The following is a 119,042-nucleotide window of genomic DNA, read 5'->3' on the forward strand; positions in this document are numbered from 1 at the left end:
TATTCTCTCTGCTGAACTTCCCTTTTCCTCTGAATCTCTCCCACTCACTCCTCTTCTGAAACTGTGGAAACTTGCCTCTTTAAAGTTAAATCTTCAGAAGATCTAAATACACCTCAAATTTCTTATGTTCCCTGGACTAAGGCTAAAATGCAAGTCATAGTTAAGGAGTTGCTTAAAGTGACTGAGGACCCACATAAGTTTGCAGCAGAATGTAGCGTAGCTATTGAAATCTACCAATCTAGTTTCTCAGGTTTATATCAATTAGTCCACATACCTGTTGGTGAGGATCAGGCCAAGCCTTGGATGAAACTAGTCAGAAGGGAACATCCTGAAGGGGATTTAGAGAAACAGACTCCTGACTTTGGGGCAACACGATAGAAAATTCATTGGAAATCTCCACTGGGCTATTATAATAGCTTTTCCTAAGCCTGTTGATAGGAACAAAATTCAAGCTTCACACAGAAGTCTTGTGAACCTATTTATGATTATTACAATCAACTCCAAATTATCTTTTAAGAATATTCTTGTCTTCTTTTGGATATTGAATCTACCTGGTAGCATATAATTCTGCTTATTGATGAGCTAAACTGGAATCTTTCTCTCTTAGTCAAAAGGACCAGGATGTAATAGAAAACTGCCCACTCCAGATTTACTTAACATGGCAAACCAATTTACTTGCATCCTAGATGAGCTACCTAAAAGAAAGACCACTAAAATTCTTTTTTCAACTTTGGCAAATGGACGCCCCTAAATAAATCTCAAAACCTTCTAGTTTCTGTTATTATTCCAAACAGCCAGGGCATTAGAAAAAGAATTGTTACAAATTTCAGCACTCCAGGCACCTTCTAACCAGCCTTTCTAGTGTCCTCCTAATTCCCAGTGATGGAACTCTGAGGAACTGGTCTCAGGAACCCCTCTGGGAACTGAGGAACTCTTCCCAATTCTCCCTATTAATCAGCTTGGAGAAACAACTCTCCAGATTGGGAATGAAATCTTTGCCCGTATTGACCCCAGAACTACACTCTCAGTGCTTAACCCCACTGCTATAAAGCAGCCCCTGCCTTGGAGTATGAAAAAACAGTTCAAAAGTAGAGTCTAATAAATGTCAACAGGTCTCTGGACCTATTCCCTTTGTCTAGGCCTTTTGAGACATACCCTTTTCCTCCTTAGTTCCTCAGTTTATTGGGCTGAGATTTCTTAGAAAACTATCTTGCCAGAATTTCTCCCAAAAGGGGAAAATAATTCTATAATTTGACAGTAGTAATCAAAATAGCCAACGAGGGGAATTAAATGACCATTAAATATCTTTCTATGCTGTGTCTCTGATGGCATTATAGTTGAGACCAGGGACAATGATCATTTGTTCCTATTGGATCAGCTACTAGCCTCTTTGAGGGCAAAATCTTCAGTTGATGTCAGCAGAATCCACAGTGCACCTCCCATCAATATTCAAATAGATCCCTCCAAATCTCATTCCACAATTAATACCCTATAAATAAAGAAGCCCTTCAGGGCATCAAATCCATAATAAAAGATTATGAAGTCCAGGGCCTCAACATCCCCTGCACTAAGCCCTTTAACCCCTATTTTACCTATGAGAAAACTGAACGACTGAGGGTGAAGGTTTGTCCAGGATCTTTGAACAATAAATAACACTGTTATCCCTAGGCACCCTATTGTTCCTAACCCCCATGTGCTACTAACATCCATTTCCACTGAAAGCAAATTTATCACTATAATTGATCAATGCAGTGCAGTTTTAGTATTTCAGCTAAGAAGGATAGCCAATATCTTTTTGCTTTCACTTGGGAAGAACAAAAATACACCTGAACTGTAAATAATGCCCCAGGGTTACAGAGAGAGTCCCTCTTACTTTTCACAAACCATAAAAGCTGATTTGGATGATATAAAGCTTTCTATAGTCTCTACCTTGCTCTAATACATAGATGATTTGCTTCCCTACTCCTATTTTCAAACTTCTTCATAGGAAGACCGCATCTACCTTTTGGCCTTAAAGGGACATAAAGTGTCCAAAGAAAAATTACAGTTTGCTCAAACTCAGTTTAGATACTTAAGCATCTGATCTCAAAACAAGGACTACATTCTATCTAGACAAAACCCTTCATGACTGCTTAATGCTGACAGATTATCTTTTGACTTCCTGTGACAATTTACAGGAAACTCCTCTAGCCAATGCATATCTTTCATGCTTTACTGATGGTTCTTATTTAAAGGATAAAATATTTCTGTGGTAAATATTATACTGGGTATGCTACTGCAACTCTTTGAAGTCATTGAAACAGCTCCTTTACCTTTGGCTACTTCAGCCCAAATGGCTGAATTATACACCCAAGGGTAAAATAGATAACATTTATACTGATAGTTGGTATGCCTTACGGGTAGCTCCTGACTTCGGAGTATTATGGAAATAGTGAGATGTCCTTACCTCCAAAGAAAGATAAAATTCAAAATGACTCCTATATCCAAAATACATTAGATGCCATCTTCTTGTTGGCTTCCCTGATTATTAAGGTTCCCAGGCATTCCCTGGAAGATGAAGTAATCCACCTCAGTAATATTTCCATCAAAAATGCTGCTGTTAAGGAAACCAATAGTCAACTTCTGTCATGGCCCAAAGGAATCTTCTCCCAAATGAGAATTTGGAAAAATTGACAAGAGACATTGAGCAATTGGCCCCAGAGAGGGAGAAACAATATTGGAAATCTACTAACTGTTGTCTCAATAATAAAGGAGAGAACTTAGGTTTGGACAAAATAACAATCCAGCCCTATCAGAAATTCTAAAACTCCCACTACTTACCACTGTGCATACATTAAGCCATTGTTCTACTGACAAAATGATAGTGTTTATAAACCATTATTGGTGAGGAAATACCAAGAAGGCACAAAAAGTTCCTATCTTGCTTGTCCCACTTGATCAGAATATAATCCTGGGAAACCTGTCTGTACCACTTGTGCACATTTTAAATTAAAAAATGGATCATTTGAGGTTTGGTAAATGGATTTCATATACCTCTCCCCATATGATAGATATAAATATGTTTTAGTCATGGTTTGTGTTTTCACTGGACTAAAGCTTTCCCTTGTAGACAGATCAACACTTCTGTGGCAAATTGTGGCATTCATGATCTAGAATCTGAGCCCTTATATATCACGTGCCCTGCTTTTTATGCATGTTCGTAAAGAGCTGGTAAGTTTGGTAAGAGATCTGGAAGTCGACACACCAGGAAGTGAACCCAGGTTACCTTTGCTTGGCAGGGTGTGAAAGGGAAGGAGAAGGAGAGGGGAGAAAGGGGGCGAGGAACTTTGTGTAGTATCATGGCAAAATGTACTTGGTATAATTTTATATCTAATCATATAATAATATACATATGGTTAAATATTAGGGACAAAAATAAGCAGTAGGAGGCAAAATATGCCTCTTTGGCATATTGATTATCTTAAGCTGGTTATTTTTAAGAAATATCAGACACATGAAGCTCTGAAAACTGGGTAGATGTTTGAAGAGACATTTACATTTGTAAAGGGAATTCCCATTTGTAAGGGTGTCACCTTCACTGCACCAGGAAGAAAGGGAATGACTATATCTCTAGAAACTGTTATCAGTGGAGAAGGCAGAGACTTAAATCTGCACAACAACCTTACTCTTGTTTACTGTGCTTCTCCTGGTAACCTCCTATGTGTGATAATGATGTGATGTGGGGTCCTGGAGCAAAAGGTGAAGAAAGGATTTTTGAGAAGCATTTGGTGCAGAAATGTGGTTTTATTAAAGCACAGGGACAGGACCTGTGGGCACAAAGAACTACCCTGGGATTGTGAGGAGGGACTGATGATACACTTTTTAATTAGTGGAGGTTAGGGATAGCAGAAGTGACTAAGGAATTTGGAAGTGAGGCTTCCAGCACCTTGAGGGGCTAGCTGCTGTTAGGATAAGGTCATTTATTACTGTCTAGGAAAACATCAGTCTGAGACCCTTCAGATGTGTATCAGGGAACCATAGGTTTGAAGGATGATTGCTAACATATATCTTGGGAAGGGGGTTTGAGATATGGAGATACATGGAGAAGATATAATGATGTATGGAATCTTCCCTTTTTTGGTAACTGTGCCTAATTGTAAATAGTGCATGGGTCTGTTAAGGCCTATGTCACCTGATGGGTCTGTTTGTATTCAGCCAGGTGGTCACTGCGGCCCTTTCTACATTCCATTGCTCAAACCTGTTTCCCTAAAGTGGCCTCTACACAATCAAGCTAAGGTTGCTTTTTGCCTCTAGCAAAGTCTTGATGTTAAAGCAGTTAAGTTCCTGGAGGAAGGCCACTCTGCCAGTCCCAAGTACTTGTCAATGGGCTGCAAGTTGTAAGGAAATTCAATTTTTTTTGACATTTCTTTTGCGTTTCTTTTTGACATCACTATCACTGACTCCCCACTGTGAATATCTTCTTTTGTCTTTAGCTAAAGATGATATTTAAGGTGATGGCTTTGGCCATTTTGGAGAGTTACTCAATTTTCCTGATATTATGAAACTCAAAATTGTCTGGGCACCCAGGGCACTGTAAGCCCATGTCTGAGACAACAGTTTTGAAACAAAGAAAGCTTTATTATCAAAACGACAGTCCAACAAGAAGCAGGGGGATCATTCCCAAAGCTGCTTTGTCCCTTGAGCCTAGGGACAGCTTATATATGTTTGCAAAGGAGGTGAATACATGAGGAAGGGTGAAGGGCTTCTTGAAACCTTGGGGCGGGGAGTTGAAATAATCTGGAGGTATGCATTCTTCTGTTAGGGAAAAATCCCTTATATGACTGCTGACAGGACTGATAAGGGAATTTCAGTCCCTGCCTGAAAACTTCCCTTCCAGGTTCTTGTTCCCACCCTGCTGCCTCAGGCACCAAATTACTACTAATTAGGAATGCGGAAGTAATAGAATATAAATTGTCCCCTCTGTTGATTCTCTGAGCTCAGATCTCTGGAGAATGATCTCCTCTGGGCCCACTGGTGTAAAATAAACCTCCTGCCTTCCAACATCTCCAAGTGCCATGTGGTTTTTCTGCTGGGTGATCCAGACTAGTTTCCGTAACACTTCCAGTGAGGTGCCTTTTGAGATCTGGTATATCAGGTGTGTCAGATAATTTCAAAACAAATGCTAGCATCGGGTCTCCATTAGGTTTCTCTAATCAGTGGGTACATGTGGAGTAGGAGTGGAAAAGGCAAAATGAACAATTGATAAGAGGTGCATAAAACATAATTAAGTAGAGAACAAAACAAAATGTGGATCTAAGTTAATAATGCAACTAATACAACTATAATTCACAGAAAAGCCACCCAAACTGAGGTGGGATGTGTCTCCCCCCTCGCAGGAGGACCTGGATCCTGTGAGTGGAGGTGAATCCCAGATGGGCCGCCAAATTATTAGAAATAAGCCACTGACCCAATCAAAGGAGTCAGAAGATCAAGCTGATTTATGCATTCCTCTTTTCAAACACTTAGTACCCTTAGAACCCTTAGAATTCAAAAATAAATCTATTAATAATAGATATATAATTAAATATATAAATAACTTTAATGTGGATACAATGAAGGTAACAGAACTCTGAGGAAAGAGGACCTCAAATTTATCATTTTTATTTGTTCTGTAGGAGCTGAAACCTCCCTTTCTCCCTTCTAAGTTCTTTGGCTAGTTTAATAATTAAATTGATTTAAGACAGAATAACATGAGAAATGAAATATTTTAAATGTTCCCATATCATTACTTGGGTGTGATGCGGTTTTGGAGTGGTGGGGGTCCAGAGCCTATGGCAAAGGAAGAATTCTTGAGACATCTTTGATGGCAAAAAGATGAATTTCTTAAAGCACAGGAAGAGGACCCATGGGCAGAAAAAGCTGCATTATAAGCCTAAGGAGCTAGTAATTATATACCTGGGAGTTGGGGGAAGTAAAAGCAAGGTTTCCAAAAAGGACTTTGATATGCTAAAGAAGATTCTCAAGATACTAGATACCTAGCTTTGTGGAGCTAAGGTGGTTTTTCCTCTAGTAAGGCATTAACTTTGAGACAGTAGGGAGTTCTTGAAGAAAGGTTATACTCTGCTTATCTTAAATATTTGTCAATGGGCTGCAGGTTACAAAGAAATTCCATTTTATTTACCATTTGCTTCTTGCCTTTGTTCCCCCCATCACTATGGAGGGGAGGGTGATGTTGGGGCTCCAGGAAACTGAGTCTATAGTTTTCTGAAGTTTAGGCTATTGATAAGATTGCCTTTTTCTTGTAAATTACTAAGACATTTGTATACTGATGGAGACTCATGTTTTGCATAACTATGATATCTATCAGTTAACCATTTGTTTTCTCCTTTACTTAGTTTTAGGGCAGCCAGGAATGCCTAGGAATGTCCCACCTTGGGGGGCGGGGGCAGTATGTGGGTTGCAGGGTGTTAGCTTGTGCTGTGCCCTCAGCTTGCCTTGGGCTCCCTCATTGGGTGAGTTATATGATTCTTGGAAAACTATGCTCTTTCTCTACTTGGAGAAACTGATAGTCTTGACCTTTAAACCTGTCATCCCAGTCTGATTTTGCTCTTTTCATGCCAAAACTCTACAGTTTTGCTATTTTAGAACTCACCTTGGTTCACTTCATGTGACCTTCGCAGTGATAATGTATATAAAGGGAAGTCAAATAAAAACACATAACTTTGAAAATAAAATGCTGAGACATGCTTTGGCCTTCCTATTGTCCAATATGCATTTATAACTTCAGGATAGCAAGTCAAACATTTATGAAGCAGTCCATGGTCAACTTCCAAATGAATCCACACAGGTACACTAACTTAAAGTTCCAGATGTTGCTGGGGCTCTCAGGTTGGTCCCGTATACTACTTGAGTATCTCTGAAAGTGAACAGTATGAAGTGAGACATATAAAATGCATCATCTTATGACACAAACATTTGCCACACAAACAGAAATGAAAATTTGCTTCCAATTGTCCTGATTCTTAAAGTTGGAGAGTAAAGAGCTTCAATCAACATTTAATAAGTATTTATTGAACATTGTGAAAATTAATTAAGGGAAACCTTGCTGAAATGGAGTCTGGAGGTTTGGCACTGGAAGCTCTCATGCCCTACCACAAGAAAAGACAGACCTTGCACATGGATACTGCTTGAGCTACTACTTTCCTATCCCAGCAGAAGGAAGAAAGACTCCCCCTGCCCTGCAGTAGTTCAGCCAATAAGAGACATTCACAGCTCAGCCAATGAGAAGCCACTGTACTTCCAACTCCCAGTTTACTCCAATGGACTTTTTGTTTATGACAGCTCCTCCAATGTCCCCCTTTCCACTATAAAAGAATATTTCTTTCCTTTGCTATGCTGACTTGCTTATGGTTCTGTCATAGCTTGCTTGTCCTTGATTGCAGTTCTCTGCTATTCCCAAATAAGCCCATCTTTTGCTGGTAAAATAAATGGCAGGTTTTTTTTTTTTTTTTAACTTTTTATGTTTATTTTTGAGAGAGAGAGAGAGAGAGAGCAAGTGGGGAAGGGGCAGAGAGAGAGGGAGACAGAGAATTCCAAGCAGGCTCTGCGCTGACAGCAGAAAGCCCTATGTGGGGCTCGAAGGGCTCGAACTCAAGAACGGCGAGATCATGACTGGAGTCAAAGCCAGACACTTAACCAATTGAGCCACGCAGGCACCACATTTTTTTTAAGTTCAAAGCACCCACTATGTGTTGGAAATACCATGGTGATCAAGACAGAGAAGTCCTCTGGAGCTTACATTCCAGTGGGGCAGAAACATAATAAACAAGAAAATTCAATAATTACAGGCAGTTTTAGGTGTCATGCAGAAAGAAACAGAAATAAAATTGAATAGCTGGAGAAGGCAACTTCAGACAGTGTGGTTAGAGGAGGCCTTTCTAAGAAGGTAAAATATTTATCAATGATAGTTTCATAAACAGTGAGTATGAGCAGCCATGTGAAAAAGTAGGTAAATTATTTCAGGCGGAGAGGATAGCAAAGTGCAAATGTAATAAGGAGAGAGGAAATCTCGACGGTTTGAGGATCAAACAGAAAGCAAGAGTTCATTCCTGGTACAGTGAGCGATTAGAGGAACAAAGAGATACGTAGTTCATGCAGGTCTTTCATGTAGGATTTCATTCAAAGATGATAACAAGGTAACCTCTTGGGAAGTATTCAGCTTCCCAATATTGAGAGTAACTTGATATGATTTACATTTAAATTTAAAAAAATCACAGTGTTGAGGGTAGTCTCAGTGTGATACGTTGGCAGATCAGATGGGGGGAGGGTGGGAAAAGGAAGAGTCAAGGATGATACTTAGGTTCCTGGCTTGTACCTTAAATTCAAGAAAAAGTGGATGAAATTGGAAGTTAACCACAGTTGTTCAGCCAGAAATAATGGCATGTTGGACCAGAGTGATGCTGGTGGAAAGGGAGCAAAGTGGACAAACTGATTACATCTGACGGCTCTGTAGGGTTGCTCTTACTCTCTGTGACCCAGAGGGTAAGCCTGGTCTATCTGTAAAAATAATGCTTCTTCAAAATCTCATTTCAAAAACTTGCTTAACAGAAGGAAACAGTGCAGTGAGAATGGGATCAAATAGTAGAGACTATGTCAGTAACTGAAAGTTCCACACCTGCCTCAATGTGCGTCTTCTGTCCAGGTCTCTTGCAGAACCTTTCTTTGTCTTAATTTTATATCTGACTGCACCAATAAGTAGGCCAACCTTCATTTTTTTTTAATTCCATTCCAACAGTCTCACTAAAAACCAGAAAGTCTTCAGTTGGTTATCAGACTTATACTCACTAGCAGGATGACCACAGAAAAGTGACTTATCTTTTCAGAGCCCCATTTTCCTTATCTGTAAAGTGTGAGCAAAGATATCTATAAGATCACTAGCAGATTTATATAACATGTTAATGTATTGTGCAAGTTATAATAAACCTTTCAAATAGAAAGCAGAATATTTTTTTTAATTTTTAATTTTTTTTTATTTTTTAAGTGTATTTATTTTGAGAGAGAGAGAGAGAGAGAGAGAGAGAGAGAGAGAGAGTGCATGGGTGTGGGAGGGGCAGAGAGAAGGGGAGAGAGAGAATCCCAAGCAGGCTCCACACTGTCAGTGCAGAGCCTGATATGGGGCTCAAACACAAATTGTGAGATTATGACCTGGGCCAAAATCAAGAGTTACAGGCTTAACTCACTGAGCCACCCATGCACCCTTATAATTCTTTTTTAAAAATATATTTATTTTGACAGAGAGAGAGAGAGAGAGAGAGGGAAAATGCAAGTGGGGGAGGAGCAGAGAGAGAGGGAGAGAGAGAATACCAAGCAGGCTCCTTGCCATCAGCACAGTCTGATGTGGGGGCTCCATCTCACAGCCAGTAAGAACATGACCAAAGCTGAAATCAAGAGTTGGATGCTCAGCCAACTGAGGCACCCAGGCTCCCCAAAAGGGAGAAGTTTTATAAGAGAAATACATACAATAATAAATGCATAATAAATGTAGTCAGATCTCCACAGAGATCTGTATTTACTTATTTAGTCTTCTCAAAACCCAGATGAGGCAGATAGGGAATACAATTATGCACATTTTATAGATGAGAAAACAAAGGCACAAGATGAAGTAAAATAACTTCTTCAAGATTAAACAGCTGATGAGAGGCAGAGCCCAGTCTTCCCTCTCAAGCAGTGTGACTGGAGTCCTTGCTGATGCTTAAACCAGTGATTCTCCAACTGTAGCTATAGTAGGAATCCTGAAACGGGATTGTTAAAACACAGATTGCTGGGACCTACCCAGACATTTTCTGATTCAGTAGGTTATGAGGGAGGGGTCAGGAATGTGCTTTTCTTACAAATCCCAGGAAGATTTGGCTGCTACTGGTCCCATTGGTCCTGGGACCATGCTTTGAGAACTACTGCTAAAAAGGCTGCCTACTTATAATGATCTGAGCACCAAATTCTGGTTTGCATGTAAAATCAATTTCATTTCATATCATTTCAATATATGCCAAATTTTCAGGAATGAAACTTCTGGATAAATCAACAGAGGATAGTATTTTTTTTTTTTTTTTTTTTCTGCTGGGACTTGACCAAGAGTTATCTAGCATCAACATCAAGGTATGGGTTGAATGACCATCTGATGAGATATTTGTATTCTAACTCGCTGAAATTATCTCTGTTTTCAGAGAAAAGGCACCCATCACTTTTCCCGATTCTATAATTTTATGTAGAGACATAATGAGTATCTGAACATCATATTCTGTTTTCCAGCATATTGATCCATGAGCATTTTAGATGATGAAATATATCTTTGCATTAGAAATTTACTTAAAACATCTTTCCATTTATTCCTTATATTAAATTTGGTATTTTAGTTTTCTTTTTTATTAAATGTATAAGTACCTTATATTATATACACATTTCACTTCAGAATGGTAAAGGTCTCTATAAAATATGTTATAAAAATAAAACATAGGGCCTGATCAGTTTGAGAACCACGTAATTTTCCTCCCTGCTAACGGAAAGAGGACCAGCACTTTACTTTGAGGGGGAATAGTTTGTAAATAGTAGATAATTGGAAACAAACTAAATTTAAAATCAAGTTATCTGAGGTTTATTTTTGAATCTCAGTAACTCGCATTGTGACATCTAGTGAGTGATTATGATCTCTGGATCTCTACTTTCCAATACTAAAATTAATCCATTAGACTAAAAGTTCTCCAAGATCCCCTTTTAGTTATCATTCAGTGAATAAAGACTATTTAAACTATCTTCACAATTAAGTATGCTACTTGATTACATCTATCAAAGAAATTTCCAACTGGATTGTTCAACTCTTCAATATTGACAACCTAGTAAAAGACTTCATGTTTTAACAAATAACACACTTTGGGGAAACTTCAGAAGGCAATGCTACTCTGTTGGTGTATCGTTAAGTGTGTTACTGTAATTACATGATGTCAACTTTTAATCTCAAGCATAGGGCTATGAAATCTAAAAGGCCACACCCTTGCCTTTGCAGTTTTTGCCTACATTAGAAAGCATACTCACTTCTGAGCTTTCAAGAGCAGTTCCTCTTGCCAAATTGAAATTGGCTTCCAGGCTTCGAAACCAAGATAAGGTTATACAGGGGAGGAAAAAAATTTCCTCTACCCTTCAAAGGTTCTCCTAGCTGGGATAAGAATTAAATTGACATGAAACAGATTAACAGGAGGAAATAAAATGTGATTTTGTATGTATGGGAACCCCACATACAATGATAAGTTCAAAGCCAGAAAGGCAAAATGAGGTATGGACTCCATCCTGAGCTGAGGAATGGGCTAGGGGCCTGGCACATCAAAGGAGAAGGGGACAATTCACAGGGCAATAAGAAGAAGAGCGGATATTTGGTAATTAGATCTTTGCCCTACTATGCAGATAGGTCAGTCAGATAAAATGTATCTCTGGTACTAAGTCTAACTCTGGAAAAGATCCTCAATTAGATTTTTCTAGGTAGTTGAGGGATAAAAAGTTTCTCTCTTTTCTTAAAAAAATTTTTTTAATGTTTATTTTATTTTATTTTTTGGGAGGCAGAGCGTGAGCTGGGGAGGGGCAGACAGAAAGGGAGACACAGAATCCGAAGCCAGCTCCAGGCTCTGAGCTGTCAGACCCAGCCCGATGCAGTGCTTGAAACCAGGAATGTGAGATCATGACCTGAGCCAAAGTCAGACACTCAACCGACTGTGCCACCCAGGCACCCCAAAAAGTTTCTCATGGCTAGGTAGGGCCTTGATTGCCTTCAGCTCAAAATAGTCAACATGCCTCAGTGGCATGTTTTGGGGAGACTTGTTCTGAACCCCCTCAGTTATTATGCATTTATTTTATCACCCCAGGACAATTTCTGAGTGTGTGTGTGTGTGTGTGTTTTGTTTTTTGTTTTTTTGTTTTTTTGAGAGAGAAACAGCCAGAGAGAGAGCGGGAACATACACTAGTGGGGGGGTGGGGGGAGGGAGAGAGAGAATCCCAAGCATGCTCTGCATGCTGTCAGCATGGACCCTGATTTAGGGCCTGATCCAGGAACCTGATGGAAATCCATGACCTGAGCTGAAATCAAGAGTGGGATGCTTAAATGACTGAGCCACCCAGGTGCCCCATTTCTGGGTGTTTTTAAGTCATAATCTAGGGAGACAAAGGTGAATAATGAGCATATTTATTTGTAACCATTGTGATGAGGGCAAAATACGTGTGCCCTAGAGGACAGGGACACATAAAAGTCTATCTTGTTCATCACTTGCCCTTGATGCTGACACACAGCCTGACACCTAATAGGCTCTGTGTATAAAAGAAGCCCCAACTTCCACCAAGTCAGGAAAAGTCACAGGAGCTCTCCCAGAAAAGGGTGATATTTAAACTAAGCCAGGAGGCACTTGGAAACAGTGTTACGTAATAATTATTGGCAGTCAGACTGGCACACTGGACCTGCTCATAAAACCAGCTTTCTCCTACCAGCTTCCTTCCTCACCCTGGGCAAGTTAATTCCTCTCTCTGGGCCTTCTGCTTTTCATCTGTAAAAGAAGGGGTGGAGGTCCACAATCTCTGACAGCTTTTGTGCATGTGTGTGAGTACTTGCCTTAACTAAATCCTATAAAGTTTGCAGGGGAAAAAAAAAACAACAACTGATACACAAAAACCTGCAAGTTTGCACTCCAACTGAATTCTCTTGTGGATAATAAGTAAACAACGTTAACAGGAAACCAAACCAAACCAAGCAAAAAACTGCTGTGAAACTTTTGGCAAACGGAAGGAAGAGCAGTTCTCAAACAGCTGGGGTGCCTGGGGGTAGCAGGCAACGTTTTCCCCAGTGGGTACAAAATAACTGAGTTGGTGAGGACTAACTGCGGAAGGGGAGGGGGTAAAAGAAAACTCCACTTGTTAGATCGCTTCCTCTCTGGGTCTTTTTCACACTTTCTGTCTATTCCCACCCCCACCCCCTCACCTCCGTTGTATGTCTGTCTCTTTCTGATCTTTAGTTGCTGCCTACCGCCGCACATTGTTCCCCCTCTCCCCCCGGGGTTACTTCTCATGGAACAAAGTCACTGTGGCTCTTAAATTCTATTTGGAGACGTCCCATGGTAATAGACCCTGTCCGCAGGTTCAAGCCAGGTTCAGGTGGAGCTGCGGCCAGGTGTGGAGCTGCGCGCACCCGGGAGCGCGGTACTGCGCCCGAGCGCCCCTCCCCCCGCCCCTGGGGCCCCAGACCCCGCCCCCGCCCCTTGCAGGCCGTGGGTTTCCGGCAGCTCAGGCTATTTTAAGGGGCGCGCTGGGCTGATCTCCTCGCTGTGAGCCCTCTGCTCTTCGGTGACGACTTCGTCCTTCTCCTCCCCTCTGGGGCCCCGCCAGCATGGGTCCCAGGCCCCAGTCGCTGCTCGCCGCCCTCCTGCTGCTCCTCGCCGTCGCTGGCCCCGCGTACTGCGACACGCCTGCCAACTGCACCTACCCTGACCTGCTGGGCACCTGGGTCTTCCAGGTGGGCCCCGTTGGTTCTCGGAGCGAAGTCAACTGCTCGGTTATGGGTAAGCCGCGGCGCCCCGGCCTCTCCCCCTTCCCGCTTTGGCCCGGGACTCCTTCCTTGCCTTCCCGAGCTCTCTGCCCCCAGCGTCCACGCGGAGCGCCGAGACCCGAGGCCGGTGCTAGTGGGAAGCCAGGATGGACTTGAGGCCCTTTGGGGTGCCTTTTCCCGCTCCAGGGCCGAGAAGTCCAAGCTGAGCGGCTGAGAACTTCTAATTGCAGGTTTCCTTAGCTATTCCCGGGGCCTAAACACTTTTTCGAGAACTTTTTTTTCCCTTTTTAGTTTTTGGGTTTTGGTTTATTTGATTTGGAAGAGAGTTGAGACCGTGCAATCTTAGGATCTCCCTGCCCAATCTGCATATTTCTTTAAGCTGTGCCCATGAAAAATAAGCTCGAATACCGGAGAAAATAGCAAAAAAAAGTTTTTTTCCTTTTGTTAGCTTGTGGGAAAGAGCCTTTTTTTTTGCCCAGAGTTTTTGACTTACACGTGTGTTGAAGCTACTAGTCCGAGCAAACTTTCGGTATTGGCTCTGCCCTTTTTCGTGTATTGCAGGAAGATAGATAAAAGTACTCCCTCCCCCCCCCATTCATTCTTTTTTACTTTCTACTTCTTCGTTCTCATCTTTTTTTTTTCTTTTTTTTTTGGGGGGGGGGGGAAATAACTCTTTAGTCAGTGATTATATTTGGGAATGTCCAGAGCCAAGCACAAAGTCTGGCTTATGGAAACCTCTGAAAGAAATGTCTCGTGTTAGAACACACTGGGATATTTCATTTGTCCTCAGAGACCATAGCTACCCTGAGGACAAAGAATTTAGAGAAGGGAGAAGAAAAAACACACAATCTCTGTCAAAAGAGGCACTCTTGTTCTGCCCAAACCCTTACCACCCTGTGGCATGTGCAGAGTGAGGGAAGCTCTCTGCCTCAATTTCCTTGTCAAGCAGGAAAAAATTGCCAGGTCATTTGTTACTAAAACAGACCTATTCAACTATTCCAACTCCAGATGACTGTGGCATTTTGTAATCCTGGGCATTATAACCACCTTCAGTTTTAAAAGTTGAATTTGAAGGTCCGAAGCAGAAGGAGAACTGTTCTGTCACATGCAGTCTCCTCTTTCAGAGTATTCATCTGAAACCTGGAAAAACTAAAGTGTGAAACCCCCAGATGGACACAGCAGAACCCTTTCAGACAACCTCTGCTTCTAAATCGTGACTTTGACTTTAATCTAGTAAAGACACATGTAGATCCGAGCTCTTATCTTCTGAAGGTTGAAAGCTTAGTTCCTATTGGCACAAACTAGCTTTATAGGATAGAAACCTTGAGTTTGCCTAATAGCGTGGAAGGATTCAGATTATGAGGTTCTGAACTGCTAGAGCCATTGAGAAAGACACCCCATTTCTTCCCTAAAGAGATCATTTCCTTTGTCTTTGTGATATGATAGCAGATCTTTTATATTTTCCATTTTCCATTTTTTGACTACCATTTCGTATTCTACCCATTTTTGGCTGTCATTTGAAACATCCCTATTCCTCCTTTTCTTCAGTGTTTGGATGCTCTGGGAAGGTAGGGCTGTACTTTTGGGGGACTCTCTGCCTGGTGGGCCACTGGACATATTTCTGTCTTTTGAGCCTTCACTTCACTGGTTTTCCTGAGACACCTGTGGGAGTGTACAGGATGGAGACTCTGATATCTTCACAAGCCAGACTGGTCCAAATCCGGTGGCATGAAAGGAAAGCAGCTTAAAAATAATGGAAATTCTAGAGATTTCCCTGCCATTTGCAGTCCAAATAATTTTCCTCTGTTGTGCATTATTATTTATTTATTTATTTTTAGGACCACCAGAAAAAAAGGTAGTGGTGCACCTTAAGAAGTTGGATACAGCATATGATGATTTTGGCAATGCCGGGCATTTTACCATCATTTACAATCAAGGCTTTGAGATTGTGTTGAATGACTACAAGTGGTTTGCCTTTTTTAAGGTTAGTTTTGTTGGGAATGCATTTGTATTTTCAGTGATTTGATATCTGAAGCTTCTTGTAATCAGACTCTCAGAATTTTAATTTTAGATTAAGAAGATAACCAGAATTGACACCATTTTTCCCAAGAGATATCAGATGGTGTAATTTTGCCACTTTATTTAAAATTGTGAATTCAGTAAATTAAAAAGAGCTGTATTTGAATATGTACAACCCATCTGTATTGAAATTTACATTTCGGTAAGTATGACTAAATTTATTTATTACTACACCTTTACTTTTAAATGTTGCCTTAGTCACTTGGCTCTGTACTGAATGTGTAGGAAAGATATGGGCATTATAAATTTCTTTTTCTTGGAATTATTATCCTATCCTACCATTGCTTGTTGACTCTGAAAAATTGATGACACATTCCTCAACTTAATAATGATGGATGGGTTATGTCCCAATACACCCATTGTAAATGGAAAATGTGTTTGATTCCTATCAGACATCATGGCTTAGCCTGCCCTACCTTGAACATGCTCAGAACACCTAAATTGGCCTCTAGCAAAATCATCTAACACAGTCTATTTTATAGTGTGTTGACTATTTCATTGAATTAATTGAATACTGTAATAAAAGGGAGAAACAGAATGGTTGTAAGTGTATCACTGGTCCACCCTTGTGATCGTGGGGCTGATTGCTACTGTTCAGCATCACAGGAATGTTTCCTACTGCATAGTGCTAGCCTAGGAAAAAATCAAAATTCAAAGTCCGGTTTCTACTGAACGTGTATAGCTTTTACACCATATGTATGTGTGTAGCTTACCAAAGATGGTAAGTTGGACCACCGTAAAGTCCAGGACCATCTGTGTTATAATGTACTAGATGTATTAATGTGAATAACTGCCTTTAGTGAGCTGAGACAAAGAGAGAGCATGAGTTATGCCTTGGGCTGAAGTAAAATGTAGCTCCGCCAGTCCAACCTGTGTTCTTCTTTCACTGGGGAAGAAGCATTGTCGTCTGTTCTTGTATTTTAACACCTTGCTTCCCGTTGCATACATATGCTGAGGTATAATAGCTTATTTAGCACAGATTTCAGTCCATCCCAGATAACTTTCTGAAGTTGGAACTTTTCCTGTTGGCAGAGTATTAACTGCTGTAAGTGAATTGAGGACACAAGCCTGAGACTCGCTGTTTCTTTTTATAAATAGAGTATAAACAAAAACAGACTTGCATGGAGTAGGGTTTACAACTTTTGGAACATCTGGTAAGAGTTGGCCAATTACGGGGATCTGTGGGAAAGTGGGGAATGAATCTGTTTAGGATGATGAAAGACAGGGGACTAACAAAAGAGTCACCTCTGAATTTATTGTGATTTTTCTTTTTTTTTTTTTTAATTTTTTTTTCAACGTTTATTTATTTATTTTTGGGACAGAGACAGAGCATGAACAGGGGAGGGGCAGAGAGAGAGGGAGACACAGAATCGGAAACAGGCTCCAGGCTCTGAGCCATCAGCCCAGAGCCTGACGCGGGGCTCGAACTCATGGACTGCGAGATCGTGACCTGGCTGAAGTCGGACGCTTAACCGACTGCGCCACCCAGGCGCCCCTATTGTGATTTTTCTAACCTGGCTTGTGATTTAATCACTGGGCTATGGTGCTACATCTGAGCCAAGTATATTTCTTAGAATAACAACTTTCCTTTTTTTTTTTTTTTTTCCTTAACCTTGAGAATCCCTCTTTAACATGAAAAAAGGGAAGAGAGACCAAAAGGAAAAAATTATCCCCCTCCCCTGTATTAGCTGGTTTGATACTCAGTGAGAACTGATCTATCCTTTCTGATCTATCCAGTTGAGAGCCAGCTGGTCATGTTTTTTAGTTGGAACCCATGCTTGACCATTTATGAAACGTTTTAATATCACCCCTGGATACTATGTATTTAAAAAAATAGTATCTATATGAATTTTTAAAATTGTGATACATAGGTGGTAAACATAATTCACTCTGAATATAATTCTTGGTGTGCTTATTGATGAGCCTAGGGCTTTGCAGACTCCTTGTCAGTACTCTGCTATAGCCCTTCAAAAGTTCTTTGCCTTTGCGGTGAGAACCATTTGCCTATGGAATCGATGTACAAGGAAAGACCTATTCAAGCTAGTTGTTGACTATGTACTCTACCCGCCTCCCCCTTGTCCTTTTTTGCCTGACACTTGGTAGACACTTAGTTGGTAATTTGTTTAAATACTGAAAATGAATCCATGAAGTGGAATTCACTTGAGAAATAGGAGGTTGAAGTGTAAGATGGGAAGTTGCATACAAATAGATGAGTAAGTAAAATAGTTTTACCCATTTGGCTTAGAAAAGTTTTCTTTCTTCCCTTCTGTAGAATGGGAGAAACTGTTGGGCAAACTTCTAAAGTCAGCATTTAATTGCCTGAGCCATAACCAGAAATAGATCTGAGCAGTTTCCTTTTATTAATATTTTTCCATCAATTTGTCTGCTCTCAGCTTAAATGAGTCCAAAGCTGGTAGGTACAGAGGGGAGAGCTGGTGGCTGGAGGAGGAATCAGAATGCCTTTTTGTATTTCCCTTGAAATTACAGTGTAAGCACATTTGGTATTTTTCCATAACCTCAGAATGTTAAGTCATGGGTCAGTAGAGAGCCACTTCATAAAGTCAAATAAGGTTTTAAGTGTACTCAACCACAAGTGGGAAGAATCAATACATACACTGTTGTTGGGTAGACCCCTACTTAATCACAGGCTTCTGGATGGCATTCTCTGATTAGGAGCAAGAATAAGAAGAGTGTTCTTGCATTAACTGATTTCAGTATATTTTTTGAAGTGCTTTTTTAAACAGAACCATTATCAGGGCTGTGTTTTCCTGCTGAGAAATCAGTCACTCTGACTGGTCAATAGTTAAGTTTTGTGGTAGGATCATAATTTTAATAAACAGAGTAGAATATACATAAGATACTTGGTTTTAAAATTTCTCTTAAGCTAATCAAGCAGTTCTAGATAAACATGTTTTGCAGAGTGAAAGAATCTATGCTCTTTTGGCAAATCCAAGTTGACAGAGTAATGGGGAGCTGAGTTTTAAATTTAAGAAAAATTAGAGTGGAATTAACTGTAGATAATAGGAAAGGCAAATATTTTTGGTGACACTGGCTAACACAAAAAGCTTGCTGGATTTTTACCATAAGTATCAGGGCATTTCCTGCAGAAGTACCAAATTAGGTGTCTTAACTAAAGAAAAACTCATAAGATTTCTTTTCTTTTTTTTTTTTTTAATTTTTTTTTTTTTTTTTTTACTGTTTATTTTTTTATTTTTGAGACAGAGACATAGCATGAACAAGGGAGGGGCAGAGAGAGAGAGGGAGACACAGAATCTGAAACAGGCTCCAGGCTCTGAGCTGTCAGTACAGAGCCCAACACAGGGCTCGAACCCACGAACTGTGAGATCATGACCTGAGCCGAAGTCGGACACTTAACCGACTGAGCCACCCAGGCACCCAATAAGATTTCTTTTATTTTTTTTTTTTTAAGTTTATTTTAAGAGAGAGGAGGAGAGAGCAAGTGTGTATGAGCAGGGAAAGGGCAGAGAGTGCGCGAGAGAGAATCTCAACCAGGCTCTGTGTAAGTGCAGAGCCCCATATGGGGCTTGATCACATGAACCATGAGATAATGACCTGAGCTGAAATCAGGAGTCAGCTGCTTAACCATCTGAGCCACCCAAGCACCCCAACCAAAAATGTCACAGAGCTTTGGTCATTTATTCTACAGACTTACAAAATATCTTTTAAATGAAAATTTATTTTTGAAAAGGTAGAATTATCAAGATGTAAGGAGTGTTTGTTATTTAGAGTGTCTCATGTAAACTACAACGTAGTGTTCAACCTACCACTGTTAAAGAAATACCTGACATTTTTGCCATGAATATCTACTATCTATATGTTCTTAGTCTGCAAATCAATTGGATTTCCAGATCTCTATGTTGACTCATACCAGGCCCTACCACTTGTTTCCTTTTGTCCTTTTCAGATATGCCTTTATTAGATTACATATTTGCATTAGATTGTTTCTTGTTGCTGTTAGCGTTTGTTGAACAGGTGATACATGTAGGATATTGTTAGCTCTGTTCCACGCAGCCCAGTAGAGCCGACAGCTTCCACATCATTCTCCCTGCATTCCAACTTTGAAGCAATTATGATACCACTACTGTTGGTAGGAATTTGCTTTATTTAGTTCTCAAGCCTCACCTGGAAGGTGGGCATTTTTCATAATCTAAGTTTTTGTAAGCTCTTTCTTTTTCCCCCTTGGTTTTAACTGCTTGAGAAATTGGGAGTGAAGTGGGGATAATCTGTTGTTGAATAGGACTTCAAGCTAGATAAAAAGCTTGGAAGGAAATAAATCTGGACACTGAATTTTCATTCCTGGATAGTTTGAATTTGATAGGAAGCACTAGATATATATTCTTAAAAGGTATGTTTTTCTACTCCCCTTCCTGCATACATTCAATTATCTGAAACATTATGGGGAGTTACAATCTCAGATGTATTTAGGGCTCACCTGGGCAGATACCTAAGCATTTGAAATGACTGTAATGTAAAACAATAAGGAGTAATAAGATCAATGGCAAAATGGAAACTGTCTTAGAGGCATTCATACTCAGTTTTTTTAAAAAAGTGTACTGGCCAAAGTAAATGACAGGACTATCTGCAGGCTAGTTTCTAAGAGTTACCAAATTTAATAGCATTACCATTGGCTTATAATTGGTATGCCCAACAAATTTGTATCCCTTCAAAGTACCTGCAGATCAAAAGCAGCCAACCCCCTTTTTTTTTTTTTTTTTAAATTTGTGTGTGTGAGAGAGCAAGAGAGAGAGAATATCTTAAGCAGGCTCTGCTCCATGCTTAGTGCAGAGTGTGATGTGGGGCTCAATCCCATGACCCTGGGTTCATGACCTGGGCCAAAATCAAAAGTCTGATGCTCAACCAACTGAGCCACTCTGGTGCCCCAAAAGCAGCCAACCTCTTATATGAAAACAGAATATAACAAAACAGGATGTTAAATAATGGCTGACTATGTGTTGGGTGGATAAGTGATTTTTTTTATGCTTTTATGTACTTTATTTTTTATCATCACGTGTAAAGCTCCTCTGTACCGCATCTTCTCTAATGGCACAGAGGAAGGAAGTCCTATGAGCGAAACTGAGTTCCAAAGAAAATCCTGAAGTTAAATAACCTTTTCCTGCTTCCCATTTCACTTTCTCTGAGGCTGCAAAAAAGGAACAGTAGAGCAGGAACTCAGACTTCATTTTGAAGATTAAGCCACTCACGGGTGGAGAAGATGTGTTGAAGAGAAACTAGTCTTCTGACTGAAAATTTTATTTTAGGACTGGCAAGCAAACCTTATTGATCTCTAATTGCGTTTTTGTTTGCAACCCACTAATCTTGGTAGAACTTGAAGCTAAAAAAGACTTCCATGGTTCTTTCTTTCTTTCTTCTTTTTTTTTTTTTTTAAGTTTATTTATTTTGAGAGACCACTGGGGAGGGGCAGAGAGAGAGAGAGAGAGAGAGAGAGAGAAAGAAAAGAAAGAAAGAAAGAAAAAGAAAGAAAGAAAGAAAGAAGAAAGAAAGAAGAAAGAAAGAAAGAAGAAAGAAAGAAAGAAAGAAAGAAAGAAAGAATGAATCTCAAGCAGGCTCTGCACTGTCCACATAGGGCTTGATGTGAAGCTCAAACTCACAGAACTGAGATCATGACCTGAGCCAAAACCAAGAGTCAGATGCTTAACCAACTAAGCCACCCAAGCGCCCCTTCCATGGGTATTTCTATATCAGGTTGGCTCTTGAAACAAGAGTGGTATGTTGGGAAATCCATACCAGGGAATTTATTTGCACATGTTGTGTGCTAGTGACTTGTAAATTTCAAGCTTGTCACATCAGCCAGAAATGTCAATCATGTTTCTACAGTTAAGAATTTGGGAATCTTGTAATGTTTTTTTTTTTTTGGTTTTTTTTGTTTTTTTTTTTTTACTGTGCTTTCTGGGTTCATTTTTAAGATCTAACAGTTTAGCTTTTAGAATACTTGTTTTTAGCCTAATTTACTTGTTTCAGTATAGATTTAGCATACTGAGATCCAGATGTTGTCTTTTTTTTTTTTTTTAATTTTAACAACTGGAGATTTACTCTTGAGTATTTCATTTTATGGAAAGAATCAGAAGTTTAACAATCCAAGCCTAGTTTTGTTTTGTTTTTTTTCATGGTGATGCTTAATTGTAACATAATGACTTAGTTTACCATTGTGAACTCTTCATAGGATGTCACTGATTTTATCAGTCAGTTGTTCATGCAGCTGGGAACTGTGAGGGTACATGATTTGAGACATCTGAGGAACAAACTGGGTGAGCTCCACTGAAAATTTTAACTTACTAAAGAGCCAGCTTCCCTCCTCCCTGGTGGCTTATGCAAATTACTATTTGTTTATTCATCTGGGAAAGGGAGATGAAGACTGGAGAGATTAGGGTTTTCTTATACATTTCTTGCTTGAGCCTGCTTCTTGCTTTGCTACTTCTTACCTGCCTGCACTATTTTATGTGAGTGATCTTTCACTTTAGTTTATTCTGTTTGCAACGCATCGAATTGGTTGTCGCAAGTATGATGCTCATAACATAAGCAGACATGAACCCAAAAAGGTAGAGACCCAGTTAAGAAAAAGTTAGCTCACAGTCACTTCACTTATTTGAAGTAGTTACACTGCCTCAGGTTGCTCATTTTTTTCCTAAAAAGACTCCAGAGGGAACCAGGTGAAGCTATGGCATATTAGGTCTGTTTTCTAGTAGAGAGGGTAGCTCTTCCAGAGAAATTCATCTGCCTGGCACTCATCACTGTGAGACATCACCCATCTTTTGAAATTGACTCCTTCTCAGAACAGAGACTACTGACTAGGAATAAGAGGGTCTTTTTCACTTTGGCATTCTTCTCACGCTTAGAAAAGGTGTTTTTTAAAATTTTAATCTTATTTTAGAGTGCACGCGTGTGCGGAGTGAGCACAAGCAGGGGAGGGGCAAAGGGAAAGTGAGAGAATCTCAAACAGGCTCCTTGCTCATCACAGAGCCTGACATGGAGCTCAATCCTACAACCCTGGGATCATGACCTGAGCCAAACTCAAAAGTTGGATGCTCAAGAGACTAAATCACCCAGGCTCCCCAAAAAGATGTTTAAATCATTACTCTCTCTGGATCCATAAATTTAGAGGTCTTAAAACTTTTTATGGAAGGGGCGCCTGGGTGGCTCAGTTGGTTGAGCATCCAACTTCTGCTCAGGTCGTTATCCCATGGCTTGTGAGTTTGAGCCCCACATCGGGCTCTGTGCTGATGGCTCAGAGCCTGGAGCCTCTTCAGATTCTGTGTCTTTCTCTCTCTCTCTCTGCCCCTCCCGCACTCACACTCTGTCTCTCTCTGTCTCTCAAAAATAAATAAACATTAAAAAAAATTAAAAAACTTTTTATGGAAAAAGGGTGGTTAGAGAGTAAAGTTGATAGGGACTTAACTGTTCCTTGCTTTTTTTTTTTTTTTTAAGATTTTATTTTTAACTAATCTCTACACCCAACATGGGACTCGAACCTTCAACCCTGAGATCAAGAGTCTCACGCTGTACTGACTGAGCCAGCCAGACGCCCTACCATTCCTTGCATTTTAACACAATATTATTTCCCCTTTTCTCTTTCCCTACTTCCTTTACTTAGCTCCTAAGTAAAAAAGAGCTATGAAAAAGGGAACTGGGATAAGTGTTGAAATTTCCATAGCTTTATCCTGTATCCGTGTTTTCCAAACTGTTAACAGACCCCTAGTGGCCCACACATGTGCTGGGTAGGCTTACTCATCACTTGTCACTGTATCTTGTTAAACTTCAGAGGTTGTTCTAGGCAGCCACTATTAACAGATCAAAGTGAAAATTAGAGCTGAAGTTAATAAGCTCTTTTTTCCCTGAATTCCTGGTAGTTGAATAAGTATAGATTGTGTAGTTTCCCTTCTTTCAGAATCTCAGGATCTTTTGGGGCGCCTGGGTGGCGCAGTCGGTTAGGCGTCCGACTTCAGCCAGGTCACGATCTCGCGGTCCGTGAGTTCGAGCCCCGCGTCAGGCTCTGGGCTGATGGCTCAGAGCCTGGAGCCTGTTTCCGATTCTGTGTCTCCCTCTCTCTCTGCCCCTCCCCCGTTCATGCTCTGTCTCTCTCTGTCCCAAAAATGAATAAACGTTGAAAAAAATTAAAAATCAGAATCTCAGGATCTTTTATAGAGTGGATGGTGGTAGCTTTGGAGAAGACAAAATAGGAAACTTGCCCAAAATAAGCTACCCGTTTTTTCCTCACAAAAAATAAAGTATCTTCAGAATGCAGTTGACAAAATTCTGTCTTAAAACTCTCTCTCTTCCTAATAATTAAGGAATGCCTCTATTAAAAGATAAACCCCCTTAGTGTTTGCTCTTAGTAAGTGGGATAAATAGAGGGATAAATACCTGGAAATACAGATCAAAGCAGCATTAAGCCTCCATTTAGGTTTCGTAAGGAATGCATGGTAACCTATCTATCTAGGTTGCTGGATTGGCCTGTTTCTTTTAAGTATATTTCAAAATTATATTAGATTCATACAGTGGTAGTTGATTTCAAATGCCTCTGCATGTGCTTCTTGAGCATGTTGGCTGCATGCATGATACCTGGTGCTTAAGCTTTCAGCTTTGGAGAATGGCAGCTTTTGTGAATGTCTTAAATAGCATTAAGATTTACCAGCATTTCAAATACTAGCACTGTTTTTTTTTTGTTTTTTGTTTTTTTTGTTTTTTGGGGGGGGTTTTCTTTTTTTTTTCTGAAAAGAAATTAATATGATTAAACATTCTTAAGAGACCATCTGATTCTGGTTGGCTTGTAACTCTAGTTTTTATTGTCTTTTAGTTATTAAATAGAGCATCTGTTGAGGGGCTCTTTTAAAACAACAACCAAAAACAGACTTTGGGGCTAAGAGGCAGAGCAGCATGCAGCCGTGGACCTTCTTACCTCTAACAGCTAGCCGAGGCCTCTAGCAACTACATTCCCCTTCTGGAGTCTTTCTGTGCATGTAAAATGCCGAGGAGTCCTGGTGACCTACCTCCAAGGCAGCTGCCCTCCTGAACCATTTCCCTGGAAAGCAGCAACCGCCATTTTGAAATGTGAACAACCAGAGACTACACAGGAAAAAGAAAGACATCTGGAAGTCTTAGGTGGCTTCACCATTCAACCTTTGAATGAAAGGAACTATGTGAAACCCGAGTTTTTCCCTTTTGAATATTCTTCTATTGAAATGATTTTTCCAAACTCATTAGGATTTGAATTTTGTGTTGTATTTTGTTCATAGTGCAAATTTTATTCCCAGTTAAATTATCTTCTTGTGTGCCTTTCTTTAATTATCTTGATGAACCACAGGACCCATTGTACGGAGAAATTAATGCTTCAGGATATCTTGAGATGCACAGATGTAAAGGGTAGAAAGATCATTCTACAGAAGACATGTTTGGGGGATAGGTTTCTGAGATAAGTCAAACCACAGAAGGGTATCCTTGTAGATCATAGGCCTGTAGTACACTAGCCAGAAAGATGGGGTGATTAATACATTTTTTTTTGTCTGTTTTTTTGATTAGGTCCCAGTTTTGTACTAAGAACTTGACATACATTACCTTACAAGATCTTACGAAGTAGATATTACTAGCTTCATTTTATAGATAGGGAAAATTTAGTCTCTTACTGTGCATCTACTTGTAAAATGACAAGGGCTAGCCTTTCAAGCCTAAGGACCTCCCTGGGGCTAAAGGATAAAAGAAATAATGGTACTTGAGTGACAGGCATTTCAGTGGATTTTTTTCTGGAGACTCCCAGTTCATAAGCATCATGAATGTTTAATGGAATGAAATACGCATTGCATTGGCTTCTTTTGAAATGGTTTACAGCTTATGTTTCCTTACAAAATTAGGTTATTCTCTTTCTTTCCTAAACCAGGGTCCTTTCATTCAAGATGCAAACTTACCTTCTCTCCTTTCGTGTTCTTAGAAAGGAAGGTTCTGAAAAACGTCACATTAAGTAACATTGCCTAGTTGACTTCTCTTAATTACACTGTTGTTCTTATTGATTGCTATCTTTTAGCTCTTTCCTGCTAAACAGTGGACTAGTTTCCTGCTCAGTTGTTCAGAATTGATGAATATCAGCCTCAGTAAGCTGAAAATTTGGAACCATACTTAGTCCCTATTTTCTGGAGGGCTTTTCTCTTGTATCTGTGCTTGAATGGAAGAATCTCTAGATAACAGATTTTTATCATTTTATTGGTTCAGAGAACTTTTTATGACCTCTGAGTGGCCACTGGTCTGCTATTCTGGAAAGGTTATGTCTTAAAAAGGTGAAGTAACTGTATACCCAACTACTTCTACCTGGATACTTTTTTCCATCCTACCTCTGGACCTGATAATTCATTACTCGGGGCCTTGATGCCACCTCTGTGAGACCTTCCCTAGCTCTCTCCATTGGTGAGAAAACTGCCATTGTTTTGGTTCACATCGTGCTTGCAGTTACCTCTGCTCAGGTAATTCTGCATTAACTGCTGTAATGGAGTGATTTGATAGTGTGTCTTCTTCCATACTGAAAAGCTGTATGTCAACCTGTGTATCTTCAGAACCTGATTACATAGAACTTTATAAGTGTTTGGAAAACTGACCACACATCTCTTGTCTTTTCAAAGACTTTTCACAAGTAATATCAGCTTACATAGATGTAATTCTTTTGTATTCCAGGAGCACAATCAGAAATGATGCTATGTTTATATTTCTGGTTCTGTGCCCTAAAAATACATATCAGGTTACCTGTCTCCAGGGTTCTAAAAGAGTTGCATTTTTCAAACTAATTTTCAGGATGTAAAGTGACAAAGCAGCTAATGTGTGTAAGAATGTATTTAATATGGAATTTGAAACCACCTCTACGAAAGTTTTTTTTTTTTTCCTATTTCTCTGAGAAACTTTGCATCTAAATGTTTTGCTAATGGAAAAGAAGACTTGGTAGGTACAAAACTACAGATACTTGTGTTAGCAGGTGTCCTAAAATAATACCGCTTTGCATTTTCTGTCACAATTGTTTGTCTTAACTGATCTTTAAACTCTGAGGGCAGGGATCAACTCTGTACTACTAACCATTTTATTCCCTTTGTATAATGTGATGCATGGTAAATAATAGGCCTTCAATAAATGTAGAAGAAAGAAAATTGAATAATATATCATTGTATTGTCTTGTTTTATTGACATGTTTCTGGGTATATTGTTACCTTTATGTACTTAAGAGTCTGTAGTGGACCCTCAGGCCATATTTGTTGAATTGGCGTGGTAGAAAACAGTGGAGGATTTTAGATTTTATTCTGTTCATTTATTTACATTTTGATTTTTGTATGAGACTAGAAAAACCAAGATAGGGCTCAAAGTTAAAAACAGTAAAGTTATAACTTTGAGAATTACTAAAAACTAAGTTCGCTGTCGGGGTAGATAGCTTTATGATGGCAGATTCCGCACAGCCTGGAGTGCTGTGGGCTGTCCTGTTCCTTCCCCCATTTCGGTACATTGAGAGGCACCAGCCAAAGGTTAGATTAGGTGAACTCTCAGATTTGTTCAAATCTCCCAGTTTAAAAATTTATGAACGAGGAAGTGAGGAATGAGCCAAGAGATTTTGACAACTGTATTGAATGATAAATTGCTATTTTAACTAATTCTGGAACCTATATTTTGGTTTAACCTGAATGTGTTTTAAGCACTGGAAATAAATGAATTCACTTCCACATGCAAATCTGTCTTTACCTCAGTAAAATCCTGGAAGGTATTTGGTTACAACCACTGTAATGATTTCTTGGCAGTTGCAAAATTCATTGAAATTCAACTTTTCAAACAAATGGTTAAATCTAGTTAGGTAGAAAGCTAGAGCTAATACTTGAAGCCGGCAGTGGGGAGTTTGTTTCTTTCTGAGGAAATACGTGGTACTCTTGGGTAGGTCTGGGAAAATAACAACTTAGTAAAACTGTGCCTTGTTCTCTTTCGTTGATGCTTTTTACACTCCAGACCTGACAACAAATGAAAGCAGTTAATCTATATACAGGAAACAGGGCAGAACTCAAGTAAACATGTTTTGTTATTCAGTATTGCTGGAAATGTACTATCTCTGCATATATGCTTTACCATTAAATCATTGAGCTTCACGCCAGGTGTCTTTTCCTGAAATGTTGAATGATCTTGATGGATAAGACCTGGTTCTCCAAATTTTTTGTCATGTATTCCACAGTGTGTAAAGGTACATTTAAAACATTATATACGTGTACTGCCGTACTGATGTTTGCTATCAAACACATGAGGTAATATTAAATGATTAAATATTTGTCACAAAAATGGGTTTTGCCAAAATATATTCCACGATGATATTCTTTGAAAATAATACAAAAAGCATGCTTCATTATCATAAGAATCCGTTACCTATAATTTTCATTACTGAAAGTTTTCCACATTTGGAAGCACAATTTTCTAATTAAAATCTTTAAAAGATGTTAGTAGTTTTGATCCATTTTATTAAAAGTATGAAAGTATCACAGGTTTAGTAAAGTCTGGAAGTGCTGTTGGGTATTAGGGGTGGTGACAGTTTAATGGACTATTTTTTTTAAATTGGGGTAGAGCTAACACTGTTCTGATAGTGTCAGATTCGACAGCTCTCTGTTATGCCATGCTCACCACAAGTATAGCTAGACAGATTTTAAGTGAAACGTGTTTTATTGGTAACTAAGATTAAAAACTGAACACTGCTGTGATGGAAACATTAGAAAACATCAGATTTCAGAAACTTGTATTTGCCCAACAACTTCTACCAGGAACAGGGCAAAGGTAAGCTTTGTCAGTTTTATGTCTGCTTAGTATTTGCAAATTCGGGTTTCTCTGCAAGTATTTTAAGCCACTTTGTGAAAATTAGCTTCATTAAATCAGATAGGTACAGAAATCAGTGTAAGCAGGCCCATGTAAAAAGGATATCCTGTGTCCTATCCATCACATGTGTAGCACACTGTGCCTGGCAGGTGAACTTCTGACGTTGACACTGAGCTGTGGCATTGGTTGCTTTGTAAATTAAAGAACAGTGGAAGTTGTTTCTCAATTTTATTTGTATATAATTACAAATGTAAAAAAAAAAATGTTTTTCCCAATATTCTAATGGATCATCTTTCATCTCATTTTGGAAACCACTGGTTGACAACCAGTATCAACTGTTCAGCTGACAGATTGGGCTTAGTGTTTAAGTTCTTTGATGGCATAGTTACAGTCTTAAAACAACTTCTGTATCCCCCCGTGGTAACAGATAATCATACTTCTACTGTTGCTTGTTTCATGTTCCTAACTTTTTAAACTCATCAAAGTTACAATGTCATCTTTATCCTTCAAAGGTATCCAGTGTTGTAGGTATCATTCCCACTATCAGGTGAAGAAATTGGGGCTCCTTAGTTGTGGTTTGCTAAAGGTTACATGAATTATAAGTGGCAGAACAGGATTTAAAGGGCAAAGCCCTTTTACGAGACTGCCTATTTCTGATAGCCAGTGCATTACATAAAAGTTAAGTATTCAAATATTTGCCAAGTATATTAATCAGGGAAACCATGGAACAAGGTGATTTTAAACTTCTAAAATATCCCAACCTGTTCTTTTTCAATCAGTTAAATAGGTAACAGTAATGATAGTTGATGAAATGAGTGGGAACTTGAAGAGGGGTTTGAGAATGTTTGGCCACCTTGGGTAATTTTGAAGAAGCAAATGGATAGCTAGTAAATCCTAGTAGTTTTCTAAACCTAAATGCTAGCGTGTGGAATTTACATTTTATGAAATTATCTGTTGAAATTGGCATGAATGAATGGAAACTTAAATTACACCATCTGTGCAGGACGGTATTCGGACACTGATGTTTATATAAATGAAACAAATGAAAACCCTTAAAAATACTTTGGCTATATTTCAAGCTGGATAGTGTGGCCAAAACTTCAGCTTCTTAATTGGTAATAATGTCAGAATCACATAAGAACTATTTCACAATAGCAAAAATGACAGATACCGTGAGAACGTTCAAATCAAGAAAATAACACGAACAGCATGTGGTCCTTTCAAGGTGTAAGGTACTGACTAGTCAGCTTCTAGAGTGCTCAATGCTTCTTCTACTGAATCCTGCACAGATTACAGGGTATTACAACCCCGTCCTACCTTTTATAAGGTAATTTCAGGGTCTCTGTGATATCTTAGAAGCACTGCTCTTTGATTAATTACAAACTTCGTATCTTTTCTGAGTTTCTTGTGTTATTGCTAAAGAGGACTTGGCATTTGTTGTTCTTTCTCTTATTCATTTATTCACTCATTCCATAACTAATTGCTTCCTAATGCCAGTTTCCTACTTCCTGAATAAACAATCCTATTCTCACAGTGCCTTTTTTTTTTTTTTTTTTTTTTGAGGCGAGAACAACCTCATAAGCTGCTGTGAAAGTGAATGAGTCAATATATGTAAAACAGTATATGAGGTGGAGTCTACTATCATCCTGATCTTATAGATGAGGGTGCAGAAAGGATAAGTAACCTGCTTAGGATCACACAGACAGTAAGTGTCAGAGCTGGATATAGTCTAGGAAGTCCAGCCTGAAGACCATGTCTTTGACCTTTGCTCCCCATCAAAAAACCTTGGCAAAAAAAAGGTAAAAAGATTGAATTAGAAAATGACCATTAGGGTTGCTAGAGAATGTAAGTGGCCCTTACAGGGCTGTGGACAGCAATTTGGACTTTACTCTTGAGAGTCTGTTAATCAACTTTTTTTTTAAAGGAAACTGAATAAAGTAATGATCCTATAACTTGTGAACCCATGTTTGAATTCTCTCTTCTCCATTTACTTTACAAAGCATGTAATTTTTTTTTTTTCTTTATGAAAAGAGTGATGCCTATTATCCCAAGGAATCATTGTGAGGCTCGAATGATACAGATGGAAACTCTTTGCTGCATGGTTTCTCGGTATCTCCTCTCTGTTTTTGGAGTTGCTAGTATGTTTACTTCTCTAGCTCTTTGTGAAAAGACAGAGTATTTGAAGTGGTGTGTGGTATTGGGAAGAGCCCTTGGTTTTATAAATTCTAGTTTGACTACTTTTCTTATTTTGTCCCCCGAGACTATATTATCTCGGTTTCCTTGAACTTAGAAGATTTATGAGTGATGGGTAAGATATTTATCAAAATGTGAACTGATAAGGTGCTATAGTTCCATAATGTTGATAAAAAATACAGAGTCCTTAAAAAGATGAGGTAAGAAACTTCAGCAAAATCAGTCATGCTTTGGTGAATTTTTTCCCCCTCTATCAAAATAACAAGTCAGCCTTCCCATCACAGGGAAAGTTCATTTGGTGTTAGACATGATGCTTGTAACTATGACTCATTTGTGCCAACTAGGTGAGCAAAACCACACTGATGAAAAACATGGGGCCCAGTTCTTCTCACTTGAATGCCCCTAACTCTTTTGGTATTAGGGGAAAGTTATTTTATCTGTGATCTAAATTCTGCCTAGATGGGGAAGTTTCCCGGGCTTCTCCAGCATGGTTAGCTTCTTGAACCACATGATGTTGTAATGAATTATTTGTTTCTTTCATTGAATTGTGAACCTCTTAAGGGCTAGGGCCACATCAATACATTTATGTGTGCGTGCCTAGTACCTTGCACTGATGCCTGAGAAATAGGTGGCCAATAAATATTTGATAAATAAATGAAAGACCTTAGCAAAATAATAAGTTCTATAAATAATTTTTTTCAAGTGTAATAGTAATTCCAAAACAGATGAGTGTTAACAGCCTCTAACAACACCTTGACCATCTCTCATAGGCGTCCTCTTCCAGGACTTTGTAGGCTATGAGTTTCATTCTTAGGAAATTTTTTAATTTTTTTTTTTTAATGTTGATTCATTTTCGAGAAATATGGCACATGCGTGTGCACAAGTGGGATAGGGGCAGAGAGAGAGGGGGATGATCTGAAATAGGCTCTGTGCTGACAGCAGACAGCTCCCTGTGGGGCTCAAACTCACCATGAGATCATGACCTGAGCCAAACTTGGACACTTAGCTGATGGAGCCACCCAGGCACCCCAAGAATATTTTTTAAAGTGAATAATTGTATATAGCAGTCCTCATTTTATAAACAAGGAGATTCTACCCAGAGACTGATTTTGCCTTTTATTTCCATTTTTGAAACTTCTTTGCATTTGTATTCAACTTAAGTACTATCTTGTAATTTTTTTTCTTAACATAGGTTTTCTACAGAGGTCGATAAACTTTTTCTTATAAGGTCAGGTAGTAAACATTTCTGGCTTTGTGGGCCTTAGGTATTCTAAGGTGGCTACTAGTTCTGCTGTAGTATGGAGGCAGCCATAGACCATATGTGCACAAGTGGTTCTGGCCGTGTTCAATGAAACTACATTCATAGAAGCAGGCAGCCGTCTGTCCTGTAGAACTCACATTTATCATTTAAAATGCTGTATAATACTCCTTTATTTTTATACATGAACATTTAGGACACAGTTCTTGGTTTTAACTTTTCTGTTGCAGTGAGTGTCTTCCTATGTGTAGTATTTTTTTTTTTTTCATTTATGTGTATCTGACATATTTTGTAAGGTACATTTCAAGAACTCTTTAAAGTCTTGTCAGACTGCTTTCTGAAACGGCAGAGGTGGGGGAGCCTTGGCTTAACCCCACCTGGCCTGTCTGACCACCACACTGCAGAGAATGGAACACGATCAAGAGCCTGTGCCAAAGAGACACTGAAAAGAATGCTAAGGGGTTTAGATTCCATCAAATGAGGTACCAATATTAGTGTGTTTTTGATCTATAAAAATAGCAGTTGCATGTAGTTTTGATTTTAACAAATATAAATTTTACTGATCTTTTTACACAACACACCCTCTAATGTTGCAGCTTGGTCATATTCTAAGGCCTTTGTTTCAGTGTTTCTCATCCTGAGTTGGGGCTTTAGCAGAGACATGAGCAGGAAGCTGAACTCACACAGGTGAAGACATGCTTAGCCAGCTGTGGATAGACAGGTTTCACAATATCATGAACCACCAATACGGATGCAGAGTATAAATCTATGTGAGTAGTCCATACTCATCCTGTGTTGTATAGCTTAGTGGGTGGTGAATCCCAAGGTTCAAATCTAGTTTTTTTGGATTCTAAGGCCAAGCATTTTTAACTCCATTCGTAAATATGATTTGAATTCAGAGAGAGTCTGATGCAAAGGTAATTCTACCTTTAGGTATAGTTTAGCCCATGCATTCCTCTAAACGCAGGGGTTGCAAACCTTGGGCCTGGTCTTGTAAATAAAGTTCTACTGGCACACAGTCTACTTCATTCATTTCTGTGTTTACTATACAACTTTTATATTGTGGTGGCAGAGTTGAGTGGTTTTGACAGAGGCCTTATAGTTAGCAAGCCTTCAAATGTTGTTTCTCTGGCTTTAGAAAAGTTTGCCAACCCCTGCACACAGGTGAAGTGATACCTGTTTTGTTAGGAGTTCGCAAACTATAGCCTGTGAGTCAAAAATAACCTACTATGTACTTTTCGAAAGAAAAGTATTGCAATTCAGCTGACGGCTGGCAATTTGTTTATGTGTCATCTGACTGCTTCTGTGCTTTTGTTCCAGTAAGTCAGTGCCTGAAATTGTGCCCAAGACCATCCTCATTGAAATTTAGCATGAATTTTCCCTTTCTTCCTCCCACATTCTGGGCTTTCCTTCTCCATGAGGAGATGTTATAACATGAGGGTTTGTAAGCTCAGGAACCTGTGTATTTGAGTTCAAATCCTAGATCTATCACATTATAGGTGTTCAGTATTAACATTGGAATAGGACAAAGGGCCATATTAATGAAATATAATGGAGAGAATATTAATAATCAGGTTACTTTTCTCCCCCCATAATCAGATTATCCTAATAAATTGTGAGGTTGACAGGAAAAAGGATTTTGTTTAGTTCTATGGAAATTTTTCATCCTTTATTTTTGTAGTTTGCTGGAGTACATCTTCTTTGAGTAGAAAAGTATAGTCTGACAGATTGAACAGAAATTTGTTTCTGCCGTGTAACTGCTCTGTTATTTTAGGAGCTACATACCCTCTCTCAGCCGAGCCTCCACTTACTTGCTGGTAAAATGGGCTTATTGAAGGCTCTTTCCCCATTGGCTTAGCGAGGACTACATGAGGAAACTATTGTAAAATGCCTGCCATGGGGCAGATGCTCTAAAAATGTTAGGGTTTTTCCCCCTGATTTTCATTCCCAGAAATGTTTTGTTATGCAAATTTTGTTTTTGGCAGTCAGTTCCTGCAATCATAGAAAAGTTTATTTCTCCTCCTTTTATAGAGTAATTCTCAGAATGTAACCTCTCAGGGTGAATTTTTTCTTTTGGTTGGCAGGGGCTGGTTCCCAAGATGAAAGGACTGTGAATGGGAGCCGGGAAAAGGGACCTGACAGATGAGCACAGATCCATTTGCTTGACGTTTCCTTCCCTTACTTGGTTGCAGTATGAAGAAGAGTGCGGCAAGGTAACCAGTTACTGCCAGGAGACCATGCCTGGATGGGTGCACGATGTGCTGGGCCGGAACTGGGCTTGCTTCACGGGAACCAAGGTGGGAAATACCTCTGAGAATGTGAATGTGAACACAGCACACCTTGAGAGTCTCCCGGAAAAGTGAGTTGTTACAAGGGAAAAATACATTTAGTTTTATAGTATGTAGAAGGATGCGTCTATGTTAATTTTTGGAAAACATTATTTTGATGATATACAATTTATTTAACATAGAAACATAGGCCATATTATATAAAACCTAACTGGAAAAACATGTTGAGTAATGGGATGGAGAGAAGAAAATATTTTTTCCAAGAGTAATGGACCACTGATGGCTTTCAAGAAAATTTATATGAAGGACCATAGAATTGCAGTGCCAAAGAAAGAAAAGAGTGGTTTATCATTGCCATGTGATTGCTTAACACTTGTACATGCCAATGTTTATGTTGCAACAAATCATAGGTGATACTAATTGAACATAACTTTTAAACAAGGGCAGTGAGTAACTGAACTGACAGTTCTTAGTAGTGATGTAGCAGTGTATTAGTTTGCTGGGGCTGCCGAAACCAAGTGTCACAGACTGAGTGGCTTAAGCGACAAAAATTTCTTTTCTCACAGTTCTGGAGTCCAGAAGTCCAAGATCCACCATGTCAGCTGGCTTGGTTTCTTGTGAAGCCTGTGTCCCTGGCTTGCACACAACCACCTTCTCACTGTGTCCTTACATGTCACCCCTCAGTTTGTTTCCTAATCTCTTTTTTTCCTGAGTGCACCAGTCATATTGGGTTTGGGACCACTGATAGGACCTCATGTTTCTGTAATTTCCCTGTTAAAGGTCCTGTCTCCAAATCACTTTCCGAGGAAGTTTAGACTTGAACCTATGAATTTTGGGAAGACACAATTCAACTTACAATATGCAGTTAAAGTTTTTGTTAAGCAAGGTCCAGGTTAACTAACTGTGAACCACACAAATGAGAGATTTCAGACTTTAGTTATTTGGAAGGAAAAGATAAATGGGTATTATTGGTAGCAGCCTTTTCTGTTTTATTTAGTTGTGAAATCCACTAAAAGTACCCATGAATAAATTTTCCCAGGCCAGGCCACATGGGCAGTGAGTGATCCTACAGTAGAGAAGTTGGGGATGTAGTTCTGAGGTAGAGACAATGGGGACAGGAGTTTAAAGAGGACAAGTTGCACTTGTCTGGGAAAGTACTCATAAAGATCTAGACTAATGCATCCTCTCCATTTTGAATTTAGCTTTTAAATTACTTTGCTTGACTTGATCCTTGAGCAACACTTTTCTTATTAAACTGTTCACTTTTCACCCTCCCACTTGGGATGTGCTGTGTACTAATGTGCTCTTTTTGGTATTTTAAACATTGTCCCACTTAATGAAGAAGCTACTCATTGGCATGCTCAGAACCTATTCCGCTTCACCTGTAAAGGAGCATTTGGGACTATGCTTTAAGGTCTTCTGCTTAAGACCTTAAGGTCTTCTGCTCTATGCTTAAAGAGATCTTTAAGGTCTCTTTCAGCTCTTAATGATCTGTTATCCCATAGTAAACTACATTATTTTTAATTTCCTTGGATCTTAAACACTGAAAATAATAGTGTTTAAGACCTACCTTGTCATTAGTATAGTGCACATGTCCCTGTCTGATGTGTTGCTAGGATAAAGCAAGAAAAGCAGGACTAACTTACTGCTTCTTGAATACCTGAGAGTCAACAGTGACTCCCATCAGTGGAAAACACTTCAAAATAGACCTTTACAATTTAAAATTTACCCTCGTATCTAAAGAAGCAAACAACTGTAACTTGTTTTTATTTTGTTAGTGTTGTCAGAAACCAGATACAAGAAGTTTTCAAATCTACTTAATAATCATAACTCTCTGGTTTCACACTTTGCAAGAAGGAAAGAGCTTTGATAAAAACATGTATACACATGATTATCAAAGTAGTTGCACATTTTTCTTATTATTTTCAGTGCTCCCAGGTTTCTTTGACTATGTCAAAATAATTCCTCTGTGAACATCTAAATAAAAAGGGAAAGAAAAGTTCACAACATGCCTAGGTGTTACTCAAATTAGGTGTATCTTGCTTTGCATAATTGGGAAGTCTTGAATAATGAGTCACACTTCAGTGACAGAATCTTCTTAAGTAGAAATAATTATCCGTAATCCTAGTACCTGGAACATAGGTTTGATACATGTTTGTATTGTATGACTAGTCAACTTCTCCAGTCTTTTTGCTTTGTAAGCATATTCTCTGTGTATTAGATTTATTTATATCCATATCCATATCCATACCCAAGCATTTGAGATCAGGGAAACCAGTGCTTCTCAAATTTAATGTTATTGTGAATCACCTGGGCATATTGTTAAAATGTAGTTTCTGATTTTGGTGGTATGGATTGGATACTTGGAATCTGCATTTCTAATGGGCTTTCAGGTATGGCTGCTAATACTGGGTTCAAGAACCACATTTGAATAACAAGGATGTAAACCTAACGTCCATATGTAAAAAAATTTTTTTGCCTCCTATGTTATAATGTTTGCCATGCTATATGTACATTATATACAGTTTATGATGTCATCTCCTTTTTTTTATTATTACAGAGTTATAAAGGTGCATTGTAAAACTTGTAGCGGGTGGGGCAAGGTAGTGATTCTATGTTGCCACTCAGAGATAACAAGTTTTGGCCTTTTATTTTTTACTTTTTAAAATTTATTTATTCTGAGAGAGAGAGTGTGAGAGAGCACGTGGGGAAGGGGCAGAGAGAGGGAAAGAGAGAATCCCAAGCAGGCTCCACTGCCAGCACAGAACCCAAAAAGTGTGAGATCATGACCTGACCCTAAATTAAGTGCCAGATACTTAACTGAGTCACCCAGGCACCCCTTGGCATTTTAGAAATGTATTTATACTATAAGTATATTTTCACAAAAATTGGTTGATTGTATATAAACTTATTTGATATCCTACCTTTTTATTTATATACAGTGCGAATACTCTTCCGTATCACTTGTTAACATTAAAAATAAAACTGACAGTTATTTTACCAGCAAAAGGTGATTTTATTTGGGAATAGCAGAGAATTGCAACTGTGACCAGCAAGCTATGGCAAAAACCGTACACAAGTGTGCAGAGCAAGGGAAGCAAGCTCTTTTATAGAGGATAGGAGGGAACTGGGAAGGTTATGATAAACAAAACAGTCATGCAGGAAACTGGGAGTTGGAAGTATAGTGGCTTCTCATTGGCTGAGCTGCGGCTCTCTCCCATTGGCTGGGCCTTGCCAGGGGAGGAGGTAAGCCTTTCTTCCTCCTGATGGGATAGTAAAGTTGTATCCACTGGCAAGATCCTTATCTTCCTGTTGGATTTGCCATTGATGAAGAGTGGTGGGGCATGAGAGCTCCCCTTGCCAAACCTCCAGACTCTATTTTAGTGAGATATCCTTTAATTTTCATGCAGTAAATAATCTCCTGTACATTTTTACTGAATAAACTCATAGTCAATGAAGTACCATTGTTAATCAATGCTTTATCTTAGAACATTTATTTAGGTTATTTATAATCTATCAGTATTATAAAAGTGTTTCATCAAACATCCTTACACATAGATCTTTGTTAACTTGAACTTTTATTTTATATGAGACATTCCAGTTGTAGACTCTTGGTATACATGTGCTTTCCCTCAGGCAAAAGTGAAGGGTACTTTTTGGACCTTCCTTACAGGTCATGTCTTCGTATATGAACAAACTCAAATTTGCTTTGGTGCCAGAAATACAGTTCTATTTGAACAAAAGCTATTAACACAAACTGCTATAAACAACAGTTTGTTTAAAATATGACGGGTAAGGAGTAGGATATATTTCAGAAGCCTGATGACGTTAGAGTCAAATTAAGGGGATTTTTCAGATCAAAAATTGGTTACATTTATTGTTAGAGTGTCTGGTGCGGTTACTAATGGCTCCCAAAAATTCTTGAACTGGATTAATAGGCTCATACTCTGAATATGATACAAGACAAAATGACTTGAGTCTAGTGAAATTTCATTAAGATTGAGTATTTCAGGAACCCTAGTAGTTTGGTTTTTGTTTTCTGAAATTGGATTTTATTTTATCTGATAATTTCAGTTTATCTAAATTTTGTGTTGTCTTTGTGTGATGCTGGATTATCATTGACTATTATGGAAATTCAGTGTTATGGCTTTTTTTAAACTGTGGTGCATTTAACTTACTGATTTTTATACTAAAAATGTAAAATAAAGATTATTTTGAAGATTTGAATAAAGTGGTTCAGTTGCATTACCAAAAAAAAAGCAAAAAAAAAAAAAAAAAAAAAAAATTGCCTTCCTAAAATATTATTCCACTTTCCACTTAGGCCCAGAGTATAAGGATGCCTTCTTTGATGAAGTCTAATTACATCTGTAAAGAGGATAACTGAGACTGTCTTATTTTTGTTGTCAGCTATTCTAATAGGCTCTACCAATATAACCATGACTTTGTGAAAGCAATCAATGCCATTCAGAAGTCTTGGACTGCAACCACATACATGGAATATGAGACTCTCACCCTGAGAGAGATGATTAGGAGAGGTGGTGGTCACAGCCGAAGAATCCCAAGGTAATAAAGCATATCTGTTTATTGCTAATAAAGATATTTTAATGCCACTGTCCCCTCCAACCTGCTCTCCCTGGTTTGCCCACCATGTTGTTGCTCATTCCAGTTTGTTACATTATCTTTTTTTCTGACCATCTCTCTCTCTCCTTTTCACATACATCCTAGTGCTCTGAGTCCTATTTATGGCTGTTGCTTTCACAGCATCTGCCGCCGCCATCGTTCCCTGGCCATTTTCTACATGCCAGCTTAGGGTTTTGTCATTTCTCTGCTGCATTATGGATCAGCCTCCCACCTCCTGTCTCTCTACTCCCATCTCTTTGGTTTCTTTTCCTCCTGGTCCCAATTCTTAGACATTCTTTAAAATACCGGCTTCATCTTCCTGTACCCAGCTATGGTTGTGTTACTACCTATTATCTAATAAATAAACTTAACCTGGTTAACCCAAGCCTTTTAAATTTGTGCCTATATTCAGTATCCTGATCTGCTTTCAGAAAATAAGACACAGAGTTACTGAAAACTTTGCTGTCAAGCTAACTCCATTCATGCCACTCTTTGTTTCAGATATCCCTCATCTTGCCTCAGGAACTGTCAGATTTGTCACTGTAAAAATCTCAACACTCCCTATTATCAGGTCCAGCAAAAAGAAAATTGCTCCTTATTTATCAGTGTACCTCTACTTCCCTCAGCCAGGAGTGACACTTCCATGGCATATTTTTCTTACCTTAAGAAAATGAATTTATATTAGAAATTTGGTAGATTTTTAAAAATTTCCTCAAAGCTATAGGTGGATCTATCAGAATATATAGTCCCTAAACATTTGTTAAATGACCAAGGCTATTCCGGGGATGCTGTACCTTGTTGAGGAGAAATTGATCTCACCAAAGGGCAGAGAACTGGAAACCAATAAGGAGTCAATGGGTATAGGTAATTTTTCCTTGGTACATAAAAACATTTTCCAATTTTCAGAGAATACAGTGATTATTTCCTTATTAACCTCTATACAGTTTTGGTTCAGGTTTTGTTTGAACGGGCCACTAATTAATTAACTAAAATGCGTTTCTGATTTTTTTCATTTGCAGACTAATAATCCTAATACTCTGACATTTTTCAATTATGACTCTGGGTAGAGATTTTTCCTCTCTAACTGATAGCATTCTCTGATAATCCTGCCCCTTTCTCAAAAGACTCGCCTACAGTATTTCTCAAAGTGTATTCTAAGGAATTTCCAGCCCATGAGACTCTGGTGAGTGGAAATTAGGGAAGAGAACATGTTGTTTCCAGGTTTGAGAAAGTGAAGGAGCTATATTGTGTGTGTGTGAGACAAGAAGTGAGAACTGTTGAGTAAAAATCCAAAGGGGCACGAGAGAAAGAGGTTTGAGCATCTGAGCCTCAGACACAATTCCTTTGCCATGGGCCATGGGCCATGTTTCTCAGGAACTCTTTTGTGTTTGGCACTTCTGTCTCTCCACCCAACCACCTTTGTTTTAAAGAAAGGCTAGCTTTATGAAGCGCTGCTTCTGTGGCTACGGCTCCATAGAAGTTTAGAGATAGGAGATGGAATTGAGTGAAATGGAAAATTCTGAAGCAGACATTGTGGTCTGGCTGCCTGGTTTTCAGTAGCATTTTTGTATATAAATTCGTTCTAAGAATCCAATGACATAATAGAAACTCTCAGATCCTTAACTTGAGGTTCAGGGAGTCATTGAAACTGCTGAAAGTATAGAAAAAGTATTGGTTATGGTCATCTCCCTGAGGTCAGAGCTTTCACCAAAGTTAAAGAATCTAGACCCAAATGATTAAGAGCCCAAAATGTGTGCTGCACCTATAATGTTTGTAATTCTTCCCTGTCTCATAAATGGCTTTCGCTCTTCATTTTCACATCATCGAGCTTCTGTTGTCACATTCTTTTAGTTTTGTCTGTCTGTGCATTGACAGGCAAATACTCTGCCTTATAGCATGGTAGGAAGAAGGAAGTTAACATCTGAGTGCTTGCTTTGTGCCAGACAATCGCTTAAATAAAGGTATCCACATCATATTTAATCCTCTTAATGGCATGGGTGATGATGATGATGGGAGTTATCATGAGAGCTTAATCTACTAAGGATTTGCAGAGATAGGAGCTGTCCTAAGCACTTGGTAATCATTACCATATTTGAATTATTTTATAGTAATCGTTTGAGGTATGTATGATTATACGCATCTTAATAGGAGTCAGTTGTAGTTTTGTGATGTTAAATTCTTTCACAAATGTCAGACAGCTAGTAAGTGGTGAAACCATTTGTAGGAGGTCAGTATGACCTAAGATAGCTGCTCAGAAATTACATTTTGCTGCCAAACTTCAATTTCCTTTTAAAAAAAATTGTGTATTTATTTTGAGAGAGAGAGAGAGAGGAGAGAATGAATGGAGGAGGGAGAGGGAGAGGCAGAATCCCAAGCAGGCTCCACAGGATCAGTGCAGAGCCTGATGCAGGGCTCGAACTCATGAACTATGAGATCATGACCTGAGCCAAGATCAAGAGTCAGACACCTATCGGTGCTGACAGCTCAGAGCCTGGAGCCTACTTCAGATTCTGTGTCTCCCCCTCTCTCTACCCCTCCCCTGCTTGCACTCTGTGTCTCTCTGTCTCTCAATAATAAATAAGCCTTAAAAAAAAAAAAAAAAAAAGAAAAAGAGACGCCTGATAGAGCCACCCAGGTACCCCCAATTCCTTTTTTAATCTTTCAAATTACTTAGTGTATTCTTAAGTATATACAGGACAATTAATATGTATTGATTGATTGAATCTTTTATCCTTGCAGTACAAAATCATGGAAACTTTATTTCCTTCCAAAAATTGTTCACACCTAATTTTTACTTATAAATCTTGAAAGAAATATCCAAGATTTGTTTCTTGATTTGTTTTTTTCTCCTGCCCTAAAATTTTCGCGGTGCATAGCTTTTTTATGTACCTTGGTCATTCCATTGACATTATCTAAGTTGTATGTTTTATAACTTACAACTTCTTTGTGTTATTGTAATTGCTCTGTGTTTCAAATCTTTTTTTTATGTTTATTTATTTATTTTGAGAGAGAGTGTGAGTGGAGGAGGGACAGAGAGAGAGAGAGACAGAGAATCTGAAGCAGGCTCTAGATTATGAACTGTCAACACAGAGCCCGACGTGAGGCTCGAACTCAAAAGCCATGAGATCATGACCTGAGCCGAAGTCGAATGCTCAACCAGCTGAGTCACCCAGGCGCCCCATATGTTTCATGTCTCTTAATGCAGTCTTTCATATGGTCACAGATCACATCAAGTTCATCTCCTTGTCACGTAGAGTTTCCAGCAATGTCCTGGCTTAGTTAATATTTTAGTGAAAAATTGATACTTCTTTATGGAATATGCTATCAATCTTTACAGTTTCAGAAGGTTATGATTGCTATTAACGAGTGGTTTTTGTTTTTCCTCTTCCTCTGTTTCATTTCCATTGTGTCCTAGCATTGACTCACATCATCTCTAAAAGAAGTGAGAGAGGGAATTGATTGGGAATAGTTGCAGAAGACATGAAGAAGCCCAGAAATAATCTTTGCCAGTAACTAAATTGGAACCTGGTAAACCGGATAAGCACTGAAAAGTTAGAACAGTGTGATATGGCAATGCCAAGCTGAATGAGAAATTCACATAGTGTATAATCAGAAAGATACATGTTATCACGGTGTAATAGTAGTGCCCTAACTAAAGAGTTGATAGAGCATAGAAGTGAGTTTTTGTTGGCGGCTGGTGGGTAGACGCTGCTGTGTGAGTGGTCTTTAAAGTAGAAGTTAGGGAAGAACTTCTAAAGGGATTTCTTCTAAGCAGCAGGCAGCAGGCATCTGGGGTAAAAGGAGCAGCAGGAAGACCTGGAACACTGGAGTCATTTCACAGACTGGAAAATTCCTAAGAAATCTAGTGTGTCTAGAGCTGGAATGCTATTTGTTTTAAATTGCTAACATGGAGAAGCTTGTAGAACAGTTTTCTCATTTCCGGACAATGTGTCTGTCCCTCATCCATCATCCCAGGCAAGTCCTCTCTTTGTGTCTTGCTTTCCAACCATATCCTATAAGGTACAGTTCTGTAATGATGAAGCATTTTCATCTGTTGTTTATGGAGCCAGTCATCTACTTGACTTGATCTCTAATCTCTGTGCTACTTGACTTCTTTTATAACCACCTCACCATCACCACTAACCATCTCCTCAGTCAAACCTCTGTAGTTCCTGTATTTTCTCTGTATCCTTTGTAGGCCATCTTCAACTTCCCATGTGTCTACTTTCTTAGTCACAATCTGTTTAAGAAAATGCAGCTATTGAAATATACTAAAAATAGCATCTCAGTGATGTACATAACCAGGGTCCTTTCATAGAAGAAAGTTGCTAACCCTGAAAAAGAAACCAATTGTGAAAGCCATTTGTAAAGCCATTTATAGAACTTAGTTGTGTAGCCTAGTGGGCACATTGTTGTATAATTGAAACATTGATAGGACAAGTGCTCCTTGGGCCTGAATGTAGATTCTAGGCAGCCATGTAGTTGAAATCATGGAATTAAGGGTTAGGAAATCATCCTCAAAGGAATGACTATATGTTGATGTCAAATGTATTATTTCTGTCCTAGACCCAAACCTGCACCACTGACTGCTGAAATACATGAAAAGCTTTTACATTTGCCAGCATCTTGGGACTGGAGAAATGTTCATGGTACCAATTTTGTTACTCCTGTTAGAAACCAAGGTAAAAAAAAAAGTCTGATTTTTCATTTATTCATTCTGAAATACTGAACACTTACTATATACCAGGCTCTCAGGTTGATTCTGGGGATACAGGGATGAAACAGGCACGATCCACTTTAGTAAAGAAATGGAAAGTATATAGCCAATGGCCACTCCTTCCTTTTTTATCCACGACAGATCAGAGATAATAGATAATCTCCAGCTGAGCCCAGCATTTCTATAGTAGCCTTCTCCAAGTACTTCTAGGCAGCTAATGAGATTAATCAGTAACCGGTAAGACAAGCTCATCTGCTCTCCCCAGTAGGAGAGACTCATGCAGAAACAAAGAACTGCACAGAATTGAAATTGGTCTTCCTTCTGTAAGTGCTTTGGTGGAATCTGCCTTGGCCATTTGCCCCTACACATTCCACCCTCTGCTCCCCAACACTTAGTTTTTAGTTACTGTATGAGCCCAGAAAAATAGATCCTTAATTTTTTTTTTCTGTTACAGTAGATTTTTTGAGCTGTGTAAGGACCTTTTTAATTCATTTTATGTCAACAGGACATATCATGGTAAGTATTAACCAAGCTTCCTGAGTGGTGACCTTGTGGAGCCCAGCTTTACCAAAAGTATCATCATAATTACATTTTATCCATTATTTTCAGAAATTTGATACAATATGAGTAGATTGAATAACTCTTCCTCTAATAGTGCTTGATAGCAAATTATCTTGTTATCCTAAATTTTAGCCAACAGTGACTTGGAGAATCATTTATACCATACTCAGGTTTATTGCTTCTAAGCTCATTTTGAAGATAATTATAGTACACACGACTGATTTGTTACTGTAAAATAGGTGTAGTATTTGCTGTCTGGAAACATTCTGATTAGTGTCTTCTGAGAGGATTATAAGTTAATAACACCCCAAAATAAATTGTTCTTCCCCTTTCCTAGAAATTCCATGATAATCAGCCTGACTTCTCAGCATTCACCACCAGCCCTTTAATTCCATCCTGACTGAATCCTGGCAAAGTCTTCTGAGTGTACAGAGCTTTGAGCAGGTCTTAGAGCAGCCAGCCAGCAAGGTTCCTGTACTCCAAATGACATCAGAGGTCTCATCTCTTTGTCTTTCCTTTCACAAGTTGTTCTGGGACTCTTCAGCTCTAGAGAAAGAGATCCTGACATTTCTCCCCTACTTTTTCTTTCCTGGGGAGGGCTTCCTTGGAAAGGAGGGATGGGGGATGAGAGAACTTTGCAGGTAATCGAGAAATGAATGGAGAGTGAAATTAAAGGGCTGATGCCCAGAGAGGCTTAAAATTTACTCTGTCATCAAAGAGATGCTCTATACTTATCTGAGAGGATTACGTAAATACTGCACGTCAAGTGTTGATTATTGAGGGCCTGGCACATGGTTGTTCTTGCCGTATTATAGGGTGTTTATAGAGCATCAAATGTGTTATGATTTTTTTTTTAACGGCTGAGGATATAAAGACTAATTGATATAGCTCTTGTCCTAGGGATTTGCAGTTTAGCAAGATCTGCAAGCCAAAAACATTAAAATATAATATGGTAACTGCATTTGTAGTGTTTTTAAAATTTGCTGGGGGCATAGGAGAAGGTCAAAAGAAAAGTTTAGGGCTCCTGGGTGGCCCAGTTGGTTAAGCATCCGACTTTGGCTTAGCTCATGATCTCATGGTTCATGAGTTCAAGCCCCATGTCTGGCTCAGTGCTGACAGTTCAGAGCCTGTCTTCACCTGTCTTCGGATTCTGTGTCTCCCTCTCTCTCTCTCTCTGCCCTTCCCCTGCTAGTGCTGTCTGTCTGTCTGTCTCTCTCTCTCACTCAAAAATAAGCCATAAAAAATTTTAAAATTAAAAAAAAAAAAAAAAGGAAAAAAAAAAAGAAAAGTTCCACTCACTTCCAGAAAGACACAATTGACTGGTGATGAGACAGTAATGCAAGGGAAGGAAATTAGAGTTTTTAAAGCCGAATTCTTTGACACTGGTTTTCTCATAGCTTGGCAAAAACCATTGTCTCCCATGTTCTATATTCTGTAAGTGCTATAAATATGATTTGTACAGACACGGGCAATTTTTAAAGGTTCCTCTTTTGACTTCCTTTTTGGTTGTCTTTACTTTGGGTTGGGGAAAAAATTATTTTTTCTTCTGGGAAACTGGGCTACTTGGAAAATTCCACTAACATTAGGAACGCCAGTGTTCTAGGTGACCCAGAATTCAAAATTACCCAAGTTAAGGTAATTCACAACTTTGCTGTATTCAGAAAGCAAATCAAGGTGAGTGACAAAAGGAATATTGCGAGGAAAATGAGGTTTTATCTTGACTCTTGAAGGCTGCTTTAAGCACCAGCTGTGTGGCTAGATTTATGTCTAAGTGTGAGAGGGAAGAGAAACTAGGAAATTGGAAGGCTTGGACTTTCTTTGTTCTTCCCTCTTATGTGCTCTCTTTATTATTGCACCTTCAAAAGGGAAAGGAGGTGTCTCTCAGGTCACATTAGTTAGGGAATGCAGTGTTTTTCTAATGTCCAAAACCTAGTTCATTTAAGTCTTGTTCTAAATACCATCTGTACACAGGGCCTGAAATTGTTCCACGCTATTCATTTTACATACAAGATAAAAAGGAAGTGCCAGAAAGGTCCAGTGACTTGCCCAGAGTCACACAGCTGAGTCATGGAGTAGGGATGGGGAAGACTCCTGATTCCTTACTAGTTCAGTGTGTCCTCCACTGTGGGAAGGGGCAGCCGAACATAGTTAAACCATATGGAAATCACATTAGCTCTTTGAGTTGGTGGAAATTTGATTACTGCAAAGCTCTGTCTGGGTGAGACCCCCTTAATTCTTTGTTGCCTTGTAGTCTTAAGGAATAATGGTTCTTTTAAAATCTACATTCTAGTCTTAACTTTTTGAAAGGAGGCATTAATTTCCTTGGCAGCTGACACATTATTCTGGGAGTGTCAATGGCTTGAAGAAGGTTGTGTCCTTACCTCATTGCTGCAGTGTCTCTCTCTTAACAGCACATTCTGAGCCTTTGAATGTACATGTGACCTATCGCTCCCACAGTGCTAGATGGTCAGATGAAGGTTCAATGGTTAGTACCAAGAGTCATTGTTTCTGTGGATACCCATGGCCCAAGAATGCTGGATGATCAAAATGAGGCCATTTCCCTATTCTTGGGATGTTATTTATTACAAGTAACTTGAAAAGAATACTGGCTTTATCTATTTACTGTTGCTGATCTAGTTCTCGGACACTCTATCATTTGAAAGAGGGGTCCCAAGGATAGCATTATTTAGATGGTTTCAAAAACAAAATGTTCAAGTTAATTTTGGCCTATTTAGTAACTTGATGACAGGAAAGAAAATTTGAAAATTCTTTCAAGTAGATGCAGACATATGAACTGAAAAGAACACAACCTGCCTTAGGAGACGCTTAGATACTAGCACCTGCCATCTATTCATTTTGTGACTTTGAACAGATCGTTGCTTCTTTCTGAGTTTCAACATACACATTATCAAGTGGGTACTACACCAGGTCAATTCAAGATCCTCTTCCAAGTGTTTGTCCTAATCTTCATCATTTAGGAGATCTCTTAGCAGTAAAAGCAGTATATGGTATGGATAAATCTGAGATGTTTATAGGGAGAAGTTTGGGAAACATCTGAAATGGTAGCAGTTAAAGGGTAGTAGAGTTCTAATGGACTCTAGTCAAGGACATGTGGTATTGTTTAACTACTGGAGAGGACTCACAGTAGAGTCTAGGTTTCTGCCTCCCTTATAGCGTAGAAACAAGTAAAGGTTGACTACTACCAATGAAGTCACTTTTTCCCCCCTGGATGTAAATCTATATCCACTTGTTAGTAACTGGAATGTTCTTTCTACAAACACGCATTGAGTTTCTTTTTTTTTTTTTTTTCCCCCTCTGGTGGTTTTTTTTTTTTTTTTTTTTTTAATATATGAAATTTATTGTCAAATTGGTTTCCATACAACACCCAGTGCTCATCCCAAAAGGTGCCCTCCTCAATACTCATCACCTACCCTCCCCTCCCTCCCACCCCCCATCGACCCTCAGTTTGTTCTCAGTTTTTAACAGTCTCTTATGCTTTGGCTCTCTCCCACTCTAACCTCTTTTTTTTTTTTTTTCCTTCCCCTCCCCCATGGGTTTCTGTTAAGTTTCTCAGGATCCACATAAGAGTGAAACCATATGGTATCTGTCTTTCTCTGTATGGCTTATTTCACTTAGCATCACACTCTCCAGTTCCATCCACGTTGCTACAAAAGGCCATATTTCATTTTTTCTCATTGCCACGTAGTATTCCATTGTGTATATAAACCACAATTTCTTTATCCATTCATCAGTTGATGGACATTTAGGCTCTTTCCATAATTTGGCTATTGTTGAGAGTGCTGCTATCAACATTGGGGTACAAGTGCCCCTATGCATCAGTATTCCTGTATCCCTTGGGTAAATTCCTAGCAGTGCTATTGCTGGGTCATAGGGTAGGTCTATTTTTAATTTTCTGAGGAACCTCCACACTGCTTTCCAGAGTGGCTGCACCAATTTGCATTCCCACCAACAGTGCAAGAGGGTTCCCGTTTCTCCACATCCTCTCCAGCATCTATAGTCTCCTGGTTTGTTCATTTTGGCCACTCTGACTGGCGTGAGGTGATATCTGAGTGTGGTTTTGATTTGTATTTCCCTGATAAGGAGTGATGTTGAACATCTTTTCATGTGCCTGTTGGCCATCCGGATGTCTTCTTTAGAGAAGTGTCTATTCATGTTTTCTGCCCATTTCTTCACTGGGTTATTTGTTTTTCGGGTGTGGAGTTTGGTGAGCTCTTTATAGATTTTGGATACTAGCCCTTTGTCCGATATGTCATTTGCAAATATCTTTTCCCATTCCGTTGGTTGCCTTTTAGTTTTGTTGGTTGTTTCCTTTGCTGTGCAGAAGCTTTTTATCTTCATAAGGTCCCAGTAATTCACTTTTGCTTTTAATTCCCTACGCATTGAGTTTCTTGATTGCATCAGGCAGCTAGATGAAGAAGGCACATTTCTTATGTACACTCATGGAAATTCACAGTTCAGTTTGAGGAAAACAGTATAAGTAATTCAGCTGGAGTGTAGGATGTTAGGGGCTGAGCATAGAGTATCCTGTCTTTCATTTGTACTCAGGGACAAATGTGAATCAACATCACCTGGTGAAAGGGAAGAACAGTGTCCCGATAGATAGTAATCTAATACCTAATGTTGTTTTGGATACTTTTCTCTCTAAGGAAGGCAGTTACTAAATTTTACTAATTTCAGGTTTATTAAAGAGAAGGCAACATACTCTTTATGTGAAATGGATTTTTTTAATGTAATATTGTCTATTCATTAATCTTATTTTAGTGCATAAGGGAGTGCTCACCATTCAAATAATTTGGTAAATAATATATTAGTACGTTGAATAATATCAATTGTGTGTAACCACATTTATACCAATATTTTTGATTTGTTGCAAGCCTAACTCTATGTAGAATTTGTGTCAGTGGCAGAGGTGAAAGAGGCTGTGTAATAGAGATATTAAAACTATGTTCATTTTTTTCTAGAATGTAACAAGTTGAAATCCCATTTTTGTCACATGTGCCATATTTTCTTAAATGTATTTATGTGTTTACTCACACCTGTTAAAGAAATGTAGAAAAATGATATTGTTCATATAAATTACCTCATAATAAAACATTTTCCTTCTCTTGAAAGAGCAACTATATCCCTAGCATTTGCTTCTTAATAAATTAATTTTGTCTTCACCAGGACATCTGGGTATTAAATAAAGCAGTTCTCTTTTCCCTTCTCCCTTACCTCTATCCAGCTACTTTTCGTGTTCCTCTTTCCTCTGGGTGACACTTCTCAGGGGACCATGACTGTATTGCTCTTACCCTTTTCCCCTTAGAACCAGTCTGTTTTCAATTTCATTACCTCCATATTCCTTATACCTTTACTTCCTCATTGGCCACCTTAAATACCATATCTGTCATTAAAATTACTCTCTTACCTTTCTTGGACTTTGTTGTATTTTGCCTCCTCGACCCTGGTTAAATTGAACTTTCTATAATACACCCATACCTGAGCCATTCTTAGTGTTAATTCCACCCAACAAGTAGCTTTAGAAAATGCTGCCCTGGAGATATTTAAAAGCTCAGCTCACATGTGTCCCTTCATAGTTTTTCTCAACTGAATCGCTCAGAATGCTACAGACATACATTATTTCTTGATTACCAGGAATAGTACCAAATTCTTTTCAGAGATTAGAGGAGTTTTTTGGTTTCGTTTTGCTTTGTTTTGCCTCCTAAAATATTCTCACGGAAAGCCCCATAGAGTAACCTTGGCCTTTTGAAAGCTGACATCTTAACATTTGTCTATAAGGTTAATAGTGTTTGTCTATTGAATCTTCTATATTGGGCTGATTCTTACAACAACAGCAACACACAATATAAATATGTTAATTGTATCTCTCCACTCACATATTTCTGTGTTTCTTGTAAGTGCTTCAAAGTTCTCTTGGGTTATATATCTTGCTTTTCCATCACCAGCATCTTGTGGCAGCTGCTACTCATTTGCTTCCATGGGTATGCTAGAAGCAAGAATTCGTATATTAACCAACAATACTCAGACCCCAATCTTGAGCCCTCAGGAGGTTGTCTCTTGCAGCCAGTACGCTCAAGGTAAGTGATGTATTTCAAGCCCTTTTTACCTGGGAGTGGTAGGCCATTGTTGGCAAAGGTAAAAGGATAGTGTAGTAGAGAGCACACGGTCTGTAGTCAGAGCACCTAGGTGCAAGTTCTGGCCCTATCACTTATTCATGAGTGATTCTCATGGAATTCACTGCACCATTCAGCAAAATGTCACTAGTTACTATGTACTGAATGAGCACTAGCTCTTAGGAGCCTTTTATGGACATTATCTAACAATGCTCGAAACCTTGAGAAGTAGATATCCCTGTTTATAAACAGGACAGACACAAAGTTGTTCTGTAATATTTTGAAGGCCACACCGCTTCTAAACCGTAAAGTTTCAGTTCCAACTAAAGTCTCACCCCAAAATGTAATTTGTATTAAAACCATACTAACACTGGTTTCTCTCTAGGAGGAAACTAAAATTCTGAAAGTGGGCTTTCAGAACAGGGCATGGGTAATCTATGTAGAAAGCCCAGCTGCAACTGATTGACAGTGAAACATTCTCAGGTTAAAGTTTTCTGTCAACACCAGATTGGGCCAGTAGAGAGTGAAACTGCCAGGAATGATTATTTGTCATTGAGCCTCTTGTTCTTTTTGAAATACTTATTAAACCCCAACATTGTAACTTCTAAGCCCTGAGAACTGTAAGTATCAAGACAGCCCTTTATCCTCATGAACCTTACACTTAAGTGAGGAAGGTAGAAATTAAGTAATGAAAAGAATGGTGAAGAAAAAATACACGTTAATGGATGTTTATAATAAGGTAAGGACTGGAGGCAGGTGATGGGGACCTGATTTAGACTTTTTTTGCAGTAGGTAGTCAGAGAAGACTTCCTTCAGGAAGAGCCACATTGTGGTGTCTGGCTATTTAACAATGATGGTAATAATAGCCAACTTTTATTGCTTTTACATGTAGTAACCAGTGCTACGAGGAAGGTACTATTCCTATCTATATTTTACAGATAAGTAAACAGAGATATGGAGAAGTTAAATTCTTCACAGTTTTGGATCTGAACTTCACTACATAGTCAGGCTTCAGAGCCTCCCCACTCAACCACTGTGCTATTATAGCTACCTTCCATGTCAGGTGCCAAATAAATGTCTGTTAATTATACGGGGATGAGAGGATAGTTAGCTTATGTGGCTAATGGATGAATGAAGTAACATTTAAACTAAGAACAACTCTTGGGGGTAACAAAAAATTAATGGAGTAGAAAAGGAAAAATAGGAAATGGGACACTTTCTCCTCTGCCTCTTTCTAATGTGTGTTATTCATCCTCAGGCTGTGATGGTGGCTTCCCCTACCTCATTGCAGGAAAATATGCCCAAGATTTTGGGCTGGTGGAAGAGGCATGCTTCCCCTACACAGGCACAGACTCTCCATGCAAACCAAAGGAGGACTGCGTCCGTTACTACTCCTCCGAGTACCACTATGTGGGAGGTTTCTATGGAGGCTGCAACGAAGCCCTGATGAAGCTTGAACTGGTCCACCATGGGCCCATGGCAGTTGCTTTTGAAGTCTACAATGACTTCCTCCACTACCGCAAGGGGATCTACTACCACACTGGTCTGAGAGACCCTTTCAACCCCTTTGAGCTGACTAATCATGCCGTCTTGCTGGTGGGCTATGGCACTGACCCAGTGTCTGGGATGGATTACTGGATTGTTAAAAACAGCTGGGGCATTGGCTGGGGCGAAGATGGTTACTTCCGGATCCGCAGAGGAACCGATGAGTGTGCAATTGAAAGCATAGCAGTGGCAGCCACACCAATTCCTAAATTGTAGGCTATGCCTCCCAGCAATTCCTACTGACTTCCATCGGTCATGAGAGGGGATTGGTGTATCACAGATGGAGACGTTTATAGCAGTAATTGCAGAAGATTACAAATCAATTCCTATGAAGATTTTTGCCTTTAGAAAACTGCCTTTGATTTGAATATACCTTCCCATTGACTTCTGGCCTACTTTATGCAGGAACAAAATGCAGGATTTTGTTAATCATTTGTAATTCAAACATGCTATATTTTTAAAACTCTTTGTGAGAACACATTTATTTTTCAATTGTAAAAATCAAGAAAATATGGAAATTATTAAATTTTTTTTAAGTTTTTAATCAGTGTTTAGGTGACATATATGTGTGCTTAGCAGTTTTCATCATTGGCCCCGTCAGTTAGACTCATGTTATTACTTATGTAAGTACTTAAAAAATAAGAATTTGAGTGTATTTCAACTAAAAAAAACTATGAACCCTTATGATAAGGACAAATAATGACTAGTTAACCCTAAAATTATTCCCTGGATGTTTGATGAACCAGAGGCCATAGAGAAAAGAAATAAGGTATTTTGTTGTGTTTTTTTAATGTTTAGTTTTGATAGGGAAAGAGAAGTGGGGGGACAGAGGATCCAAAGCAGGCTCCACACTGTCAGCACAGACCCCGATGCAGGGCTCAAACTCACAAACTGAGATCTGACCTGAGCTGAAGTCAGCCACTTAACCGACTGAGCCACCCAGGTGCCTTTCTGTTTCTATATGACAGGGATCACTACCTCATCCACAGTGGCAGAATTTATTAAAAATGGTGACTGCATGGAATACCATGATTCTTCAAGCCATGGAATTAAACTCTTAAGCTGTACAAAAAACAAGTTTCATAATCTAAAACTTGTTTACATTCGTGCTAATAGAACATATCATCAAAGTCTGGTGGCAAATTGAGCTCGCAGAGGATGGGAACTCTGGCTAACCTCCCCAAAGACATTTCCAGGAGAACAACATGTGTTGTATGTGTGGAGACCCCGCCATCCACAAAGGAAAATAAAGTTTAGCTGCGCAGCCAAGCACAAGCGAGACATTGACTTTGGTGCTTAGTGCCTGGATAAGCTTTCTGGCTGTGCCTCATAGGAGCAACAAAGCCTTAGGCAGTTTTCTTAAACCCACCTGTGTTTCAGTTTGCTGGTCTGTGAGGTGGAGATAACGGGATAGATAACCCTTACTGTGTAAGCTCTCCATGTCTAAACCCTTGCACTTTTCTATGGCATGGTTTACTTTATTTAAGCTTTATTTAAGCCTCAGCCTTTCAACATCCCAAGTGGGGAAACAAAAGTAGATTCAGATGATGCAATTTCACAGCATCCAGACTTGCTCGCTGACCTTTATTTGACCTCTAACCACTGAATCCAGGAACTGAATAGATTTGAATAGTAAAGGATACATGTACCTACTTCTTAGACCTCCCCGAGGGTTAAATGCCTTCATAATACGTAGAACATGTAAACAGTATTTGGAATGTAGAAAAGAGTATATAAATATTAGATATCACTCAAGTCTTTTTCTGAACACAAATCGTAAAATGTTTGCTGTGAGGAAACAGCTAACACATGTTCTATAAGTAAACATGCTGTACCTTGCTATGAGAGTGGAGGAGGGGCTTATGAGATTTTTCCTTTTTTTTTTTTTTTTAATGTTTATTTTTGAGACAGCACAAGCAGGGGAGGGGCAGAGAGAGGGGGACAGGGTCAGAAGCAGGCTCTGCACTGACAGCACAGAGCTCAACATGAGGCTCAAACTCCGGAACCATGAGATCATGACCTGAGCTGAAGTTGGACACTTAACCGACTGAGCCACCTAGATGCCCCAAGATTTTTTTTTAATTTTAAGGTAGAACAGAATGTACAGAGGCACACTGGCACAAAGAAACAAAAACCTTCAAAAACTTGAGATAATTTTGATTTTTTTGGTGTAGAGGTTTTTACATCCTTGACTGCACTGTTGCCTCTGCTACTCCCTCTGTGGAACAGGGTGAGAGGCCATCATTTGGAAGCTACGGCTGAGAGAAAAGCCACTGCAATTCTGAAGTAAAAATGACTAAGGTTAATCTATGGGTGTAATATGTTGATTTTCTTATTTGGGGTTTTCCTGTAAGGATAAGGTAAGCATAATAGTCACAAAATGTTAGTGCTGGAAGGTCACCTGGTCCACCTCTCATTAAAGTAAAAACAGGTCGGCAGAGGTGAAATAGCATACCTGGGGTTCTAGTTAATAAAGATGAATCTGGATTCCGCTATGTTCAGGGCTTTCTACTGTTCCTGCTGCTTCTCAATTAAAAAAGGAGAAAGGAATCTGTGTTGTGAGACCAATAAACTTACCGTGTTCTGTAAAATCATTTCTAAGTTACTTTCCAGTTTTCAGAAATCTTATCTCTCTGGGGCAAGTACTCTAAGCTTCAATCCGCACGTGGTAGTTTAGAAGCCTTAATTTAACAGTTGTCCTCTAAATATAGTGATATTTATATTTCTTAACTGTAATAAAGATTTATTTTTGCTCTAAAGTTAAGTGGAAACTTCCTGACCACAATTGGAAAGCTTTAGATATATCAGAGTCTTCTGCTTCGATGGAAATTGCATGGACTTGAAACTGAATATTGGTAGTGTCAGTTAGACACCGGGCCTTAGTTTCATTAGCTATAAAACATTGACCTCGTTGAACTGCAGTTGTGATTGAAAGTGTGAAATTGCCTGGACTGTAAAACAGTTGAAACCTCAGCAGACATTCTGGTTGTGCTACACAATGTTCTCATCATGACAGCCAACCAAAATCGGAGGAGAGAAACTGGCCTTTGGACAGAAAATGCAACACGTCTTTGTTGATGCCCTCCTTTTTCCTTTCAGAAGTCCATTTATCGAGATTGCCTTTCTTCAAATGCTTTTTAAATGTTTATTTATTTTTGAGAGAGAGAGAGAGCAGGGGAGGGGCAGATGGGGAGACACAAAATCGGAAGAAGTCTCCAGGCTCCAAGCTGTCAGCACAGAGCCCGATGTGGGACTCAAACCCACGAACAAGATGATGACCTGAGCTGAAGTCGGACGTTTAACTGACGGAGCCACCCAGGTGCCCCTTTGAATGCTTTTTAAAATTTTTTAATGTTTATTTTTGACAGAGAGAGCATGAGCGGGGAAGGGGCAGAGAGAGAGGGAGACACAGAATCTGAAGCAGGCTCCAGGCTCCCAGCTCCCAGTTCTTCAAGCTACAATACAGTTGAACAGTAACAAGAATTAGTCTATGGAGACAAAATAGCTTTGTGCTCTGAAAATATGGACTGAGTCTTTGCTTCTCTAATGCTTGTTATTTAGTCCTTAGTTTAGTTATTGAACAGAGATCTCTAGTCTTTAGTGTTTAAAAGGCACTGCTAATATTTACTTCCATGGGCTATGTGTGGCAAAGTTTAAAAGAAGCAATGGGTATTTGTTTTTATACTACCTGCCCTGTAAAACAAAACAACAAAAGGTTTAAAGTGCTTTGTAAAGTTAAAGGTGCAGTAAAATAACTTCAGGCTAAATGAACGAAAGTAAAGGAAGATGAAGGTAGCATAATAGGGTATGACCATGAATAAAGTCTGTACAGTCCAGCACATTGGCTGATACATGGGGATCATGCTTCAACAGCAGTTCTCAACCAGAGGTGATTTTTGTCCCTCAGGAGACATTTGGAAATGTTAGTAGACACTGGGGTCATCATACTGGGAGAGGGGACACAGTTCACAAGGAGATATTATCCAGCTCAAAATGTCAGTAGTGCCATGGTTGAGAAAGCCTGCTCTACAACATGAAGACTGACTGGCACATCTTTTCCAGTGTCATTGACTATGAGTCTGGAGTTCTCTCTTGTGCAACAAGAGAGTGCACACAGAATTGAATACAAGAGACGCTCATGTCTGAGAGGAGACAGGGGCCCCAAACGGGCATTTCGTCTCTGTATTTATTGAGCTCACAAGATATTACCCGTGTGGGTAGCTGAAGACAACAAGATCTTACACATGTGGTGAGTATGGAGAAAGCAGTCAGATAGTAATCATTAACTTGTGTGAGTAAGAAGCAAAGGATCCTGGGGGGTGGGGGGCTTGATAAGTGGAGTTTGTGATCAAGGTACATTGTCACCAGATGGAAAGTAATTTCCTGCAGGTGATATAACAAGTTACTTGTGATCCTATTACAACATCTCACTACCTAACCTCAGCGCTTTCGCCCCATGGTGGCGGCTTTCCACCCTAAGCTTTATTCTAACCCATTTATGTAAGTAGAACTTATTTCCCTACATCCCAGCAATTAATGGTGGTATAGATTTTGGAGAATGGGGAGAATTCCACAGGCTCAAGTTATCCCAGAAGCTTCCAGAGAGTATATGAAACTTGAGCTAAGCTGTGAAGAATCAAGAGGGGGAGTAAAAGACCTGCCAGGCCCAGGCAGTGGGGAAGATTGAAGCAAGGGGAGAAGATAAGGCACTTCCCTCAGCTTCAGGATGACATACAATACCCTCCACCCTATAGGAACCCATGGATATGATTTTAGAAAGATTTTAGACTTATTAAACACTTAGCCATGTAGTAAGAACGGGGGTCATTAGTGGACCATAAATTAGTGAATCCATATTTTGAAAAAGGAGGGGAGCAAATGGGAAGATAGAATGATAATTGGAAGCCCATGTTTGAGAAAATTCTGCCATAGAAGGTGAACATATTATCTCAACTCATCAAATATTTGACCAAGAAAAGAGGTAGATTGTAGTAGTTTTGCTTAAAAAAGAGCATTTGTTTAAAGCATTGATCCTTTGCTCTTGCGAGGTTGTGGATTGTTGGCCCTTTTTGAGACTGGTAAAAATTATGGATTCCTTCCCCATAAAAAAGCATGCACTCTTCTAAATTTTGCATAAAATTTCAGCAGGCTCTTGGAGATGTACAAGCCCCAACATAATTAAGTACAGTTTTGTGCGTATAGGTGCTTTCCCCCCCTGCAAGTAGTCATTTCATGGTGCAGATATAATCATTAGTTTTCTTTCGACTGTTGGCTGGGAGGAACCTTTGGAAAGTCTTGACAGGTGGCGTTCTGGGAGCCTGTATCAGGTGGACAACTCAGCTTCCAGTTGGAACCCCACTCTCGGTCAGACCCTGTTTGGACACTGAGCTCCCCATTCGTTCTTGGAGCCTAGTGGCTCTTTTGGTTCCAGCCCCTTGTTTTGGTTTCTCTGGGGTTGGGACCTAGTTGGCATCTTTCAAGCAGGACTCTGCCAATAAAACCCCACCTGGTAACTACAGTTCTTCGAACAGCAGAGAGACTCTTTTGATGCCCTCTGTCTGCTTTCAGGAATTCTTCTTGTGCAGCCCTGGATTCCCCGTATCTGTGGTCCTGCCATCCACAAGAGCAGCACCATTACTTCCTCCTCCCCTTGAGCCCATGCTGCTGCCTGCCCACTGCAGCAGCTCCACCCAGTGGACGCCTTGTTGATTCACAAATTGCCCCTCGCCCCCCCCCCTCCTCCCCATACACAGAGGGCAAGGAGAGACTGAAGAAAGAGGAAGGTCACTCCAGATTGGTAGGTGGCAGGTTTGATAAGCAAGAGAACTTCTAAGGCTTGTTGTCTTTGGTGGCCACAAGGCAAGTAGATCTTTACACCTGCCTGCCAGAATCTTAAGAGGCCTTATGTAGGTTAAGTCACAAACACCATGTAGATGGCCTCAACACCTCATTCAAGGCTATGCCGTTGGAAGAGCTCCCACTGTGGGGACAGGCAGGTTGCATTTCCCAAGGACAGGGGAGGAGGTGAAGAGATTCTAATTGCCTGGGTCCCGCTCAAGGGTCAGCCAGAAGTCACCTCTTCTCCATTATCTCCTCTAACTTAACTCTAACTGCCAAATCTACTTTATTTTTGCACCCAGTTAGTTGTTTTTATTGATAATAATAGCTACCATTTATCAAAGTCTTATTTTGTGCCAGGTGGTATAGTAAGCCCTTTAAAAAAAAGACTTAGGAAGAGCAATAGGGACCATTTCCTGAAAAGTCAACACCACTGGGGAAGACAGAGGAAGGACGTCTTGAGGGATGAAATATAGAGCTGTACTTTGATAACATAGAGACCTGGGTTCTAATCCCAAATAAATGGATGAGCTCTATGATTTAGGGCACATTACTTAACTGCCCCGATTCTGTATCTGTAAAACAGAATCTTTACAAGTAATTGAACGAGACATTATATGTAAAGGCATTACTTACTTCTTCCTCGTCTTTTGTAGGTGACTATCATACTTGCACTAGCCCTGAGATGTGAGAAGAAGATGCCTTCATCATCTTAAACCAGGATGAATAATAGAAGGGTGATCTCAGAGACAGAGAGGTTAATCACGAGATGAACAGTGAAAAAGGTATGACATACTCTATTTTAAACATGGTGAGTTTCAGCTGACCACCGCAAAAGCAGTAAAAGCTTTTCCTCTCAAAAAGCTTCTCGCCAGAAATATGACAGTGATTCACAGAAAGGATTTGTTTAGCAGATTTGCAACAATTGCTATTGGCTCAAATGGAAAATATTTTCTGGTAGCACACTTGGCCCTCCAAGGGAAGTTGATTATTTTACTTAGAGTGCAATGGCAAGGAAGGTATTAAGGACAGCAACATTTCTTCCAATATAAAAAATAAATAAGTAAAATTAGGAAGGTGATTGAGGCCTTCTGCTATATTTCGTATACTGGGTGTTAGTAGAAAGATATCAACCCAGGGTGGGCTCACATTTAGGCTCACTGCCAGCTGAACATCAATCTGGGTGCTTGGTGATCTCTTTCTGTATATTTGAACTACCCACCTATTGGGCTTGTGAAGTTTGGGATAATAAAAGAATAAAAAAAGAAAGAGCCCCTGCAGTTTTTGCATGAATTTCTATTGAATTCAGCTCAGAGCCCTTTAGCAGGAAGAGTGCTTGCTTTGGCAAGCGTCCAGAGAACATCTTTTAGGAGGACCCTTTCTGTTTTTGTTTTGGAGCAACTTTGTGCAGTTAATCACCGCGTTATTTACAGCTATGAAAAGTTGGAAACAACCAAGAGGTCCAATAAATAAGAAATAGATCATTTACAGTTTGCAAGCTTGACAGTATATTACACAATATTAAAATAGCTATGTTGTTGATATACACTGTTAACAAATGTTTAGAATATATAGAAAAATAATGCTTTGATTTGCTACATAAAATGCAAGTGGACATATAAGCACCTTCAAAAAGGCAGGAATATTATGAATTGCTAAACATGTTATTTCCTTTATTGTTTTTGTTGTAACAGCTTAGTTATAAATAACAGAAAATGTAATCAAAATTTGCATGACCAAAAAGCCCTCATCACGCAGATGTGCTCAGGTCTCTCTCCCCTCATAAAAAAAGCCACCAACTTTCCACATTACTGCAAATATCATATTACTCTTTCCTTCTCTCAACAGGTACACTTCTTCAAAGAGGTTTCTTTTCCCTTCTCACTTTGTGTTTTCTCCTCAATCTATTGAAATCTGCCTTCTGCCAGGTCACTTTGAAATTGTTCACATCAAAGTAAGTGAAACACATCTTGTTGCTAAAAACAGTTTTCTATCTTTATCTCAGCATTTGCTATTTGGTTATACCTTCCTTAACCTTGCAATTCCCAGCTTTCAGATCTCTGTTGTTGTTGTTTTTACACTTCTTTTATTAGGCTCCTGGTCCTCCAGTTTTCCCTTAATTTTACAATTCCTCCAGCTTCTGTGTCTCCTTTCCCCATCACTACACTTTGTCTCTTGTTGAGCTTTTCACTGTCAGCATAAATCATCTCTGTGCTGATGAATCTTAAATCTAGTCCCCGTCTCCAGAGTTCCTGCATTAGTTATCTATCATGGCAAAACAATTACCCAAAACCTAATGGCTTAAACTGGCGCACATTTATTGTCTTACAATTGCTCTGGGTCAGAAATCTGGATTCTGTTTCACTAGGTTTTTTGCTTCATGGCTTCTCACAAAGCTGCACTCAAGGTGTCTGCTGATGGTCTGCATTCTCATCTGAAGACTCAGCTGGGGACGGCTCATATAGTAACTATAGTCAGCATCCAGTTCCTTGCATGTTTGTGGATTAAAGTCTTCAATTCTTTGCTGGCTATTGGCCAGAGAGCTCCCTGAGTGCTTTGCCACATCATGTGGGCTTCTGCAGTATGACAGCTTGCTTCATCTAACTACACAAACTCTAAAAGCAATGGAGAGAGTGTACTAGAATATAGGATTCAGTCTTTGTAACCTGATCATGGAAGAGATATCTCCTCAATGTTTCCATATTCTACTGGTCAGAAGCAAGTTCCTCAAGGAGAGAGTGTTAGGGAAACCCTGAATACCAATAGGTAGGGCCTTTTGGGGCCAACATAACAATGCCTACCATAGCTCTAAACCAGATATCTAACTTCCCACTTGTACATAGAAGTACAAGTCCCATTATCAAGTGGAAATGTACAAGTCTGAGTACATCGTCTTTTTCCCATCCCCAAAGTAAGCTCATTTCCATCCTTTAAGTTAATGGTGCCACCATTCACTGCATTTCCAAAATCAGAAATGACAGGTATTATCATGGATTTATTCTTCTTCCCCACCCCCAATGTCCAATTATTCATGACCTCCTTCTAGTTCTCATTTCTAAAACCTATTATATCTGTAGTATGAAAATGCACCTTTAGTCTACCTGTGGTTTTTATAATGCAGGCTACACAAATTCACACTCAGCAAAATCTTCTTGGTCAGTAGGGATACATGAAGTTGAATGACAAATATTGTGAACGGAATAGCTTTCTACCTGAATGATATCAAAACTTCCTAATAGGATGAAGTGGCTTAGTGTGGTTATTTCCAGTATGGGGGATGTAAGCTCAAAACAGTCGTGTTTGTTTGCAATAACTTCTATCAGCTGTTCTTGAAAATATTATCTTCCTGGAAGGATGAATCCCTGGAAAATGTTTTAGTCCTACCATATAACTTTTCAGGTATTTTCATTTATTAAATTTTCACACCAGTCCTAAGAAGTTCAGACCTATTTGTTTTACTATTTCATCCTCTCAGGGTCTCCACTAATGCACAGGATGGCAGTGTAAGGGCAGGAGGGTGTTCCTGTGCAGATCCTGGAAGCAGCAGGGGCCTGCACACATCAGTTCAGAACTCTAATTCCTCCCCAAACCTCTTCAGTTCTAGCTTCTTGGAATTTAGACATTGTGGTCTGCTTTTAACAAACCTCCTTTTTCTAAAGTGACCATGAGATGGGGATGGTCAAGAGTGACAATGGCATTTTCTAATTAGTTATAACATGATTGGTTGTCACATATTTCATATATTTCCCTAACTGCTATGTCCTTCCAAGGCAGTCCTGGAATGTTTGTCTGGGAGCTGTCTGTGCAGAAACAGATTGGGGTATACCACCTATAAACTGGAGGCCTTACTCGTATGCTCTTTTCAGTCGCTGCCATCCATGCCTTCAAGACCTAAGTCACCGGAATCCCTAAAATACTCCTCATCCTTAGATTCAGTTTAACTGGATCAATTTCCCAGGCCTAGAAAACAGTTGATACTTGTTATCCTGACAGCCCCATTCAAAAATGAGATATGAAAAGTAATGCTTTCATAGCGACATGTGGGAAAGAACTATAAAAACCCTTAAGACATGGTTTGGCAAAGATATTTTCCCCAATTCAAAAATGAGTAGTGTTTTCTGGCATCTGTTGTAGTACTTTGTGGCTGGCAGCTGAATTATCTTGGTCTCTGCCCAAAACTCTGGCTTCGAAAGCTGATCTTCAAATCTCCTGTGTTAAAGAAGGATATAAAACATTTAATGGTTGTTTGTGTGTCAAAAATAAGACATTATATTAACCAGATTAGGAGATGCTGTGCTTGTCCAAATGGCCACAACAATAAACAAAATAATTACTTTTTGCCTGGTAATGTAATGTTTATATTATTCTTCCAAACAACCTATGAGATGGGATAGGTTTTAACAGCCCATTTTGCAGATATAAAAACTGAGATTCAGTGAGACTGAAAGGCTGGCTTGTGGGTATTTGAACCCACAGCTTTATTTATTTATTTATTTATTTATTTATTCATTCATTCATTCATTCATTTATTTTTAAATATTTATTTTCAGAGAGAGAGAGAGAGCATGTGTGCGTGTATGCACAAGCAGGGGAGGGGCAGAGAGAGAATCCCCAGCAAGCTCCACTGTCAGCACAGAGCCTGAACTGGGGCTCGATGTCATGAATCATGAGATCATGACCTGAGCCCAAATCAATAGCCAGATGTTTAATGAACAGAGCCACCCAGGCGTCCCTTGAACCCACAGCTTTAGACTTGAGCCTGTTTTCTTGCTACTTTGCTAAATTATTTTTAAGGTTTACTATCTGAAATGCCATGTAGTAAGCAGCAAGTTAGTAATTCTTCCTTTAACTATGACTGAGAGAAAATTATATACCATTCTCAGCCAATATTGACTTGGAGAATTATTTATACCTTCCTTAGCATTAGTAAGTTTACAGTACTTTTGAAGACAATTATCCTACTCATGACTGATCTGTCACTGTAAAACAGGTATGGACTTGAGTGCCCATAAGTAAATATGTGTTGGTGTCCACATTCCTTTTTCCTAGAAAATTTACTTTAATCAGGTTCTCCTGCCTCTGTGAATTCACTGTCCTCTAACCCATGACCTCATGTCATTTAGTGCTTTGAGACCTCTAAATGGGTTCTTTATATTGAGGTGAGGACATAGCTTGCCCTCTCTGTTAAAAGCCTATAGCATTAATTCACTGTCTTTCAATTTGATAATTGAAATAATTCAATCCTGTACATATCGCTTTCTGTCATCCTTTGCTTTTTTATTTTTATTATTTATTTATTTATTTATTTATTTATATTTTTTGAGAAGGGAGATTAGAAGTCAATAAGAGAAGAGGCAAATGGAACAGTGTTATATAAATCTTTGCTTGTGAAGCAATCTCGGACCTCAGAGGTGGGTTGGTGTGCCATAAAGGGAAGCATCAGTCTGATATATGGACTTCAAGGAAACCCAGTGATGTGATCCAGGCAGCACTGACATTTAAAGGGTCATCTTCTGTAACTGACGGAACATGGCTGCAGGAGTCTCCTAGGCACATGGGAGACATAATATGGTTCTACATTTTGGCAAATGATTCCCAGTTAGTGCCCAGATGAAATAAGTAGAAATATTGTGAGGACCCAACAGAATAATGGGTAAGCATGGTATCTGGAACCAGGAAATTGGGCCAAGGTTCTAGGGGGCACCAGGGGGAGACAGTCTAGGAGAGTATTCAAGGTTCTGGGGAGGAAGAAAGGCTGTAGCACTAGTCCTGGGTTTTACCCCCACATACATTGGATTTTAACAATATTAGATGGATGCACCTGCTGGTGAAGACAGGGTCAGTGGTAAGAAAAATTTTGTGCAGGAAAATAATGCAATCAAATCTTTATTTTGATAATATTTTTATCTGCTATTAAGGACAGCTTGAGAGGGAGGAATGAATGGAAACAGTGAAATCAATTAGGAGGCTGTTGTTATCTTCAAAGCTTTGTCTGTCTCACCTTTATTCTTGTAAGATTTCTTTTTCTAGATATCTTTAAGAGTCTCTCTTACCAAATGTTTTAACACTCATTATCTGTTTCTGTATCATGAATCCCTAATGAGATTGTAAACTTTGATGAATTTGATGCACTTACTTTTGCTTGTTTATAGCATTAGGTTAATGATAAACAATCAGAAAAATACATGAGCATGTTGCTGTGAAAAATACAAAGCATGACAAAGTATGGCATGAGCAGAGAAATGGAGGTATGTTGTATTCAAGGATATAACTATGTCAAAAGGGAAAGGTTCATTGACTCCTATAGAAAGGTGTTATGTGGGGAACTTTTTTAAGTTTATTTATTTATTTTGAGAGAATGAGAGAGAGAGATTATATACATGAGTGGGAGAGAAAGAGAGAGAGAGAGAGAGAGAGAGAGAGAGAGAGAGAGAATCCAAAGCAGGCTCTATGCTATCAGCAAAGAGCTGGATGCAGGGCTCAAACCCATGAACCGTGAGATCATGACCTGAGCTGAAATCAAGAGTTGGACGCTTAACTGACTGAGCCACCCAGGTGCCCCTGTGGGCAACTTTTTGAATCACAAGTTGCACCATCTTTCTTACAGTTAGTGTTCAAAGATATATTACTTTATTTCTTTTTCATTCAACTTGTTTGTGTTTTTATGTGTTACTTGTAGACAGTATTAGTTGTTGTTGTTGTTGTTGTTGTTGTTGTTGTTGTTGTTGTGTGTTTTAATCCTGCCTGGCAATCCTTGAATTTTGCTCCTGTATTGAATCCATTTGTACTTAGTATAGTTACTGAAATGGCTGTATTTGAGTCCACCATCTTGGTGTTCAATTTCCATTTGTCCCATCTGCTCTATACCCACCCTGTTTCATTATCCTCTATGTACTGCAGTCCTCAAATTCCTGATGACAGTGATGCTTTCTCATAATTACTAAGAGGCATGGAGTGCTGGCAGGCCTCTTGCGGTTCTCCTGCACAATTGGCGGGCCCCATGCCTGCTTCTCAGGAAGAGTCATCTCTTATAGCATTCCTGCCCTTCCTTCAGTGATGTCTGCGGTCTCCCACGATTCGTGCCTGGGATGCAGATGGCTCCTCCCAGGTACCTTTCTTCGCCATCACCTAGACAGCCATATATCTTGCACCCCAGAGAGAGTCCCTTTTATGTCCTCTGTCCCCAGTGTTTTTTGTGAGCACTCAGGGAAGGCTCAAGAAAAGAGTTGGTTAAGGGATGCAGAGATCTTTGTGCCTCAGCCTTTGAAAATTAAAATTCCATCTACTTTCTTTTTACCCACATCTATAGCAACATCCTCCACTCACTGCTCTGCCAAAGGAGGGTATGCTGTCTCATCAGAGAGGCTTGTCACCTTTTGCATTTCAGTTCACTAGGTTCACTGATGCCGTCAGTTCTCTAAGAGACTAAAAATCCTTAATGGTTTTGTGTATTAACCAGTTCGTTGTCATTAGTAGAGTGGAAGCAGCATGTCCTCTCACTTTCTCTATCCTAAGGAAATGGAGAACTCAGATGATGCATTTTCCATGCTTACCATAATTGCTGGCACACGATTGCTGCTCAAAAAATACTTGCTAGTTGAATAATATGAATAGTCCCATCTACTATTTATACATCTTTAAGTTATTGTTCAGTTGCATCTGTGCTTAAATCCAGATATTGTTTTAGAGAGAATCAATACAATAAACTCTAAAAAGAAATGCGCTCCTGCATGTCATGTATGTAGATACATAGATGAGGAGGAAAAATAATCCTTCTGTTGTGCTAGATAGTAGCAAATCAGGGCAAAGAAGGAAGAAACCTACAAGGAAGGCCTTTATGATAATCAGAGATACTCTGGGATTCTGGGATAACTATTCTTAATATGATTACAAAATCTAATAAAGAACAAAAATGTTAGTATCCCTGTAGTTTCTTTGTTGTGGGTCATAAAGCTCTCTACCTTTTCCAGACAGACCCATACATCATGCACACACATAAAGTACCTTACTTAGTCATGCTTTATTTCTGCGTCTTGAGTGAATCTGTGGAGAATAATTGTTATGTAAACATCATATTGTCTGTGATAACTGCACAGATATTCTGGAATGGGAAGGATTAGGATATATTTAGAGGTCATCCATGGGTTATATAATGGAGTAATATTCCATATAATAACATCTTGAAGTACAGTCAGGGGAAGTGACCAGATCATTGTAGAATATCTAGGTCAACAGCCTCACCTCTGAAAAATAGGCTGGTTGCCAAGGAGGGAAAAGATGGACTTCTTTCTTTTTGTAACCAGAAATAGCAAGACCTCATGTCCTATAAAAGCAAAGATGGACTAAAATATCATGAAACAGACCTGGGTTATAAGAAATAAAAAAGCTATTTCTTGTTGCCCTGAGTCTTTTACTTATATTACAGATAGAGGCAGACGCTGAGCCAACTTTGAGGGAATCTAAAACATAAAAATACATTATTTTAAAACATAATAAATACATTTTTTTTTTTTTTTTGGTTCTCAAGGAACCAAAGAGCATCCTGAGTTAAATGAAAAGGAACAAAAGAATATCCCTGTTGTCTGGAACTGAAGTTGTTTAAACACAATATACCAGAAGAAAAGTAATCACTAAAGTATGCAGACCTATGTGTGTATATGTATTTATATATGTATGCATGTATACATATGTGTTTATGTGGGGATATGTGTAGGAGGGAGAGAGAAAGAGAAGAGAAATTGAGAAATGAAGGCCAATTGCTGAGAGAAATCTGGTTTTCATCAATTTACAAATAGAAATTGGGACTGTACCAGATATGAAGATGAAACATTTTGAGTCCATTAGGCTTTCTTTGAGTTGCAATTGTTAGGGCATAGAATTTGCAACACATAGATATTTCCTTTGCTTTGCATGCCTGTGCTGCAGAGATATTTAAACTCACGCCTCATGTATCCCTCTGGAGCTCACGCTCAGTCTGATCCTGGAAATGCTGAATATCTGACTGATCTCTTCATGAATCCGAGGCTGTTTTATCTCAAGGCTTAGCATGCTGTCAGTAATTCAAAAGTCCTTAGTCCTGCCATTAAGCTAGATTTTGCCTCACAAGAGAAAAGAGGGAGAACTAAGGCTCTCTGAAAAGCCAACATGTAGGGTAACCTTGTTCTGAACCCTTTAAAATCATCAAGGCTGGGATAGAATCATCTGGGTTATTTTGAGTCACATATATTTCCAATTTCTTTGCACAGAATTATTTTTAGTCTTAATTTTACTAGCAATGCTGAAAGCTAACCTTTATATCTTTAAGTGTTCGCAATTTTATCATCTAACTGATCTTTATAAAAACCAAGCCTGTCTCAAATTGTTTCTAAAATTTCATTGGTTAACACCTTTACAAAATCACCACTGTCTTTGGGTTAAAATTCACCCTGAGGGTCAGTGTAATATAGAGGTGAAGAGCACAGACTCCTGAGTCAGACTGATGAGCTCCCATTCCACATTCTACTACCTACTTACTCACGTTTCTGTTATTTTCATTTCCTCATCTGGAAAATGGGATAATGATAGTACCCAAGTCATACAGTTCAGAGTATTCGAGAAGATAATTTACCTAAAGCCATTCAAAAATTGCCCGGCACACAGTAAGTGTTTAGTGAATGCTAGTTAATATCACTGTTGACACAGAATACAAAGCCCTTTGTGGTGGGACCATACTTGACTTTTAAATCACTGTGGATCAGGAAATCGGCTAAATTTCTCCATGTATGATTTTGTCTGGTATTTACAACAATCATATTGGATAGGTATAACCCTTGTTTTTTTTGTTTTTTTTTTTTTAATTTTTTTTTCAACGTTTATTTATTTTTTTTGGGACAGAGAGAGACAGAGCATGAACAGGGGAGGGGCAGAGAGAGAGGGAGACACAGAATCGGAAACAGGCTCCAGGCTCTGAGCCATCAGCCCAGAGCCCGACACGGGGCTCGAACTCCCGGACCGCGAGATCGTGACCTGGCTGAAGTCGGACGCTTAACCGACTGCGCCACCCAGGCGCCCCATAACCCTTGTTTTTAAGCACAGATAGTAGGTACTTCATATCAGCAGCAGCAGTATTATCAGAATCATATTTTCCTTCATCATGTATTATCATTCCAACTTTATAGAGAAGGTAATCCCTTCATATGGATTTGAATAATTTAAACAGAGCACATCCATCTGGAAGAGAGAGACAGAGAGACAGAAATGCTAGCAGGAAGAGAGATAAAGAAACAGAGCATTCCGTTTCTTACTGCTGGCATCAATCTCTTTGAGACACAGCAGCACCAAAATTTTTCTAAATTTGCCCTTTATCTTTATCATGAAATCCCTATTTTGGGTAAAGCTACTTTTTTCTTTGTAAACTCTAAAGTCCTACCTGCTGCAGTATAGGAGAATACAGAGGATTAAAGTCTCAGAGATGGTGTGATGGATGATCTTTGACTACGATTTGCTGTGGGGAGCACAAGTGATGAGAAGCCAACTTGGTAACCCTAAGGGTAATTAAGGCACAGCCTAGTTTGAACCTCAAGCGATCCTATTCATCCTTCCCTTAATTCAATAAATGTCTCACCACTTTATATTTACACATCTACAAGTTTCTACTGAAAGGACTCTACCTATAGTACTGAATATTTACTCAAAGTAGACCTACTGCCTCTACTTGTAGACATGAATTTGTATTTCTGTCTCCCTGGGCATTTAGCTACATGACAAACCCACATGCCTCGTGGGTGGGTAGCGTGCTGCCAATGAGACAAATCCTGAGATGAATGCACAGAACGGATAAAGGCTCAGAGAGAAGCCTGGAAAAGGCTGGAACAAGACCAGCACGCACGAGCCACTGAAGCTGTTCTGGAGGTCAGCCGGGGTGATGCACATTTTAACCAAGAGCGAGTTCTGTCAGTATTGCCAAAACCACATTCATTCCTCTTGAACCAGTTCCCATTATAAGCCTTTGTTTCTGCTTGAAAACATACAAAGTGTTTTCAAATGTTCTGTCAGAAGAGTCAAGGCCTAAACTCCTTATGGAAAGTTGCACTGTAAACTGGGTACAAGTTCCATAACTCACTGTTGGTGGCTCAGAACTAAGCTGTAGTTTTTGTTCCTTCTCAAGTCTCCCATTTTCTCTCTTGTTATTCTCATTTCATGTATATCCTAAAAATCCAAATGAACAAAATTGGTTCAATATAATTTTTTAATTCTGAATGTGGAAAATCTTCAGCCTAAACTCCGTGATACCAAAAAAGATGGGGCTATTGAATTAAACAGAATAATAGGCTAGCAGAACCAGTTTGGAAAATATTTGATGTACGATTCTTATTTTTTAAGTGCAAACCACACACACACACACACACACACACACACACACACACACACAAATGGTTTGCATTTAAAAATACATAGACTAAAAATTGTGATGGAACAAATTCATTCTTGGCTGTATTTATTTCATGTATAACACTGTATGTAGATGTTTTCAGGCATCCCAGATCTCAGGAAATATAAAATCTCAGAGTTAGTTTGGTAAAACAAAAACTCTACTGGATAATGAGATCTAGAGGATCAACAGATGTATTTAAAATTTTTTTTTCTGGGGCGCCTGTGTGGCTCAGTCCGTTAAGTGTCCAGCTTCAGCTCAGGTCACAATTTCGTGGTTCATGAGTTGAAGTACCACATCCAGTTCTGTGGTGACAGCTCAGAGCCTGGAGCCTATTTCAATTCTGTGTCTCCCTCTCTCTTTGCCCCTCCCATGCTCATGCTGTCTCTCTCTCTCTTTCAAAAATAAATAAACATTAAAATATAAATTAAAATAAATAAAATTTTTTTCAATGTTTATTTATTTCTGAGAGAGAGAAAGAGAGCACGAGTGAAGGAGGGGCAGAGAGAGAGAGCGAGACACAGAATCCAAAATAGGCTCCAGGCTCTGATCTGTCAGCAGAGAGCCTAACACAGGGTTTGAACTCACAAACCGTCAGATCATGACCTAAGCCAAGGTCATATGCTTAAATGACAGAGCCACCCAGGGGCCCCTCAACCTATGTATTTTAAATGAACAGCTCATTAATAGAAAAAAATGGGGTTAAAACTGCCAGCATTTAATTATTTAAATGTAGGATTAAAGTTAAACATCTGTTGGAGGTATTGTGTGTTTTAAATATAATGATATTGATGTACAATGATATAGCAAAAGAATGGGATAGAAGGAAAGAAGAAGGAATAATATATAATTGTACTAATTTCTCACCTATCACAGATGGTAGTTAACAGAAATTCTGAAGTTGAAAAAATACTTTAAAAATATGACTAACATCTCAACTTTAAAGGCACATGTAATAAATAGAAATATATTTTAGGACATAGCTCTTGTGATAGACAAAGATTTAAAAAAGGACAGTACTTCCCTTGGAGTACTTAATTTTTTTAAGTAAACTTTTTCCTTTAGGATAGTTTGAGACTGACAGTGAAAATGGTACAGACTCCCCTTCTACCTCCACAGCCATCTTCCCCTATTAATAACACCTGACATTAGTATGGTCCATTTGCCAACAATGATACATTCTTACGAACTTAACTTCATACTTTAATTCCTTAATTAAAGTACCTTAATTTTGATCTAATATCTTCTTCTATTCTAGGATGTCATGTAGCATATCACATTACCTTTAGTGATCATGTCTGCTTAGGCTCCCCATGGCCATGACAAGTTCTCAGACTTCCCTTGTTTTTGATGACCTTGGCAGTTTTGATGAATACAACTCAAGTATTCATAGAATGTCCCCCAACTGGGATTTGTTTGATTATTTTTTTTTTAATTTTTTTATTTTTCAACGTTTATTTATTTTTGGGACAGAGAGAGACAGAGCATGAACGGGGGAGGGGCAGAGAGAGAGGGAGACACAGAATCGGAAACAGGCTCCAGGCTCTGAGCCATCAGCCCAGAGCCTGACGCGGGGCTCGAACTCACGGACCGCGAGATCGTGACCTGGCTGAAGTCGGACGCTTAACCGACTGCGCCACCCAGGCGCCCCTGTTTGATTATTTTTATAGTTAGACTGGGATTATGGGTTTTGGGGAAGAAGATCACAGAGGTGAAATGCCATTTCCATCACATTATATCAAAGGTCCATACTGCCAACATGATTTATCACTGTCAACCTAACTTACCTGGCTGAGGTGTGGCTGTCTGGTTTTTCCACTGTCAAGTTTTCTTTTTCCCATTTTTCATGCTTTACTCTTTGAAGGAAATTCCCACACTTAAGGAGTCAGGAGTTATGCTTCACCTTTTTGAGGGTGAAGTATTTACATAAATTACTTGGAATTCTTCTGCAGAGGTGATTTGTCTATTCTAATCTATTCTATTGACTGATTTATAATTTATATATGCATTGAATTTTTAATAATGTCAAGATGTCAAGAATAAAGTCACCTATTTAAAAAAGAGGAAAGAAGAAAGGAAAGAGGGAGCCAAGGAAGGAAGGAATGAAAGAGAAAAGGAAGAGAGAATTCTGGAACTGAAGTCAGTCCTTCACACAGGTGACCTGATCATATCAGTCTCTCCTAGTTCCATTTCATTACCTGTCCTGAGTACATCCTACTATATAACTAGAGAAAAGCTGAAAATTGTTTAACAGTTATAGTTTACTCGGTTGTTACATCCTAGATGAAAGTTTGTGTTAAAAAATACTGAACCTTAAGTCTTTAAAACAATCCTTATTTCCACTTAGAGTAAGCATAAATCACAAGCTTGTATTGCAAAACTGTTAAACTTTTTTCTTTAAAAAATGTTGACCAAGAGTCAGCGATCAGGATCAATTACATTCCCCATCCACCACTCATACTGGACATGCTAGACATCCCTCCCATTCCGTTCACTCCCATAGATGCATGGCTTCCACTACTGTAGTAGCTGCTGTTCACTGCTCCTTGGCTGCCTATGCAATGTTTGATTGAAAATCACTGGAGTTTTCCTGTAAAACTTGGTCATATCCACTCATGCTGCTCTGGCCGCCATAGCCACCCCCATAACCACCACTCAGCTGCTGAGAAATCTTTTTATTTTTTTATTAAAAACATTTTTAATGTTTATTTATTTTTGAGAGAGAGAGAGAATGAGAGAGAAAGAGGCAGCTTGAGCAGGGAAGAGGCAGAGAGAGAGGGAGACACAAAATCCAAAGCAGGCTCCAGGCTCTGAGCTGTCTGCATGGGGCCCAACACGGGGCTCGATCTCACGAAGTGTAAGATCATGACCTGGGCTGAAATCAAGTCAGATGCTTAACAGACTGAGCCACCCAGGTGGCCCTGGGTATAATATATTTGAATGCATATTTAGTAACAATTAGGGTACCATACATAAAAGCTGAAATTTAGCTCCTATTATAGTGTAAGTAACTAAATGTAGGCAAGTATCAAATAAAAAATTATCTCCTCTCTGTCTCTCTCTCTCTCTCTCTCTCTCTCTCTCTGCCTCTGTCTCTCTCACTCTCCCTCTCCTCTCCTTCTCTCTTTTACACACAGAGCTCAATTTATATATCTAGAAGCAATGACAGCTATGTTACAACTTAGGCTAGTCCTTTTTGACTTTGATTTTGAGAAGCATCTTGATTTCAGAAACATTAAAATGTGGAGAGGGAGTGCATCTTAGAATTAAGACACTATACTATTTATCATTTTTAGCAAAACATAGGGCTAAATCATGAATCAAGGGCAGCTGTATAGGACAGTCTTCTACTTATGCAACAAATATATCATTTTATCTTTAAGAGCCAATACTCTTTTTTTTTTTTTAAGTTTATTTATCGAGAGGGGCGGGTGGCACATAAGCAGGGGAGGGGAAGAAAAAGGGAGAGAGAGAATCCCAAGCAGACTCCTCTCTGCCAGCACAGAGCCTGATGCAGGGCTTGAACTCATAAACTGTGAGATCATGACCTAAGCCAAAGTCAAGAGTCGGAAGCTTAACCGACTGAACCACTCAGGGGTCTGAGCTAATACTTTCTATTAGTTAGCCATTCATTCTTTGTATCTATAATTCATTGATAATTGGAATTTTTCATAGTGAAGTAAAAGCACCTTACAACATATATCATCAAAAAGCAAAAACCTTACAGATTATATCACGAAATAATATACTGGGGTGCCTGCGTGGCTCAGTTGGTTAAGCATCCGACTTTGGCTTAGGTCATGGTCTCATGGTTCCTGAGTCCGAGCCCCACACAGGGTTCACTGCTGTCAGTACAGAGCCCACTTCAGATCCTTTGCCCCACCCCCCACCCCGCCCCTATCTCTCTGCCCCTTCCCTGATTTCTTTCTCTCAAAAAAAAAAAAAAAAAAAAAAAAAAGAATTTACCAATTTGTTAATATGTGCTTTGGTATTTTAATTACTTGAAAATTGGCCACTTATATGAACCACATTTGGAAAAATCCCCTCAAACAAAGTGTATCCAGAAAAATTAAGGCAGGAAAGTCTTGAAATCAAGCAAGTTAAAGCCCTCCCTAAACATATATACTTCCATTTCTCAAGGTGAAGCAACTGAGACTTAACAAACATTTCCTAAATTCATGGCAAAATTAGGACTGTAAACCACACTTCCTGGTTCTATGCCCAAAGCCCTTCCCACTTCATCGTCCAACTATATGTGTTTTCTTCCTTGACCTATAACAGGTAACTAAAGATCTGCAGTAAATAACTCATGATTGAGAGCACACATTATGTAGTAGGTCAAGGCAAGCTCATCACCCATAGAATAATATTAGGAGAGATCCAGTCTGCCATTAAGTGGGCTCTATGATCTCTGCCCCAATCCTTCCTGGTTTGTCTCTGAACCTACTCCCCCTGCCCTTAAAGCTGATTGGCCAAACCAACTCCTATGTATACAGGTGGCTTGAGAAATAAAATCACTTATCTGGTTTCATTAAAACAATAACAACATTGTAAATATTATCAAGAAAACATATTATTTTAGCCTAAAAGTTTCCTTCTGGGAGCCTGGGAGTGTCTGTTAGGGAATGTTCCACATTCTAAAAGCTATGTTTGTTTTCAGTCCATTTTAAGTGGAATATTTTTCACCCTTCTGAGTAGGACAGACAAAAGCTTTAATTAAACAAATGTCACATGGGAACTCTTGCCCCCAAAGCCTTTATTGGCCCTAATTAGCAGATGCAGCTGTAGACTCTATCAATATGAGATGGTCTGTTTATTGTGTCCATTTATATCATACTCATCAGGGAGTATGTGGAAGACACCCCAGAATTATCAGCTTTAATTAAAACTGGCTCAAATGGTGGAGAAAATAGCCCACGCAAAAATGGGTCAGGTAAAAGAGGAAGATTAAAAAAAAAAAAAAAAAAAAAGCAGTAGCCACAGCACACTGAGAATATTACCATGGCTTCTTTGGGAAAACTGGAGGAGGGTGTTTGATGTTCTGATTGTCAGCAGCTGCCTGAGAGACACGCAGACATTTCAGGGCTGGGCTGAATTATACAGACAGGGGAGCTCCTGAGTCAGAATGTTTTCTTCTCCTCCCCAAGGTTCCTAAATGACCCACCGCTCCCCTAGCTTTCATTCTAAATAGACTGGTAAGGAGAAGTGGTACATTCATTTAGAAGTATTCATTGAATCCATCATTCAAGGAATTATATACAGTTAAATCTGGAAGCTCCTGGAAAGTTATTTGATGTATCTTAAATACAAAATCTAACAATATTTATTCAAATTCTGCTGTGCTTTTATATATTTTTCTTATCCTTACAACTCAAAGCTGGTACCTTGCATTTTCCAGATAAACTATCTTAGGCTCAAAAATTTTAAGTCCTTTCTAAATGTCATAGAGTTAATACATGATAGAAGCAGGATCTAAACTTCAGTGTGATTCCAAAGCCCAGACACCTTTTTCCAAACTCAGGCTTCTCTGTATTAGTCAAAAGAATTTAGTATTTTGGCCAATAACTTGTTAACATGGATAAAGGAGCTGGGATTTCTGAAGACCAACAAACTGAAGTTTAAACGTTTTCCCACAGTTTCTTCACTCATGAAATCAGGATAATAAATACTTTTTATGAAAGTTGGATTATCTGAGATAAACTTTGTGAGAAGATTTTGGCCTGTGGAAAATGCTTGATAACCATTGTTGCTTATTCTATTCTCACCATTCCATTGTGACCCTATTTTGAAAGACACTGAGATGGCGGTTCATCATATCTCTTTGGTATATCATTGGCTTGCTTAATATAAAGCATATACTGATGCTCACCCTTTGTGTTCTAACAGAAATATAAGCTTTATTTGTTCTGTTTCCCAAGGAAACAATTGCTAGAAGTATTACTCTTCAGTTTAAAAATTGTGAAATTTGAGGGGTGCCTGGGTGGCTCAGTTGGTTAAGCATCTGAGTCCTGATTTCAGCTCAGGTCATGATCTCACAGTTCATGGGATCGAGTTCCATGCTGACAGTGTGGAGCCTGCTTGGGATTCTCTCTCTCCTTCTCTCTGTGCCCCTCTGCCCACCAAATAAATAAATAAACTTTCTTAAAAAATGTGAAATTTGAAGGTAGCAGTGATCAGCCAGTAATGAGAAAGCTGTAACTATTTAGAATGGGCTTTGTAAACTTTTCTGGTGAAGTCCCCTTAAAGGCACAGCAGAACCAGCCTGTGTCTCTATGTGGTTTGAATGCTCTTCAGCAAGCATGAGATTTGTTAAAAGGATATAGTGTTATCTTTAAAATAATGCAGTTTTGTGCTCCTTAATATATACGCTTTTTAAATTGAAAATCATTAAACTGTTAAGTCTACTCTCTTCCTCCCTGCTTTTCAAGTCATTTAATCATGTCTATGCTCCAGAAGACATGCCTTCTTTTTTTTTAAAAATTTTTTAATGTTTTATTTATTTTTGAGACAGAGAGAGACAGAGCATGAACGGGGGAGGGTCAGAGAGAGAGGGAAACACAGAATCTGAAGCAGGCTCCAGGCTCTGAGCTGTCAGCACAGAGCCCAACGCGGGGCTCGAACTCACGGATCGTGAGATCATGACCTGAGCCGACGTCGGACGCTTAACCGATTGAGCCACCCAGGCGCCCTGACATGCCTTCTTTAACCATGTCTCCTCATGCCTCACTGAGACATACCCAAGAAGTCCTGGAGAAATTCCATATTCCAACCTAAGAATCACTGGTTTATGAAGTATTTCAACCAAGGTAGGAATGAGCCAAATAATGATTTTTGCCTTCCAGGAATTATTTCTGAGGTGATTGCCGTGAAAATAAGTTCTCTTTTGGCATTTGCCCTAACATAGGGAAATTATTCCTAATGAGGACAAAAGAGAGGCAAGAGAAAAATAATGTAAGTTCTATGCCAACTATGCATTTTTTACAAATGTCACATTGGTAAATGTTTATAAATGTAAACACCTCACTATTCAAGTGGAAGCACAATGTAATGAGAAATCATGACAAGTCATAGTCTGGGTCCTTCCAGTTTCACAGCCTATTCCACTTCCTGGTTTATATTTGTTAAAAATAATTTTTTTTAAAGTAATTTCTACATCCAACATGGGGCTCAAAAGTTGCATGCTCTGTGGACTGAGCCAGCCAGGCATATACCCCCATCCCTGCTGGTTTACTTTCAAAGTGGATCCCCTGGTACCTGGCTCAGATCCCTTCATTGGGCCTGAAGCCCTCAGTCCCTCACCTTCCTTAGCTGTGGTAGTTTGCTGGCTACAGCTCCCAGCTAAGTCGCTCTCCAGAAATTGCCCTATAAGGGCATCACCTGGTCCGAGGTTAGGCCTGGATCTCTGGCCACAATCCAGCACATCCCTGAAGGGCCACCCCAGTTCCAGAGCTCCCGGGCAGATTGGTTCTGTGATTGCCGCATCACAAGTCAACTTTTCTTCTTACCCAGTCCTACCTTCCTCATCCCTTTACAGATGCTATTCTAGCAAACAAAAGTTGACCCCAGAGTCGGTTTACTGGGGAACACAGCTTATGACAGCTTCTCATCTAGAGTTGACTTCCTCTAATTCTCCCTACACAGTGATTTCCCAAGTTTCATTAGACACCATCTCTGAATTTAAATGTGAAAATAAAATAACAGTTATTTTATTATGGGTGGCTCAGTCAGCTGGGCGTCCAACTTCGGCTCAGGTCATGATCTCACAGTTTGTGGGTTCAAGCCCCGCATCAGGCTCTGTACTGACAGCTCAGAGCCTGGAGCCTGCTTTGGATTCTGTGTCTCCCTTTCTGTCTGCTCATTTCTCTCTCCCTCTCTCTCCCTCTCTCTCTCTCTCAAAAGTAAATAAACATTAAAAATATTAAAATAAAATAAAATAACAATTATATGAATCTAAAACGTTGGTATGTGGATAGTTAATTGTAGTTAGCAAAGTGATGATTTCTAATTCAACTAGTTTGAGTGACAGTATCCATTATGCTTCAGGCACTTGACTGTTTGAAATGCCAAATGTAAACTTATTATAACCATATGGTGTTAGTATTATTATACTTGCCCCAAAAAGGAAGAAACTGAGGTTTATTCAGTTTGTTAAAGTCCCAGCATTAGCATAGTATGAACTCAGAATTTGAACCTGGGCTCTCTTCCCCAAGTCTAGTGGTTTCCAGTTTACCTGGGAACCTTTGTACTGTTCATGCATATTTCCAGCTCTCTGCCCTCTGAGCACAAAGAGCAGTGAAATTTCAGGTGGTAGTGGCCCTGCCAGTTTGTGTCCCTGAGAAAAGACAACATGAAATAGAACTCCTAGCACAACTCCAGATGGGCATAGAACATGAGTAAAAAGGAATCTGAGTTGTCTTAAGTCACTATTCTCGGGGCATTATTTATTATCAGAGCAAAAACTAGCATCATTAATATGTGAATTATAACTCAAGGACAGATTTTTTTTTTTTACAAATTTCATATGTTTATTGAACAAAATGCATAGCACAGTGAAGTACCCACTGCCACACACATTTGTGAGTTGCTTCCTCAGAGTCTGTTCACCTCTTCCGATAATGAGGCCCTGATTTTTCACTGGGGTATTTACCTTCTCAGCCATTCAAGGGTTGCTGGTTTATGGTCCAGCTCCAGACACAAGCCCAGTTTGGCTGAAGCCAATTGTGACTTCCTGGCTACCATAATGGTTCAGAATTGGGCACACTCCTAACTTGAGCACTAGGAGCAAAACCCAGGACTTAAGCAAGAGGTATTGGAAGAGACCCTTTCTCTCCCTCTGAATGGGGAACAAGTTGGTGAAATCTGTGGCTATATGAGGGCATCCCTTGGGGCCAAGAGGTCCCCGTCTGTGGACTGAAGATGAAGTGGACTCTGGGGAAGGGAGCAAGAAACCACATTTTTGTAACTCTGAGGAGTGGGATAATTCCTTACTTAAAATGAGCACTACTTCTGGACTTTAAGTTTTGAAAGTTCCCAGATACCTTAGTTCTATGTGAGTCTGATTTTCTGTTCTAACCAGTAAACTCACAATCCCACTGTCCAGAGAGAACCACCATTGACATTTTGGGTTCATTCTTCTTATACATTTTAATGCATTTGTATAGCTACAATTAATTTTCTTTAGTTTTTTACTTTTACAAAATTGAGAAAAAATATGTACTCTTCTGAAATATTAAAGTTGATAATATTGTTTACTTTTTTTAATGTCAACTAAATCTATCATTATCATTTTTAATTACTGCATAATATTCCATTCTAGAATATGCCATAATTTAACAAATTTCCTACTAAGGAACATTTACACTTTGTCCATTTTTCATATTATAAATGTGCCATTTTTATACACTATTTCTATTATTTCTTTAGGCCCTAGAATCACGGAGTGATTTAGGAGCTAGATCACAGAGTATGTACTTTCTTAAGGCTTTGATGTATTTTACCAGATTATCCTCCAAAAGAAACATATAATTTATATTCCCATCAGCTTGGAAATTGGTATGTTTGATGGGTAGAAATAGGTAACTAAAGGCAAAATTCTGGCTAAAATGAGACTATCTGTTTACTGAATACTTATTGTCTATTATTTGTACAACACTTTGATAGGAGCTGGGGATATACTGGTGACCAAAGACTCTTGAACTTTTTTCTCTGTATTCTTCCTTCTCCAATTATGACAGATTTGTAAAAAGGTCTAGCTTTGTGAATGAATTAAGTAACATCACACATCATGATGTTACAGAAACGTGTCACATAAATGACATCAGATAGAGCAGCCTGGAGATAGTGGAGGTGTATTTGCCAACCATGTCAAACAGTGATATGTGACATCACTATATGCAATATTGTTCACCCATACTTTCCTCCTGTGCTCACCCCTGTACAGATGTAGCTAGAAGCCTGGAAATTTTATTTCCCAGACTCCCTTGCTAGTAGGGTTGAACAGATTATTACTGCTATTTTTTTTTAAATTTAAGATGTATTAATAGAGAATTGCCATATTTGCTAAAATTGAAATGTCCCTAATACTAAAATCTATTTAATAATGTAATATAATTGAAAGAGTTTGGGTTTTGCAATCATGTAGATATAATTTAATTTGAATCTCATCTAACCCATACTTATTTAATGACCTCGAGTTTTGATTTCTTTCTCAGCTCCCATTTACTCATCTGTAAAATGAGGCCGATAATATTTGTGTTATAGCATTGATGTGATGGTTTGATAAAATAAAGCCTTTAAAGCTTTTAGGCAATTGCCTGACGCATGGATATCATTTAAATAAGTGTTTTACAGGGGCACCTGGGTGGCTCAGTCGGTTAAGCGTCCGACTTTGGATCAGGTCATGATCTCACAGTTTGTGGGTTTGAGCCCCACATCGGGCTCTGTGCTGACAGCTCAGAGCCTGGAGCCTGCTTCAGATGCTGTGTCTCCCTCTCTCTCTGCCCCTCCCCTGCTCATGCTCTGTCTCTGTCTCTCAAAAATAAATAAATGTAAAAAAAAAATTAAAAAAAATAAGTCTTTTACAGAAAGTGGTCCTCTTACCTCCAGCATCTGAAAATCATTATTAAAAATACAGATTCCTAAGGCCCATACCAGACCTATTGAATTAGAATCTTAGTCTGTGATCTCCATTTTTAACAAATTCCTTTAACAATTCTTCACTGGGATTTCAAAATCATTATACTAAACAAACATTAAATATTTCTATCATATATAGATTCATATATGATTCAGTAGACAAATAGCCTTCAATGAGGTTATTACAATGATCTCAGAACCATCAACAGGAGTATCACCCACTGCACTATAGATGCATCAAAGGAAACTTAATAGAGGACTTTGTGGAATTCAATACATACTCCAAAGCAATAGCATCTAAAAGATAAACGTTTGTGAATTCTTTGTGTCTTTAAATACCACATGACTAAGGTGATCTTAGCTGATGAGAATGGTGCAGGCCAGTCTGGGACTTGAAGACTGGCTACAATCAGATGCCTTCTGATAGCCAATGAAGGTCAAGGCAAGGATCAGAAACTCATATGAATAAACAACAGTAACGCAGAAATTTTCTGGTAGAATTCTAGGCCAGAAATTTTATTTTTGTTGCTTTTAGCAACAAAGATGCCTTTGATGCCTGCTGGTTCTTCTTAGTTCTGGTGAGCGAATTTGGAGCTATGTGTTACCCTCCCAATCCCCCTATCACCAAATCACTTTTCCCTACTTCTCCTCTCTTTCTGAGTGTGTGTTTACATATGCCTATGAATTTATAGACCAAAAAAGGGAAGTTGAAAATAACCAAGGTTCACTCTAGTTCCAGTGAAGCTATTAGGCTTTCTTGTTCAGGAACAGGCAATTAGAAAGTACTTTTGACTTTTAGTTTTGTGGATTGAATCAGTAAGATTCTGGACAAAAGGGCAAGGTAGGGGGATACAGGTCAAGGCTAGGCATTGTGGTCCAAGGTACAAAGATACAAAGAAGAACTGGAGCTGAGTTTAGCTTTGAGGGTCTACAGTCCTCCCAAAGAGCGGACTTCTGAGGCAGAGGTGGGCAAAGAGACTTTACTACAGCCTGGAGCAGCGAGACAAGGGCCACCACTCTTCAAGCCACCACACAGCCACAAGGAACAAGGACAGTAGAGACATGCATACACTGGTCTTGCTTCTCCCCTGCTCAAGGTTTTGATGCCTGGTAGGCACCATTTCCAGCTCTACACAAGCCTTACCTCCCTCTTGCCCTGACAGTGTTCTTGTATCATACAAAGAAAGAGGGAAAGGAACCCATACCAACAGTCCTTCAAATAACTGACATTGGATTTCCCCAAAAGTTGAGTGGATGAGGGAGTCCTCAGTGAACCTTAACTAAAACAGAAAAATTTTTAAGTTTATTTATTTTTTTTTTGAGAGAGAGAGAGAGAACATGAACACACCAGTGAGGGGAGAGCAAAGAGAGGGAGAGAGAATCCCAAGGAGAATCGATGAGGGACTTGATCCCATGAACCACGAGATCATGACCTGAGCCAAAACCAGGAGTCAGACATTCAGCCAAATGAGCCACCCAGGGACCCCTAAAACTGAGAAACTTTTCAAAATGTGACATTACTTGCATCTTGAGTGTTGAAGAGGGAGACATCTGAACTTACGTTCTAATCTCTTCATACATGCCTGAGTTACATCAGAGCAAGCTGGCAGATTTCTGCCAGACATTGAAACAGAATGTAAATAGAAGGTAAAGCTGTAGAATTCAGTTTCAGCATTGTCTTTGGGGAATACACTCCTATAGTCATCACTTCTCCACTCAAAGAGAATGTGGAGAAGTGGAATCAATCTCAGATTTGCCTTCCTTCCTTTTGTGCCTTTTATGGAGCCAAATCCAAAAACACAGAGAAGAATTTTACATTGTTTTTACTACTGTCAATGAACTGGATTATGATTTAGAATTATATCCAGTCACTGGAAGCACTTGAGAGAAGCAAATGTGCTTTATTCTTTCATGAGTGACCTCCCATAGCAGCAGCCATTGGGTACCCCGCTCATTACCCCACACCTCCCTGGCACTCCCTTTCTAGTACATGCCTACGCAGTTCTTCCAAAAGCCCCTGTGATTCTCACCTGAGGGCATCCTCAGGCTCCAAACACCAGCAGGCCAGAAGTGCCAGGAACTGATGCACTAGGAAATAGCCCTCAGTCAAAAAGAGATGGAAATTAGTGGATAAATGTATAGCTTCCTTGCCCACGGGGACTGGGAGGAGAATAACTCTGTGTCATGTTCTACATCATCTCCCTGAGTTCCTATCGAGATTGAGCCCAAGTTGCCCCCAACATTAACTTGCTTGATATTATAAACATTACTGGCTTTCTTTCATGTCCTACCTTCTACTCTCACTTTTCTATTGGTGCTTCCCAGGATCACCTCCCTGATATATTAATTGCACACAAATATTTGTCTTGGACAGTGCTTTAGGGAGCATTTACCCAAAGACTCCTCCTTGGGATAGAAAAGAGATGCAACGAATACTTCACAGGTGACTAGGATGGAAACTAAAGAAGATTTAACCTAGTCATAAAGTGATACTGGGCTGTCCCATGAAAGGAGGCTTCTAGCTCTTCTTTCTTCACCAGGGGACATTTATTTCCTTGTTGAATTTTTCCTGTACTGAGGTCTTGCTGATGTTGTCAGTACATAGAGTAGATTCATCTCTTGGCAAGGTCATATCAAGCAAGCCTATAGAACTGAGATACAAAATTCAAATACCAGTTTATGAATTTACCATAAGAGGTAATGGCCACAGGGAGTGGAATACTCAATCTCCAAGTGACCACTGTGTACTGTGTCTAGAGGCTGACCTACGTGGGTTTCCAAACAAGCAGTAGAGTTTGCATGAAAAGCATGGAATCAGGACAAAGGAATCCAGTAGCACCCAAGGTCTAAAGACATTAGTCTCAGACACCTGATACCCATGCCAGCGAGTAAGGGCAATAGTGCCTATGAAAATAGGAATCTAAAGCTCCTTGGCAGAAGATCCCTCCAACCATTCCACACTGGGATCCTCTCATGAATAGGACTTGCAGATTATTGGCTAAACATGAAAAATCATCCAGAAAATGCTTACACATGGAATGCCTCTGAGATTTTCAACCTCTCCTTCTGATCTTCACCTTCCTTTAAATGTTAATAAATTCAATCAGATACAAACCAATTCTGCTGGGCTGTAAATTATTCAGACTTGCTCAGTGCTTTTGCATATGTCAGCCTGAATTTTAATTTCCAAGGGGCAAACTCATTTCCCTAGCATTTAGTTTGAGGAGGGCTGATAAACTTCAGTGCCTACTTACTAATACCACCTGTCATATCCAGGCTGCATTTCATTTGTCCTCACAACCAGTCTTTGAGATAGATGTTACTGTCTTTACTCACAAGAAAGCAGAGGTTCAGGTAGGCCAAGCAACTTGGCCAGGAATGGAACTGGAGTCGAGCCTGGTTTGTCTAAGCTTGCAACTCCTGCCCTTTTGTTTTGTCATGCTACTCACAGGTTATAATGGAAAAACTTGTGTTTAAGGGTTGAGTTGATGAAAAGCTTTTATTTCTAGAAGAAAGTTTGATGACTCCTAAGGGTCCATCTAAACCTAAGAATGTATAATTCTTTTTTTTTAAGTTTATTTATTTTGAGAGAAACAGAGAACATGAGCTGGGGAGAGGCAGAGAGAGAGGGAGAGAGAATCCAAGCAGGCTCCTTGCTGTCAGCGCAGAGCCTGACACGGGGCTTGAACTCATGAACCATGAGATCATGACCTGAGCCAAAGTCAGACACTTAACTGACGGAGCCACTCAGGGGCCCTAGAATGTATGGTTCTTGAATGCACCTGATTTTTTTAAATTTCAGAATTGAGACCTTTTTCTAAATATTTCTTTAGAAATATTTAGCAAAAATTAATTGCTTGTTGTTTTTCAGGGACAAAAACCATGTGTGAGTTATCTTTCTAATTGCCTCAGTTTTTCACTTCACCGACCTTAGGATCATGTAATTCATTCACGCTACTCACCATGTCTCCTTGCTAATGCATACTGCATCTGATACTGATGTTTCACAGAGAATGAGAGTAACTTTCTAAAGATTTTAAAAGATCTAATTACCTGTATTGACCCTGCCCAGAAGCAACCACAAACAATGCTGTAATTAACTGAGTCTAGCTATAAATGGGAAACATGTGGGTGATTTTTATTACCCATGAAGAAAAACAAGCTTCATAAGCTGATGGGTAACTTATATAACATTCTGAAATTTGTTCCAAGCTTCTATAGCTTTCTTTTTATCTTTATTCCTTCTTTCCTTTTTCTTCTCCATTCTTCTTAATTGAAAAATTGTTTATTTAGTCAGTTATGAAATGAAATAGATGATCATCAAAGGAAGTTTTCAAAAACACAAATAGAAAGATAGGAAAGATCCATTAAAAAATATCAGTGAAGATGGCCTTTGAAGATTCCATCTCTGTTTCCCAGATGAGGTGAGTTTAAACAGGCCAGGAGGACATGGCCAGCTGCAGAAGTGACAAGCATGCGTGTAAAGGCTGTGAGGAGTATGAACACAGTGTACCAGGGAAAAGTCAAGCGGTGCAGGGGGGCTGAAACACGACATGCTGAAAAAGGTCAGAAGGTAAGCCCTAAATGCCAAGCTAAGGGAGGTGGACTATAACAGAAAGACCATGGTGAGGGGTTCAAGGTCGGGCTAGTGACATGATCAGAGCTCTAGAACAGTGCCTGACTCATAGAAGGAGTTCAGTATATATTTATTGAGTGAATACATGGCAGACTCAGTGGCAGTCTATTGAAGCTGGGTGGCAGTAAATTAAACGCGAGGCACAGAAGCCTGACTCTGACTTCCTAAATTACTAAAGACCAGAACTAAGGTTCCGGAAATGGAGATAGCAAAGATAGAGTGGATTATAGGGAGGTTAAATAAGTTTCCTCTTTCTCATCAAATGTTCCTCCCTTTCCAGAAGGGTAGGATACCTTTGCTTGGTACCTCATATTCCTCTGCATAAGTGTCTATTAGCTGGCTTCTGAGACTGAATTGAAACTTTTGGTTCAATTTACTCTTAGATGAATTAGCGATTAAATTAACATGCAAAGAGTGTTGGTGGCTTTAAATGCACATCTATGTTAAGATAAATTTCTGTCCTCCAGGCATCTAGTGTATTAAATTCCTATAGATCTGAGTTATCTGCCAGGTCTTTGCTTGAACTAGAAACAACCTATAACTAGGCAGTAGAATTTGGAAATTTAAACAAGCAAAAAACCCCAAAAAACTCTGGGTGTAATTTATATTTTCAAACTTATTTTAAACATTTAAAGCCATAAGGTTGTGTCACTCCCTGTGGTTATTTTAAATGTAGTTAATGAGGGAACTGTGCCTAAGGGCACAGACATTTACAGAAAGTAGCTTGCAATGCAATATTCTCTAACCCATTTAGGTGGTACACATTTTATTTTTTGATGGTTCTTTATTATGTGTTTTAGACAAAATACACATACTTATATGTATTCGAATAAATTGAACCAGCATATCAAACTTGTGATTTCTTGGATGATATGGATAAGAAAAAAAAAACTTAGTTAATTAAGAAAATAATAATGCAGATAATACTCACATGTAGCGAAGGCTGATAGCAGCGAGCCCAATGTGGGGCTCGAACTCACGAACCATGAGATCATGACCTGAGTCAAAGTTGGATGCTCAACTGACTGAGCCACCCAGGTGCCCCACTTCTGCCCATTTCTTAACTGGGTTATGTGTTTTTGGGGTGTTGAGTATGGTAAGTTCTTTGTAGACTTTTGATACTAACCCTTTATCAGATATATCTTTTGCAAATATCTTCTCCCATTCCATAGGCTGCCTTAATTTTGTTGATTGTTTCCTTTGTTCTCCAGAAGTTTTTTATCTTGATGGAGTCCCAATAGTTCATGTTTGCTTTTGTTTCCCTTGCCTCCAGTGACATGTCTAATAAGTTGCTCTGGCTGAGGCCAAAGAGGTTGCTGCCTGTGTTCTCCTCTAGGATTTTGATGGTTTCCTGTCTCACATTTAGGTCTTTCATCCATTTTGAATTTGTTTTTTGCATATGGCTTAACAAAGTGGTCCAATTTCATTCTTCTGCATGTTGCCATACGGTTTTCCCAGCACCATTTTTTGAAGCAACTGTCTTTTTTCCATTGGATATTCTTTCCTGCTTTGTCAAAGATGAGTTGACAAATAGTTGTGGGGCCATTTCTGGGTTTTCTATTCTGTTCTATTGATCTATGTGTCTGTTATTGTGCCAGTACCATAGTATCTTGATGATTACAGCTTTGTAATATAGCTTGAAACCCAGAATTGTGATGCCTTCATTTTTGTTTTGCTTTTTTAGGATTTCTTTGGCTATTTGGGGTCTTTTGTGGTTCCATACAAATTTTAGGATTGTTTTTTCTAGCTCTATGAAAAATGCTGATGGTATTTTGATAGGGATTGCAGTAAATGTGTACATTGCTTTGGGTGGTATACACATTTTAACAATTTATGTTCTTCCAATCCATGAACATGGAATGCTTTTCCATTTCTCTCTGTCCTTTTCAATTTCTTTCATTAAGTGTCTTACAGTTTTCAGTATGTAGATCTTTTACCTCTTCAGTTAGGTTTATTCTTAAGTATTTTCATTTTTTAATGTTTATGTATTTATCTTGAGAGAGAACATATGAGTAGGGAAGGGGCAGAGAGGGAGGGAGAGAGAGAATCCCAAACAGTCTGCATGCTCAGCACAGAGCCCAATTCAGGGCTCGATCTCACAAACCATGAGATCATGAGGTCATGAGATCATGACCTAAGCCAAAACCAAGAGTCAGACACTTAACTAACTGAGCCACCCAGCCGCCCTTGGCCTTTCATTTCTTAATCCATTCATCCATCCATCATTATCACCATTATCATCACTACTAAAAGTAAAACCTGTGTTGAGGAGATAATGTGGTCAAATATGAAGTTATAAAGTAAAATAAGACCGGGTCTGTGCTTTTTAGGGTCTCACAGTACAAGGTAAGAGATAGATATATTAAAAAAATAATTCTATTCTAAAATGGAGAATCTAAAACAGTGGTAGAAAGATTACTGAGCCTTAAGGATGGAACAAGAAACTAATGGGGAGGGAGAATGTGATGTAGAGAAAGCTCCATGCAGGAGAAGTCACCTGAAGAATGAGTAGTTTTAGGTGAAGAAGCAGAAGGAACTTTGCAGAGGTGAGGTTTGTACTAAGGCACAGAGTTACTGAACACTCTGATATGTTTGGATAAACGCATGTGCTTCTAAATTACTGGACTGTAAAGTGTGAGGAAAGAAATGTAGAAGTTGAGAGACAGAAATAGTGCAGGCCAGAATAGATCTCCCAGCCAGAAGGAATCCAGGAAGAAAGTTGATTCTAGATGTACAAAGCTGAGTTTGAATGTACATCTTTTTTTTTTAAAGTTTATTTATTTTGAGAAAGAGAGAGAGTACATGTGCACAGGAGTAGGGGAGGGGCAGAGAGCAAAGGAGAAAGAGAATCCCAAGCAGGCTCTGCACCACCAACGTGGCACATAACCCAGGACTTGATCTCAAGAAACTGAGCTGAAATCAAGAGTCAGATGCTCAACCGACTAAGCCACCCAGGTGCCCCTGAATGTACATCATTTATAGAAAGTAGGATATGTGGCAGTTTATGTGTGTGCGTGTGCGTGTGTGTATGTGTGTGTGGTGTCAGGGGCTTGAGATACTGAGAATGAATATAGAGGGGAAAAACGGGTCTTAGACCTAGCAGGAAATTGAACAACGAGTTGCTGGCTTTTTCAAGATTCTTAGGTCCTTTTACATCAGTTGATTTTCTGTGTCCTTAGTGATCTTCTTTTAAAGAAAGTTTTCAAGTAATGTAAGTACATGTGGAAAACAAAACAAGAGAAAGAAGTATAAACATACACATATATCATCTACAATCCTATTCTTATATAATATTCACTGTTCTGGTAACAGGCTGTGTATTTATTTCCTACCTTGTTTTTATATCTGTTGATAGAAAAATAAAGGTGAGAGAAAAAGGAGTCCTCCATAATCTATTATGACAGCAATTTGTCTCTTATTTCTTAAAGGAAGTAGAAAGGAGACAGGTAGGGTACAGGGGACCTAAAAGAAATCCATGACATCAACTGCTCATCTTTGTATTTGTCCACTCTCCAGTTCAGTGCAGGTCTTCTCATGGGATCACCTGGTGGGATGGATATGACTTGTGAGGGATGTGATATCAGTGTCCCTTCTTTACTTGGTGTTCTTAAAGAAGCTAAGGGGTTGGATTTCAGTGCATCTTTGTGATCAGCAGGTTGTACACTGCTTTTCATGGGCTCACCTTCCACCTTGTCATCACAGGAAAGGCAGGGAGGCTCTTCTCCAGTTTAGGTCCCCAGGCGGGGACATCAGAAGCTGAGGTTTTGTTCTTACTGGCTTCATTACTTCTAAAATCTACTTATCAAAAACAGGGACATAATGAGTATTGTCTCAAAAGCTTATCCTTCTTTGTTAAGACAAAGCTTAGTAACACTAGGAACTAAAACATTCTCATATTTAGAACCTGCTGACCACAGTGAACTTATTAGGTTTGCTTTCTTATTCTATACCATGCATGAAAAACTTGACATTTGTTCTCTTTATCTCCCAAAGGGAAGTTTTTATACATATATAAAAGACTTTAAAAATAATTAATATAGACTTATGTCACATTTTAAAAAGTTATTATACTATAAACCCTTTCCATGTTTTTATTTATTATATATACATACACATAGACACACACATATATATATACACTTTCAGATGGTTATATATTGTTTTATAATTCACTCCATTTATTGTTCTCCACCATATGATCTTTACTTGGCTTCCAGTTTTTTGCTATTATAACATATAATATAAAATACATATTATAATATATATATTATATTTCCCTATTTGCAAGTAGCTTTTTCCATAGTTTATTTTCTTAATGTTGAGTCCAAGGAAGCAAACAATGAACTAAGTATGTAGTGGTTAGGAGCACAGGTCTTAGGGCCATAGACCAAATTCAAAATTCAACTTTGACTTTTAACTGTGACACTGTTTATTTTGTTGCTGTTCTTGACATTTTCTTCTGAAATGTTGTGATGATATTAACTAACACACAGCTTTGGTTGTAATGTGTAAGTAAAATAATCCTTGTACTGGCAATTTAAACACTGCCTAGAATAAGTAAATGCTTTGTGATTGTCTATATTTTAATTTTACTAGATTACAGAAATGCTTCTCGAAGGTTTAACAACACAGAATGACAGTAACAAAGTGCGAGAGCACAACTGCCTTCGGATATTATCCTTCTGTACATTTTATAGAAAGTTTATTTTCTTTTAAATGCTTTACTTTTTACCTTCAATTTATAAATTTTAAAAATGAAGATATCAGAGGTGCCCGAGTGGCTCAGTCGGTTAAATATCTGACTGTTGATTTTGACTCAGGTCCTGATCTTGCCATTCATGAGAGACCCACATGGGGCTCTGTGCTGACAGTGCAGGACCTGCTTGGGATTCTGTCTCTCTCTCTCTCTGTCTCTCTCTCTGCCCCTCCCCTGCTTGTGCTATCTCTCTCTCTCTCTGTCTCTCTCTCTGCCCCTCCCCTGCTTGTGCTATCTCTCTCTCTCTCTGTCTCTCTCTCTGCCCCTCCCCTGCTTGTGCTATCTCTCTCTCTCTCTCTCTCAAAATAAATAAATAATTTTTTTAAAAAAAGAAAACCTTAAAAATGAAGGCACCAGCAGCCCACTTGATCTTTACATATGGAGCATCTCTATTTGGAGTGGCTACTGCCAACTATGTATAAATGTATTAATGACACGAAGGCTCTCTGTTGGACCAGAACTCTTCAGCTGTGGAGATGAAGACGTATTCTCATTTTAGTTTTTGTTTAAATATAAATATATCTGGGAGAAATGAAGCAGCAGAGAAATAGCAACCATCTTTGAACATTGCTGTGTGTATGCCAGAGATTGTCCTAGACATTTTACACATATTATTCCTTAAAGCACAATCATTACTACCTCCATTTCTCAGATTGCTGTATATAATTGTATTTGTTTGCCATATTCCCTCTGTAGGACAGAGACATGGCAGAATTGAGGACACTAGGAAAAGGAACCTGATAGAATTGAAGGGGTGGAGAAATTGCCAGTGATAACCTGTCTCAGTTAGTTTTGTCCTGCAATTATCTGATCCCAAATCCCGATAACTCCTTGCTCCAGTTATGCCCGTTAGCAAGGCAGACTGCACCAGTTTACCCCTTAGAAACAGTGGGCAGGAAACTTGTCAGTAGAAAAGCTAAGGACAGTTCTTTCCACCCACTCTGCACAAACCCTTTCCTACAGTTGAAACACACCCGGAATACAAGGTCTCTTTGACTCTCCAGTAAGAAGTCTAGATACCTTCATTCTAATGCACACTAATGCTCACTGACCTGAAGCCCACTTCCTCTGGCTCAAGCATGTAATTCTGTAACAGAACAAACCTGAGTTCACTTCTGGGTGAGTCACAGATTAAAGTTTACACCAGGTGGAGTTGTCACACAAAGGAAACTTTATTTGCAGCAATGAGATCACCAGGCACAAGTTTCAAAGCCAAGACTCCAAGAGCAGGCGTGAGTGGGTTCCTTTTATTCAGGATTAGGATGAATATTCAGAAAGGGGAGCTCTAGTCATTGCAGGTAAAGGCAGGCAGAGGGTTGCGCGGGCACTCCTGCCTAAACCCGCATCCCTATGTTATGTTAACGAAGCTTGTGCTCCAGCCTGGGAGGGGCCTTTAATATTATAGTGAAGCAGAGGTGACTATCAGACAAGGGGAAGGTCTGTGAGGGAGCTTCCAGCGAGGGTATTAACTGGATGGGGTCCTGGGCTCCTCATCTCAGGTAAGAAAGGCAGGGTCTGGCTTACTTTTGAAACAGTTACTAGGAGTTTTTACCACTGATTTTTTGTCTCTTTTTACCACTGATTTTTTTGTCTCTGATCAGGTGAGGCTATTTCTTGGCCTGTTAGAAACTGTGAGTTTTTGCCTTTCCTTTGTTCCCTTAAAATCCTTAACTACTGAGGCTTTTGTATTTCTTTGTAATTCTAACACCTTCTGGCAAGTTCTACAAAAAGTCTTGGGTAAGTAGGATGTAGATCACGGAAAATAGCTGGGGGCTGAAAATAACTTTTCCCATATCTTGAAAGGTGTATCTTTTTCTTTTTCTGGGGATCCTAACTCTGTGCTTGCTATTCTGGAGCACAAGCTCATTACTGTTATGCCAATACTGCTTTGTCTCGCCATAGAGGCGATTGATCAGCCATGTCACCTGTTTTTATTTAAGCACCTGTTTTTATTTAACTCCTTTTCCCTTCATAACCCTGGAGGCAAAATAATCACTGTGACAAATGTAAAGACCTGCCAGCAACACAGATTCTGGGTGCTGATTTGGGGTCTGCTACTAACTCATTGAGTGGCCTACGCTAGTCCTTTTCTTGACTGGCCCTTGCATTCCTTCTCGGTGAAAATGAAGGGGTTGGTTTGTTTTCCTTGGTCCTTTCCGGCCTCAGCATTCTGTGGGCTAAATAATAAACAGGCCAGAGGCAAGGATAGATTTTATGAGGTTCCACCTAGTGGCTGTGCCCCATATTGCAGCTCTATGTTCTATAAGGTTTTCTTGGGCCTTCTGTGAGCTGCCCTGGAGAGGTTTTGGTTGATCTATCACATAGTACCTTCATGGTTAATAACCAAAGGAGAAGTGAATGGGGGGGGGGGGGCGGGAGAAGGTGGGGAACAGGACAAATATTTATTTTGAGGCTCACATTCAGTAAAAGCCTCAAATTTACAACAAATTTAGTCTTTGGTGTTATTTCTAATTGAGATAATGCAGACCATTGGGTCTGTGTGTGTTTAAGCATTAACTAGTTAAATGAAAACACTTGAAATATGCTTCAATGCCTGTAGCCATGTGTCAACATTTCTTCACTTAAAATAATGAAATTTGGAGCTTCAAATGATGAAAGCAGTTTAGATCATTTTTTCTTTTAAGAAAGTCCATATCTAGAGAGCACACCCCAAGCAATGTTTTGTTATGGTAGATTCCTTGAGGGAAAAGGAAGTAAAAAGTATGTGTAAAAATAATTAACCCTATAAAATAGTGATCATGTTTTCACTGTGCACCTCCTTTATGATATGTTAAACACTGGGGGTAGAAAAATGCAGACTTGTTTCCTATTACCTTCAAGAGACTGATAGAAGAGGAGATGTTTATAAACATATTCACAATGCTGTATGTAAATACATGGGCTAGAATAGAGGCTTTTTTTTTACTTTTAAGTTTATTTGTTTATTTTGAGAGAGAGAGAGAAAGAGAGAGAGAGCATGAGCAGGGGAAGGGCAGAGAGAGAGGGAGAGAGAGAATCCCAAGCAGGTTACATACTGTCAGCACAGAGCCCAATGTGGGTCTGAAACCCATGAACTGTGAGATCCTGACCTGAGCTTAAATCAAGAGTCAGATACTTCATCAACTGAGCCACCCAGGTGCCATGAGGGTTTTTTGAAAAAATAAATGCAGTGGTAATATAACAGATCTATTGTGTTGGGAGAGTTCAGGAATTCTTGGGATCTACGACACAGAATAGAAGAAGAGAACAGAAGGAATTCTTCACAGAGCAGAAGCTGGCACTTAAAGGTAGTTTAAAGTTTTCTTATAGAATGAGGAAGTGCTCTTCAGAGAAATTGAATAGCATTGAGAGGCACATGTTCAGTGGAAAATGATTCAAACAGTACTGATGTCAAATGTGTCAAATGTGTTAGGGTTTAGAGAATGAGGAAAGTTTATCTTTTCCCTGTTCTATTTTCTCTTTTTCTTGGACAAAAGTTCTGCTTCCTTTTGCTTCTTCTGTCCCCCCTACCCCCACAAGAGGACTAAAATCAGCATCTAGCCATGACTACCATATATTTTTGAAGTGAGTATGATGTGGTAGTAAAAAATGTAGGCTTTTGACAATAGACCTTGCTTTGAGTCCCGGCTCCGTGCTTACTAAGTAAATTTGGACAGCTTCTTAGCTCTTTGAGATTCATTTACTCCTCTGTAAAAGTGAGAAATTTATAATATCTACTCCATAGAGTTATTATGAAGATGAAATAATATCAGGAATGAGAGTGAGGGCATTATTATTAGATTCTAAGGAAATTAAAATAGAGATAACGAAAACATTTGCCATCACATTATACAATTTTGAGAAAATGAGCCAAGTTACTTTAAAATTCAATTTATTAAGAACATACACAAAATATACTATACAAATTGAGTGGTCTGAAGCACCTGGGTGGCTCATTTGGTTAAGTGTCTGACTCTTGATTTCAGCTCAGGTCATGATCTCACAACTTGTGGGTTCCAGCCAGCTCTGCACTGACAGTGTGGAGACTGCTTGAGAGTCTCTCTTTCTCTCTCTGCCCCTCCCCCTGCTCTCTTGCTCTCTCTCTCAAAAATAAATAAACATTAAAAAAATTGAGTGGTCCTATATCTAGTAAAGAAGTGTGTCTGAAAATAAAAACCTTCCCACAAAGTAAACTCCAAGCACAGATAAGTTTAGGTGAATTATTCCAAACATTGAAGGGAAAAAAAACACCAATCTCATCGAGGCTCTGTCAAAGAATAGAAACGGAGGGAACACTTCTCATTTTATTAAGCCAGTATAATCTTGATAACAAAACCTGATAAGGACATATTAAGAAAGAAATATTACAGGTTAATATCCTTCATAAACGTAGATGCAAAAAATCCCAAATTATATTGGCTGATAACAGAATCAAGTGAGATCGAGGTGGGCTTAGTCTATGGCCATACCACCCTGAATGCGCCGATCTCGTCTGATCTCGGAAGCTAAGCAGGGTCAGGCCTGGTTAGTACTTGGATGGGAGATCGAGGTGGGCTTACTTCAGATTGTTTCAATATTTAAAATCAATATAATCTACTATATTAAGAAAATAAAGTAGAAAATCATATGATTATCTCGGTAGTTGCAGAAAAAATGCATTTGATACCACTCAGCATGAATTCACGTTATAAAATCTTTGCTAGCGTGCTAGAAAAAACCTCTTCAATCTTGTAAAGAACATCTACAAACCCCTCATAATTAATGGCAAAATCTACAAACCCCTCCTAATTAATGGCAAAATCTTTGTTTGCACCATGCAATTGGGAGTGAGAGTAAGATGCCTGCTTTCACCTTTTCTGTTTAACATTGTACTGGAGCTCCTAGTTAGAAGAAAATGGGACGAGTTTTGGAAAGGAAGGAATAACTGCCATTATTTGTGGGTAACATGATTATAGATGCGGAAAACCCAAAAGAATCTCCAGATAAACTATAAGAATTAGCAAGAGAGTTTAATAAATTGAGTATATAAATATCAATTTGCATTTTATATACCAGCAAAAAGTAATTAGAGAAAAATTGAAAGCTGTATAGCTAATAATGATGTGCAAAGTCTCCCTCTACACAGAACACTTTGTTGAGAGATTTAAAACATTCAGTCAGATAGAATCCAGATCAAAAGCAAGCACATTCAGAGATACCCCTAAAATGTCGGCACTAATTGCACCAACTCCCAATAAGGAAGAGACAACCTATTAACTGCTCATCATAGAACAACTGTCAAAAAACTATCGTGAAAAGTGTCATTGACTTCAAAGCTTTGATCATGTCTGGCAGAAAAGGTTGTGGTATGTCTTATGAATGTCTGGAACATCAGAGGAGCTAAAGAAGATGTTAATAGTGACCTTCAAACTACGGATGAAGGAAGGTCAGGAAAATGGACAGAGCTGGTGGGGTATGCACATAAACTATCTTCAGGATTTGAGGACAAAGAGTCAGTCACCTGACTTGATTTTTCAGCTCTAACCAAGGCGTAGGATTAGCAATAATCTCTGCCTTTTGATTCAGCACTAAAGTGTACCCACATCTAGCTTTTTTGTATACTAAAAGTCATTTATAGTTACCCCTCTGTCTAACTGGATTTATTGGTAAAACACTAAGGACACGTAGTGAGAAACGTCAGGACAATGTTCTTCAAAGCATGAACAAATTTCCTGTGCCTACGGTTGGGCTTGTGAATTTATGGAGTACCTATTCTGTATCAAATGCTGTAGAAGAAGTTTTACATGTGTAATGTCTGTTAAATATTATTGTCCCTTTCTTAGAGACAAGGGAATGACACTCAGATAAGGACTCGCCGCTTATTCAACGTACCCCAATGGTTAAGAGTCAATTTACCTGACTCTAAAACATTAACTCTTCATTATGCCTTGATGCCCACAAGCTTGAGGTTTGTAAAAATAACCATTTAGTTTAGTATCTGATACATCACAAGTTCTTTTATTATTATTTAAATATTGACTGAGCTTCAAGGGGAAGTTACTGGGTTTTTTCCCCAGTGATGTTGAGCCTGAATCTCTTATCCAATAAGTGATTGTTTTTTGTTCACAGCACATATGATGAAAAAAAGTATAGGAATGGTAATGCAAAACATGGTAGAGATAAATTTCCGTAAGCTTTTCTCTTACGAAGTGACAGGTAGTAAGTGGATACCTCATCAAGGAAACTTCAGCTAGGATTTAGCAAATACTGTATGGTGGGCTATTTTCCCTCTATGACATTTCCTTGCTAATAAACTCTTAAAAATCCATGATACTTCAAAGAGAAGGAAGTTTTGCTGCAAAACTCCGAGGACTGTTTTATTCTTGCAGTGTATTTGTCATTTGATGAAGGCTTATTTTATTTAATAGATAGCAATCCTGAAAGCATCACAGATATACTGCTAGGAACTAAATTAGTTCTTCCATCTTGATTGGGTTAGATCCATGGAGTCCTGCCTTCTGAGTGGGTGGCAGATTGGGCAGATCAAAGATAATTTCCTTTTCGTATTTGTGTGAACTTTAGAATTACACCTGAGTAGGTATACTCCAAACAGTCGGATGATTATGGAAAATTACGAGTTGTCTTAAAATTTTTATATAAGCTAGCGTTCTCAATATGGCTAAATAAAAAATGTTCTAAATCAAAAGGAAGAGGAAGTATATATGTTGTTTGAGATTTGTGAATACAACACATCAAAATTATATATTAGCTTTGTATAAGCAAAAAAAGTATAACCTTGAAATGTAATACTTTACAATTACTCAGATTTTCAGGGAGTGTTCCCTTTCTTCACTCCTCATTTCTATTGGCCCTGATCTTGCGTCTGAATACTCTTTAGCTCTGTGGCCTTAACCCTGTGAAGATTTTTTTCCCCCATGGCGTGAATATTAAGCCCTGTTTTGTGGTAATTTTTTTGGTTTATTTATTTATTTTGAGAGAGAAAAAGAGTTGGGGAGGGGCAGAGAGAGAGGGAGAGAGAGAATCTCAAAGAGACTCCACACTGTGAGCACAGAGCCTGATGGGAGACTCAATCTCACAAACCATGAGATCATGATCTAAACTGAAATCCAGAGTTGGAGGCTTAACCAACCAAGCCACCCACACACACCTTGTGGTGATTTTTACCCATAGTTTCCATATAAATATCTTCTTTCCTGTCTGAAATATATAGTCCTTAAAGACAGTTGATCATTTTAAAACTTACATCTTTTCATCCATAACACTATATATACCAAGTAAGAGAGAATTCTATTAGCCCATTTATCTTTAAGACCTGCAAGCTCTTTTTTTAGTTAAGCTTAACAAAATACAGTTACTATTTCTCTAATCATTCGGGATTCATTTCATCTCCCACAACTTAACAGCTACTGTTCCCACTTTACACTTCTTTCTGGCAAATCTCATTCCCAGTTAAGAACTCAATTAGCACATGATACACGTGGCTATTGTTTCAACGCTCATATTCAACACTCATCCGGAGCCCCAGTCCTATATCCATAAATGTCATCAGACAGTGCCACTTGAATGACAACTACCTCCTGGGCATTTTCTAGCCATGCCCATCTCTGTCATCTACAAATATCTAAAATTTAAATATATAATCTTCTCCCCACTGCATACAATGTTGCACTATTGGAAGAGATACTATGTACTTAGCCACTTAACTGTACTCTATGTACTCTGCAAGGTACCCCTTACACACTGGAGATCACTTTAATTAAAAATGAAAGAAAGAAAGAAAGAAAGAAAGAAAGAAAGAAAGAAAGAAAGAAAGAAAGAAAGAAAGAAAGAAAGAAAGAAAGAAAGAAAGAAAGAAAGAAAAGGAATGAAGGAAAGAAAGGAATGAAGAAAAAAGAAAAGAAAAGATATTTAGACTCAGAAAGTTATGTGCCCCAGACTTCATATGACAGAGAGAGGATTCAAGCCAAGTTTGTTAAGATTTCAAAGTTAAAGTTCTTTCCACTTCTTCTCACTGCCCCCAACTTTCATTCTCTTATTAACACAATATAATGGTTAAGAGCATTTACTACTGTCAGACTCCTTGAGTCTGAATTCTGATGTTACACTTAATGAGTTTATAACCTGAGGTCAAGTTCTTTCCCATGCCTCTATGTTCTTGTTTATAAAATGAGACTATAAAATACATACCTCACTGGATTATAAGAATTAAATGAAATATAAAGCATGAAGTACAGTAACTGGCACATGGTAAGCTTTCAATATATTATCCCTGGAATCATGTAGTAGTTATGCTATTAGCAACCCTTTATTTAAAATTCTCCCATATCCCTTTTCATCTTGTCAGTCTTTTTTTTTTTTTTTTTTTTTTTTTTTAATTTACATCCAAATTAGTTAGCATATAACATCTTGTCAGTCTTAATGTTCATGGTCCAGTACAGGAATCCATGATGTAAGGGGCACCTGGGTGGCTCAGTCGGGTAAGTGTTCCGACTTTGGCTCAGGTCACGATCTCTCAGCTCAAGAGCTCGAGCCCTGTGTCGGGCTCCATGCTGACAGCTCAGAGCCAGCTCAGAGCCAGTTCAGATTCTGTATCTCCCTCTCTCTCTGCCCCTCCCCTGCTCGCGCTTCTCTCTCTCTCTTTCAAAAATAAATAAACATTAAAAAAAGAAAAAAAGGAATCCGTGATGTTGAATGACTGGTCTGTTTTCTGCCCTAGCAACACACCTATCTCTCCATCTGCACCCTTTTTTGTGCTGTACCTTCCTCCACAAACACCCTTTCCATTCTTTTCTGTCTGATTGTATCCTACCTACCTCTCTAGACCAAGCTCACATTTGTGCTTAACCCAATTTTTCTCTGACTAATCCAACCAGAAGTCATAATTTCTTCTTCCTGCTAAGAAACCAGGAGTTGCCCTTGTTTTAGGTTTGGATAGGGTTTAAATTATCAGCTCATCTTAACCATTCCAGTGGACCTCAAATAGACAGACCCTACTCTTCTCTCCACAGCCTTGTGATGTAGTCCTTGTCCCTGTCCACTGAAGGACAGATTTCTGTGATTCTGTGTTCTCATATGGCTTTAGGGGGGAGACCTTTGGATACTTGGTTCTCCAAGGAAATAATTCTCTATTTAGGTTACCACTCACTGGTTAATCTCAGTCAGTTTTGGTTATGATACATATAATTCCTAATATTGCCAGAAAGAGAGTTGGGCTGTGTATTCATCAGGATAATTAACACTAGCTGCTGAGGAAAACAAATCACACTGGATTAAACAATAAAGTGTTATGCCCAGAATTCATGATCCCCAAAAACCACCAGGGAGCTGAGTCCAATGCAAAAGCAAAAGAGCCTTTATTTGAGCTAGCTCGAGCTCAATCTCCGACCTGCGCGACACAGTGGTGAGATACCGGAGAGAGAGATCGAGTTTCAAAAGCACAAAGGTTTTATAGGGGTCTAGGGGCAGTTGGTGAGGTAATGGCTGTGGCCTCAGCCGATTGGCTGGGGAAGGGTCGTGGCCTTGGCCGATTGGCTGGGGAAGGGTCGGAGTCCTGTTAGGCAGTCGCTGGGCGTGTTTTGATCAGGAAGTTTGAACCGGTGAGATTACTCAAGGGGAGGAGGTGTGGTCTGAGGTTTCTGCAATTTTCCCAGAAAGGGGCCATGTCGGGGACATAGTCACTCAAGGTAGAGGACACAGAACAAGATGGAGTTGGCTGGCGTAGGTCCGCTCTTTCAAAAGGTTTATGTATTGCTTGTGTTACAGTCTGCATAGTGTCAGGTGCTTTTCAGGGGATTTGGGAGTAGTGCTGGCTTCCAAACAGTGACTCGGGGGTATTGATTTCCCATCATGTAACATGTTTTCCATCATCCATGGTCCCAGACCCCTCACTTCTAGGCATAAGGTCAGAGAAAATTAGATAAGAATCATTGGGGTGGTTAGTAGCCAAGCCTATATAGTGGTACATCTTCAGTAATTTTTTTATAGCTCAGACTCTAGTCACATGACCCCAACCCAAATACAATGAAAGCTGGATAATTACTTTTCCTGTGTTCCCTGGAAGAGGAAATGGAATCAATCTGCATCTGGCTAGTCTATGACAGGAGGCTGATAGATACAACTGTCTCCCCATAACCAATACCAAATCCTAGAACTACCATGATGCTGTTCTTTCCCAGCTACACCCGAAAAATAGATCAGGTACTAAGACAATTTCAGTCATTCCCAGATAATTAAACATCACTTTAGTTCTAAGAAAAAACTCAGTTGTAATTGAAATGTCCAGTATGAAAAAAAAAAAAAAAAGTATGAAATTCCTATGAAACTAAAGCTTTCCTTTTCATCAATTTGTATGAACATCATGTTGGAAAGCCAGTTTTGGGGTAGGAAACTTCTTTTCACTAGATGAGATCCTTGAATTCTCTAGCATTGGTGTAGGGAAACAACACAGAGGTCAGATTCAGGAGATGCCATGTTTCAATTGGATGCTTTTGATCTGGAGCTTGTGGCCTCTGGGCATGGTGAAGGGTCAGTGATTTTCTTTTTCCCCTGTCATGAGGCACATTTGTGGCTTCCTTGGAGATTTCTCAGTTGGAAACATCGGATTTTTACACCCTTGATGTTGGAAATGTCTTCCTCTTGGCTATCCACTCATGACTTCTACCCTTTTCTTTATGAATCTAAGAAACACATTTGTAGTGAGGCTGACTCTTGGACAGAGTCTATTTTAAGGCCCTCTCCAGGCTGACTCCCTCCTATGCAGTTCCTTGTTGGTTCTTTGACAAACACACATCTTCCCCCATATCAGTGAAAATGAAGTTGCTTCATGCTGTGGATACCACTTTTCACTGTGGCACTGGGACAGTAGTTACAGATTCATTTAATATTTCTCAGATATTAGTTCCCAAACTCCAAGGGGTGTATATCAAATTGTCTAAGTGGTCTTCTTACAACCTTTCTCAGTAGGATGGAAACAAGGAGAAACACACCTTTTGTCTGGGAACAAGTCATGGGGAGAAAATATCATCACATCCTCAATTACTTTCCTTCAAAACTTCTGTTTCCTTTAACCTCAATTCGGGAGGTGGCTATTTAGTCATGTTCTTTGCAAAATCTGTATAGCATCCCTGTGGAATTTTGAGGGAGTGGGTATTGGCATATATTGTTTTGTTTCAGCTACAGGGTTGCCCTCAACCAATACTGAGAAAATTACCAATTTAACATATTTTTAGGTTAATAGTAAGTAAAATTTCCAAGGAATGATTTACTTAAAAATTAAATTAGAATGGATTGGCTAAATGTCATGTCATACTCATTTGCTTTCGAACTGGGAAAGGAACAGAAAGAATTAGAACTTAATGCACTGAGAATTTCTGGACATCATCTTGAGTGTGCTCAACAGATGGTTGTGAGTGTGGGAAGCTCATTGCTTGTATGTGTCTCTGCAAAGTGGATGTTGAGAGCATATGGGACATGAGAGCATATAGGAAGGGACATGAAAGTCACATCCTATTTCATGCCTTTCATGGCATGGCATTCACACATATCCATGCTGGATATTCAGCATGTAATGTGAAGCCTTTTTGATCACTTATTAAGCTGAAGGTACCCTATCATACTATCAAATTATGAGAGAAACTGCCATGGGAGAAGGAGATGTGTACATTTGTACCTAAAACTAATCAAAAGCACTTATGTGACTATAGTAATGTGAGACAAAGTAGACTTTAGAATGTGGAATATTACCGTAGAGAAAGAGTGTCAATACAAAATAATAAAGAAGACACTTTACCAAGAACACAAAACAATCCTAAATCCTGGGGTTTAGACTGAGGGATTGGCAAGTCTTAGTCTCTTTGGTACTGAAAAACTGGGGGAGATCCAACTATGTTTTTCAGAGGTTTCCACATAGTTCTTGGGCCTCCTGCCTCATACTACTTCAAAATCTGGTAAATGTCGCTAGGGAGCGATTGGCCCTATGCTTGAGGCTGACCTCCTTGCACTGGTCTTTCTATTCTCATCATCCCAAAACTAAGGGAATTTTGACTTTCCCTTTAGAATCTTTTGCATAACTCTCAGCCTTTGTGTAGCCCCAGAATTTAGGAACTATTTTATGAGGGCTTTTGTGATATTGGAATTTAGTAAGAGATACATAGTTGGTCTTTGTCCCAGTTTTTGGCACAGAGCTCCTAGAATCCTTGGAATTTCCTAACTGCTGACAGAGATCAAGGTGTCTTTTGTTATGTTAATCAAGTGACTTAGAAAGCACCTAAAGGTAAGAAGCAGGAGGGAGGGGCTACTTGCCTATGAAGCCAACCTTGTGATTTGAGGGTTGAAATTTTCAGTCCCACCCAACCTCCACCTGAGGGAAAAGGGGCTGGAGAATGAATTCAGTCACAAATGGCCAATGGTTTAATCATCCCTGTGTAATGAAGCTTCTGTGAAAACCCAAAGGACTGGGTTAGGAGAGCTTCTGTTGGTAAACATGTGGAGATGTGGGGAGTGGTGTGCTTGGAGAAGGCATGGAAGCTCTGTGCCTTTTCTCCAGACCTTGTCCTGTGCATCTATTCTATCTAGCTCTTCTTGAGTTACATCCTTTTATAATAGACCAATGATCTGGTAGGTAAAATGTTTCCCAAGAGTTCTGTGATTCATTCTAGCAGTGAATTGAACCCAAGGAAGTAATGGTGGAAACCTCTACTCTTTATATAGCCAGTTGGTCAGAGGCATACATGACAACTGGGGCTTTCAACTGACATCTGACATAGGGTGGGGAGTCTCGTACAATTGAACCTTTACCCTGTAGAATCTGCTGCTGTCTCCTAGTAGATAGTGTCAGAATTGAGTTAAATTGTAGGACACCCAGCCAGTGCTGGAAAATTGGTGGTCATGTGGAAACCACCCACACATGCCCGCGTGCTCACACACACACACACACACATACCCTAGAAATTGGGAGCAGAATCATTATAGCCTTTAGGGTCCCTCAAATTTCCAGTTTGTTTTATACCAGCCATGTGTGGCTGGTAACAGCTTGTTATTTCTCTTTCTCCAGCAAAGGTCCTAGGCCTGGGCCACTCCCAATCCTCTGCCTGGGGTAAGAATGGGCCATAGCCTTAGTGGGGAACAATGACTGGAGATCATCAGTTCACTTACCCAGGACACAAGCTTCTCTGAAATTTCAATCTAATCCTTGTTCCCACAGCATCTTGATGTCTCCAAAATTAGGATTTATATAATTTATCTGACTTTTTCTAGGCTTAATTTTTTAAATCCAGTGGAAGTCATTGTATGGAAACCAATTTGACAATAAATTTCATATATTAAAAAAAAAAAATCCAGTGGAATCTAGGTGTGACCCAGCCTACTACATTTGAAAGTAGAGATCCTTTGCTCTAGTAATTTTTGAAAGTTAAACTATCTTTCATTATATTAAATCTTCCCTAATTTTATGAATCATCTCTTGAATTTGGGAATTTCCTGTGTATAGAGATATAATCACCAAACACAGTTTATCAAAATAGATTATTTTCTTCACTGTTTTTTGTTTGTATTTTGTTTTTGTTTTTGTTTTGAGAGAGAGTATGTGCATGGGGGGTGGGAGCATAGAGAGAGAATCTCAGGGCTCGATCTAACAATAGCTAGATCATGAACTGAGCCAAAATCAAGAGTCAGAGGCTAAACAGACTGAGCCACCCAGTCACCCCTGAAATAGATTATTTTCCTTGAGGAGCAATGTAAAAGGATTTCTTTGAAATTCAGTCTCTGTCTGGAAACATGAATTAATAGTTGCAGAGTTGTAAAAATAATATAAAATATATGAAAAGGCTTTGGGTAATGAAAAAGAATATATAGATCTGAAAGGTTTTTTATTATAAGGTGGAGTTAAAGAACAATCTGAAAGTAGGATGACTTCCCTTTATACTATTTATTTTTGTAAGAGCTATAGAGATATTATGCCCAAAGTAAAGTTATAGACACTCTTCTCCTAAACAAAAACGTCTCAGACATTTAAGTCCAAAAGAGGAGAACAAATGTCTTTTTGAGCATATATTTTTTATTGAGCTATTTTCATGTAAATTATCTCATTGAATTTTCAGACTCTCAAAGATATCTTCTACATTATAAAAATAAGACAATTCAGGCTGCAAAGGGTTAGGAATCTTACACAGAGTCACACAGGTAGGAGATCAAAGGGCCAGCATTCAAACCTCTGGAAGTAACTACAAACCTAGGTAGACTCTTTGGACGATACCAAAGACCACTTTCTTAATCACAGAGAAATGAGAAATGAGATAACTCAAAGATTCTCTGCAGTCTGTCCTGTTACAGTTACGGGATAAAATACATAAGAAAGTTAAATAGTGTCTCCCATGAAAATTACATGATCACAAAGCTCATTTACCTGGACACTGAAGCAAACCATCCTGGAAGTCTCCCTGTAAAATGATCTTTTCTCTCAACTACTAACCATGTATTAATATCTTACGATTATGGTGGTATGTTAGACAGCCATGGGGAAGGCAGGATCCTTCTCAAAAGTCAGTTTCCAGAAGGTGGAGGGACACTGTTACAAAATAGAGGACTTTGGGGATGACATAATGGAGACCAGTTCCTGAGGATATCCTGGAAAAATTTCAAATGCTGAGTCCTCAATAAGAAGCAGTATCACAGTAGGGGATACAGAGCTACAAAGCAGTTGAGAGTCTAGAAGACAACGAATGATCTGGGAGTCTGGAACTTCGGGAGGTGGCTGATGGGAACAGGAATAAAGACACAATGAATAGAATTAGTGCTGAAGGTTTTTGAGGGAGATAGCGCAAGTGGGGCAGTAATGTTGGGTAGAGAGAGGAGTCAGTAGTAGGTGACAACTAGAATGAAGAAAAACAGAGTGGGTCTTCCTGTGGGGAAGTCATGAGGGTGATACTCAAACCACAAAAGGGTGGGAAGACAGCCCCAGTGAGGGCAAGGGACTCAGGTTGACTCATGGAAGAAGCTGAATGAGAAATGCTTCAGTTTTTCAGCCATGATCTCCTTTGATTATCACTTGCAAGTTCTTACATTTGGCAAGATGTTGCAAATTTTCAGGCTCATAGTTCCAGTTTTTAGAGCTAAAAGTATCACTGATTGTCGTGATTAAGTAAATCTAGTATTTCCCAAGTATTACTTTTTAGTAAGAATAATTTTTCTTACTAGACTTCTATTAAAATATATTCATCTCAGTTTCAATGCAGTCAGTTGAAAGCTTTGCTGAGTAATTTTAAGGGCACTTAATCACTGATTTGATGATTGGAAAGTTAGTTTGGCTCCATTTACTAATGGTGTGTTTTACACCATTAGCTTCCCTTATTCTCAGGCCTTCAGACTCATACTGAATTATACAACTTGCTCTACTGGGTTGGCAGCTTGCAGACAGCAGTGGGACTTCTTAGCCTCCATAATCAATGGGCCAATTCCTATAATATCTATCTATGTATCTATCTATCTATGTATCCATGTATCTATCTATCTATCTATCTATCTATCAATCAATCAATCATCTATCTATCATCCATCTGTCTGTCTCCTACTGGTTCTCTGGAGAACCCTAATACACCAGATGAAGTGTAAAATCGTAATGTCTGTAGTTTATATGCAAACATTTTAAAATATAATATTCTCTTCTTTAGTTTAAGGAAGAAATAAGTTTAGTTAAATAAATGTAGTACATTCAACTAGGTGAATTCAAATATGCTACTTAGTCTAAGTAAACATAATGTATTACTTTTCTAAGTAGTTTATTCTGTCATAGAATTCACCACTCCATATAGTTAGATTTTTTTTTTAAATCTGGCCCTTGTTTTCCTAGGGCATGCACTCTCCCTATGCCTAGAATGATCTTCATGCTCCATACCATTTAAGAAAGTCCTTTCAGCTTTTAAAAACTAAATCCAACCATCTCCTCTGTACATGTTTCCCTGACCCTTCTCCCTCTACTGCTACCATTCTGGAATGAATTATTCTATCCTCTGAACAATTTCTGAATATATATATTTCTGAATATACACACACACACACACACATATATATATATATACATATATATATATATCTGTACACACACGCACATGTATATATATATATATATATATATATATATATATATATATATGTGGGGAGGGGCAGAGGAAGAGAGAGAGAGACAGAGTCTTAAGCAGATTCCACACTCGGGGTGGGTCCCAATATGGCGCTCTATCCCTTGACTCTCAGATCATGACCTGAGCCAAAATCAAAAGACAGACACTCAACCAACTGAGCCACTAATGCGCCCCAACATATATATGTCTTATTTTTACCATACTGCTTTATAGTTTCTATGTCTATCTCTCAGTGATTATTCATGGAGTTGTATTATATCATTTTCATTTGTATATCCATAGCACCTAGCCTAGTAACTGTTCTCAGTACATAATCAGCAAGTTTTGTTGAATTGGAATATGTATGATCATGGACTAACTTTCCACTTAATTTTCACAGATTTTGGGATGTATTTATTTAAATATACATACTAAATAAGATAGAGTATAAGATAATGATGAATCAGGTATGAAAACTTCCTTAAGGCACTTAATGTCTAAGATGGAACAAGAGGCATAATATCTTCATTCATGGAAGGTTTTTAAAAATTGTCTGAGGTGTGAGAAATTTCTAGGAGTATATTTCCATCCCATAACCCTCTTCTGCCTCTTTCTTCTTGATCCCATTTCTTCCAGTACTTTTCCTATCAAGCTTGAGAATCTCAGATATGTAGAGCATGCCCTCTACACATTTAATTAAGGAAAAGTTTTATATAAGATTTTTTCTCAAACTTGAGTAAAATGTAGACTTCCCTTAAAATGAAAACATTTTTATGGATTCCTAGTACTGGTTTAACTTATATTTATTTACGACATTACTAAAATATGTGTAAGGATAAATCTGGATAAAAGCACTGATATACTAGTGCTTTTAGAACTAAAATATCAAAATACATTTAGAGACTAGATACATAAATCTAGAACTTATTTAGGTAGAATTAGAATAATAATTAAATGTGATAAAGGATGTGATTGAAATTTAAATGCCAGTTTTGAATTTAATAGTACAAACTTGCATTTGCTTGTTTTATGTTTTATGTTTTATGTTTTGTGTACTTGGTTGTTCTTTTGAACTGCCCAGACTATTCTTTGGTTATTTTTCACTATCACTCTCATTTTAATTAATTAATTAATTTATTAATTAATTTTTAGAAAGAGCACACGCTTATGTGTGAGCAGGGGAGGGGCAGACAGAGATTGGGGGGAGGGTGGAATCTTACACAGGCTCCATGCTCAGCATAGAGCCTGATGCAGAGCTCAATCTCATGACCCTGAGATCATGACCTGAGCTGAACTCCAGACTCAGATGCTCAAATGACTGAGCCAACCAGGCTTCCCTTAATTTCATTTTTAATAAAAATATTTTTGTAACTACCAAAACATTTTAGTAGGCCAATTTGATTCATGGTACATTATAAAATGCAATACTAAAAAATTTAAAAGACAATATAATAAAAATTCCTTCACTTTATATGTACTAACATACATACTGCCAGTGAACTCATAAAAGCTGGTAGGTGCAAACACATGAGCTTCCCAGCATGTTTGCTTGCATCCTGAACTAACTGTTGTTCTACCAGCTGAGCTTGAGTTCAACAAGGCCTACTAACATAATGCTGTTATAGCTTTGAGCCATCACATAACACCAAACTGACAGAAACAAAAACACAAACCAGGGCACAGAAGTGAGTGGCAGCATTGATTTTTAATTTGTTTCTCTAGATGATTCATTTACTCCTATGTTTGAGCTCCTGGATTTAACAGGACTTCTCTGCTGCATCTCAAAAGTGTCTAGGAAAACTCCTGGGGCACTGCACCCATCAAAACATTTTCTCACTATTGGTCGTTGTGGGATATAACACACTGCATGCTCAAGAATTCATTTCATTTCTCGTTTTGAGAGAAAAGGAGGTGGCATAGTAACATTTGCCACCTAAGTAGTTTCCACTCAAAATATAAATATTGCTGGAACTCTTTCTAATTATACCAGCTTTTCCTGTGTTGGCCAAAAAATGCTGTCTCCATTCAGTCCCACAGGAGTTTTGATTCACAGTCCTTCAACCTTGGCTCTCTCTGTGGTTGTATTCCTAATTTGTTACATGCATGTAATTAATTATAATTCAATGTAGAAAGTTGTAATCAATGTAAGATTTTTTATAAGATAAAATTGTGTAAGATTTCAATTAAGTGGGATTGCTTTCATCTAGGGTGTTGGAAAAGATATATAGAAATGTAATAAATGAATGATAGCCATCCCAACAATTATAACTCCATTTTTTCTGGTTCACTTTGCCCCTAGCTAGCATTCAGTTCCCTTCCCTTCTCCTATTAGAGTCTATCTGCCTGACCACCAACATCAGAGTCTGCACAAGGTTGTGTGTCAGCTCTGGGCAATTAGAAGAAGGTGCCCCTTTCTCCAGGTGAATGTAGCCCACCATCAGATTGCATAATTTGGTAAGCAGGACACATGCTGGGTTTGAGTTCTCATTTTTATTTCCTTTGATTGGATGTCCCTGTTCAAGGCATAATCTACACAATTTTCTGTGATGGTGTTGACCATCATTCACTTAGATCTTGTAGCATAAATCGATTTTTTACAGATTTTATTTTATTTTAAGTAATCTCTATACCTAACATGGGTCTCAAACTCAAAACCCTGAGATGAAGAGTAGCATAGCATGAATCAATTTAAATTCATAAAATACAATGGAGGCTCTCGGAAATATAATTTCTTTCTTCAATGGAAGCTACTAAAAAAAAGATACTCTGTCCCATCAGACATGGATAAGAAAGCATATAGTCTTACTGACTACAAGTTAATATCATGAGACTATGAGGTCTTGGGACAAACACTAATTAGAAGCAATATTGGTTAGGATATAACATACAAACAGGCAGAAATGGCTCAAATACAATACAGGTTTGTTTATAACTTACATAAAGACTAAGTGTTTTAATTGCTTTCCATACTTTCACGGATTAGGATCCTTAACATTTTTTAAAATTTACATCATTTACATCATTTAATATACATCATCATAAACTGCATTTGAAGTATACAATTATTTAAGTTCTTTTGTTTTGTTTTTTTTTGTTTTGTTTTGTCTTGTTTTGTTTGGAGAGAGAAAGGGCAAGAGAGAGCATGAGTAGGGGAGAGGCACAGAGAAGAGAGAGAGAGAGAGAGAGAGAGAGAGAGAGAATCTTAAGCACGCTTCACATCCTGCACAGAGCCTAATTTGGGGCTTGATCTCATGTCCGTGAGATCATGAGCTGAGCTGAAATCAAGAGTTGGGACACTTAACCGACTGTGTCACCCAGGTTCCTCAGAAGTAGATAAGTTTGATATATGTATATACTTGTAAAACTATCACCACATCAAGAAAATTAACATATTCATCACCCCTAAAAGATTCCTTGTGCTCTTTTGTAATTCTTCCTGTCAAGCCATTCTCATTCTCTCATCCTCTCCCTAGGCAACCACTATTCTGCTTTTGATTACTATGCATTAGTTTCTATTTTCTAGAATTTATATACATATATACCTAATATATATGTATATTTATATGTATATGTATATGTAATATATATACATATATGTGTATGTGTATATATATGTTATATGTGTATATAGCATGCTATATATATATGGCATATATATATGGCACACACGTTATTGCATGTATCCATATTTAATTCCTTCTTATTGCTGAGTAATATACCATTGTAGGCATATATGCCACAGTTTACCTATTCAGTGGTTGATGGACATTTGGGTTGTTCCCTGTTTTGAGCTATTACAAATAAAGCTGGTATGTACATCCACATATAGGTCTTTGATGGACATATGCTTTCATTTCTCATGGGTAAAGATCTAGGAGCAGTTGGATCATGTGGGTGGTGTATGTTTAAAGTTTTAAGAAACTGCTAAACTATTTTCCACAGCATTTGCTGTATTTTACATTCCTATTTATTTCAATTTTTTTCTCTCTGTATTCATTTAGGTTAGTTTCTATTGCTATGGACTCAAATTCACTAATACATTCTCCTGAAATTGGTTGTTAATATCATCTAGTGTGGGGGTGCCTAGGTGGTTCAGCTGGCTAAACATCTTACTCTTGATTTCAGCTCAGCTCATGATCTTACAGTTCATGAGATTGAGGCCCATGTTGGGCTCTGTGCTGACAGCGTGGAGCTGCTTGGGATTCTCTCTCTTCCTCTCTTTCTGCCCATCCCCTCCTCACTCTCTCTCTCAAAATAAACTTATTTTTTTTTAATGTCATCTAGTGTAGTTTTCACCTAGAAGCTCTGATCTTTTTATTATCCCTTTCTCCAGTTTTATTGAGATACAATTGACATGTAACACTATGTTAGTTTAAGGTGTACAACATAATGATTATACACACACACACACACATACACACATATGGTTTTTATAAATGCCTTATAAACCATTGTTTTAAGTATTTTGTCGTGTATTGATAGTTTCAGGAAGGAGAGTAAATCTGATCCCTTTACTCCATTCCAGTCAGAAGTTGAAGTGCCTGAGCTCCTTACATCTGGTGGCTCTTCCATTTTCGACATATAGCTTGCAAAATCTCTGTGCTTTTTTCCATCAAGCTGTGGAAAGAGAAAGAATATGAAGGATTATGTGTAGGTAATTTTATGAGTCAACTCTGGAAGTTGTTGCTCACATCTGTAACGTTACCCTATGTTTGTAGGTCACGTGGTTATATCTGACTGAAAGCCCAGTGGAAAATAATAGTCAAGCTGTAATCTCAGGGAAAAACAGGAAATGATTTTGGTGAATGGCTCACCAACTTCTACCACGTTGTACATTTATGGGCACCAAATACCCATTTACTCTTCCTCTCACATTAAAAAAATACATTTATTCCATGTCGAGAGACACAGCCATCCAGGTATTTATGATCTTCAGGTGACGCTTTTTTCTCACTATCAAATCTGAACTCCACCTCTAATAATTTTGCAGCATATAAAGCAAAAAAATAATATTTTTGCTCTCCCATGCCCACCCAGTAGAAGGTATTGGAGCAGGGATAGGATAATTGCAATTAAAACTTGCATTCTGACAAAGAAAAGAGTGGGATTCTACTGTAGTGTGTGTGGTCCTTGCCAATGATGTACATTCTGTCAGGCAGGCATTGTGCAGTCCCTCCTTGCTAACAAATGGAGAAGATTCCTTGATTTGATGTTTATTCTACTTTCTGAAAACATTTCATCTTTTGTTTTTCACATGTTCCAACTCCTCTCCTGGGGGTTCCCTTCCTATTAATTATCCTCCACTATCTTTCAGCAAGTTCGTTTGGGGGAAAAGTCCTTTCTTCAAGGTTGCACAACTTTCATACTTCTGTTCATGAGACTTGGGGGCCTGTATATGTTTGAGACATGAGTGTTCAAGACATTTTTAGTATCGGTTCATGGCCCCTTCAGCAATTCAATTTCCTCAAAAATAAGTAGATCTACTTGCATCCAGTCAGTTTCATCTGACTGTAGATACACCAACATTCTTTTCTAGACACCAGTCTAAAGCCTGATTCAGTTTTGTGCTTTCTCATCTACGTATCTCTTTTTTTTTTTTTTTTCAACGTTTATTTATTTTTGGGACAGAGAGAGACAGAGCATGAACGGGGGAGGGGCAGAGAGAGAGGGAGACACAGAATCGGAAACAGGCTCCAGGCTCTGAGCCATCAGCCCAGAGCCCGGCGCGGGGCTCAAACTCACGGACCGCGAGATCGTGACCTGGCTGAAGTCAGACGCTTAACCGACTGCGCCACCCAGGCGCCCCTCATCGATGTATCTCTTATTCTCAACTGAACAAAGCCTGGAAACCATCTGAAGGAATCTGTAGGAATGTCACCCATTACTAGGCTACTGTTGTGTTAAGCTGCTTTCAATCTTACTTTTTGCTATTTGAGGTCTATAATAAGTATCTTTTTCAGTCTTTTGGGGCCCTAAATTCTGGAATCAATAAATTACCTTTGATTTCTAATTGAGAAATAAGTATTTAAGCTGATCTCTTTCTTGCAGTAACTTGTGAAAAGCAACAAAGGGTTGCAACACATACTACGATTAAGGATCTTTTCAACCACTTCTCTGAGTGCTACAGGCTCATAACATACCTTTCAAATTACTGAAGCATTTGTTTCATCAAATGTTTTTTATCACATAATATGGATCACCAGTTTTCAAGTGTGTTCTATCAACAACTAACTTAACTAAAACTAAACAGCTAAACCAACTTTATTAAGTTTAGGTCATCCTTGGGGCCTCCTTCTGCTTCTGGTATCAATATTTTAGAGTAAATCAATAAAGTAATACAATGGCTTGAACATTAGAATTTATTTCCCTTTCCCATGAAGTCCAAAATGAGTATTCTTCATTAGCAGGTATCTTTCCTTCAGATTGCATCAACCCAGGCTTTCCATCTTCCACAGATGGCTCCTAAGATTTTGAAGCTTTTCTCCATTAGCTTGTGGGAGGAGAAAGCATGGAGAATCATGCATGGGCTGTGCCTAGAAGTAGACAAGTCAGTTTTGCCCACCTCTTCTTAGCCAGAACTCAGTCACATGGCCAGACCTAACTGTAAGGAGGGTAGGGAATACATACAGGGTAGTTGTGTCTAAAGGAGAAGGGGCTGAAAACTTTGGTGAATAGCTAACTAATTTCTGTGTAGAAGCCAATACTGTGGAAGATAGAGTAGGAAAACCAACAAAATGGAATTCTTGACATCCTTCTTCAAGTTTCATGATCAAGTTTCACCACATGACTCGACTTTTCAACTATGTTAGCTAACATTCCTTTTATTGTCAAAGGTTGTTTTAGTTGGATTTTCTGCTACTTGCTATGTCAAACATTGTAATCAGTAGAGTTGCCAAATGGATTTTCCATTAACATCAACAGTCTTTAACATAGCATCACCTCCTGCTGCCTTCCTGTTATCTCTTTGAGTAAAGTAAGTTTTAATGTTGAATGCTTGAGTTTCCAGTAAAGCATTTGATGTATCAGGCTGCATACTGGGAGATTCAGCTCTGCCCAAGTGGTGAGGCCTCAACATATGTCAGATAGGAGTTTGGAGGCAGGCTAAGGTCTGAAGAAGCCCTTGCAATTCATGTTTCTTTGAGGGTTAATCTTGTAGTAGGAATGTGGTCTGTGATGATCCCCTAAGGCCTCAGAATCTATGACCACACCTTTGAATTTCCCTAGAACAAAAGAAAATCAACAGATTAGTCTCTGTTTTAAACTTGACTCCTGTTTTTTGTTTGTTTGCTTTTTCTATCTTACAGATCATCTGAGTCCAAACTCTTCTTCTTGGCGATACTCATTCTGAATTCATGTCTTCAGCTAAATTCAAACAGTTGTACTTTCTTTCCAAGGTCAAAATAGAGCTAAGCATTGTTCTCATCTTCTGGTGTCTGCCTCCTTTCATTTCCTTCATAACAACAGAAGCTCATTTTCCTATTTCTTTTTTCTGCTTTCAGGAATCATTTATTCATTCACTGATTCAGTCAACAAATGTTTTCTGAATGTCTGCTGTGTATCAGACACTCTTCAGTGTGCTAGAAAAAAGCCAGACTGAGCTACTTCCATAAATCGGACATAAGCTCATATAGCATTCAGGCAGTTTCTAGAATGGTAATGTGATATATTGGAAAAAAATAGAGGCTTTGAGGTCAGATACAATTGGGTTTAATCTCCAACTCAATTACTTACAGGTTGTGTTAATTATGAAATGAAGCTATCCTGTGAGCCTCAATTTCTCCTTTATAAAAATGTGGGTAATACCATTATTCAAGGTTAGAATAATAATTAAATGATACAAGGCTAGCAAAAGTCTTGGCACAGAGTAGTATAGCGAATGCTTCCTCTTTTCCACTTTTTTCCTTTCTTTCCTCTCTCTTACCTGTCCTCTATTCTTTCACCTTCTTTCCTTCCCTACCTCATTTTCTGTTTTCCTTCTTTCTGTTCCAGCTTTCTAAGTTCCTAACTTCCTTTCCAGGTAAACATGCTAATGGCTACATTTTCATTTTCCAAGATTATATTGAAATTCTAACAGATACTCCTTAGCATAAACACTCCAGATTAGATGCTCTTTGAATGACCTAAGAAAGAATATAAATACTAATACTCTTTATGAGATCTGTACATTCTTCCCTTCCTAGATGGCTGCATAGGTAGTTTCTCTTTCTGACTCTAGAAGTACATATCACTGTCCAATTGGGATGATGTCCACTGCTACTTTCCAGGCATATCTTAGAGATGTTGGCTGAGAAAGAGCAATTAGATATCCAAAATAGTAACCACAGAAGGCTGAAAACTATTTTTAAAAAATGACAGGGGGAAAATTTATTTATTTATTTATTTATTTATTGATTGATTGATTGATTGATTTATTATTATTTTCACTAGGCAAAGAACTTTATTAATCTTCTTTCAAACTTTATTCCCAGGCTTCTTCAGCTTAATTAGCTACAAAGAATGAATTGTGTCTAAGCAAAAACTGAAAAGAGCTGCAGTGTCCCAGGGCTTGGGCTTAAAAGTATTAGAGATCCATGAACAAAATTTTAAAAAGCAGTCTTAGTATAAAATAGCAGCTCCCCAGAACTTCTTCAAGTTCTGTCTTCTTCAGAACTTGACTCCATTCAGTTTGCTTCAATTTTGGAAGCTTCATCAAAATTCTTCACAAGATCTGGAATTTCCTCCTCCTCCTTCTCTCAGGTGGCAAGTGGTCCTTTTCCATCAACGGATTGTGTGGGCAGAGCTTCAGCCAGTCTTCTTAAACTAGTCAGACTGTCTGCACCGAGTTGATTTAAGATCCTGGGTAGCATTTCTGTCAGCCATTTCCTCTCAGCATGACCTAGAATGGTCAAAGTGTTCGCTGCCAGGGATGCATGAACTTTAGGCTCGTTGAAGTGGATCACTGTTCCTTGGTTTGTGAATCTATTTGCTTCTTCAATACGAGAGATATTGTTTACCCCTAACTTTAAGGAGAACTGAAGTTTTTTATCATCTTCTGTAGCCGTTCTATGAGCCACTTTGTTCTTTTGGTTCCTTTTCCACCGATGCACACTAGTGCTTGAATTTGATGAATTTCTGTTGGTTCATGATAGTTTTGCTCATCTGGTTGGAGCAGAAATAGGACCGCGGGGGACTAGGGTTGGCGCTTAGGGGGCCTAGGGCAGACTAGCCACGATTAGGTGCACATGAGCCAGGACGCAAGATGGCAGCTCAACAGGGGAAATGTATTTTTATTTTATTATTATTTTTTTTAACATTTATTCATCTTTGAGAGACAGAGCATGAGTGGGGGAGGGCAGAGAGAGGGGAAGACAAAGACTCTGAAGCAGGCTCCAGGGCTCTGAGATCACAGAGATCACAAACCATGAGATCATGACCTGAGTTGAAGTTGGAAGCTTAACCAACTGAGCCACCCAGATGCCCCAGAGGAATGTATTTTAAATGGAAGACAGAAAAGCATGAGGATTTAGTAAAGTTTTTAAACCTATTTATTTATCTATTTGACTATACTTGATAAAGCTATTTGAATCTATTTCATTTTAATAGAAATTATCATAGGTAAAAAATGAGAATAAATGGGTTTGTTTGGTTCCATTTGCTATAATATTCATCTTGAAATAGAGTATTCATTTTAGTGCTCTAGAAACTGAGTCTAACCATGTATTACATGTAGCATCATATAAAGGATATTTTTATAGAATTTCTTTGTTGAATATCACTCCAGATTAAATCTTTAATTAAATTGAAAAAAAACTTTGAGTCTTTATTGAGATGTGTGAAATGCTTTGATGCTCTTAAGATAAGAAGTGTTAAGTGCTAAGTATAATTAGGTATAGAAAATTTGCACATGCTAGAAATTATGTTCAAAGACCACATTGATTTTTTGTGAAATTTGCATTTTGGATGAACTCCCAAAATATATGAAAGATAATTTATATAGCTCAAGAAGACTATTTTTATTACCCTCTATTTCACTATGGAAAAAAAAAGAAACACAGATGTTTTATTATCTTTTGAAAAAGGAAATGATATTTTCTTAACATGCCACTTCCTGGGATATATCACTTCATACATAATGTGTTAAAAATAGGAAAAAACTCATTAAGTCTAGTGATGTTATGCCTAAAAAGCTCTATTTGAGTTCACAACTGATAATTTTCTGGGCTTTATCTTAAGTACGTTCTTAAGGGACAATGGACGATGACTATTTGGAAGAAATGTGTTTCATGTTTGAAACAAAGGAAATCCCAATTATGTAAACGATTAAAATTAAGAAATCAAGGCACCTATATGATATCACTGTAATTGTATTTACATATCTACACATACACAAATACATTCCAGAGACATAAATATAGAAATAAGTAATAAGATACAATGCGGTAAAATGTTGGCAGTGATTGTTGTTAGCTGATGAAATTATGAATGATTTCTTTTTTCTACTTTCTGTATTTGCCACACTTCTTGAAAATGTACTTGAATGAATGTATAATTTAAAAAACTTAAAAAGAATCTCTATTTGTCTCAGTGTGGTTAAAGAAAGAATTATTTCCTTTTAGTGACTACATTTTTCTCCTTCATAAAGGAGACAGTAATATATGTATAGTACAGATTGGTGGGCACAAGTTCAGAAAATTATTGCTGTTAAACACTTACTCTAAACATTTATATGCATTAACTCAGTACACAGAATAACCTAACAAAGTTGCACTATATCTCCATTTTACAGGGGAAGAAACCGAGGCACAAAGAGACTAGTTTCTTGCCAGAATGAATCCAGGCAGTTTGGCTCCAGGGTCCACCTCTTAACCAGTATCCTATGCCTGCACTTAACATATATCTACTATGTGCTCTGAACTTTTTTTTTTTAATTTTTTTTTCAACGTTTATTTATTTTTGGCACAGAGAGAGACAGAGCATGAACGGGGGAGGGGCAGAGAGAGAGGGAGACACAGAATCGGAAACAGGCTCCAGGCTCTGAGCCATCAGCCCAGAGCCCGACGCGGGGCTCGAACTCACGGACCGCGAGATCGTGACCTGGCTGAAGTCGGACGCTCAACCGACTGCGCCACCCAGGCGCCCCATTCTGAACTTTTGATAATGCATCATTGCTTTACGGTAAGCATGAATACTTCAGACCTGGATGGTTCTGCGTTCAAATCCCAATTCCAGTATTTACATGTAGTGTGTCTTTGGAGGAGGAACTTCGCCTCTCAGCCTGAGTTCCTTCAATAAAAGGGGATAATGGTACGATTCAGCCATAAGAAAGAATGGGGTTGCATTACATACTGGATACAGACACAAAAACTCCAAGATACATTGCTAAGTAGCTTCCCCAAGATCATATGAATACTGAGTGGGAGAGTCACAATTTGAACTCAGGCCTGCTTAATGCAACAGTAGCATGTGTTATAGACTCTTAGAGTGGCTAGAGAATCACTCTAGTTGGCAATGTTCAGTGATGCTTTCTTAGAGGAGGTTGAATTCTTTTGGTCTTTTAGTTTTATCAAATGGGCAATAAAGTTCTTTTAGCTCCAAATAAAGGTCTTATAGTAGAGTATTGGTATTTAGTCTTATAGAAGATTTCCTTTGGTCTTATAGTGGGGGTAACAGGAGTACTGAGAAATCATGACTCACTTTTGTATAGTAATCTCTTTAATTTCCTAAATAATTGCTCACCCATTTATCCAGTTTGATTTTTATAACTACAGAGGGTAGATAATATCACTATTACTGCTAAAATATCTGAGACTCAGAGAGATCCAAGGACTGCCCAACGTCACACTGCAAATGAGTTGTAGAGCTGAGACTAGACCAAATAATTTGTCTTTTTCAGTGGAGTCTGAAGAGCCATGAATGCAAAGTGAAGAGTTCCCATTGGCCTCCCTGCTTGTATGTTCTAGGGGTCTGCTATATACATTTCCTTCTCTTAGCCAAGATGGCTGTCACTTCTCTTGCTGGGACCCATAATTACAGGCTTTTCAGTAATGCTTGTGGGCCCAGTGTTCCAAATCTTGTTTTTCCTAGTTTTGCTAACTTCTCTGTATAATAAATGCCAGGCAGCACTGACTAATTAGCAAACAGCAGACAATGCATGTTGATACATAACTTATTCTTCCAAGGCCCCTATTTACTGCCAGTGACTTGTGACCTCACTGTGAACCCTGGTGGCAATAAAGCTACCACTGTGATTAGGGTTAGAATACATGTAATCTTCTTAGCCTTAGTTGAAACTGTGAAAATCCCTTTCATCTTCAATTATTATTTATTTGGCCCTTTTCTCTGGAGGGCAAGGGGCTGTCTAATCCCCCGGGCTGAGCCTCAGGAGTCTGTATCAGCAGGAAAGAATGCCAGCCTTGCATACCAGGAGCTGGAAGACCTGGCCATGTATTGGAGAGGCCATGACCCTGGTGGGGGTGGAGATGGGGGAGCATCAGGAGCTTGCTTTCGGATGGTTATTCTCCAAGGAAACTGCTCTAAAAGTGGCTCAAGAAAACTTCCTAGCAGTGTAAAGTGTTCTCTTCCTAAGTGGAAGAGAATGAATGAACTGTAAAACCTTTTATTAAAACAAAACAAAACAAAACAATATATAACATAAAGTGAAGTACTATAGAGTGACTCAGGAATGATTCAGCTGATTGAACTATTGCACTCCAAAGGATCTTGGGTCAGCACAGCCAAGAAGTGCTCACTGGAGATGCACAGACTTTATTCCAGAACGGCTAAGAGTGTTGGAGTATGTGTTCATCAAGGTCAAATGCCTGCATTTGATTACCTCGGAGTACCTTAACTTTAATGAGTCAGTAGCAAAGGCTTCGTTAAATAATTATTTCATTGAAGGAAGGAAGCAGTAGCAAAAAACACTCAGCAATGGCTGTCACCAGGAATACTAAACAAGACTGTTTCAGTGGAGGAGAAGACCCTCTTACCTACAGCTGTAAACACTTATTCCATGAGCCTGGAGCCTGGAATTTTGAATTTCTGTAACTCTGATCTTCCTGAGCCTTCTGGTACCCAACAACCTAAGGATGCTCCCCTCCTTTTTTTTTTTTTTTTTTTTAATCATGGAATTACCAGCCTTAAGAAGCCCAACAGACATGTCTGGGAGGCCTCTGGTCATCCTTGTGGCTCTATTCTTGTAACATGGGCCAGTTTGTGTAACAGAATGCCTTCCCTGGGGAAGGTGATCCCAACTGTCTAGCCAAATATCTCTCTTCCAAAGTGAACTGGCTGAGGGAGGCTGGCTTCTAACCCAGGTCGCTAGCAACTGACAAAGATCTGGGATCTAAACCCTGATCAAAAGAAAGATATTTCCAAACCTCTTTAATGGGTTACAGTGGAGAATAAATGGACCAGAGCTAAGAGGTTTTATTACTCCCATCCTTCTTTTTTGCCCATATTTTCTTTTCTTTGACTGCTTCCTAACCAAAATTTCTGAAATAAACAGGGCCCTTGGGTAACTAGGGAGAAAACAGCAAAAACTTGTCAGTTTTGTCCCCAAGGTGAGCTGCTATGATATTGTTGGCAAAAATCAACAAAAAAGAGCTTATTGATCAAGATGTATATTTATGTTTTTGAAAGATGTCACATTTAAAAAAAAAGGAATGGCTAATAAAAAACTTTCAGTGGAATACTTGGGAAGCAAGTTGAGCAAATTTTCTAGAAAGTCAGATAAAGAGAAAAAAAGGATAAAACCCTAAAAAAAAAGTCTTCATAATGGTGGTTAGGTTTAAAAAAAACTTCAAGATACTGAACACACAAAAAAAGGCAAATCAAGTTATCAAAGAAATAATGCAAGAATGCTTCTGCAAAATGAAGGGCATGAGATTACTTAGTGACTT

At 38.9% G+C, this 119,042-nt stretch overlaps 1 protein-coding gene, 2 long non-coding RNA genes and 1 pseudogene across 4 annotated transcripts in view; 3 read left to right on the forward strand and 1 right to left on the reverse strand.

Moving 5' to 3' along the window:
* LOC123601044 overlaps positions 1-5,018 on the forward strand; it is a 14,438-nt gene extending 9,420 nt beyond the window's left edge. Inside the window, exon 3 of the long non-coding RNA XR_006713947.1 lies at positions 4,195-5,018. This is a non-coding gene — a long non-coding RNA (uncharacterized LOC123601044). The remainder of the gene's footprint in view (positions 1-4,194) is intronic.
* Positions 5,019-13,280: 8,262 nt separating this feature from the next.
* CTSC (cathepsin C) lies at positions 13,281-52,343 on the forward strand. 2 transcript variants are annotated; one of them, XM_045483683.1, is made up of 7 exons: positions 13,292-13,568; positions 15,394-15,539; positions 34,127-34,293; positions 38,630-38,785; positions 43,409-43,524; positions 50,087-50,218; positions 51,513-52,343. In XM_045483683.1, the coding sequence occupies exons 1-7, from the start codon at positions 13,397-13,399 to the stop codon at positions 52,013-52,015; spliced, it is 1,392 nt and encodes a 463-aa protein (XP_045339639.1). In that variant the 5' UTR covers positions 13,292-13,396; the 3' UTR covers positions 52,016-52,343. The 2 variants fall into 2 exon arrangements, with proteins under 2 accessions (XP_045339640.1, XP_045339639.1); XM_045483684.1 differs by lacking the exons at positions 34,127-34,293; positions 38,630-38,785; positions 43,409-43,524; positions 50,087-50,218; positions 51,513-52,343 and adding exons at positions 21,837-21,921; positions 24,468-26,803 and having other exon boundaries at positions 13,281-13,568.
* A 2,819-nt stretch (positions 52,344-55,162) lies between these two features.
* On the forward strand, positions 55,163-116,052 carry LOC123601048. The gene is made up of 3 exons (XR_006713948.1): positions 55,163-56,048; positions 58,294-58,422; positions 115,931-116,052. It is a non-coding gene; the product is annotated as an uncharacterized LOC123601048 (long non-coding RNA).
* On the reverse strand, positions 113,826-114,464 carry LOC123601047 (annotated as a pseudogene).
* Positions 116,053-119,042: the final 2,990 nt, after the last annotated feature.

The sequence above is a fragment of the Leopardus geoffroyi genome, chromosome D1 (assembly GCF_018350155.1).
Source record: "Leopardus geoffroyi isolate Oge1 chromosome D1, O.geoffroyi_Oge1_pat1.0, whole genome shotgun sequence".
Taxonomy (NCBI): Eukaryota; Metazoa; Chordata; class Mammalia; order Carnivora; family Felidae; genus Leopardus; species Leopardus geoffroyi.

Coding starts and splice junctions, on each gene's coding strand:
- CTSC (XM_045483683.1), top strand. CDS start 13,397: ATGGGTCCCAGGCCCCAGTCGCTGCTCGCCGCCCTCCTGCTGCTCCTC. Junction 38,786..43,408: donor CACAGCCGAAGAATCCCAAG/GTAATAAAGCAT, acceptor TTTCTGTCCTAG/ACCCAAACCTGCACCACTGA. Junction 43,525..50,086: donor TACTCCTGTTAGAAACCAAG/GTAAAAAAAAAA, acceptor TTCCATCACCAG/CATCTTGTGGCAGCTGCTAC.